We start from the raw sequence: 144,179 nt of genomic DNA on the forward strand, positions 1-144,179 counted from the left end.
ACACTCAGTCCTCCAGGAACACCCGACCAAATTTAAGCTTGGTGCACAAGTACAAGTACAGAAGCGATATCAGACAAAATTAACTTAAGTATTAAGTATTTTATATTATAGTTGAGTTCAATCTACAGTGACACATTATATTCTAATAGCTCATTTTATGTATTATATGAAATAAAATCATGTAAGAAATCATAATCGGCAAAGTAACCTATAACTACATTTGCCAAATAAATGTAGAGAATTAAAAAGTAAGATATTTCCCCAAAAAGTATAGAGGAGTGGAAAGATAAAGTAGCAATAAATGGAAATATTCAAGTACAAGTACTGCAAAGTTGCACTTGTAAATGTAATTAATTATTTTTAACAATTTGAGAATCGACCTTAAAAGAGGTCAGCAAACCATTACAAGGACTTTCAAACTCACAGCTACAGTTTAGAGGCTTTGGTTAAAATGAGGGGAAAAAATCCACACATATGAGAAAACTGTGCGAGGCTGTGATTTAAATCCACTGACCCACAATGCTTCAGTGAACCTGTGAATCCTTGCCAATGCACATTGACATTGTAGGTACATTTAAACATTGTGAGTCAAGCCTAGATATGGGTCTACAGGTGGGCTTTTAGCTGACACACACAGATGCACAGACAAAACTTGCAATTACAGCCAGTCATCACATCACTGTGAACTGAAGGTGAGTAAAGCTGTTTGTCTGTGTAGCTGCACTTATCTGGGGTAGTCACACAGGGTAGTGAACACAGAAGAGCCAGTTCATGATGACACCTGTTTCTCAGCACAGAAAGTAAACTCATCTGGAAGGCAGACAGCCAGTCCTTATATGGATGTTAAACAGACACTGCAAAACCAAAATATAGGCTTGTGACTCTCTTTTATGCCTCTTAAACAACCGTGTACACACTGAAATTGAACAGTAAACAGTAAATAAAAGTTTTCAATAGTAAATGCTAAAATTACTTATGACCTGTTTAACTAAAGAGGGGTTATTTCTTCTCAGATTGTGTTATGAAGCCTTTTTTAAAGGCCTAAACAGGTGAAAGTATCCACTTTTATACAAGAAAAAAGCAAAACATATCAATTTTTTTCATACAAGAAAGAAATTTTGTGCTATTTTTTTTTATAGGGGCATTTCCGTTAACCTCCTTAATGCACAATTTGAAATTGCAAACTAAAACATGAGTAATGGAAACATGTGAGTTTATAAAACTCTCAAATGTTGAAAAAAAAAAGAAAAAGGTATGCGTTGCATTTTTCAGACTATTCGACAAAGCAATATTTCGCAAAACTGAAATGGAAACCATTCCATTCACATTCAAGTTGTGGCGCCTGCTGCAATGGAAACCTGGCTAATAATGTGTGACTGACCAAATTTCCCCTTGGAGACACTAAAGATAAAAAATTAATTATTATTTCCCTTCTCCTTCTATTCATTAGCTTGTGATCCCTTAGATTTATCTTCAGACCCCTTGAGGGATCCACTGTTTTACACAATGACATCAGACACATTACCAGCTGTATAACATCAGCAATGCCATCGGCATGTTGCGGGACTTAAATATATTTTTTAGTTTGTCAGCACATTTAATAAATGCCTTCTGTGTTGTTGCTTTGGCTTTCCTTCCACTTGTCGCACAGGCTGTGTTGAACTTTTGTAGCTTTGTGGATTTGTAGGGCTGCTTATTAGCTTTCCTTATCTACCTTCTAACCCTTGTAATATTACACTTATTATCCCTATTATTACACCAGGGCTCTTCTAGAGATAGTTGTCCACATCCCCCTTCTACTTCCGCCCCTAAATGCATCCAGCTTATTGTTCCCATCTCATCCGCCAGGCCAAACAGAGGATATCCAGTAGGATGTGTTCCTGTTCATTTCCCTTGAGAGGAATACAAACAGTGACAACAGCTATTGTCCTGCCGCATGGTTAACAGTAAAAGGCATGACAGTTTGTCAACAGCTATTGTGTCACATTCGGCTAGTTGAAGGTTTATTCATAAATGCATGTACCTCAGTGGCTGTAACTGTCCATCAGTTCTGCGTCAGTCATTCTCAATCATTCATGAGAGTGATGGCAGCACTCTGTTGCCCCTTATTTCATAACAACCAGTAGAACTGTGCTTTTGTAATATAATCCTTACACCTCTTAAAAAGCTAATTTGTAACTAAAAAATGATCAAACTGAACTCTAATATCTGTTTATAAGATTTATCATTAACCACTGAGTAGTTTAAATTTCTATTTTAACCTCTATTCACAGTTTCTATTTGCACAGCTATATCATTAGATTGTTACTCATGTAAAATGTTTTGCTTATTTTTCATTGCATAGGCTGATATCAAATGGTCAAAATAAAAAGGACATGGATGAGATAATAATGTTTGTACAGCAAAATGTTTTTGCAAAGGGTTTATCTGGGTGGACACTTCCTGTGGGTATCAGGAGAATAACAAGAAAGAGAGAGAGAGATAATTCTGGTGCAACAAAATGAAAATATAGTAAAATAGAATGGCACATACCTAAGCCAAAGCCAGGGTCAAACATACACCAGACTTAAGAGGACTTAAGATTCAAATTCATAGTAAATGATCCAGATCCAGATCCTCCACCAAGTTCAGTGTAAGTTAGTTCAATACTTTTTGCATAATCCTGTTGACAAACAAACAAACAAACTATTAACCATTATAACTATTGTAAATTAAAGACAAAGCAAGCCTGAAAACCCTGTTCTGTACTATGGAAAAATTTATAACAGCTAAGAGCATCAACTGAAAGTGGAAAATAAGACCTAACATTTCAAAATTATCAAAAAACAACTAGAAATTTAAAGAAGAGCAGCAACTTTATGATCGGCACTAAGTTTCTAATATACAGATGTCACCATCCTCTAAAATTAAGCTACTGTGTGGACATATGGTTTTTAGGCTGCCATTAACTTCGTAACTAAATACAGCAGTGAATGATTTAAATGGACTGAAATGGTGTAGTAGGAGGACCATGCAATTCTGAATAAAATAACAAATGTACACTGTTAGACCTGTTCACTAATTTTATGTAATAATAATATGATCACAATGCTTAACCATACAGAATACAGAATGACTAACAGGGAGCAGCCTAATGAATTGCAGCTGGATGTTTACATGCGGGTGAGGATGAGAATACCAGTTGCCATGGAAACAGTAGTGTGTCTCCCACTCAGCTCAATGGCAGAGCAAGTGGAGACTGCCGATCTATTATCAGAGATGATGCATTGATTGGCTCATTGATGGGGCTGTCAGACGTTCGTCGCAAACGCCGCCCTTGACCACATTAACCTCATACCAGACACTGCCATTTCCTCTTTGTCCTGGCCTTATATTTATTTATTTTCACACTGAAGCAGGCAGAGATTTTTCATGAATGAGAGCACCTAGAGGCACAGAGGGAAGGAATATATTGTTGATTGCAGTGAAACTGATGTCTGCATTAACTTGAAAAGACTTTTCTGTCATTATGTCATTCTTAAAGCAGATTCAGTCGCATAATGAGAAGGAGTTCTTTTTTCTTGCTTTGGTGAATACATTCAGCTGTTACCCAGCATGTAACGATATGTGAATAAATAGTATTTCATGGTTCCTCTGTATGGCGGATGTATGTGTTTGTTAGCCATACAACACATTCAGCTGAACATAAATTGTTCTTCAAAGAAAGAAAAAAAAATCACAGTGCAATGTCCTTTCTTTTCCTCTTCATCATTAGCTGTTTTGAAAATGCTTTTGTGCATGTGTCCTGAAATGCCAGTGCTCTGAAGGGTTGTCAAAGTTTGGCCCTGTGGAGATTCATCTTCCTCCTGCCGACATCATGAAGCCATTCCTCCTCCATCTAGCGCCACAGTCCATTTGTCCAGTGCATGCTGGGAGATCGGCAATTGGTATAACATTACCTTTGGCATTTACCGGGCACGGGCTTGCTACTGTGGGCTCGGAGAAATGCCAAAGGTGCATGTGTTGTGTCACAGACCTTTCAGTCACAATCTTTAAACAAACTTTGTTACTGAGTCAGAAGTCCAAACTTTTAGATAAGTGATTTGTTGTAAAACAATTGGCATTCCTACACAAATCCACCAATAGCAAAGAACAAGAGCTTCTGTATAGCTTAAAATTACATAGATTTAGGGGTTGATAATATGTAGTTAGCAGTTTTATTGGCACTAAACTGTTTGGGCAAGTTATGACATAGTGGAAGCTGTAGCACTGAATCTAAGCAATAACCTTTTATCAACAATATGCACGTTCTAGCAGGTTTGACACAGATTTATATGAAAACACAAAACGTATATAATGTATTGTCATTACATTTGAACATATATCTATATCTACCAGTGACAATAGTTTGTAAAGCTCCAGCATTAAGCCAGAGAAGAACATTCAACTCTCAACTTATTGAGCAACACAGCCCCACCTAAATCCAAAGGGAGATGATGTGTGTGTGTGTGTGTGTGTGTGTGTGTGTGTGTGTGTGTGTGTGTGTGTGTGTGTGTGTGTGTGTGTAGGATTTGCTTTGTCCTTCTATCTCCACTCTGAGTCACAGGATTGAAACGCTGCCTTGAAGCCTCTGGAGTTTCCTCCCTCCACAAGGCAGGGCTGTATTTAAGCACTTGCCACACTTCACAGATCTTTGCTAAATGCCTTGCTTTCCACATTTAGAGACACCAACACTACTGAGCTTAAACAAGCCTTGAATCACGTGCCTATAATGGTTAGTGTGATGGAATGATGGGAGAACACCACATTTTTCTTTGCTGATGCCTCAAACGTTAAACTTAAACTTAAATATCAAGTTTATTTTTTATTTGATATAATCAGTATTTATTCCATTCAATGCACCAATGGTAAAGTAAGATACAACTATTATCTAGCAGGTCTGCAATATAAAAAAAAATATTGGAGAGATCATTTTAGTGCAGGTTTGAAAGAAAATCAACACTAAAGTTAATCTGTACAATTACAGCTTTAAGTGACTTAGAACAAATAAAATGTGAATAACTCTGTTTTCAATAAGCAGCTAACTCTCAGACAAGTTGAAACTTTGCAAAGGGGAATTCGAGTATGAACAAGGGAACTTCAGAAAGTCACCCTCTCATTTGCTGGTATGGATGGAATGCAGTTTCTGCTTCACTGCAGCTATTCCAAAGAGGAGCTTAAATAGTAATTATCTCCCAACCCAGTTCATTTCAATGATCATCTGTAAAACTACTGCACTGTAATGACAGGATGAAGAGGTTGATGCTGCAGGACTTTTAGACAAGCTTTAGTTCCTACAGGAACAGGCGACTTAAAACTAAAATGCCGGAAGCAAAGAAAGGTTTTGCTGTTGTTAATGTCTTGAAATATGGATTTATGAAGTAAACTATGAATTTTATTGAGCTTAGTGCTATTATATAGCTGAGAAGCAGATATGGCCTAATTACTGGAGTGACAGAACACTATCAACAAAGGGCAAGGGTTTTCACACTGAATAAGGAGGAACCGCAGGAGGTCTGTGAATTTGGTAAACAATCACTAAATTTGGAACAGTATGCATAGTATTCATTAATGCTGGAATTTTACATTCCAGTTGTATGTGCATGTGCATTTTCTACTCAAGAGTAATGGCTAAAAAAGAGCTCAATGTGTTAGACTTTCCATTCTAGCAGAAGCTCTTGCAGAGTTTTTCTCATTTTATTCTCCTCATTTTTATCTTTGCCCCTTGTCAGAAGGCTGCCCACACACAGCCATGTGATGCTTTTATTAAAGAAGTCAGGAGGTCGTTAGCCCATTTCGAGGAAGTCACATTCTCTATTGACATCATGGATTGAGGCTGCTGGTGAAGTCAGAAGAGACGTAGCACAATGTGTTATTATAGAAACTGAACAAAAAAAATATCAGTCACTCAAATGTGACGATTGGCCTGTGATGCACATCCACTGCTTGTGACAGCTTTTGCAAAATCCAAAGGCAACGTGGCATAGGCTCTTTGCAAAGGTTCATCTCAGTTCACTCCAGCTGAGTTAGTCTGTCACATGTGCTTAATGTCTTAATAAAGAAACCCTCCATGCAATTATGTGATAATTACATTCAATAAAACATGAAGTCCACACATTAAAGTAATGATTGGAGCTACAAGAGTCCACTGCATATGCGCATTTTATATGTTGATTGCATCTGGGTATTTTGACGCTCATATTGAGGTTCTAACCATTAGTGTGATACTATAAAACAAATCTGAGCAAGCTTGACACAGACTGTCCGTGAGCTCACAACCCACCTGACAGAGCCTGACACACACCTGTCAAGGTTTTGTAAGTGATCGTCATTGCCACTGGACGTCGCGCTAGCCCACCAGCATCTCTGACTAAAACAAATACTAAGTTGGCTACACTTCCGGCCTCCCTCCAGCCTCCACACCCCTACCCCTCTGTTGTCAGTCAGCAAGGTGTTACAAAGCACAGTGAAAGCGGGCACGAAACACACAACAAGAAGCACAACTGAATAAAGTTACCGCGTGTGCACTAGAGCCAACACAGACAGTCACAACCGTTAGCCCACGCTAGCATTGCCATGATATGCTCCGCAGCCATGCTAGCAGCAAGCCAGCTAGCAATAGCAACATTTGCCAAACAAATTCATGGTATGGGTAACAGCAAGTTAGCTAACTTATCGTGTCTACTTTCGCCAGTCACTTGAAAACAGACATGTGACATTATAGCCATCGAGATACTTACACAGAGGAGACGAAAAGCCAGCTGAATCAAGCTGGAGGTCTTTAGCCGCTTGTAGGGTTCATCATCTTGGTAGATCCGGACCAGTATTGACTCCATTGTCAGACAGGGAAAGAGTTCAGCCGTGGATTTATCGCTGGGAGCATCCACATGAATGACAGACACACAGAGAGGGTTGGTAAAGCCATTGACCAAGCCGGTAAAAATTAAAAAAAACTTTAAGCATGTTTCTACTGTTCAAAGCCCGACCGGGATTTGAACCGGTAGCCCCCATGGCCACATATGTGTCTTATCTTGTTCTTTGGTGGAGGACTTTTTAGATAGAATAAGTAATTTCTTCAGTGCAGGTAATTCTTGAAGGTCATTTACACCTGAACTCTGCCTACAGCACTATGCCATCTCATGTGGGCTGTCCCTGCATGTTTAAAAATGTAGCAGGACCAATGGTTTAGCAGGGAGTGCCTCACATGCACTAACATGCACATGCACACACAATAACATGCATACCATGCCACAGCAGCTACCAAAACAAAGCAAAGAATGTACATATAAAATAATTGTTTGCTGCTATATTATTGTTGAAATCTCGTTTACAGAACTCTTTAAAGAGCATGAGCACATATTAAAAGAAATGCTCATTCAACAAATATGCAGATATCTAAACGCATATACAGACAGAATATGAACCCCTTGTGTTGGTCATAAGTTGTGGATATACAGTATATTACTGAGTGATATATGCAACATGTAACTTCACTGCCTGTTTGAACTACAGCGAGGTTCCAAATGCTACAAGTCAATATCTTAAAAGGTAGAATTTAAAAAGAAAAAAGGAATTGAAGAGTACAAGTAGTAATTAGCCAGTGTTGCAAGATTTCCTTTCATGAAAGGCTTTGGTTCGGATTTGAGGCCCCTCGCTGTCTTTATTCCTCCTTTAATTTTTTCTGAGTCGGACACAGACCTGTACACTTTGAACCATGAATAAACCTACAGCTATTGTAGCAAACTGAAAGGGTCTATTTTCAGCCAGGAAAAAGATATTTTCAGAGAATTGATTGTAGAAAATTACAGGACTCAGATGAGGGAGCATGAGCGTCACACAACTGAGCCAGTTGAGTGGCCTATGCATCTTACGCAGTGACTCATTCTCAACATTATACGTATTTGGATACCTGCAAGGAAACCAGACACGCTGAGAAGCAAACACACCTTTTGCCATGCTTACCCACACTCAGGAGATACTTTGTCTTAGTAAGACTACAGTATTTGACTAAGTTTGAACAGGCAACTTTGCAAGCATTGCTCATCTCTAACATGGTCGATACTGTAGGCTACAGCAGAGAATGGGCAAAGCTACAGTCATCCCAACTCCCTTTACAGTACATCTGTTTTTGTCCACATAGTAGGAGGAGGAGCGTTGACATTTGATATGCAAAGGTCTTTTAAATCCTCCAAGTGCATCCCAGTGTGTGCACATATCAAAGCATGCTTTTTCTTTTTTGGCAGAATATGCCTACTATCACTTTTAATGCCAAACTGACTCACTCTTCTGCTTGCAGAGAACTTTATGATAGAAGCTGAGGTATAAAGATCCCCTTTGTCACTCCAGCTTAGACTCATTCCAGAACTAAGTCTGCCTGCACGCACAAGACTTTCCCCACTGTCAATGTGACACAACAGAGGAGCAGCTTTGTTTGGGCGATCCTGAAAACCATCGGTGTTATAAGCATATTTTTTTCCCCACATGACATTGACACTAAGAAGATCAAGTGAACACGCACCCTGAGCTTTTTGAACTCCACAGGGATTTTTAATGAGTTTATCTTCATATTATGCTCAGAGACATGTAGAAACTTCCCATGAGGCCAATAAAGCTGATCAGCTAACATTTGCTGACTCACAGAAGAGATCCTGACCTGACCTGAATTTTCGCTTACTGTCATCATTATAGGAGCTGAACCTACATTAGACTAGGCTAGGCTAGACTAAATTTTTTCACTCTTATAACCTCAGAGAAATTGCCATTTTTACTCTTGCTTGCTTGGAAAGAGCCAGCTGTCTGTTATTATGGGTTCAACCCATTGCATCCATCAAATGAAGATGCTGCACTCTGGTTCAGATGTTAGGAACAGGGGTAATATGCCCTCAAAAGGCAAAAAAAACTTCACATCAACAACAGAATCTATTTCTGTCTCAGTGAAGCATCCATTCCAGGGGCCATTACTGTCAAAACACGCGCACTCAGACCTGGAGGTGTCGTCATGAATAATTCCCGCTCCTTCCTCTTGTAGGCTACTTCCTGTTCTGCTTCTGTCTGTGTGGGTATGTTTATGCATGAGGCATTCATTATTGAACTCTGAAGAGCACAGATATTCTGAGTGTACATCTAAAGGGGATGACTCAAACATCCACGTTCAACTTCCATCATTACATAAGCTGGCAAGGTGAAGAGGTGTTCAATAGACCAGAGCCAGATCAAATACTCATGACGGGAACAGAGAGAGTGACATTACAATTTTAGCACAAGTGCTGTATGTCAGGACATGTGTTCTGACTTTCTGCGAGGAGAAGACATGCCAGATGTTTCTTACGCAGCCAACATTGATTTCCGACTCACCAAATTGGTCAGTGGTTGCTTGTTTCCATGGTTACAATCAGTGAATGGGAAAAGATTTCCAAGAATGATTGTAGTCACTTTGCCTCAAAAGCTCTGACGCAATCTGTGATATAGTGTGACCAAGACAGTCATTTTATTAATCTGTGTCTCCTTGCTGCATCTGACTGTTGGGCTGTCTTTCCTTCCGTATTTCTGAATCACCCAGCTGGCCTATCTGTTGATCAGTGCCCTTGTTGGTATGCGAACTAATGTGTGTCTGTGTGTGTATTGGTGTGAGACAAGGTCAGCCACATTTACACAGTCAGTCTTCTTTGCCAGCCTCCATTTTTCACTGCGGAAGAAAAATCAGCAAAGGCAAGGCCTTGAACCAGAATATAAACAAACAGTAAACACGGCCTCTATCGAGCATCCATCTCACTCTATGTGCCCATTTCCTGTTGCAAAGAAAGTTTAAAGATAAAATACTTGCTTTGACTCAGGCAAGTGCGATATGAGTGTAATTAAGTTTAATTTAATTCTCATCACACTGTACAGTACATTAACTCTGGAGCTGCTTAAGATGCAACATATGAAACAAGGACACAGCTCATTTTCAGTTTGGTTTAGGCATCTATTCAGAGGGCAGTCAGAAAATGTAACACCAAGTACTCAGGAGTAGATTTTTTTAGAAAATGCTCTTTATTATTAAATAAATAAATACTGCACTTTTTAAACACAATAATTTAGGACATTTTCTACCAAGGTGATAATGGCTCTCAAAGGATCCTTAAGAGAATCTCTGATACAGTTTTTTTTTTAATGTCATTCTCTCCTTCTGCTCCCCTCTCTCCCCCCTCCCTCACATCTCCCCTCTGATTCCCAGCTCAATGTGCTGAGTCCATCTGTCAGTAAGGAGAACAAATCACAGTTTTAAAAGTTAGTGTGATATTACATCCCTCCCCCTCACACATACACACTCACACATAGAAATAGCCGAACTCTGGAGCACCCATACACATGAGCACTGCTGAGATGGCTGTGACATACACTGTACATCATTTACAATATTCCACAGTCTAGCTCTGGTTACATTCAGAGCATCAGTTTAATTTGATTGCCTTTATAAACAGCTTCAACTATACTATACACAATTAAGCTGGTGCCAGCCCAGCGTTTGTCTTTACTTCCTAAACATCCCTCTTTTTTCCCCCCAAACATCTGGGGTTCACATTCGTACCAACATACTCAACCCTTCCTCTCCTACAACAATCGACATACAAATCAGCCCTTTTCCATCCACAGTCATTGTGCTACATTTAATTTTTGCAATCTCTTTCAGTCTCTCTAATATTTTTTCACCTGCAGCTCTGCTGAGTCACAAAGGTGCTATGGTGTAGGAATGTTAATTTACTTTGCACTAGTCCATCCTTGGTCCACCAGTCTTGAGCAGATCCCGTCTGAATCATTGTCCCACTGCAGCACTGCAGCAGCACAGTGCATTGGTTTGACTGTTCAACACTGTCCAAAACATATTATTGTAAGTTTAGCTGCATCTCTGCAAGAGCATGTTGAGGGAGTACACCATTCGTTCACGCAGGTCAGTGGGGCAGCCGGAGGTCAGCAGGGAGCTGAGTTTGAAGGTTTTGGAGACACGTTCCTCATTGATGTATGTCAGCATGTACTCATCCCTCTGGCAACACAGGATGATCTTGGTGTGGTCATGGTAAAAGTTGACCTGTGGAGATAAAAAAAGTTTGTTAGTTTGCCCTCTATCAATTTTTGACACAAGACAATTGCAAGTTGTCTTTTTCTCATTTAATTTGTGGTCTAATCCTTCTCCTCTGTTGACCTCAACACCGTGTTGTGCATTGCACCATAACAGTGTTGCTCTGAGCATGCCCAGCAACGGCCATGTTTCCTGCAATTGTGTTTACCTGGAAAGTGCCGTCATTAAAGAGCATCATAAGGGCGCGGTCGGACTTGAGCCACTGCAGCAGGTAGAGTCTGGGCATGTGTGCATCTGTCATACTACCAAGGTCCCCACCCTGAGAAAGCAAAAGAGGTAACACATCAGAATTAGACAGGCTGCAACATGAAAGATACCACTTCTAATGCTTCAGGGGGTGGAAAGACAAAAAGAAACATAACTGCAAGGGAGGGTGGGGGGGTGTAGATTACAGGAATGAAAAGAGGAGTGGGGGAATAGAGATATTTGCTTACATCCATGAGGTTCTCCTCCATGTAGTGGGAAAAGTACTTGAGCACAGTCACTTGGCCCACAAAGTGTTCAGGAACCTCGCAGGTCGGGAAAACAGAACACTGGCCCAACTCTGCATAGTAATGGATGGTCCTTAAAAAATAGAGAGAAGGAGATAAAGAGTTATGCAACCACTCAACCATGCAACCATGAAACAAAAAATACAGTACACTGATTTCTTTACATTTCTGTGGCATTACTAGCTGAAAATAATGTTAATTACAAAGTTTTCCTAACTTTCTGGCCAACACATGAAAATCTACTCAAATGTAAAAGATAAACACTACGCCTTGAATTTGGCAGTAATTAATTTAATTGAAAAAACATGAGCAATTCTATATACCACAGCAAGTTCAAACAAGCCATCTCCATTACATGTGTTGACTAATAACTTTCAAAGGGAGGGTGGAGTGTTGTAAAAGCATAGAATGGTGCATACTTTCGGTCTGGTAGGAGGCTCATGTGAGTGCCGTTGTTGAAGAGAACTCCCACGGTATGATCAGACAACTGGTAGCCAAAGCCGTACTTGTTGGAGTAGTCCACCCATTTAGTCACCCATTGAAGACTACAGCTGGTTGAGCCCTGAGGAATGTCATCTGCTGCAGGGTGAATAAGAACACAAAGAAAGAGGATTAGAATACAATTACTTGAAAGATTTAAATAAATGACAACCTTAACTGTGCAACCATGCTCTATCCCAGACTTTTGTTGAAGCACCCAAGAGCTAAAGAGCTCCTCCAGATTCACTGAAACCTAACTCTAAACTGTACTGTGGTTTTAAACATCAGTAATGAGCTGGGAGGAAATGTGGGTGTGTTATTGTCTAATCATTAACATGCATAGTTCATTACTTTTCAACAAGTGGACTCACCTTTAGGCATATTCTCCAGACATCCCCTCAACACACTTGCAACAGTCTCAGCCACACTCCCTGTTGTGTTGTCTTCCAGACCTTTGGGAGCAACAACAGAGGGTGATTTAGCTTGGTGTGACATACAAGAAATGACTTTGCACTCCAGCTGTCACATCAAATCTCTCTATCATTCATGCACTTATTCAGTTTTCTTGTGTTTAATTTCACAGCTACATGTTAAAAGAGAGTAATATATATATGTTCAATTAATGCCAAATTAATGTTCAATGATTGTGCGTGTGTGAATCCAGGCTGGCGAACTTACATTCACTGCTGCTGCTGCAGCTCCCCAGACTCCCCCTGACGATCAGACGGATGGTATCTCGCGTCGTCGGGGACTGGCTCTCTGTTGCCAGGGCAACCGGGCTCTCGGCAGATGGTGGAAGTAGACTTCCATTCTGAGGTGGGAATCAGTGACGACAGGGCTTAGAATCTGCGAGTTTAGATCATCTCTTCCTACTATGACTCAGCGGTCACCCACAGATGCAAAGTGGCTGGCTTAAAGGTTAAAAATAAGTGCTTTTAGTTTGTTCTGAAACTGTGCTTGTTATAAAGTTTTGTACAGCATCAGAAAGACTCACTGGATTCTGAATATCTATATGGCTGTATGAAGTAAACAACTGCATCATTATGACCTACACTCTTGTAAATATACTTTTTTGTGCTAAATAATTGATCTCTTACCTCAGAAATCTTTTTGCTCTGTTGCTGGCTGATGACAGTTCTCTCCAGGTCGTGCTGCAGTTTGTAGATCTCCTCTTCCTCTTTGGTTAACTTATCTATCAAAGACAATAACAGCACACAAAAATCAGAACAATGCCTTTTTAACCAGCAGCTACATAAACTGACATCAGAACAGCTTGGTGTAAAATGTGACACATGCTTGCAATGATCTGAAAGAACTAGATTTAATGATGCTTCTAGTAGCAGCAGTAATTTGACAAAGTGGAAGATAACTGACTGGTGTGACAAGCGGCATAAGCGCCCAGTGGTAGAGCTAATACTCACTTAAAGTCTCGTAGTATTTGACCTTGTCTCTCTTCCCACCAAAGAGCGCAGCTGCAGCTTTCTTAAAGAAGCTCTTAGCGGGACTGGAGATGTGGAAATCTGGGGCCGAATGGCAACAGCTAGCCGGCAGACGCTCTGGACTGAAGCCCTGTAGAGAACGAAAGTGGGTCAGTGTGCGGCCGGTGGGAAGGGGGTCACTGTTATACTCCTACACTGTGACATTTTGAGAGAGACTGATAGAGAGTGGAACAGATATATCGAGAGGTGAAAATGGCGTCTAACCTGTGTGAAGAAATCATGCCTCAGAATGTGTTCCAGGTTGGGTCTGTCCTCTGGGATCTTGGCCAGCAGGCTGGCGATTAACTGCTTAGCCTGTGGTGACAGGGACGAGGGCAAGGAGTACCGCGCCTCTCTAATACACCTGTATGTCTCCTTCAGGTTGGTGGTTTCAAATGGTGGTCTGCCCAACAGCATGGTGTACCTGGAACAGGGCAGAGGTCAAACGTGAGTGAATTTCCATCACTAAAAATGTACTGATACACAAGTTTCCAAATGATTGGCAGCAAGACAAGTCCAAATTTCATGCCAATGTGCATTTTTAAATTTATGATATATGATTATATGATATTAGACTGTAATCAGTTAATAATTAATAATAACTATTAATATTACTAAACCTTATGAAGTTCCCTAATGATGAATTTACAGTTAGCTACTCACATTACACAGCCCAGGGCCCAGATGTCTGATTCGCAGCCGTGGCCCTGCTTGTTGAGCACCTCAGGGGACAGGTAGTTGGGAGTCCCACAGATCGTCTTCCTCCTGTTTCCCGCTGGCTCCAACTTGGCAGCAAGACCAAAGTCCCCGACCTTCAGCTCCATCGACTCGCTCACAAAGAAGTTACCTGTTGGGGAAGAAAGGGAATGAGATGATGATATTCAACCTAGGATCAAAGGCTGAATAGAGCATGGATCCTCTGATGAACTGATTAAAGAAAAACTAGAGGAGTAAGTGGGCTAGTATCAAAAAAATTATATCCTAGCTGCACAGAATGCATCTTTACGGTTGTGCACAAAGTGTCTCTGCAGTGTAATGTGTCACTGCTGCAAAGAGATTCCTTACCAAGTTTCAGGTCTCTGTGAAGGATTTCTTGTTCATGCAGGTACTTGAGTCCAGAGACAATCTGCCTTAGATAATAACGCACCTCTGGCTCAGTGAGCACCTTGCGAGCCTTAAGGATGTGGGCTAACGACTGTAAAAAGACAAAACATAGAGAGGAGAATGATTATCAAAGCTGCTTCCTGTAGCATAACATAAAAACACATTTTACTTCTTGAAAAAAAACTAACAATTGATATGATGGGTTTTATCACATAAAACTGTTATATGGGTCTGCAGTATCATAAAATGAATTAACAGGTTAGAGTTCTTTTATAGTGGGGGCAGGCTGAGTACTGCCTATGTGCTGCCTCATTGACTTTGGGTGCAATGCAGGTGTTCCAAATCCAAAATCCAAATTTGAAAGACAGCAGTGGCAAAGATGAAGTACAGTGGTTAAAAACTTGAGAATGTGACAAATAGCACTTACTTTTCTACTACAGTATTCCAACAGGATGTAGATGTTCTCCTTGTCCTCAAAATGGTGATAAAAGTGCACTATATGTTTATGGTGCAGTAATCTGTGCAGCTCAATCTCTCTGTCAATCTAGCGGGAGGGAAAAACAAAATGTTCACGATTGTAATTTAACCCAATTTTGTGACATTATGATGTTCAGTCGCACCAGTGCGCACAGGCACCGGAGCCGCAGGCTTACCTTCTCCCGTTGGTGAGGTTTGGAGACGCGCGCATGTGGGATGATTTTGGCTGCGTAAACTTTGCTGGTGGAGAGGTCGGTCATCTCATAGCATTTAGCGAATCCTCCCTGGAAAGAGGAAAAACACCGTTAACATGCTTTGCCTTCAGGTTATGAGGTAAATCCAAAAAGTCGACATCAGATTATTATGCTTGCGCTACCTTTCCCAAAACTTTTCCACGGCAGTAGCACTTCCCCGTGACAGGATCGGTGATTATCCTGGCCATCTCTGAGGGCGCACTACGCTCATCCACTCGTTTTCGGCGAGGTTCGCAGGACCTCTGCGTCGATTCACACATACTGCTGCTGTTTGTCTGTTGGGACCCGATACTTCTCTGTACTTCCATTAGACGTGCTCGCTCGTCCTGTACTCAGAATGTAGCCCGGAGAGTCCGTCTGTGAGCCTTTATACTCTGGCACCCACCCCACCCCGCTGTCTGCCGCCCTCTCTCTGACGTCACGGTGTGAAATGAGAGCATGAGGTCTGCCTGATATCGATTACCTTGCATGTACATAGGTGTTGATGATGGCACAGAGACATGAAATCAAAGGGGATAAAGCAGCGTGAGGATTGTGTTATCAAATATAATTCCAAGCATATTTGAGTATTAGCATCACCAGCCATAGACATAGATGTTCTGTAGTTTACATGTTTTACTCATTGAATCCAGGCAGGTGAATGGACCCTTTACATGTTTGGGCAAAATATAATTCAAGGTGATGAAACTCTGGTGCATCTGGCTGATAAAATATACACTATGCAGAGGGTACATGTTGTTTGTATTCTACTCAGGTTCATCTCATCCTGTGTTTTTGCACCAAACAGTTTGGAGCACTAGCACCCTCAGGTGGAGATTTTGGATATCATTTAGACTACAGTGACGGATGCAAATCTGTTCTCCATTTTAAACTATGTTTACCAAAGACTACGTGTATATTGTATTGCAATTGGACACTGACATGTGTGACTGTTTAGTGTGAATGGAAAAGAGTGGAACGGTTGGAGAGATGGCACATTTGTGTTCTAGTTAGCAGATGCAGGTATGAACTATGAACTACTGGAAAGATGACAGTGTCACCCTCCTGTTTACTGCAGATGCCACAGTAAGACAGTTTTAGTGATATGCACTAGAAAGCGCTCAGAGAGCACATTTCTCCACCATGGCACCACAATCCCTCTAAATATTTTATTCTAAGCAAATGTTTAGAAAATTGCAATCTGTATCTTTACCAAAATAACAATGCAGCTATACACTGTTCACAAGAAAGACAAGAAATAAATGTTAATAAAACCCTAATTCTTAACAAATGATTTTCAAAAGATCCTGATAAGAAAATCAAAAAAAAACAAATCACTTGTTCATTGGAAAATGGCCAAACATTCCAACAAATTTTATTAAAATCTCTTAAGTGCTAACAAACAAGTGGGTTGCACCTGTAAACATGGTTTTCAGACTAAAGTGCTTATCGCTCTATCGAGTTACATATTCCATATGAGCCACAAGGATCAGGTGATGCAGATAATTACAGTATTTTAAATCACCCCTGAGGTGGCCAAGTGGAACACAAAAGCATCCGTGTGCCCAAAAGCTCACTGGCTGGCCCAGAGACGCCACTGAGCTGCAGACATAGGAATTTTTTATGTTTATTTAAAAAACATAAAAAATGCCTAAGTATAACACAAGTTGGACAAAACTATTGAATAACAAACAAAAACAATGAACTTGTAGCAAGCTACTGAGGAGAGTTATTTGTCTTAATGTGGAAACACAATTATTTGTAGTGGAAGAGCCCTTAGAAAGAGAGCTAAAGCCATTGCCATATCTTAGACACTGGTGCATGATGCTATGGCGATGATAAGAATGAGAGAACAAAAAGTAACCCAGAGACTGTGATGTTTACACCACAGTGTTGGGTGCACATTTCAGGTGTGAGCGCACAGTGCTGATGTCATAAGCAAAACTCTCCTCAAGACCGGAGCCGACAGACGACTGGTGTGGCCAGTTGGGAAAAGGAAAACGACAAGCAATGACACGTGCATCATCAGGAAGCTCTTTCAGCAGCTTCTCACCCAGGACCCCCATCTGTAAACCAGTGCAAAATGGCTGAATCAGTCACTTAGCAATTAAATGTTATGTATGGCATAGGACTTATATATATTCTACGGGGGGTATAATTCTTCATAGAAGGAAAACTCACCACTCCTGGAGCAAGGAAAGCTGTCACATTGTTGTACAAAGATAAATCAGTCTATGAAAGAAGAGAGACATAAACATGGTCATACAACAACTTTGATCCGATTTAAGGACAGCAATACTTTTTGTTAAGGTCTTACCTTCCAGAAGTCTTTTTTAACAAAGGTGGCCTGGTTGGAGGGCACTCCTGTCCAGAGCGCCTTGCTCCTGGCATAGGCCACTAAAATGAAGTTAATCTCATACCCTGTGCACTGGAAACCAGCAGAAGAGGCCGCAAACACCTGGGAATCAAATGGAAGTGTGTAAAAATACAACAATGTGTAGCCTAAGAGTAGCAATAGAACACACAAGCATATACAACACAATCACATTTAACCTCCAGCATTGATACAAATCACAACACACCCAGTTTTTCAATCAGATTTCCAATCCTGTTTACAATTGAATATATAATTATAAAAAGACAGGTGCGGCTCACTAACCAGTCTTCCATCTCCTGATCCCAGATCTGCTAAGCGACCTGTTCGTCCCTCAAGCAGCTTCATAATGTTCAGTGTCTGATCTTTACTGGAGGGCAAATAAGGAACCTAGACCACAGTGCAAACACACATTATGTCAATACAAGTGACAGGTTGTACAGTAATTATTGTTAATATTATAAGTCTCTTTAATCTGTCTTTCCACTGAATGAGACTGAGAATCCTAGCTTGAAACACTACAGCAACATGAATCTCCTCTTTTCCACATAAACAAATCTTGATATGCTTCATATTAAATTTTCCTCTGCTTGTAATAGTCTCCTGAGTGCTGTGACTATAACCTTGAATCTAATCTCTCTTCAGAGGAATAGCTTCACAATGTCTGTTTGAATGACAAATATACCAAAGCTCACTCTTGTCTCTAGCTGTGGTAAACTGGGTATTAATCTTTGATAATGTACAGTTCCACTCTTCTCCTAGCATGACAAGTTTTATGAGAAACACAGATGGCATGATGAGTAAAGCAATGTATCATTATTCCAAGGAACACACAAGTCAGTGACATCATAAGTGCAAAGGCAATTACATTTTGATCAAATTCTTTAAGCAGTGATATTAACTTTTGCTTTAAAATTTCCGATTCTCAATGCAATAACAAATTTCTTCGTCATTACCTAACATCTGATAATCTGCTCCTGATCATCATGTTTTCTTGTTCATCTTGTACTGACAGTGAAGAAAAATAGTGCACAAGCCATTATTTTGCAAAAACCGATCTCTGCATGAAATCACTTCAGATTAATGCGCCATAGACGATGGTGCAGCTCTCCATAAAACATAATCAGTTATAGACTTACCATTTTTCTTCTTTTCCCACATTTGTTGCTAGCACAGAGCACTAAGCTCCAAAATAAGCAAATTATCGTTAATGTGCAAGTTAGGCTCTGTCTTCTTGGATTTCACACAAACATGCAGCACTTGACATTTGAAAGAGTGGAAAGAGGGAGGAGCAAAGCAGAAGGGTAAAAACAAAAAAAAAAAAAGGAAATCTCAAGCACCTTGAGCTTCCACGGGACTTTACGAAAGCCAGGTATTGCAAAGAGACTCCATACTCCATACAGGCCTGTGAGAAGAGCACCTGTGCAGGCTGTCAGTACAGGATGGGGTCTGTTGGTGGGAAGGACCTTGCCATGTTCCTGCAGAATCATCTCAATGGAGTCCTCCATCGCAAACTGTCACCAATATGGTTAAAAATACAGCGAATGAGGGGAGATATTACTGCAGCCTCTAGAAAAATCTATTCTGTATGGATATATCTCAAAAAAACAAACAAAAAACGTCTAATATCTATATCCAACAAAAAAAATGCTGGATTATTGAGCTCATGAAGAAAACCAATGACTGAGTTGTGCTCATTGATGGCTGTTTCTCACTGTTTCACTGTTTGGAGAAACAGTAGACCACGCCAGCATCCTACATGTCAGCCAAAACCAGTATTGGCCATTATGTTGGCCCGAGTCCTAAAATGTTCCCTGGATACACAAGACAGACTGTAGTGTTTTTGGTCAGATGGTTTTGTAAAGAAATCAGCTACCAGTTAAGAATAACTTTCCTAATGTCTGTGCTTTTAGGGAAAATAAATTTTTCATAGGTCTTCAAAGAATCCAGTCTATAAAAGTAATTCACTAAAAGTTTGAAGGTAGCCTATATTATTTTAAACGCCATAATCTGCATTAACTGTTGAATTTCATTTAGAAAACAGTGACATTAAAACAGGGTAAAATTGCTCAGGATAAAAATAACTTTGTCACTCATTACCACGAGGCAACAAGAGTTAGCGGCCAAGAGCAAAAGATCACCAGAGAACCCCTTCCAACAGCAGATGGTGCTACGGTGGTTTCCTCATGCATAAACCTTCTAGAAAAGTTTTGTTTTGCACGCTGGGGTCATGCACATGTATTTGAAACAACAGCTCGGTCTATTAATCAGACCAAGAAATTTTGCTGGACAAGAGGAGCTCTATCAGATAAAACCGAACTGAAGTAGCGTCAGACACGCTAACAAACATTTCGCTAGGATGTTTGGCTCTGGATGAAGTCGGTGCAAAACATTCAAAATTGAACGAACGAGTGAATAAATAACATTATTGAGAGCGAGATACATATATATATATATATCGAACATTTTTGGTACATTTGTGAAGTTATAACACAAAATCTTGACGTCTGTAGAGACAGACACGTTTGTGCAGCCTACCTTACCCGCCCCCTCGTCTACTGCGCACTCAGCAGCCTGCACACACATATATACACACACACACACACACACACACACACAGGTCCTCCTGTCAAAGGGCAGTCAGTCAGTCCGCTCCAAATCCCGCCCAGTAACTGCATACACGCCCTATCAGGTGTCTGCTAACTGGCTGACACAACGCCTGACAGCCACAGTCAGGATTTCTATCTACCTTGTACCACGGTTATGTAATATCTGTTGTGTCTGGTGCTGTGGTGGTTCTTAACGCATGCTGGACTATTATAAGCAATGTTGGCTTCAGGCGTAAAATGAGTAATAGGAGCTAGTTAGCCTATTTGAGGGCTACAGATACAGGAAAATGCATAACAGTTGCTGATATGAGCCTCACTCACTACAGTTGCACCTCTCAAAATAATTATGGAGGTTTTATAATCCGCCTAAAAGAGGGACCGATGAGATTACAATTGGAAAGATGTCAATGTCTTTCACTTCCGCTGCGGCCTCATGCTGCTCTTGCTCCCATTGAAAGGCCCGTAATAATAATATTCATCAGCACTCAGGCCGCTCTTGTTTGCTCAGCCGCTTGTTCTCTGAAGCGAAGAGCAGGCTGCATGGGCGGGTGGGTCGGCAGCAAGACCGACCGAGAGTGACGCAAAAGGAGAGGCTATTATATTTGCTTCCTGAAAAAAGATAATAATTCATGCTGCCCAGCTGGGAGTTTGTTTGCTACTGGAGTGAATTTTAAAACAAACAGGTGAAATTTTGCTGTGGATAAAATGGATTTATATGGGAAGGTAAGATGTTTGATTTTACTATAAGGCTATGGAGAGAGGGAGATATATGTATAGGCTATACATGGGCTAAATTATACAGCCATAACATGACCATACCATGGTTTTTATTAAAGAGACTGAACACTGAGAGGCTGAACAAAGGTTTACAGCTTTGCTACATGTAGTGTGTCTCTTGCTTGATAGGGAGCGCGTCTACGGTTTGATGCTTGTTAAAAAAACTACAAAGGGTTTTTTTCCTGCGCTTCCACAGTAAATCATACAGCTGTTGACAGCTGGGACGCGTTGCATGCTGAGTAATGTAGTCCAATCTGTACTTTTGACATCGTCCTCTGCCCTGCACTGATACCCTGCAAAAACTACATCCCCCATATTCTTGACCCCCCTACCCCCACCTCACACTGTGACGTCAAGGACACTCACGAAACGCACTTTCCTTTGCTCGTGCTCATCTCACGCGAGCCAGGCTCGTCAACTCAGGGGCGCGTGCCAGATCCGAAGCGGAGGGGACAGCTCCCAGGTGCTGAAATTGGTCGGCGCTCCAAAGAGAGACAGAGAGACAGAGGGGGGAAGAAGATCAACGCCTGCATTTGACACAAACATAAAAACCGTATTCTGCAGAACAGGGGCAGATACAGGTAGAACCGAGGCCTTCAAAACAGGTTTGTTAAAACAACGTCCTCAACGCGTTTATGTGGTTTTGTGTTGTAGTTACGTGGAAGAATTTCATCAATAGATAAAATGACCTCCTGCCCAGATTCTCTTGTCGAACATTATCCGGCTGCAGCTCCCTGCTCATCGTGTGATTTTAGATCAGGTTGACTGTTTTTTTTATTGTGGTGTGAGAATATCAGCATTGCACTGATATTTCAAAAGCGGTGTCCTTGCAAATTCTGCCTCAGTGGTGTATTTTTTTGACACACGGAAGCGAACAGTAACCCAATGCAGGATGTGCAGGATGGAGGTCCGGCATCTTTTCTAACTGCATAGGCTGCAGGGAGAGCTTGGCTGCACATGTATGGCATATAAGCGCAGTGGCTTTGTCAAAACATTCACCTTGGAGCAAAGATGACTGTGCTCTTGTCATCCTGCGCGTAGTACTCTTGTCCTCTTAGGTCGGTGTCTGCTGACAGCCTGCACAGAAATGTTCAGTGTAGATGCGCTGTAAAGGTGAAAGAATCATTACCATTACATTACCATGTCCTTTGTATAACTGAGCTTTAGCAGTTCTAATATGGACGCAGATTCCATGTCTGGTGAAATTTTAATGTTTTTCTAGTGGTTAATGTCAAATCAAAACACCACAGTCTCTGGACTATTAATAGTCAAGTATGAATTGGAACAAAAGAGTGTTTGACATGTTTTTGTCCAATACAATATAGGAAAATAAAAAGCAATATTTGCCCAGCACATGAAAATACTGATGAGTTAAATGTTGCTTTTTAAGTTATAACAGTGAAAGCATAAATAATCATAATCCTCTAATTTCCTTATAGGAATCATTTTGAAAAAAAAATGACTGAAGAGAAGACAAACTCAGCTTTTTAAAATCCTGCTTCTCTAATACTCATCAATACAACAGCTTGCTGTGTTGGTCATGCTGGTTTGCCTGACACAGCCTTCTGTCACCTCTGATCTGTGACCTATACAACAAGCTTGTACCTCTGTGTGCAACATTTGTAGTGCTTTATCTCTCTCTTTTTTTTATAATGTGTTTAACATTTGGGTGCATATGTTTTGTGTGTTGCAGCTCTGAAAAAGCTTCACATTAGCTCAAGGTGAAGCTCTTTATGCATTCATTTCTTTTTGTTTCTGCAGATGGCTGCTACTCAGGATGTGAAAGGGAAGGGAGAGGGAGGGGACCAAAACTTTGACTACATGTTCAAGTTGCTGATCATTGGCAACAGCAGCGTGGGCAAAACGTCTTTCCTGTTCCGCTATGCCGATGACGCCTTCACCTCGGCCTTCGTCAGCACAGTAGGCATCGACTTCAAAGTGAAGACTGTGTACAAGAATGACAAGAGGATCAAACTGCAGATCTGGGTATGAAATATTAACATCCAAGCATTAGACATTTAGATGTGTGCCACAAAATGTTTGATCCCTGAACAAACCAGATAAAAGTGGAAGTGGAATATAGCTATCAAAGGTGTGTTATTTCTGCTCATCCTGCACCCCTTGGCTGGAGAACATGATAACAACTTGCCTACTGTTAAACTTGAAAAGCCTGTTTTAGCCACATAAACACATACATTTAGAAAGCTAAACCCTTCATAGGATTTGCATATGATCTAATGATGGTAAAGGAAGAAAACATGTTTCTACAAAGCAGCAACGCACAGAAAGCCACAGTTTCTCCTTTACATTTACATTTACTCATTTGGCAGACACTTTTATCCAAAGCAATTTCCAAGTGAGGGACATGTCATCCCAATCATGCACACATTTCTGCTCAATTCAGTCAAATCCAGAACATTTGCACGTTGAAAGATGGCTCATGTCTGGAGGAAATCTGTTTTCTGTAGTCCTCCAAGGTCTCCTGGAGGACTACCTAAGCTCTAAGGGGGAAGGGACTCTTCAGAAATGCCCTGCCCCCTTGTTTCTCTTGTTTTCTCCATCTTTGTGTTCCTGCAGAGTGACTGCTGTCTATAAAAGCCTGTCAATCTATGCCCAGAGCCCACTTTCCCCTGACCTCTGCCCATATCTTTCTCTGTTGATCAATACGTTTCAAGGACTGTGACAGGTTGCGACTTAATTGCTGTGCGCTTGGCCATACAAAAAAAGTCCTGCGCACATGGGATCACCTATGCATTAATCCAATTTTGTTTTGGCTCTCAGGATGGATCATGCTCGCTTGGTATGCATGGACAAACCTCCCTTTTCATCTCTTGTTACAGAAAAGCTTTGCATCATGTTATATATACTTAAATCAAAGTGAAGCTAATCCAACTTCTTTTACCATGTGAGCTTCGTAGGTATAGATAGAGTTGATGATTTCACTTATAAAGGATTTTTTTCACTATCCTAATCAGGCAATTTTATAATATTAGTGTTTTAATCTCAACACTCAATCTGAAACAAGAATATGTTTAGTGTATTTTTCCTTTAGCCTTATGTGTGGCACATCAGCTGCATGCTTAATTAATTGAAGAAAGCTTCAGGAAAGGCTCTATTGTGTTTTCTCGGTTTAAAAGTCAGCGATGTAAGGACGGAGACAGATGGAAGTCTCAACATTGCTGACAGGAGACTAGTAAGTGTTAGTTTGGCACATAGTGGGGAAGATCACAGAAGCAACACCTTCCTCAGAATGTGTGGGAAACTGAAGAATGTCTGAGGCTTTTTAATTAGGAGTTCATCTGAGCTGTTGAGGCAGTTTGTCTTGTAATACCTCTGAGATATTGGGGGTGGGGGGTTATTTTAGATAGATAGATCTTTCTCTCTATTCCTTTCTATTTTTTCCTGTCAGTCTTTCTCTCTTTCTTTCCCTTAGAGGGTTTCCTCTCTGTTGTTATAATAGTTGTCTTTTGCCACAATTAGCCATCCCCAGACATTTGATGTTTGCTAATCACATAAAGATGTGATGAGTGAGTTTGAACAGTCAAATGACTAGGCTAATCAGGATAATGTGTTTTGATCATTAGCAAAGACAAGCATATTCAGAGAGAAAAGGGAATGCCCTTGCATCCAGTTAATTGGCCTGTCTTTTTTAATTGGGCTCAGAGAGAGCTGAGACTTACAGTAAGTGGCCATTTAAGGTGATGGCTATTGGCTAATGTCACTGTGCTAGTCACACCATTAATCTGCTGAGAGATAAAAGCGTCATAATGCATCATAGTGCTGTCCCTGTTGTCATATTAGACTGAAGTGAATGAAACACAGTGAAGCGTGTTGCCTAGATGAACCTTATGAAAAACTGAAGAGTCCTGGCAATTGTCAGCCTTCGCTCACTACCGCTCCACTTGAGCTAGTCAGCTTCCTGGATTGATTTCTGGTGAGCTGTGGACTACAAGAAAAGCGTTTCAAGGAGCTCCAATTTTCAGGACTCAGCTGTTTTTTTTCCCCCATCCTGCTTTGTCTTTTTAGCTGAGAACTGGCAAAGCAACTCACAAGAATAGCCTGAATATGCAAAGGTCATTGTCAAGCACTCCGTCAAGAATCAATAGGTGACTAAAATGTCCATAAGTTACAGTTCAGACGGATATGAAGCTGTCATTCAGATGACCGGAACATATTATCATCATGACTTGGCACAGCCACAGTATCAGGTAAAAACATTACATGAAGCGTATTCATCATCCGCTTTTATGCTATTCAGAATATCTCTCCACAAAAGATACTATTTATACAACACTCTCTAGCTGCTGACATTAAAGATGCACACATTCACATGCATTTTTGTGTTATTATAAAATGACAAAAGGTCCTCGCAGTGGTGTGTGTGGAAGCTTGGCAGGCTATGAGCTCTGCCTCTGTGGAGTGAAGGTCAGAGCTGTCCTCTGGCTATAACAGGCACACTGTTGCAGCCATGTGCAGACTGACAGAAAGCAAAACCACTGTGGCAAATACAATCCAGTGCTGCCTGTCGGGCCTCTGTTTAACAAGAGCCAAGTAGAGCTGCCAGAAGTCCTCCATCATGATTCACAGAAGCCTGCAAACACACTTGTTGTGGGAGGAGCGACAGCAGAGTAAACATGCAGCATAAACAGGAGGGACATCATTGGGATTTATTATTATTATATAACTTATCTGAAAACAGTAAATGGACACATCTATAGACAATCACAGGAAAGTGTATAGATAACCAGGTTAAGATCAAACGAACAAAAATATGCCCAAACTCATAGCCTTTCCTTCCTTATGACCTCTCTCACTATAGAAAAGCTTCATCTGTCTGTACTGGGGTCCATTAGCATTTTCATTGACATCTCATAGCAATGCAGTGGGCGCTTGTTTCCAGGGTAATCTGTGTACAATGTACTACTCCTCGAATGCTGTGTAATCGCTCGCTCGCTTTGCCTTTGAGCAATTTGTTCAGCCTTATCATGAACAGCAAGCAGATTCTCAGTGTTTAAATCATTTTACTTCTATTTTTAGCCCATTTTCCCTAAGAAATGGGTGACATAAAGCTGAGCTCTGAATACTGCACCACCAAGTGTTTAGCACAGCTGACTGATTATTTTATTGAGGAGAGGAAAGAATCTATCACATCAGCCAAAACTGAATCGCTGTTTTTGGCACTTCATCAATGCAAAGCCAGTGAGGCAATTAGCATAATGATTATTTCCACATCGTGAGCACAATAAATGAAGCCATGAGTAAATGTGGAAATAAAATCCCAAATGTTGCCCTGATTTAAACCAGAAGAATCTCTCTGTGTATAAATAGCTGTATATTAATAATGTAGACATCTCTGCTCATTTACCATTATGGATTTGCATGTTTTGTGATGGGTCACGTCGATGTTGTTGAGCCTGACAGTGTACATGTCAGTCAGCCGGCTAACAGCAATGCTAAATCATGTTGTCTGTGTGTAGGACACAGCAGGCCAGGAGCGATACAGGACCATCACCACTGCCTACTACCGTGGGGCTATGGGCTTCATTCTCATGTATGACATCACCAACGAGGAGTCCTTTGGCGCTGTGCAGGACTGGTGAGTCATCTTGGTATGTTTTTTGACAGTTTTGTATGAAGTTATCCTCTCTAGGGCCTTTGCACTGTGTATCAACAAAAGAAAAAGAACTTCCTGTTTGTCTCCATAATGTACATGTCTAAGCGGTTTGCCTATATCCTCCTTACAGCAACAGCACATCTCTCTCTCTCTCTCTCTCTCTCTCTCTCTCTCTCTCTCTCTCTCTTTCTCTCTCTCTCTTCCTCCAATATTTGACAGGCTTGTTATGTAGTGAGTGTGTGCATCTTTGTCAGGCTTGGGAATCAAAAGGAGACCTGTCAAGGTCATGGCTCTGGTCCATTTGTGAGTCACACAAGCGTCTGCAGGCTGAACAGTAAATCTGAGCCAAGCCCAAATGTTGGTGACTTATGATGATGCATTCACGTCTAAACAGGTGGCGCTCAATCAGCTACAGAATCAAGGTTTCTGGGTTAGAATTGCTTGCTCTAGAAACAAGCACAGTCTCATCAGAACAGCTTTGCTGAAGCACAGAGAAATTTCAGCTCTGCTGTTAGAGATAAACGTGTGTTTTGGTTTAGATTTTGCTGATCTTTCTCCTCTTTTCAACCTGACTCTCTCCACAGGTGTTGTGTTGAGAAACTGTCATTCCCCACTTTATTTACACCCTGGCGTCATGCATATATCTTCCTCTGCCAGCCCAAAGAGATTATGTGAGAACAGAATGAACACTTTTGAGAGGAAAGATTTCTGAATCACCATGGTAATATACTCTCGGCAAGCTGCAAGGAAATGATGACATGACTCACACAGACATGATAGAGGTGCTGGTATTTTTGCAGTTTACACTTCACCTGCATGCCACGTGGCGTGCGCCCATTGTAGGACTATGACAATTGCTATTAAGGCCAGTGTCTGCTTAGCCATTGTCACTTAACTAGCAGCACTTGACAGCTGCTGTAGGAAGCACCTGTCATGGCTAAAGCTGCAGCATTTAACCTAACTGAACACACATTTAAAGCTTGGTGTTCTTGATGAAATATTTAACACAACACACAGCTGGGATGTTGCAATCTATTATTGGCATGAATTGTATTAAAATGAATTTCCCGTCTTTGTGAGCGGAAAAAACAAGGCTTTCTTGTAAAGAGAGGTCGCAGCCAGACACAGCTATTATTCTTTCAAGGCTTGTCTGACACTTTGATGGAATACACCAGTCTGAGCACTGTCTGTGATGGGTATCTTAATTAATGGAGCCAAGTGTGTCACTGGCAGAGACAAGCCTGGAGAGTTACCTGTGAGCTTACTTAGCAGACAGTGCACAAATCCATCAACTATGTAGAATGGAAGAGGCTGGTTTTATATAACCAGAATCCTTCATTTTTTGCCTTTGCCACAGGCTTTAATTCCACTTTCTCTCTCCCTTGTTCCTTGTGACAAGGTTGGAGAAAAAAAAGAGGTTTCCATGGCAACGGCTCCTTCCCCGACTGTGGCTGAATTAAGCTTGTGACGTGCTCATTTCCTGTCTGTGACAGAGACAAAACAGAGAAATATTGTAATGCTGACATCAAATGTGGCACTTGGATAAAAAAAAAAAATTGATCAAATTAATCATGTTATTCACAAACAATTAATTTCATTTACAACAATAATATTAAAGAATTTATATCTTTTAATTTACCATTTTTCACCTGTCCTCTGATCGCTGGTAAATACAGATCCTTAATATCCTGCATATGTAGCTTTGTAAGATGTGATACAAACACAAGTGATTTTCTGTCAGTTGAATTCAAAATGACTCCACATTTGAACTGCTATAAAAAGTCAGGACTAGACAGAGAGAGGAGGAGTGCCCACATCATGCTACTCTCTCTCTCTGTCTGTCTCTCTCTCTCTCTCCTTTCTTCCTGTCTTTCTTGCTGGGCTCTTTTTCTTCTGTGTTCAGCCCCTTGTATGTTCACTGCCCTACTTTCAGTCAAACTGCAACACCACAGGAGAAAATTTGTTCCTTAAATTCCTTCCCATATTGTGTGCAGATTGCAGAGGTTAGAACTGTGCAAGTACATCACTGACTCACAGTAAAGCTCCTGTAATGCCCTGCTATCGTGCAGAAACATTTGACATGGCTCACAATGCAAATTATTTCTTTACGTACAGTATATGTGCTGCAGGCAGTGACTGATGTAACACATAGTATCTGATAGTCATTATACTCACCTTTTGAAGTACCAATTAAGTGTAACGGTGATAAATGTAATACTGTTTGTAAGATAGGAGGCTGTCAATTTATTGAAGTTAAATTTTTCAATAAACATCCTCCTCCTACGTTTCAGGCAAGGGTGTAGGTTTAGACACAACGGCCCTTCCACCACTCCAAAACAAAGAGGACTTTTTAATGCTGTCAACCGAATGGTTTAGTAACATGAACATAAAAACTATACACAGTGACAGATGAAAGTCTAAAAGAAAGTTTCTAGGAAATTACCTGTTTACGGAAAATACTTTCTTATATTCAGTATAGGCCTACTAGTGTTTCAGTTCCTCTTTTCTCCCATATTTCACATTTAAAACTGGTTCCACCTTGACCAGCTACAACAGTAAAATGCTGCTAATCCAGTGATACATCAGTATTAACAATCTAATAATGTAAGGCTGGTGACGTGAGGTAGCTAGTAGGTTTCAGTATGGCTGCTGGCTGGTTAGCTTAATACCTATTACATATGCTTTCGGCTGTGAAAAAGCTCCTCCTGTCTTTTGGTGGCATGATATCTACAAAGTACAAAAAGTGTTGGCATGGACAAAATTTAATTTATGCGTGCTGTGCAGTTCAGGCAATAGAGGAAAGGGAGTCATTTGAAATACTACATTTTCACCCATGCTTGAGGTCTGGACTGACGGCACTGACAACTTACTGCTGTTAGCACACTGATACGCCCTCAACTCTTCCATGTCTGGCAGTAAGTGCGAAATTTGCATATGACGTGAGCCTCCAGATAGTCTCTGCCCTTTCAACCAATCAAACGCTAGCATACCTAAATTGGTTGTCTTGGAGACGTAGCCTCTGGGAGCACACATCGGAATGATCTAATATGACTTCACTCCAAACATAGTACGGACGAGTTCACTTAAATATCGGTAGGGACAATACAATAGTCTACTTTGGATGATAGAACCACAATGACCCAACCCAAGCTAGCTTAAGTAATGGCTTAAAAACTAAAGACACAGAGCTCAAATAATGAACCGCTTGTGATGTTTTTGCCTCTTATGTATCATGGCTGTTTTGCCCATGTCTGCTGGATGAAACCCATAAACTGTGTGGCTGCAGAATGTCTCAGGCTGTTGGTTTGCTGTCATACATTTAGCAGCTAACCAATCCGAAGTTAGCAGGAGCCAAAGAACCGATCCAAAGCCCTTATATTTCTAGGACAGAGTCCTGGTGTGTACGACAGACATCAATAGCTACAAAATAGCAAATAATAACCTACTTCAGAGCAATAGCAAATGCATATTTCCAGTACAGAGCGGCAGTTGACCCACTTTTCCACTGCTGCCATCAGTGACTCAAATATTACATGATGCCAAACGAAAGGTGATGAAATCACTGTCCATGACCAGTCCAAATGGCGAACAAACTTTACATCATGTCCGTCCCTCTGCCATCTTTCATGTCGGTTTCTAAAGGACGCCGTCCAATAAAAAGTAGCACAAGAACAATTCTGGACACTTTCTTGTAAAACAGAGCAAAAGTGTTTAATTTGACTGTGATGTATTGTTTTGTGTTTGTTACTGATAACGTGCAGGTCGACCCAGATAAAAACCTACTCATGGGATAATGCACAGGTGGTGCTGGCAGGGAATAAATGTGATATGGAGGAAGAGAGAGTGGTCTCAGTGGATAGTGGCAGACTGCTGGCAGAACAGTTGGGTAAGTCTCAGAGCAACATTCACCCCTCTGTGTATTTCACACAGGGTGACACCAGCATTATGTTGTTGTCATTACATAAAATCATGACTTTTTAACTTGTCACTTGCTGGTACTTATGTTGCCTTTGGGGATTTTAATAGAAATATTGCCATGCTGTATAGAATTTGAAAAACTGAAATTGTCGCCTTCAGTAGCAACAATAACTGTCAACGTTTTTTTCTCAAAAAATGACAGAAAATCATATTTATCTTATCATCATTATTTGGCCTTTTCCTGTCTCTTCATGCTCTCATGTTACTCACTCTTCCTCTTCCCAAGGTTTTGAGTTCTTTGAGACAAGCGCCAAGGACAACATCAACGTGAAGCAGACCTTCGAACGTCTCGTCGACCTAATTTGCGACAAGATGTCCGAGAGCTTGGACACTGATCCGGCCGTCACCACGGGAGCCCCCACTGCCAAACTCACAGACAGCGCTCCGCCCCTCCAGCAGCCCGGATGCAACTGTTAGTAACCGATGTCAGGAAGCAAAGGGAGGGCAGCACAGGTCCTGTAAGGTGGTAGAGTGTGCAGAGTTTTGTTCTCCCTCAGCGTTATCACTCCTGCTAGTGCTGCTTTCTCTGGACTACAGTTCAAACCCTGGTTAGTAGTAGAATTACAAAATGCTGTCGTATTATCTCTCAACTTTATCACCTTATTATCAAGAGCAAATAACCAGACAAACAGACATGGCTATTGTAAAATGTGTAACATTACAGGATATCTAGAATATAGAGACACCATATTGTCATTCCTTGGCTAGTTAGTATGGTTAGAAACCAAGTATGTTTGATAAGGCTGGAAATAGTTCATAGTCATGCTGTACAGTTACTCCTGAAAACCTTTAAACTCTTTAAGACCTAGAATAATTATAAAATGAGGGATGGAGTTAATGAGTGCTTTGATAATTTTTTTATTTTTATTTTTTGGTACTGTATATTTTTTTTTTCCTTTTATAGGTCTATTTTGTTTCCTAAAGCTGCCAAATCTATGATTTAGTGCACTATAGGATGTAGCGGTTTTCTTTTGTGTAATGAATGTGTGGTGCTGTAAGTGAGTGTGGGTTGCATGAGTGTGAGTATTGTGTCTGAGTCACAAATGAGTGCAACTTTGTCATCTAAAAATCATCTACCTTGGATAAAAAAAAGTGGCCTTTTAGCATCTCCAACACGGCCTCTGTACGTCCCTCTGTTAGTCCCTTACTTTTGGAATGAATCCAGTGTGTATAACGTTGATGTGAGTACTATTCCACGTTTTGCTGTCTGTAGATGTGTGATTTCACTGATAAGTAAAGCAACTCTTTCTATGTGCTTAGCCTCTAAGATGACCCTTTATAGTTTGATGCGATGAGCATGCTGCCAAAAAGTCATATGTGCTGTTTAAAGATCGTAAGATAGGCCTTACCGAACCTTACCATCCTCAACTCCATACGATAGCAGTGATACAGCATTCATCAAAAAAAAATCTCACACTGACTGACAGTACAGTGTATGACATACAAATCAGCTCTGGCATTGGAATAAACAGCCATATATAAAACGTACTATTTCATTTTTGAGTCAGCATGCTAAAATTTCATGTTTGTACTATAAAATTAAGTCCCTCCTGAAAGAAGAATCTCAGTAAGCTGTTTAGAAAACATCATAGACATGCAGTAGTTTAAAATGGGAAGCTCCCCATAGCAAACATATACAGTACTGTAGTGGTCTTAATAACAATAAGTCCATATAGTATAAAACTTGTAGCTTATTACAAAATCCAGAAAGCCTTTCAGTTCTGCAATTCATAGAAGAAGAAAAAAAACATTTGTGCCAAAACATTACAGTTCCTTTCGAGTCGTCAGTTGTTGCATAGTTGAGTAAAAGCTCCAAAAAAATGCATGAAGTCTGTCCTGACTTATCTATGTAGATTTATATAATAAGATAGTGTATATATCACTCTATGTTACAGATTTAGGAGCATTGTCATAGCACTTGCTGTGAGATGCAATGGGCCAATAAGTGCAATATTTTATGAATTAAACCCTGTACATAGTTTCTCCTGTCCTCGAGTACAATGACTCTGTCTGCAGTATGTGAGTGACAGTTTGGTCAGAATGGCTCTGAAACTGATGTACAATGTGTGCTTCACTCAGTAACTGCAGCCACTGAATGTGTGACTTGGTGTGTGCGTGTGTGTGTCTGTGTGTGTGTGTGTGTGTGTGTGTGTGTGTGTGTGTGTGTGTGTGTGTATGTGTGTGTGTGTGTGTGTGTATGTACCTGCCATATTGAAGAGACAAATTACGTAATATATTGTATTGTTTGTGTATACCTTTTGTACAAATGTATTCACGTACTAAATGCTGTTCCTGCTAACTGTTGGGTGTTGATTGAACTTGTATTATCATGTCAAAATGCAGTGTTGTTGTGAAAGATAGTCAGGGAGATAACTTAGTCCATGCCATATGCCATACTGATGTAATTCCAGAAAAAAGGGATACACATAAACTAGTTCAGAGATCCTGCGCATATGTGTGTACACGTGCTCTGTGCGTGTGCATTTGTGTATGTGTGTGATATTATAATTTTATGCTAATAGCCATTAAAATAAATTATTGTAATGATCTAAAGTCAAGATTCATTTCACAAAGGAATAGTGAATGTGGCTGTTCAGATGCCAAAACAGTCACTCTGGTCAAATCTCATTTTAAAACACTACGACTTTACATATAACTGAATATATTTGTTTCTTGGAGTGCAAGCAAAGTAAGAGGTATGTTTTTGAGATTATAGGAAATAAATCAAATTCTATCAGTGGGTCTGTGTGTTCTCTGCCGCTCTCTGCTGACTATATGGAAGCACAGAGGAGGAATTCAGTGGCTGCTGCCCCGCCTGCTGTTTCAGTAACCTCCCTCTGTTCTGTTGATGCAGCACAGAAGCCTTGCTCCGTTTCTAGGCACTGTGCGCCACCTACTGTCTCAGCGCTGTGTCTGCCCCATGATATGAGATGCTCTGGTTGGTAATGACTGAACATTACAGTATGTTTACTTACATTTTTGTTGAGTCAAATCAAGTACTGTACTAAACTTACTGTACTAAAAATCTGGAGGTACAGTAGTACTGTGAGATCACTTACTTGATTACTTCAATTTTCTGCTACTTTTACTTTTTTTCTTCTGCACTCAGTTTCAGTGGACAATGTTTTACTTTCTACTCCCCTACAATTATGTTACAACTATACCTTCTAGTTACTTTGCATATCTAGATTTTAAATACAGGACTTTTGATGAGTTTATAAACTATGATGCATTGATTTAAATTACAGCAAATTACTCAGTTGTGACAATTCCTCAACAGCTAGTAATGCTATGATGATGTAGTTCATGGCATCTTTGCCTCCAGCAGCTACAATATGAAGATGCTGCTTACACAGTAATAATGATCCAATACATATTATAAAATCACAGAGAGGTCACTCTGCTGCAGTATTTCAGCTTTTTTATTACTTTTAAGTACAAATATTAAATGCAAAACTTTGTTTTTTTTTATAACTGAGTATTTTCTTTTTGTGGTGTTACTGCTTTTACTACTTAAAAAGGACTAGAATACCTATTATAATATTAGTTAAATGTGCCAGACGTGTGTGTATTAACCGGAACAGATAGTTTACTACTGTGGAATTAACAAAACAAACAAATAAACACGATTTAAATGATTAAATAATTAAATGATGAGATGATCACTATAATGCACTTTGTAGCTGATATTGACACTGGTGAATTTACTGCTCATGTCATTCAGCTGTTGTAGCTGATAGAAAGTATCACACAGAGATAGGTAGTATACAAAGGATGTCATTGTTCATAAATTTTTTACAAAAGTTGGAAATAAAGTATGAAAAATTAGGCATATCATTTAAGAAGTGTGCAACAGCCTTCATTTGTATCGGTTATTTCTCTTGATTCTTTCAAAGTGATTTATACATTAATATCAATTGCTGGAAAGCACTGTATGACAGACATAGTACATTAATATGACTTTGTTAAAGGAACAACATTTAGTGCAGAAAAACTACAAACCAAACCCACTGACATGTCACTGAGACATGTCTCACATCTAAACAGTCTGTGGAAAAAACTAAAATGCCAAATATAGAAACTGGATTCAGGATTTTTAATCAGTCATTTCTTTTACTAATAAAGCAATAACAAGGTGCTACTATTCCACACTCGACTATAGATTAGCCTCTGTAGCAATGACAAGAAACAAGAAACCAGTGAGTAGGCAGAATCAACCCATGCTTTTATTTAATCCATTGCATATAAAAACTTTTTTTTTCATTCTTTTTTATTCGTTTTTTACATAAAGTTGTATGATCTACAGTGCTATCCAATAGACTGCAATTAACAAGGAATCCATTAAAATAACATCTTAATTGTCCTGTGAAACTTCCAGACAAGTTGGCATTCTAAAGACATAACCCAAAAAATAATTGTCCTGAAGACCTTTTTTTAAGTTACAGTTTGTTTTCCTTTCATACCATAAAAAAATAGAACACATAATGAGAAAAGAACCCACTGTTTCCATTGGTCCAGGGCTGTTTAGAATCTACAGTATGTGTGTCAAAATAAGAGTCCCTGTGTCAGGACAATGATGTCACTCACTCCAAACCCTAATCCCACCCTCCCAACCCCTGTTCACTACAGAAATATACTAAACCCTTCTCCTGTCCAGGCAGAAAGATGTCAGTGGTTTTGGATATTGCAAGTAATGTGAGTGGAAGTGTGGGCCGAGCATAGATCATCAACACACTGTCAGTGTTTCAGCCATAATTAATGCAGCAGTGGCTGAACATGCAGGTGTGTCTCAAAGCCTCTGTGCTTCATAGGCCTTGGCCAAGCACCAACTACACACTCCTGTTGCGCCCCATTCAGTGTTTGTAGCTGTGATACAACCAGACAGATGTAGACAACACGGCAGCAACTCCACGCAGACACAGAGGCAAAGTTACTCCCATATTGTTTACATCCAACAGGTTGAGTCGCACCTTTGAGTGTAGTGGCAGGGTGTAAAGGAAGTGTGAGTTGTTCAGACCAGGTCTACAGCAAATGTGACTCTTGGACATCCAGCTATAGGCCACACATCACTCAAGTAGTAAATCTATGACTTGCAGTTGACCTGAGCCTCTACAAACCTCTGCACTGACAACATATTTTCTACCCAGTGCCACATTTTTGATGCAAATTGTGTTTGGCTGATAGTAAAAAGGCAACTTTTTCACAACAGGAGATCAGGCCAACACAAGTCAAGAGATTCACTAATGCAGCAAAAGAGAACTAGGAAATAAAAAAAATAAAAGGCTAAAGTAAATGACATGCGTTGAATTTAAGGCACAGCCCATGGGCCAAGGAACAGCTTCTTTTTAAAAAACAATTTGGCTTTCCCCCTCTCTTCACTGAGCTAGTTCTCAGATAAGCAACATGTCGATGGATCATTTTTACACTGAAGCTCTTGTGTAATAAACATTCTCTCAACAAGAGGTACGTAATACAGCCACACCATCACCAAAAGGGATGATAAGAATCAACCATTTACAACAAACGGCATTATGATAGTAATAACATTAATAATTATATATTATATACAGCACAATAAATATATGTCTGTAAACAGCGATAAAACCAGAAATTTTTTTTATTACAGGTAAGGGCATTGGGTGAGGATGAAAAAAAGAGAAAAAAAAATCTTGGCACAAAATGAAAGATTAAATAAAACGTTTAGAAATGACACATAATTAAAGCAAACACTCTTTAAAAAAAGCAGTGTGCAGTATTTCAAGTGTTTTTTTTTTCCTTTTGTTTTTTTTTCCTTTTGTTGATTTTCTATATTTTATGTACACAGAGAAAAAAAAAAGTATATTTGGGTATTGTAACTGGCAAGCCTGTACTGTGGTCTATGCTACAGTTAAATATTTACTGTACCACCTTTATATTGCAAAAACAACTCAACAAATAGAAAAATATACCAATAAATAATAGCATTAGGTGTAAAGTGAAAAATGATAGAAACATGGAAAAAGGAAGAGACTCTTGGCCGAGGTGTAAGACAGCATTGTTCAAGCCTAAGTATGCATGAGTGAGTGTTTTGGCGAGTTTCAACATATTAAAAACATTAAAGTGGTGATATATGAATATATCAGTGCATTAGAGTATCTACGTAAAGGATAGTCTTATCTGATGACTACGCAACGGTGCTGATTGTCTTGTCCAAAACAAAGACAGCAACTGGGTTTAATGTTGTGATGGCAAAATTAAAAAAAAAAAAAAATTCATAGAGATTAACAGAAAATGAAGTGGCTGTAGACAAGCAGGTATGCAGCTGTTGGTGATGTGTACATCAAACAAAATGTGCAAGGAAATAAAAGAAGGCTTTCATAAGATTGGTATAAAATCATCCAGTAATTTTTTAACACCATTACTATTTCTGTATACTCGGATCACTAATCAAGCGTCTAAAAAAAAGGTGCTTTTTGTATCAACTACAAAGCATTGCATTGTCTCAGAATGTGTTCAAAAGAACTGCAGGCAACAATAATAAAAATGTAAAGGCGTCATCCACATCACAAACAGTTTCAATGAGAGTAAAGCATAAGTCTTCAGGTTTCTGCTCCCTTCTCAGTGAAAACTCTCACCGGAAATAATAGTTATGAATTAATTCCAAATTTCTACTCACAGGAATAACCAAATATGAGTATAGTGGCATGGGAATAGAAGTATAAATGCTATTGGAGCAAGTGCAAACACCTCAGAACACTCCTAATGTTACCCAGCTTTGAAACACTGAAAACCTGTCAATCATTTCTCCCCATTGGTTTGCAAAAAATCTCTCATCTTCTTTGCTAACAAAAGAAATCCTAGGATTGCAAAAGTAAATTCTAGAAAATATTTCAATCTTACATACAGTACAATAAAAACAAATTTCTAGGACAGCAACATGGCTGTTTAGATTTGAGCTTCGTGTCAGTCAGGTTTTCAAGGAAGACTTCCACATCAGAAATGTGTTTGGAAAGCTCCCCAGTGTGCTGCGGCGTCCCATCAGGTTTTCAGCAGAACGGCAGAATAACATGCCTTGCAATTGGTAGCGGGGAGGATATGACCTAACCGAGAGGGAAATTCTCCTTGAACACACCAATAACCGTCTCTGTAGAGTATGGGCACTTGATAAAACACAGAAACACTGTTAAACTTTCAGGCTGGGACGAAGCAGAGGGAAGGAAAAGGTGATATTGTGTATCATGTGAACAGAACTGAGCAGACTGTGAACTGTTCATCCATGTCCTAAACTTAAGCTTATAAAGGGGGAGGTGTAGAAGTGAAATAAAGACACACCACTTCAGCACAAATGGGAATGGAAAGGAGTTTTCCTGAGTGCAAAAAAATTTGAAGAAGTACCGGTGGGCGTGTCTGAACAAAGCTGACAGGAGGAGTGGCCAAGGTGGGGAGCAGCGCACGCTTTGGAACCATAAACATAGATGTATAAAAAACACAGACAGACTCCACAAAACCCAAAAAATATTCTATAAATAATCATCTGTCATTACTAAGAAGAACAGTTAATCAGGTGCTGTCTATAAACTGCTATGTGTCAGGGGATTTCTCTTTCTCCTCATCGTCCTCCTCCTCCTCTGCTACCTCTTCCTCCACTACACATGGTTGTGAGCAGGGCGTCTCCCCCTCCTCTGCTACCTCCTCCTCTTCGTCCTCCCCCACCTGTTCGTCCAAAGGAATCTCTGTTGATTCAGAGTCCTGCGTACAGAGTGTTTTAGAGTCAGTACAGCTGTTGTCCTCCTCTTCCTCCTCCTCTTCTTCCTCCTCCGGCTGGCTGCCGCTGTCTTTCTCAGTGTCTGACTCCCCGTCCTCCTCCAGGGTGAGCTCAAATTGGAACTTGTCCCCTCCTGGGGGTCGAGTGCCGTCCTCAGCCTCGTCCAGCGCAGGAGAGGGACTTTGGGGGATGGTGCTTTGGTACCACTCCCTGTTGTCTTCCAACGTGTCAAGGATGTCCTGGGCATCCGGATGAACCAGGTCAGCCCACGTCTCCCATAAAGGGTGAACGATATAGTCTATGAAACCAACCTACAGGATGCAAGTGGGGGAAAAACAGGTCATCCAGTGTGTGTCTAAGCACAGTATGCATGTGTATGTACAGTACATTTGAGCACCTGTGCTCATTACCTGGCTCTTTTCTACTGAGGCATTGTGTTTGTCACACATGGGGCTGATCTCCATGCCCCTCTCCCTCTCTCTGTCACCCTGGCTGAAGAACTCCTCCATGATGCGGTCCGTCCACTGCCGGTACAGCTGGAGAGGCTTAGTGGGGTTGCTCAGGTCTGCACAGTGCACCATATTCTGGAGAACCTGAGTATAAAAAAACAACAAAGGTCAAAAATACAGTGACATATGTTCCATGATAGAGGGTAGGCTGAAGCGTAAGGGTTTGGTCACAGCATCATTTACAACAGCAAAATATCAGGATGAACTTTGATGCAACAAATTTGTTCCTTAGACCAATTGAAACCAGAACTTTGAAAGTATTGAGGGGGTCCAAAATGGAGGAAGCTCTCATATTACTGTGTCACATGACCTGGTGAAAACCACTCAGAAGCACAAGTGTTGCAGAATCTTCAAGAGGAGCAAACAATTATTTTTGATGTACATAAAAGTCAAAAACATAATGATATGAATCTTGTTGTTATTCTGACCTGTATCCTGTCAGAGTAGTTATCCAGCAACAGGACACCAGAGCTGGTCACCTTCTTGGTTTCCACCATAGTTTTCAGATCAGCCAGTAGATTCATGTGCTTCGACATGTCTGTTGCTAGCACCTTAGGACACCCAGAAACAAGCCATTAGTATTCAGTCTAAAACACACAGGGAGTATTTCTTATCAAATGAAATGTAATATTTAAAAAAAAAAGTGTTTAATGTAGGCTATATAATGACCTGTATAATATATCTGTTAGTATAAACTTAATAAAAGAGATGTAAATCTTTTCACTTACGATGTCAATGACCATCTTTCGCAGTGATTGTCTTTGTTTTTTGGTCAAGTTTTGGAAGATGTCACAGTTCTCCTCTTGTAGGAGCTTGAAACCAACTGCTAGATGATGGTTCTCCAACACAGACGAGTCATTGTACATCAGTGCTAGCTCTGAATCTGCAAGAAAGACACAAGGTATTTAAAAATCAAATGGGGTCAAAATTCGAAATGGATAAAAAGATATGAACAGAATTTATGCATCAAGATATTTGGAATTATTTTGCCCTGGTTATTTTGTATGGCAATACATATGCAACAAGGTACATATTTTCAACATTAGGTGCTAGTTAGAGGTACATGTCTCTCTGCTAATAGTCTGCAGTTAACACATGCAGCATCCATCCCTTGCAGGAGAAAGCACCAGCATGTTTTCCGCTGGGAGGTTTCCCCACTCCGGGTCATTTGAAGGTCTTCTAGCTGTATTTAGATTTTCCATTAAGATGCATTAGTCTTGGCCACTGTGGATCAGAGCAGCAGAGAGGAGAAAGGGGATCCTGCTCTGTTGCTCTGCGGCTGACAGAAGATCAGTCTGGTTGCTCCTAACTAGGATGACTCACACTGCCCGTACTGCAGGGATTCCCCATTTGGGCTTATGGGAAGCACAACACATTTTGTGTGTTAAGTGTGTCAGACTGTGGAGTGTCTTTTCTGTTCTGATAAGGTATTACTAATACTCTTATGCAACACTCACATTTGTAATGGTCTACAGAATGGCTGTTTAAGGAGATACCCAGTGGATATAAACTCTATTTGTTTGGATTTTCCTCTAAATTGCCAAATTAAGGCGATATTTGTAGCACTTCCAGCCATGAATGAGTGACTCAGTTAAAGCAGATGTAGCAGGGATTCACTCTCTTGCTTGAGGACACTTCAGTTACCAACACAACACCGTAAATCCTGTTAGTCTAGTTAAAGGCTCAGTTCAACCACTTCCACCACTATGATTGGTTTGTGAGGTCTGGGGCTAATCTAGAGTAACATGGCCACTGATTCTAGAAAGAGATGCTTCTGCTGATTTTTTTTTTTAAATAAAGTGAAAACCATGGATGAAATTCACCTCCACTCCTGACTGTAGACCTTTGAAGTGCCACCCACTATTTTACTGTTTCCGCAATTCACATAGGTCTGGTGATGTGCTCAGTCTTTGCCGATTCACAGTTGGAAAAGCAACTGAGCCAGACTGATTTGTGGGTGAGACTAAAAAATGGTAATGTCATCTTCTTGAGCCGAAGCAAGACAGATGACATCACAAAGCACACATCTGTGCTGTTTTTCCTGCCACAAAAATGTCATGGATGTGATCAATAGCCATGGATGAGATATGATGACATATTTTTTTTTGATCAACAAACTAACTGTGCTATCACTGTTGATTGGTCAGGGCAAAATAACACCCACTCCCAAACAGTAAATGGTTAAAAGTGAAAAAATTTCAGTGAGGTCAGCAAGCTAACTGTAAAAGGGTGGAGACAGAAATTGCAGCAATGGTCACCTCACAACCAAAACTATCTGCAGCTGTCTGCATGGTTAAATACCTTTACAGGAAAATGGGAAATCATGATTCATTTACTCGTAAATTTTGTATTTTTTGTGGCTCAACTACTATCCCACTGTATTACCCCAACAACAGCATTTATACCACACAAGATGTCAAATAAAAGTTTCCCTATGTTTCCCCGATGTAGCCCACTACATTTATGTCTTTGGGAGGATGTTTTTCTCTTTCTGTCTGACAACAAGTTGGCCTGAATGATGTTGTGTTACAGGGAAAGGGCACTATTAAGAACAATATTGATCTCCTCTTTGAACTCGTCTGTCTTGGAATCACATGTCAAAGCCGTCACATGTGACTAAAAAAATACACATGCCAGTGAAGATGTGCCTGTGTGCTGTTTTGAACATGTTAGCCATCCATGCAAATACGCTTCAGAGTTTGGTTTATATATGAAATCTCATTTATGTGAGAAAGGCTCATTGTCTGCTGAATGCTACTGAGTGTATGTGTGTGTGCTAGTGAAGCAGAGGATACAGCGTGCATGTTCCCACCTGCTTATCAGACTGCGAGTGTGTGTTCGTGTTTGTGAATATGCACTAATAACACTGCTGAGCCACTGACGTAGCTGCCAAAACGGCACCATATTTAGACTCACTGGTGTTGATGAGGAACTGGTTCGAGACTCCAGGATGGTCGACGTCGTGAATTGCACTGGCGAAGATGGCAGCTAAGATCTCAAGGTCTGTGAACACAGCCTAGAAGAAAAGAGCCAAATGCAGAGGGGAGGAGGGAGGGCATTGATGAGAGAATCAAATCGTTGGACAAAAATATCCTTGGCAGTAAGAGCCATTGATTGGACTTTGAGCAAGCGTTTGATTGAAGCTGATTGTGGAGGCATGGGCTGTGTGTTTGTGTGCATGTGTATATGTCAGTGTGCACATGCGACTCACCTCGAGGGCGGGGGTGGATAGCAGCACGTGAGTTGACTGGGTGACGTCAGCAGCATGAATGTTGTTATGGTAGGCCACGTCGCCATGATAATGGTCTTCTAAGGTCATCAGGTATGTTATAAAGGTGTCAAGTGGAATTTTAAAAGTTTTTAACAAGTCCCTCTCCTACAAACCAGAACATAGAAAAGGGAGTTTATGGTCAACAATGTAATGTTTGGAGTTAAAGATCAATACACACAGAAGATGTGATGATCATTACCTGGAATATTGTGTACATCATGACTGTCAGCGGCCGATTCCCAGAGAACTCTGAGATTTTAAAAACGTTAAGGCCCCATTTATTCACATGCTCCAGCTCCTGAAAAAGGAATTAGAGATACAATTAGAAACAAAACATCCTTTTTCATTAAATTCCCTCTTTTTCCTCTTCCCTAAAGAACATTTCAGATTGTATTTGTGTGAATGTATAATTTTTCTGTTTGCTGCATAGTCTGTGTATACACCGTTTGTCATGGCAGACAAACACACCTTAGCGAGTTCATCCTCGGTCTCCGTCTTGACTCCAAAGCGAGGGATATTGGAGTTTGTGAGGCTGGAGGAGTGTTGCAGCTTTTTCACCCCGCTGATCTGAGACATGGGCTTGTTCTTCTTCTCCTTCTCTTTCTGTGTCTGAGGGGATGGCATCTCCACTTCATGTTGCTTGTCTGGAGTGAAACATAAGTGGAAATTAAATATGAGGATGATGAAGTCTTTTGTTGGAGTGGTTCAATCAGACAGACACCTGGTTTTCTTTATGTAAATCGTGTTTGATTTGATATCATGGTACAACCATATCCTGATTTTAGAAATAGAAAACTTTTACTGTGTTTATGAGATTCATAGTTCTGGCACTTTTAACAGGATCTTAGAAAAGTGATGTATACTGCATGTGTTTGGCCATATACAGAACAGACACTCTCTGAAGGCTGTCATCATGTTAATTCTCACTGCTCCAACAGGATGGGTATTTTTCATTGATTTATTCCAAAGCAGTGAGTCTATCTTCCTGTGTCATCACTCACCCAGGAAGGTGCTGGAGATGAACTCAGACACCTGGTTCCCAGAGCGGCTCATCTCTGATAGGTGAGTCAGCTCCCTGTTCAACATCCTCTTGAACTGGAAAAGGGACACACACACACAGATGCTGGGTTTAACGGTGTGCAATGCAGGGCAGAAAAATCAAAATGACTTGTTTTTACAGCTGGTACTCAGAGGCACAATGTATGTATATGGATGTATGAATAAATCATTAAATAAATCATATTCAAATAAAGACAAAGTGCAAACTCAATTCAAGAGCTAAAACGCTCATTTGACTATAAATGTTCACTAAGAATGTTTGAGGCAAAAAACAAACACTGTGAGGCAGTTAATATTGAAGCTTCAATTTTATCAAAAATAAATTTCATGCCATCAGTGAAGACATCAAATGATTTTATCAGCACAGACTGTCCTGCTGGCTGGGGCCTATTACTAAGAGATTCTTGAAATTTCCAGTCACATCACAGAAGCTGTACCCAGGAAAGTCACCGTTTCTGGTGCAACACACATACACACAGCAGGTCAGAGGGCCACTGCCAGAAATGTGGTAATCAGTGACCCATTTTCCCAGTTTCTCTCTTTCAATTTCAGTTTTTCTCTGACACACCGCCTGCCTCCCTCTGCCTCTCCCTCTCTCCCTCACCTCATTCTCTCTTCCCTCTCTCCTGTGCCTAATTGGAGTGGCAGACCCAAATTTAGCTCTGGCTTTTGATTTGAAGACCCAGCTGATTGATGTGGAGGAGAACGCTTCAAATCAGGGATTTTCCAAAGTGGTTGCAAAACAACAGAGTTACAAAACAGATTGCAAAACAAAAACCTCTTGAACAAAGCCTCTGCATTGTCTGAATCATTCTGGCTTCGGTCCAAATGAATAATGTATGTCTATTGATTAATTATATAAATCAATACTGATCACTTAAAATAGACCATTACAACACTGCAGAGTGCTTACTGCGCAATTGTGTATTGACATCCCATTGAATAACACCCACGGGTGTTCACTGGGTGGCTGTTTAAAATGGAGACACAAGAGGCAAAGAGCCTTCTGTAGTGTGCTTTTGTCAGGTAATAAGAGCCAGTACAGTAGACAAGTGACAAACACATGTCAGGTAGAGCTGTACTTTCATGAAACATATTCATTAAAACAAATGAGAGACAGTGAAATAAGCTTTTTTAAATTTAGATTTGTGGCCAACCTGAAAAAATCCCTTTACATAAAAAATATAGAGCAACCCAACTACTCAGAGGATTGTTGATCTGATAAAGTCAGAGCTATAAGAGTTTCTGTTTTATTCCATCTAAGAGACCCTTTGAGGAATTAAAAAAACCTTAAATGACCGACAAGTATAACGATTTACAGGAGTAGTGAAAATGTCTGTGATTTTAAATCTAAACCCACTTAAAAATGTAACTACGTATGTTTTTCTGTGCAGCACAACCAGCCATGTCTACATCATTCTAAGTACAGTGCAGGCACCATCAGCTCTCCCCCATCATAGATTCATCAAAATGAATAATGGAGCCAGGAATGTCACACCTACGAAGCACTGTTCCATGGGCGACATGCTGGCGAGAATCTATATACAGTATGTACTTTCTATTTGTGGTCATCCAAATCTGTGTCAATTATACACCTCAGTTACAAAAAACACTTCCACTCTCTGGAAATGAATTTCAACAGCCACATTCAAACAGTTGAAGAAGAAATCACCTGGATAATGAATTAAAAATCAAAAATCACAAATGTGAAACCATATCTTACCTTTATATATCCCCACGACACAGAAAGCAGATAATTTGCTTCAGGCATTTTGACAAATCAACAAATAAAATCCAAGAACAGAAGTACAGGTTTATGGCCCAAAATATAGTTTAGATGATGAAAGCGTGAGACAACTAGGAAAATAAAAACAGTCCGCAGCTCTGGCCAGTGAAAAACCTCAACCTGACGAGCCTTCCGAGCTCACTTCAAGGTATATCAGCTGTAAAGTCGCTGTGGAGTCCATGAATGAAGCATCATGTTCCTGCCCTGCGAGTATCCACAGAAACGAGCCCATGTCCCAGGAAGCTGAGAGGAGAAGCAGATTCTGAGAGGAGTCGTGGGAAAGTGGCTCCCCAAAGATCCGATGAGAGCATATCGTGACCACACACACTGTGTACACACTGACATATGCACACACACTCACACACACACATACACTTGGATACAGGGACACACTGCTGAGGTTGTGAATAATTGATGATGGTGCGGATACTTGGTAGATGCCAAAGCACCAGGACAGCAAAAATTTTTCTATCAACAGCTCCCAAACAGGGCTGGCTGCCTGACTGCCTGCCTGCTTCTGTGTATGACACAAGCTCCCATGTGAAGAGCACAGGCTGCTTCTATCGCAGTGTCACACAACAGCAGCAAATCAGGGCCCAGATATGGAAGAAGTGTGAGCTCATCATCACCTCTGATTGGCTTGGATTGGATCAGACTTGAGGTCACCTGCTGTGTGATTGGCTGGGTCTGAAGTCAGTGGAAAATCTCCCCCTTCCCTTTCCGTCAATTCCTGCAGTGCAGCGGGATGTGATTTTTGTGTGTGCATGTGTGAGTGCATAAAGTGCACGCTTGTTTGTGTGAATGCAGGATATATTACATGTGACAGTAGGTGTGTATGTGTTTACGTGATGACTGACCTAATCCTTTGTATTAGGAGGATGATGGTGAGGCACAGGTTACCTCATCCAACATGGATCAGCGTTTACCCCAGTATTCATGGGGGGTGAGTCACAGTAACATCACTGTTGAGATCATGTAAGCACATGAAAAACCCATTAATCTTGCAAAAAGAATGAGCGACACAGTCATGTTAAGTGGGCTCAGTTGGAAAGAAACTAACAGCATTGTGTCCACACAGGTTGCTGTGTGTGTCACTGAGCTCAGGGGGTTGTCGCTTTAGTTGAAAACAAGGATCAAACCTTATTGAATGAGCAGTTCTAATTTTGCCATCAGTAACAGCACAGATGGTCCTCTTAAAATAATTTCATGACAGTGAAAGCAGCCGCATCTATCACTACAAATTCAAGATTTAACTAGATTTAACTATCTGATATTTAAATTTAATTTAATTTATTTTGATTAGGTATTGCCAGAGATATCGCTTTTTTCAAGAGGATAAAAATTTATTAAAGTCAGAACTTACATATAACCACCTTAACAGCAAATAGTAAACAAAACCCATCAAATCAGACGACTGACAATAAAAATAAATTCATACAAATCATTATAAGGGTCATAAAAACGTCAGATTATAAAACGTAAAAATATCTGAGACTGAGAATGTGACTTGAGAACCATCACACACACACACACACGCACGCACGCACGCACACACACACATACACACACACACACACAAACCACAGATATCCACACATAATTATTAGACTTAGTATGAGACTGAGAAATCAGAAAAGTTTACAAATGCAACATAGTAGCTGAAAGCACTTCATAGGTCGTCAAAGTCCATAATCTTGTTTATTTATTCTTTGATCAAATAGTTCCTGATTTAAATCAAAGGTTTGGCAGTTGAAGACAATTTCATTACTTATTTTAGACAGTGTTTTAGACAACATTTAACCTGAGAACTTCTTTTTTGAAATGAAAAAAAGGTTTTAGTAGAGACACCAGCTCATATTTTAAAAAAAATGTATCATTTTGGAATTGGTACCAAAATCTGGTGTCACTTATTTTGGAAATTGGAGGTCGTCTGGAAGCTTTGACAGTGCAACTTCACAGATGAATAAGGAAGTCAATCTAAAAGAAATTCAGAAAGCAACGGAATAAAATAAAGCATAAAACATTTTTGATACACTGGGTTTAACTGCTTAATGATGGGGCAACATAAGGTATAAATGTTAACCTGTTTTTAGACAACATTTGTGAGAAGCTAACATCCGTGATTGACAGCTTTCAATTCTATACAGAAAACATTGTTTAATTTTGATATGTGAATCTTGTTGATCATGGGTGGCTTCTTCAGTCTATGAACTCTGTCTCTTTCGTCTTTGTCCCGATGCATGTGTGAGTGTGTATGTGATGGTCCAGTGGCTTCACAGATTGAAAAGGGACCAAATGTGTCTCTGCTTACTTTACACCCCACCTCTACAGCCAGCCTGGCACTGTGAGTAATTTACAGCTACGCTGGAGCAGATGAGGCCAGTAGCTAACTGAGATCCAGCGGCTTTGATTCACTCAGAGCCAAGCAGGCCAACACAGGCCCACCACACACACACTCACATACTCACACACATGCGGTTTACTCCCTGCGGGAGCATATACACAAATATAACGCCTACAGACACCCCTCCTGTCCACACAAACTCCCTCTCTCGGTCACACAAATACACACACATATTGATAGCTTAGCCAAGAGGTGTGAACACAAACTATTGGGTAAAAATTGGAAAGTGTCACACCAAGCTTAGCTGTGTAATTTCTTCTTTGGCGGAGTGACCAAAAATATCTGTTCCCTGTTGTATATAGCCCATGACACCTCCAGATCTCTGTTGCATTTGTTTCTTTTCTCACATTGCACATCTATTCTGGTGGCAGACGCCCCCTCTCTACAGAACACAGAGAGCAGGAACACTAATTGCTGCCGACTGTTTTCAATGAATGTACTGCTGTCCATTCATGATCTAAACAAAATGTGAATAAGGAAACCTATATGTAGGAAGGTAACATCATAAACAGCTCAACAGTAATGATAAGGGGTAAGACACCAGTGTGATATATAAACAAAAAACTAATAATAACAAAAAGACACAGAGATGCAAAGATGAATTGATAAAGCTGACAAGTGCCATTCTGATTAGTATAGTAGGGGAACTGACATACAGCCTATTGAGAAAGTTTTTCAGTTCGGAAAATCCAAATGATAAAACCGTCCTGCGACTTGCTCAGTTACTGAATAATGACTTCGACCTGCATGTGTAAGACTAACAAGTTCGTAACTGAATGATGGCTGTCTCCTGGCTGGAGTGAATCTAACTTGTGAGGATGTAGCTGTAAACCGAAAAGCATTATCAAAACCTGAGCACAAAAAACACCTACAAAACTAGAGAGCCACTACAAAGTGTCTTGCTTTTTGGAGTGCTGGTATTCACAACTACTTCACTTTAGTACCCTTTGATCTGCATGAAAAATAATAACAAAATAAAGTGCAACTTCATTCAGGATGAAGTAAAATATTTGGGTTATGGATTAGATGCCAAGATGCCACACCTCATTCATAAAAAGTGAACGCCTTCATGGAAGCCCCTTCCACCAACAGATGTAAATCAGATCATACAGTTTTTGGGGATGCTAAACTACTACAACAAAGTTTTATTAATCTATTGCCCCCTTGCAATGAGCTACTACCCTTTTGCAAGAAAACATTACAAACAGGCATTTCAGAAATCAAAAGCACTGTTACAACCAGCTGAGGTGCTAGTGCATTACTCTTCTGTTAAAGAGCCTGTGATGTATGGCATTGCGTGGCATCAGAATAGTGCTGTTGCATTTAATGAAAAATGGTTTGCTTTCCATATCATGTCACCTGCTAAAAAACAGCAGATTAAAAATGTCTGCTCATGTCTTGCATTAAGAAATTCCACAAGCTTTTCTATGGGTGTCAAATTTCATCATTTGTACTGATCATGAGCTGATCAGTAGATGCATTGAACAGGCTTGTGTACCTGAAAAAAGTCAAAGAAAACAAAGAGAACAAGTATTGATGATGGATGTCCTGGGTGACTCACTAGTGGATATAGCACACATCACACACTGGACTGCAAAATATATGGTGTGGTCTCAAGTTCAGGAGTATGTCCTTAAGGACTGGCAAGAATAAACTGAGTCATCAAATCGATCTGCATCATCAGCGAATGATGTAAATTGTTGTGAGAGAGACGGATCTGTGTGGTGGGGAACCATAGCATTTGTGCCAAAAAGTGGGATAATCGAAACATCTAAAATGTTGCAGCAGACACACACAGACACTCATCTCTAGCATTAAAGTTTTAGCCAGGTTGCACAGTATGTGGTGAGTGTAAAACAACACTGCGTACGAACTACTTCAAGCCTGGAGCTGGCCTGAGGTAAAAAAAAAAAAAAAAAACCACATAGTGCCAATGATCTCAAATCCTTTGTCCTCCAATGTCACCCCAGAAAATGGTCATACCACAAAGAGGCATGAAGCTCAAACTTGACTGGCATACACTGTTCCTAAAGCTGAACCAGAAGAAGACCAGCTGCTGATTCCAAGAACACCTACATCCACACAAAGGGTGGAAATGTAACCACAGGAGCATCCTAAACTAGATAAACCACCAAGTGCTCAGTTCAAGAGAGGTGCGTTCATCTCAAAGAATCTGTCAAAATTACATTTATTAGTTTTGGAGCATCAATACTATCTGAACAAAATGTTTAACTTAGTGAAATGTAGCATAGTGAATTGAAAATAATTATTTGCTTGTACAGTGTGTATTTCAGTTGCATTGCTGCTGCGACAACAATAATCACAGTGACCATGTTATCTCCTTGGTGTGAGATTCTTTAGGGCAAACAGGTATGTCACCTTGCTTAACCTACTGTCGCAGCAGCCCCTGGAGTGAGAGTGAGTCTGAGAATGCTGATATTCAGTGGTGAGATACGTTAAGGTTACATGCAAATCTGATTGGGGTCACTGCTAAAGGACATTACTAAAGCACTAGTATAGATGGTTGTTTTCACATGTCTGGAAATTGCCAGAATTTTATTCAATTTACTTCAAGGGAATTCCATTTTATTGTTTCTTTTTAATCTCAGACTTTCCTTCATTGATGAATTGAGGCTTATGCTGAGTGCTGATAAATGAAAGTCTGCAGGATACAGACACAAAGTAATGGCTATGTGTGGGAGATGTAGTGACTGTATTACTTGATGTGTGTGAGTGTGTGTGTATGTTGCTGGAGTGAGATAGCAGGTTGGTTGGGCCTGTGGCTGTTGCCATGACAACCAGAGATAGCTGTGCTGGTGAGCAATGGTGAGGCAGGGCATGATACAGGTTTCCTTTTTTAAAAAAAAAATCTTTTCACTTTTAAACGGAGGTAGACGTCCCGGTCATGCATGAGATTGTGGAAACATCAGCGGTGAGTGGGTGCATTTGTGTAATTCCTTTGTCTGTCTGTCCTCCCTGTCTCTCCTCTTCTTGGTCCATCCCCTCTCTTGTGACATCACAGTGTGTGACATCACCAGAGCTGATCAGCATTCAGAGCGGCACAGCAGCTTCCCTCCACACACACACACACACACACACACACACACACACTCACTCACTCACTCTCTCACACACACACACACACACACACACACACACACACACACACACACACGCACGCACTGGAGGCGACTGAGCATGCTCACAGCACATCTCCCTGCCTGCATGACGATGCTATCACTAACACACACAGACAATACAACACAAACAGTCCAATGTGCGCTTTGATGGCTGAGTGCTGGAAAGGTGTCAAAGCACATTATATACACAGCTCATCCAAATTCTTGCTCCTCGGGCTCAAATAGCAACTACTATGGGTTGATAAACACTTGGCAAATGAACAAGAAGAGAGGTTTGATTGCAAAGGGGCAGGCCACACACAGATTATACTGTACACATTAAAATCAATCAAATCAATAATGTATAATGTGTTTGATCTAGCTGTTCCTAGTAGTTTTTGCAGGATAGTGCTGCACATCAGCTTGAGCAATAAACAGAAATTCTCTGCCACTGAGTGACCATATAGTATATAGTATAAAGGAGAATTGTAGAATTTAAAAAGAATACTTAGCATTTTTATGTTACTTCATTCATAGGGATGTATGGAAATGCAGTTGGAGGTGTGGATTGATTTAAAAAGTCTGCTAAAATGCTGCATTCATGAACAATTTATTAGAAAAATAACCTCCTTTATCTGAAGTTATCCACCAGAAATAAAGATCAGTATTAACACTGTGCATCATATGCATCTCTTGCATGGCACTTAATATATACTATATGTGTCACAAAATCGAAACTCGATAGCATGTCCTGGGTAGCAGCTTCCGCATGTTTCATGAAATAACACATGTAGTGTATTCCTACAACTGTGCATTTTAAGTCTAAAAAAAAAAACAAAACTCAACAATGAAACTTTGTCTAAACAAGTTGGTGTAAACTTTTCTTACCTTGTTGGAGGCCATCTCGCTGACTGAGTGTCTTGTCTGCAGCGTCTCCAACTGGTCCAGGCACCAGTCCAGCTCCTCCAGGGTCTCAGTGGCCAGTTTCTGGTAGGCCTCCTCTGCAGGGGCAAGACAGGAGGGCAAGGGGTCAGTTAGGGCCCGCTTCAGAGGGCTAGTGGACGGTCCAGGCCCGGGGTCTCCCACCCCACAAACAGCTAAGCTGGGATACCCCGAGTAGACACATGGGTGACTCTTCATACTGGACAGGTGGGCCAGCTGTGCGGGCCTGGGAGTAGGGCCTTGTTGTCCTGTAGCCTAACCCAAAGATGAGCAGTCACAGGTCAGGTGTAGAAAATCTCACTGATTCCCTTGGAGAAAAGAAACCTCCAGTGCAGTGCTAAAGTTCAAATCCTGGATTCCTCCTTTCAAGAGTAAGTCTCACACCATCCCAGGGAGTACAGTTGCAGGTGATAGATGTCAAAAACAGCCACCCCAAGTTAGTTCTGTGAGTCCAAACGAATGTTAACAGTAAGAGAACCACAGCAGAGAATACAGAGGTATCCCACAGAGCAAAAAACTGAAATCTCCCACAGACAGACTCACACAGACAGACTCGCACATTATCACCCATACATAGCACACATATCACACTCAGTGATCTTGGTGTATGAGGTTTACTCTATCATTCATAAGAGAGGTGTAATTCCAGTCATGTAGCAGGATGAACAGCAGTCTGCTTAGCAGGCCCATGTCTGCCATAGGAGGGATGGAGGGAAGACAGGGACGGTGGAAAAGAGGATCCAGTGAGAGGTTCAGAAACAGTCAAGATCCATGTCAATACTGTCCAGTACGGAACACACACGAGATTGTTCACAGCATCCTCACATGGTTAACAGATACAAAGACATCCCTCTCTCTCTCTCACACACACACACACACACACACACACACACACACACAAACGCAAACAAGACACACACATGCATACACACTCACACCAGAGGAAATGCTAACCATAACACATCATGATTTTGTCTCCTTAGCCTTTCTGCTAATAAAAACATCCATGGTATCCGGGAAGCAAATGGTATAATCCGGTGCTGTGTGTGTGCTGGGTAGTGTTTCCTATAGATGCTGTGTGTATAGGGGGTGGGCTGCTGTTGCTTCGGCGTCCCTGGTAGCCAAACGTGCTGCTCTCCCCAAGCTGTACCTAAAGCCTGAGAGGACTGCACTGTGGATGGGGAAGGGAGAGTGACAAGATATGGAATGGAGTGATACAGGAGGGGAGCCAGAGCTGCGAGCTCCCTATACTGTGTGTGTATGCATGCTAATATGTGTTCAGCATACAAATACACCAAAACAGACAGGTAAACAAATAGATGGCCGGCGATACGGTAAAGATGGCAGAGCTTGAGCATCACAAGCCCCACCTCGGAGTATCCTTCACTTTCTTTTAATTTGAAATTGAAGACATGCCTCTCTCAAAGTCAGCCTATGTTAACAGAAAATGTCACCTTGTCAGAAGCCAATTAATATTGATGCCTTGACTAATTTGGGAAAGCACAGGCTTTTAATGCTATGTGATCGGGGAGGGGAGAGGGGAGAAAGGGCGGGGGGGGGGCTCACTTTAGCTGTAATTAAATCACACAGAGAGAAAACAGTAGTAGCAGATTAAAATAAAACCAAACCAAATTTATTTGCATGATGCCTTATCATATCAGCATTTAGATTGTCTTAAAGCCCCTTTGGAAAAATGCTGTGCTGTCTACATTTAAGTTTAAATGAGAAAATTTTTTTCACTTATCTTTCATTCTGGGACATTTTACTGATGGATAGTTTACAGCTCTGGGTTGTATGAGTCGTTCTTTAGCTCCTGAATATTTCAAAGGGTTATCACAATTCGGAAGGATCAATTATAATATGTTGTATACTAGGTTTGGAAACATGCATAACATTTTTGTTTCCATGCAGGTCAACCTACTGTAGAGACTTGACAGCTAACCATCTCTAAACCACTTTTGTCACCTCTTATTTTCAACAATACCCCCCCCCCTCCTCTCTTGCTTCATTGTCTTTGACAAATCTCTCCCTCCCTCCTTCCATTAGTTCCCTTCCTCTCCCACACTCTTCGTTTCCTCCACTGATCTCTGAACATCCTTCCTCCTCCCTCTTTTGTCTCCTTTCTGTCTCTCCCCTCTTTCTTTCTCTCAGTCTCCCTTTCTCCCTCTGTCTCTCTCCCTGGTGTGGTGTCAGTGGCTGGGGTGCTACTCTTTCTGACAGCAACTGCACTGACGTCAATGACATTCTTCTCATGCTTAGTGCGACATCAGACACCGGCGCTCGGAGAGGCCACTCTGCTGCACAGACGCAGGGCTGCAGCCAAACTATGTACCGGAACAGCTCGACAGTGAAGTCGGACTGTGAGCGGGAGAAGATGCGAGAGGAGGAGGAAGAGGAGGAGGACGGAGAGCCTAGAATAATCAAATAGCAACTAGTTATACTTTTATAAAACAAAGCTGTAAAATATCTATAAATTGTAACAGAATTGAACAATTATTTTCATTATAATTTACTTAATAATGATGGGTAATGGGTAATTACTTGGTAAATAAAATATTGGAAAATAGTGACAAATGCCGATCACAAGTTCCCAGAGCTCAAGGTGATGATATTCAACCCACAAAAGGTAAAAAAAAAACTTAAATTTGAGATGTTGGAATCAATTAATAACTATTTTTTTGTAATGCTTTTCTTTGTTTATATTTCCTCAGATTACTTCCATTCTGGTCTTGTGTTCACGGACACTATGGCTTTTTGTTCCTCAGTATTCCTCTAAAAAGGGAAAAGGACGATATTGGCAAATATTCATCTTTAGCATGTCCTGTCTGCCCCATATGGAAAGAAAAATAATTATCCATCATGTTAAATCCTACTTAAGATGTCCATTTAAATAAAATGTCATATTCATTTGAGACCTGATATGAGTAAGTACCTCAAACCCTCTTTTTTCCATGCACGGGACCAAGGAGAGAGGAAAAGAAAGCGTGATTTAGAGTTGTGGCCTCACTCACATTATAATTAACTTTATATCCAGATTACAAACCAAAGGTATGAAAAACTGTAACAACATTTTGGACTGAGTATATGGGATGTTAAATGTTACAAAAGAATATTGTCTGTATATGTAACGTGAAAGTCTAGAGCATAGTTTGCTATGAATCAAAGTCTCCCTCTCTATCTATTTTCATCCACGGTAGGTGAAGGGTCACACAGAATTACTGGTAATTTTTTTTTTTTACATCTGAGAAGAGTCTAAAATAATTTTCTTTATCTCAACAGTAAGTTAGAGACAGATCACAGAAAAATGCTTTGAAAAGCAGAGAAAGAGCCAGGAAGCCTAAATATAATCCCACTTTTGACTGAGTTACTATTAATTATACTTCCTTTATTGTCTTTCTCTGCATGGTGACTTATTCGCTGCCTCAGTAACTCTTTGCATTTCAAGTAGTCAATATTCTCAAACAATCATGTTTCATGACTCACAGCTGTCACCAGTTTATGGCAGGGCTCATAATGGCTGTGCACCAGTGTGATTATGTTCTAAATTTAGCTAAATGTCACCAGTCCCTCATATATAAGCAGGTTATGCATCAGGAATGTGATTCCTGGGGATGACTGGCTGGAAAGATCTCCCTTAAACATGGAAAAAAGCAAATTTTGCTCTGTTAATATTTGAGTATTTTCATTTTTGTGCACTTAATAATAATAAAAAAAACGTTTTTACCCTCATTTACAATGTGCATGAATGTGTGTGTTGTATGTGACTCTATGTGTATCTGAGCAAGTGTCATAGGGATCAATTTACTAAACAAAACAGTGAAATTATTTATCAATGGTGAAGGTTATATGGTCTCTCCTGCAAACACCAGCTAGGTTACAGCCATTGATACTGCTAAAGAGCAAAGTGACTGTCAAGGACAAGTCTATTATTGCCATCTAAGACTGTCTGTGCCATGTCCTCCTATGAACAAAAACTCACCTTAAAGTAGGCCAGACAGGCTGTGCGGTAGACGGTGTCTGTCTCGTGCTTTACAGCACATCAGACTATCAAAGTCAGGTATGACTGTATACTGAAGTATTGATAAATCTATGGTTATGGATAAACTGGTAAAACATAGCAGCCTCATGGCACTCCATTGGCGGCTGTATTGTGTAAACCAAAACTTAACACTTGAGCATCTTTTCAAAGATTCTTTGGCTTGTCTCCATCACCACACCCTTACAGATCTAATATAAAGTACAGGAACTGGTTTCTGAAAATTTTATATGAATAAAATTGGAATAATAATTCAAGAAAAAAACTGATTAAGAACATAAAGATCTGGTGGTCGACAAACTGTCTGTAATGATCAATATACAACGGGTGGATATGACTGTTAGCTTGCAACGGACTAGATAAGAGCAGACAGTATGTGAGTATATGTTCACCTGTCTTGTCAAACTGTAACTGTTGCTTTTCAGGAACCGACTGAAGACAGCACCCTGGCTGTACAACAGAAGCCACAAAGAGCCGAACTTATCCAAACTTTACAGAAAATGCTAAAACAACAGCGAACAACAGGAAAATATTGGGTCTTCGTTTACTAGTTCTACTGTCCTTTTTATCTCTTGTCCATTAATTTGCTCAAATGAACTCATCCTCTGCAAAATATGTCATCCATATTTTTATTCTGACCATGTTGGATATTATGATCATGTTCTTTGGCTCCCTGCACAGTATGCCTGTGTTTGCCAGCACCATGATAATATCTTACAATAGACAAAAACATCACAGTTACAACACTGTTATATCAGTTTTTATCTATTTAGCTTCCAGTTGTAAGTTGGTAAGTGCATACTACTACTACCACTACCAATTCTGCTCATGCAATAACACCTTAAGTCTTCCTATTTAGCATTTATGAGCAATATATAAACATTTAATGAACGTTTTGTAACACTATAATGCAACTGTAAGCAGATATAAGAACATTTTTAAGTGTTTATTGACAAACAGTATTTTTCAACAGTTATAACTTCTCCTGTGGAGACATATTTGACATTATTACAACTTTGTTTTATACTCCAGTCTCCATTTATTGGTGCCCAAAGAAGGAGTTATAGTTGTTGAAAAATATTTCAATAATCGCTTACTGTAAATCTGCTTACAACCCCATCGTAGTGTGTAATGAACCCTTTATTAAATGTTTGGATGCTACTTATAAATGATAAACATCAGTAACAGTGTTACCTCTACTGATAATATTTACATTTTGTATGGCAAAAACTGTTCCTGATTATCAGACCACACATCAAATCTCACACACACACACACACACACACACACACACACACACACACACACACACACACACACACAAACACACACACAGGAGACACAAGTTATCATCCCCCCTCACTGTCCACATACCTGTGAAGGTGGTCTTGGTGATAGGTGGTGGGTTACACATGGGTGATCTCCTGTCAAGGGTGAAACAAACACACACACACTGAGACGTTTCCTTTCCCAAAACAATACAATCAGTAGTTTACTAAACATATTCATTAAAACTCTCCAAATGACTCTAAGCAGTTAGGAAGCACCATTTCTTTTTGCTCATTTCTACAAATATTAAGGAGCACCATACCTTTACACATATATACATATATATATACTACTGTTGTTGTAGTACTCAATAAGAACAGCAGAGGGCGAGCCAAGCCAAACTGTAAGCGAGCACTGGACACAGTTCCATCAGGTGGAATGACTCCAAATCACTGGCACTTATTTAGTAAAACATCTTAGTCAAGTGTCTGTGGTCAGATATTGCTAGCATCATCGTTGCCTGTAACAAACTCTCTCCTCCAACTAAGAAAGTTTTTTTATTTCTATTTGAAACAAACTTACTTATTGGACGCTCTGTCTTGCTGTAGATTAGTTAATGCACCAAAGTTGTTTCGTACAGTTCTCAAGCTGGCAAGAACCTGAAGGGCACATGACAGATTAAGAATCATACAGCATCATGAATTTATGGCAATATAAAACATGAGGATAAGACGACAAAACTGGCACAAGCGCTCACCTGTGCAAATGGTGTTACAATCATATCGTCACCATGACTGGAAGAAACAAACAGAGTGGCTTTAATGTTAGATGCAGGTCTATAGTACAATGACATTCAACAACAGTGTGCTCATGCTCTGCAAAGGTCAAAGGGGCGGAGGGGGTGGGAGGAGCAGGGTGTGTGTGTGTGTGTGTGTGTGTGTGTGTGTGTGTGTGTGTGTGTGTGTGTGGGTGGGGTGGTGGGGTGGGGTGGGTTGGGTTGGGGTGGGGGGTCATCACATTAGATTAGTTTCAGCGCCTCTGATGCACTCAGTCACAGTGACATGTTTACTCAACACATCAGCTAACAGCTGAGGCCCTACTTCACAATGTGTAGTAGTTTCAAAACAGTTTCTGGTTTCACTAACAGGATTGAGGGGGTTTATTGTTGGACATGTCTCTATACACATAAAGTAGTTACGTTCTAGCTAAAGGAATTATAACTGTAAACTTTGAGTCAGATTCCTGCTGACATCCGAGCTACATTATGACTGCCAAGACTGTCAACAGTTGCTCAGGTGACAGGAGTGTGTTAGCGTCATCAAGCTTCTCCCCTACTGCTACATTGTACTAGACCACAGCCACGTCACTCACACACCCACTGGCACGTGAGCCGACATGCCTGGCATGAAAGTCAAAAGAGACACAGACTTGCCAGGTCTCCTATTGCAAGACAAACAGAAGGTATTGAGAGTAAAGATGACTGTATAGATAGATGTTCACCTTTTACTTAACTTTTAAACCTTTTAGGACACAAAGACGCTGCTCTAACTCTGTTTTCTTGTACTGAATTTCCTCTTAGAAATTTCTGGACTATCTTCCTCTTTGTTAAGTACTTTACGAAAAATGCTATTTAATCTTTCACAAGTTTAACTTGATTGTTAAGATGCATTATTAAGAATTTCATAAGGAGAGCTGTCAAGACAAGTTGCCTCCCACTAGCTATATCTTGTATATGTAATTCAGCAGAAAAAAAAGATATGAATAAGAATGAGACATAAAGGATTAACTGTAACAATGGTTAACATGGTAACCAGATAGTGGGTGTAGGTCGATGGAGGTTGGGGTAATACTACAGAGCAAAAAGCAGTAGCAGTAAGGAGGAAGTCTAAGGTTACTGTAGGACATATTTTTCATTTGTCTTGTCTTTTCCTGTCGACTGGATCGAAATGCCAGGTTTTAGTCAATATTTTTATTTCCTCCAGCACTAAGTGTACAGTAACTGTAACTGGATAGCCACCATAGTGTGGGAAATGGCTATCAACATATACACTGATCCAGAGGATGCTGGCTGATTTGAGTGTTCCTTTCTACAGCTGTAAGGTGATGGGGAGTTGGTATTGTAAAATACAAATGACCAAGTGAACTCAGAACTTAAACAGATTAAATGCAGTGCACAAATCCATTCCATTGACCTTATGAGTGATACAGGCATAATCAACAATTTGGAAAAATGTCAGAGACACATGAACTGTGCTTGTGGATACTTTGTCACTGACCATCGCATTTGTGCTACTGGATGTGGCTAAGAATAGATGTGACACTACACAGTCAGCTGTTGGTCATGCACACTTCCAACCAGGGCCAAAGTGATCAGCATGGCAGCTTTAAGACCTGGTCTGATAAACATCCAGCCATGACACAGATTCAGAGAGGCAGAAAAAAGTAGAACTAACAGCATTCAGCACAATAGGGAGCACTTGGGTTCATTTACGAAGGTCATAATGAACATAATGCACTCACATGTCACTGGCAATGGAGGAGTTTCGAGACATAGACTTGGGCGAGAGGTCGTAGTCACTGTCGGAGCGGTAGAGGAACGACTCTCTCCGTTGGCTGTGGACAAAATTGGCCTGCAGGATGAGGCCTGAGCCCGGGCTGGCCATTGGGTCCAGGGGGCTGCGACCTGATGACGTGCCATTGTCCACGTCGAAACTGCACATGAAGAGAAAGAGAAAGAGACAAAAGTTAGAATATGACAATGCACAGTTGACACTATTTTATTCAGTATTATAAACAGAGAAAATGTCTGAGTGCAGAATTTAAAGTTTAAATTCTGATGATATTTGACTGGTCAAGCAACATTGGTGATCATTCTGAACAGTGACACTTATGCTAAAGAGTCAAAATGTACGATGCAGCATGTCTGATTTTCTCTTAACAGACAAAAGATGAGAGGAAGGATACAGTGCCAATCTGACTGCCGCCTAAAACGATGCAAACCTCCCCAGAATTTTTACATACCACTTCTCATAAAAGTACAAACTAAGCATGCATTAATAAATTAACCTCATTTACTAAGTGTGGTCTATAACAGATTGTACTGTGCTGACATAACTCATCTATTCACGCCTAAATAAATCAGATTTTGTGCAAACCTTAATTACATGACTTTAGAACCTACTCACATATTGACTAAACCAACATCAATGTCTTTTTCAAATACAGCAGCAGCCTCTGCCATATATTTCCATATGTTGGTGTAGACTGGCTAAATGGTCATGAGCTGTGAAATTCAAAGCAACACATGACATGCCCTATACTAGGCTCCACACTACTCATGCACTGCTGCCAGGCATAAATTTGCTCATATCCGTGATTTATTAAAATTATAATCAGCCAGTCACTCATTATCTGGCTGATTATTGGATGATTATGACTGGTGGCAGACTAATTGGCACATCCCCAACAGTTAGAACTAATGCAGCAATATTCAAAGCCATCTACATAAAACCACAAGCGATATACTTTGTTTAAACTGTGCACAGGGCCACAGGGAATACCTCTGCTCTAACAATGCCACTGACTCACAGCTGAAAGGCGTTTCTAAACCACTGACACCATTTCCCACTGCAATGTCACGATGAGCTCCTTAGTCTCCTAGGTGATTGTTTGCCCAGGTGATGACTAATGCCTGTCTCCAGGGATATCTGCCTCATTGCTAGGGCTACCAAGCAATCCCATAATCCCCTCTGGTGTGGATGCTGAGGTCAGGGGAGGATTCCCCTCAGCGCGATGCGTAATACACATTTGTTATCATCATCCTTTCTATGGAAATAGCCACACATTTAATCTAATGTTATCCATCCACCCATCCATCCTTAACCAGTACAGGACACCCTGCCAATGTTAGCATTTTCATGGCTGTTGCCAGTATGTTTATACATGTGGAAGAGCAGAAGATGTCCTAAGAACAGAAAGAAGAGTGCAAGTGTACATATACTTGCGTTTGTATGGTGTAGAAAGTACGTTCCAATGCAGAACTTAAAACATCCAACTAAAATATTCATTGTCATTACACAATGAGAAATGACTAATGCTGCTATCAGTCCCCTTCCTGTTTTTCATCCTGAGGTTGTACGTGTTCTTCAGGATATTTCAAATTTTCAGTAACAGATGACTCACTGACCTCTGATAGGTACAGGATATTATCACTTTAAATTGTGTTTATCAAGTTTGGTTTGTAGATCTGGAAAATCGGAGATTGCGCTCGTGAGTGTTTTGTGAGAGATTATTTTAATAGGAGGAAGTCGGTCTTCCTGCCCAAAGGCCATGTCGTGGACAGAGTCCAAGACTCAGCCTCGCACGCCCCGAACTACAAGCATTTCATGTTCCGTCTATCTGTTGAGAGTCAGTGTGTCAATAATATCCATTCAATGCACAGTCTATGAATTACATTCATGATATAGCAGGCATTCTTTAAGTTAGGAGCCAGAATGCTACATTTTAACATAGCAAACCTAATATATCCTGGTTAACTGTAGCATAAACCATCCAAAACAAGAATAAGCAATGACTTCTAAGTGCAAAGGGCCTGAAAGAAAAAGTAAAATAAATAAGAAAATAAATAAAATATTATTTACATATATATTTCTAGAACACTTTCTACATTTTCTAGTGCAGTTACTTCTAACATCAGAAACAATAGCTATTCGCTGTGCATCTGAACACACTTGACACAGCCACAGGAAAATGCAGGACATGCCAAGCATATTTTCTTCAACAAATAATTGGCTAAAATGCAGTGCTATCTCTCTGTGATCTCTCTGAGTGGCAGGAGCTGAGTCTGAGCTTTAGTTTTGGAATGAGATATTTTGGCCGTCTGCCTGATGACTGAGTGAAGGGCAATCGTATTGTCCTCGTCCCCATCTCTAACCAGGTCTTAGGAAAACACACAGACACAATATGTGAGTTACAATGACTCCAGCAAGTTTTCTCCCCAGTTGTGTTTGTCTTATCTTACACACATCACCCCGATCTCTGTCCCTCTGTCTTTCTATATTTAGTACTAGATCAAAACCATGTCACTCTAAACCAGTTTTACCTTCACACATACAGACACATACTCATACACAACCCCCAATCTACACCTTCTTTTCACATCGAGCGATCCATCTGTTATATTCACCCCAGGTGAGAAAGCCCAGACTCACACAGGTGACTTATACGTTGTCATTCCTGGGAACAGGTCAGTCTGTTTTCCTGGGGTTTTTGTGCGCGAAGTTTGTGCATCATGTTTGCGAACAAGAAAGAGACAAAGATGACATATAGAGAGATAGTGAAAGTGCCGAAACGTGAAAACAAGCATATGTTTAACAGCTGATTCATTATCACTTACTCTGACGTCACGGCCTACACTGACTCTCAGCCAAACCTCTGACACATAACATATCTCCCGTCACAGCGTGTGCAATGTGACTCCACAGACACGGCCTTTTAGGTGAATGACATGAATAATCTTTGCAACCAGCTCCCGAAGGTATTGCACCAGCACTGACATCGTAGTGCGAGGAAAAGAAAAATGTCAACACCCCTATGACTATGTTGTGAGAATCAACAGAAAGCATGATTAGAACTCACAAGAGGATTATTGTTGAGATGGGAGGCCGAGATAATGGAAAACCACAGTTTACCCAAAAAGGGAGTGATACTGAACCGAGACATAATCGGCAAGGAAGGAAATATTTGATGCACAAACACTGGACGGATGACAGAGAGCTCTTTCAGGCTGCTCCAGATATCCCATCTGCAGAATATCACTGCTTACAGTTGCCCTCAACTCCCGTTCACCATCCACCTATCCCTACCATCTTTTTTTGTTTTTGTGCTAGAAAAATTCTACAAATTTTACATTTGGAAATAGATTCTACAGTTATAATTCCATTTGCCAAAGTGGTTTTCTTTAGAGAAGTCAAGTTATTTACTGCATCAATTTTGACATGATTATTTCAAAACAAAACAAATACAGGTAACATCTTATTTCAGTAACATCCATAAACTGCAATGCAAGAGACAGTGTGAGCTATGAAATTATTCTTGTAATAATGAGATATAATTTTTCACATGTAACCACATCTAATTGAATGCAACTATAGAACCTGATGTAACTCCTGCTGTTAACTTGATGGTATTAGCCATCGCAGTTCATTTCCATCTGCCGGAGGTGTGTTTTTCTTTCTTTCAAAGTCTGTAAAAACTCTCTGGAACAAACTTGTGACTTTAGGGCTATAAACTTCAATAAATTGTCTCGACTATTTAATTCCTGTCAGAAATGCATATGTGTAACCCATATATTTCACTTGACTAATTCCTGCAGCAAGCATATTTTCCTTTTAGACACTGAAGACTTAGAAACTTTGCTGTAATCAAAGCTCAATATTTACCTGATGTCTAAAGACGGTTCATTGGAAAATGAAAAAAAGACAAATAAACTATGATAAAAGTAACACAATGCTGTGAAAGGCACACAGAGGTAAGTTTATTTAGCTACAATAGCCCGCAGATACACGAGTAGACAAGAGGATGACCTGCAGGGACATGGTTTCCCACAGGAGTAGAGTTTCATGCTTCAGCTGGAGGAAAAAAAAAGGGCTTGTTTGTTGGCAGAAAACTTTTCAAATCCACTGTGAAAGGGCAATGCTACGTTTAAACACAGAAAACTTAGTTGTAATGGTACTGAGACTGATGAGCTGTGGCTCTTGTGACTTTATATTGTAGGACACTGCTGGGTCACATACAGTACATGCCTAAGGACACTGCAACACTCTTTTATCCTCTCTCTCTCTTTGGCTTTCTATCAGTTCTATCTCCATCTACTTTCTCCTTCTCCATCTGTCTGTCTCTCTCTCTCTCAGACGCACGCACGCACACACACACACACAAAAATTGCATAGATCAATGACTCATTCATTTTCAGCCCTGGGTCATTTGAGCAATTATAAACACTGCAGGAGTTGACGTGACAGAGCTGTGAGGAGACGTACTGGAGAAAGAGGTCAGGGCATAAGCGTCTTTGATAAATAATCAGCTGAGGGATGCATAGTGCAGCTCTGTTTTACAACAATCATTCAGAGTTGGTGTACCAGAAAATGTCCAACATTACCAGACACAATATGTAATGCAAACATGATGTTTTGGTCTGTTTCTAAAGTGCAAGTTGTGCTGGGTTTATACAGAACATCTAAAAAAACGTTCACCTTAACTAAAATTGGGATAAAACTGAAGATAAATTGACCAAAAACTATGAAAAACACTTTCCAAACACCATCTTGTAGAGTAGTGTGGATCAGAGCAGAGCTGTGTGTTGAAGCAGACAGAGGGAAGACGACACTTGATTTATTTTAGAAGGCTGTGAGGATACAGAGGGGAGCAGGCAGTGGAGGAAGGACAAGGAGAGGCATGTCAGACCTGTGTGTGTGTGTGTGTGTGTGTGTGTGTGTGTGTGTGTGTGTGTGTGTGTGTGTGTGTGTGTGTGTGTGAGAGAGAGAGCATTCAAGTGTCTCTTTTTTATGAGGATTGTGAAGAGTGTGTTCCCCCTGCATGCATGTGGTATCCTTGACAGTGTTCTAAATGCAAAACAGCAACCCATGACTTGATAAAAGAAGAACGAGACCAAAGGTGAAACACACAGATGGCAGAGTGGGCACAGTGACACATTCAATACGTATGTCATCTAATGGAAAAGCTAGCTTGGCTTGGTGATGCTACAGAGCCAACATCTCTGCTTTACATGCTTATATGACTGATAACTTTAAAAGTATATTGTAGCGGCGCCATGCAGTTAGAAAAGTTGGTGTCCCAGAAAATCAGAGAAAGGTAGAGTATTAGTTAGTATTTAGAAAATGTTAACTACTCTAACTGTCATTGTGTTTTCAAAAGACAATGATGAATCCCACCAGAGATAACAGAGGAAAATAGATCGTCTTGTCATGTTAATTTACTAAACTAAATGTGTTGTCAGGTAAAAGGTATTTAAACCACCAAATATGTCATGGCTTTATCACCACCACCTAATGTTTTTACTTGATTATCTAAAGTTGTTAATATTTGTATTTACATCAATAAACTAACTCACCAAATGGTAGTGAGATATTACAATATTTTTAACTCCACGTCGATAATGGGACAATATTTTTAGGATGTTGAGGATCAATACCTAGCTTGACTTATCTGACTGGTTTGGCATTGTGTCAGTGTGAGTCTTAGCCTTAACTTGTATTAGTTTCTATTATGGAAAAGTTCTTGCAGCTACTTGTGTTAGTACAACATTAAATACTGATGCATTGAGACATTTGTTGTATTTTGCTAAATGAAAAACAGGTTTGGTACAATAATTACATTAAATTCCTTGTACTAAGGCACAGAAAAAAAATATTATTTTGGTATTGATACTAAAACTCAGGTACCATCTTGACAGAACTATCAAAAAATTTCAAACAATACCCAGCTCTAGATACGTTCACAAAATTGTATCTCTTTCCTGTAATGCAGCATTTAAGATCAGAAAACAGTTAAGCTGTAACAATATCACAGAAACAAAAGTTTGATATCAGGATGACATTATACTGTATAGCTCAGGTGTAGGTGTAATTAAGTTATACTGTAATATCAATACACTGTATGTCGTGACATAGTACAGTTTCTGGAAATTCAACTGAGAAACTTTTCATGAATAAATATAGGAATGTCTGTTTCTGACTAAGGCAGCAAATCAAAAAATTTTTTTAAATCCAATATGTACATAAAGCAGTCCTGCTCCTTGATTTAAAACATTGCCCACAATGCCAACTCACTCAGAGATATTAAAGGGGTATTTCATGGTATATGATGAAACAATACATAATGTATTGTCATATCTCCCAGATTAAGGTGTAATGTGTGAGCTCATTCAGTTCCACTGTACTTCTAATTGTTCCAACTTCTAATTCTCAACACTGCCCTCTCAACACCAGGGCAAAACATGAGACATGTGACAGAGGATACAGAAAAACAATTTGTGAAGAGGCCTGCACCCACAGGGCAGTCAGGCCAAATAGATAAGTGGCTGACCGCTCGCTGATAACTAAAACACGTTCTCTATCTGGCTCATACTCACACACACTCCTTCTTAGTCACACGTTCACTCATGAACGGAAGCACCCAAATACACACATACTGTACACTAAGTGAAATCAACACCCACCAGGCAGCAAATGCTACAAAATGGTCTTTGGCAGATAAATGAAAAAGGATCTAACGCCACATTGGCTAGAACATTAAAAAGCGCAGCTTCTAATTAACATACAGGACACCACTTCACAGAAAGCTGCACTGGAAAAAGGTAGGGGCACTTATTTAGAAGAAAGTTATACTATACTACATTCTTTTGTCTGTCTAAAATGATCCTGAGGGGTTTGCACTCTCTTGCTGTCTCGCTCTTTCTTCTAGTCTTTCTTGCCCTGCCAGGTATAAGCAAAGTGAATCCTTCACTTTAGTCGTGACACTGCTTTAGTGCTCGCTGTCACTGTGCCATTCAGAAAACTCAGTCAATCATGCGACACATACAAAGAGATCACCATGGCAATGCAGTGTCATATGACCTCACACAGCAAAGCAAACCAGTTCTGCCTCCGTATACATAGAGGTCCACTTAAGTATGAACCTATTTTCGGTCCTATTTGTCATCTCAGGTCTGGCTTACTAAAGGTCAAATGTGGAAAAATATGTTAGATAACTTGCACTATGTCGGGCCCTATGAGAGGCCAGACAACACGTAACCTTCAACATTTACTGCCTGTCTGAGATGCCCAACTGGGGGCTGACAAAGGCCAGATGCAAACACTTGAGTTCAAAGTCACACATGCCCCACTTCTCCACGCTTTATCTCAGCACACTATAACATCACTTCTGGTTTTGAAGTGAGTAAGAGGCGCTTCAATAGGTGTTGAGCTAATAGGATTTCACAAACATCCGATCCTCCCTATTCCTCATCCTTCACCTTTCCAAAAGTCAAGCCATATTTACTGAGCTAACATGCTGATGGATAATCAAAAGTCTCTGTACACAAACCTACATTTACACGGATGGGTGGAGTGGGGTCTGTTTGAGTTTGGTCAGGCTAGGGGGCATGTCACACACCCGGACTACAACACTGTCTTAAATATACACCCAGAGACACACACAGGGAATTGTCTGCTCAAATACACACACACACACACACACACACACACACACACACACACACACACACACACACACACACACACACAAAAACATTCACAACATTAACAGCTGAATTATCACCTACAATTCAGGTTTTTTAAGTGACTAAGTAACTAAGAGTCACAAATCTACTTTAAATATCAAGTACAGAGATAATAATTATGAAAGACAAAGCAATGATGAGAATTAGTGAAAGAAGCCTAGATAAAACAGTAAATAACAGAAGAGAGGAGGGCAGGACAGATGGAGCAGGCGGTATGCTTTGTCCAGCTGATTACTGCTTTTGGTAGCCATTCAAAAAGATGGCTCATACGAACCTAACATTGCCAGATCCTCAGCTTTCCACATGAGAAAAAGCTACATTCTGCACTCCGTTTTCTAACACTAATATCCGGTTTATGTATAACCACACTATGCTTTTACACCCTCTCTGCATCAAACCACATCACATACTGTCTATCATCAGCACTGCTCAGAGAAACTATGACCCTCAAGACCTAATTAATATGTCTTCATTTCACACAAGCGTCATTTCCTGCTGGGGACGTTGTAGAGCAGATTAATAAACTGACAATGTGAGAACACTGTGAACCCTGCAGGGAGGTCCGACAGGGTTCAAAAACATGTTGTGGAGTAAGCTCCCCACTGCCACAACCACCACAACCATCACACGGACACAGTGTATTTATCCAGGGTTGTTCTGATCCTTTTTACAGTTATGCCTAAGAAAACCACAATGGAACAACTGTGAACATCAACTTCCAGGGAAGTTTCTTACCAAGCAATGAGTGCTGACAGGGAAGGACAAGTTGAGACAGGAGGGGGGAGGAGACATGAGGGGAGGCCAGGGCGAGCTGTGCCCCGGGCACTGCACCCTGCACCCTGCACCCTGTATTAATCTGGAGCCATGTGCAGACAGGAGAATGTACGGAGCGACTCAACACATTCCTCAATGGATGATGCCTTTGCTGTTTTACAAGCTTGTGTTTTAAACAATTTTACAAGCTGATTAGACAGCGAGTTCTTATAAAACCACACTGAGGGTAAGACATCAGGGTCATTACAATAACACCAAGTGTCATGTCATTATTGAGTTAGGCTGATGAAGTGTAATATACACTGAAGTTAAGGACAGAGTTAATCTAATCTTCTGACTTCACAACAGGAATTGCACAGAAGAACTGACACAAAAACCACACACTGACATATATACAGGGTACAGAGAGTTTTGCAATGAACCAGGGGAGTTTTGATCGTAGAGAATGAAGCAAAGAAAACAGTTAAAAGATCAACAAATACACAGCACATCGAACCAACAGGGACAAAAAACGGAAAGGAACAATTTGGGACAAAGCTAGTGTGGCAGAGGTAAAGTATTTCACAGAGCAACGAGCAGGCAGATGGAGAACAATAGAGCAACACACACAACAGGATTGACATTGAAATGTTGCCAGCAGAACAAAGTTCCCCAACTATTTACCATATTCCCTCCGTGTTCTTCAATGAGCTGGTAGAGCGTGACCGGGGTTTGAGAATGATACTCATGGTCTGGCTTTTCCTTCCACATCCACACACACTACATGTGTACACGGCACACACACACACACATGTAAAGCCACACACACACACACACACACACACACACACACACACACACACACACACACACACACACACACACACAGACACCCCCTCTAGGCCACCTGGAGTCCACTGGCCACAGTCCTCACTGGTTTGAAGTGATCCAGTGGAAGCTTCAGTCCGGTGGAGCGGTCAGGTCTGCCGAGCTGCTTGAGAGTAAACCTGAGTTTAGTCAGATCAAACCCTCCGTCCAAAAGTGTGTCACACTGCTGCTCCCCCTCGAGCTCTGAACGTTTGACAGTAGGTGGTTCTTTACCCTGCTCTCACTCTATCTCTCACTCACTTGCACTTATCTTTCTTGCCAGATCAGTATGTGATCTTCCTCTTTCCTAATCCAGCACAGAGTATTTTTTCCTGACTGGTGGAAATAAGATCTCCTCCCACGTTCCTTTCCTCCCTCCTTACCTCTGTCTGTTTTTCTCTCTTTTTACAATTGTGTCCCTCTCTCTGACTTACACGACTCTCCTCTTCTCTCTCTGTCTCGCTGTTTGCCCAAGCTGCAGCTTGGGTATGTCTAGAGTGGGAGGGGTTGTTTTGGTAGTAGTAATTCCTGAAGGGTGGGACTTGTATCCCTCAGCAATCCTAACAATCGTCTAAAGTGTCAATCACTCGGCTGCTGCAGTAACCTAAAACCAACAGCTAAAACATGCCAATGATCTGGAGAGAGTGTGCAAAGAGTGTTGGATGAGTTTCATCGTGTGATTCAGCTATAAACTGAGAAAACCACAAATTAACTGAAAAGCTTGGGCTTTTTTTGGCAAGAGTCAGAAGTACAATAAAGGGTTAAGAATGTATTGGTGCTTAGTAACATTATTAAAATTGAGAATATAATGTGTAGGAGTGAACTCAGAAGATATCTGAAGGGAAAGGATGACAAAATTAATTTTACTATTAATTGTAACAAGTTATTTAAAAAATGACTATGAACGAATATTTATCCACTGAGTCTGGTTTATTTATCCACAGGCTAACGCTAATAAACTAACTTGTCAGCTTAGTGAACTGTACAGATAAAGTATGTTTTTGATTGCCTACACTGTTTTAACATTTCATTTTGTCAGGGCTACATATGTGGTTTGTATCATTTTCATTTCTAATTTGTTTATGGCGTATATACAGCAACAGAAGCATTTGCGAGCGCACAACTTTTCTATAATGTTAAATGTCTGATGAAAGCCACTGTGGCTAAAATGTGTTACAAAGTCTGACAACGTTTTTAAGGCCACTTTGCGCCAGCCCTACATTTTTTATGCCCTGCACAGAGGCTTAAAAACAGAAAAGACAGTATTAAACTACAATGTGTATCTTTCCCCATGGTCTCAAATTTTATTTACTACAGTCATGAATTGCGTGAACCAACTAAACTCATTTCAGCATCCTCTTCAGAGACTTATTATTACTGTACATCCACCTCAACAGAATGGTTTTGTTTGTCTTATTATCCCAGGACACAATAGGTTATTTGGTTTTTATGTGCTCTCACATAAAAAAAAAAAAAAAACTAAAAACATCAGCACTGCCTTGCTGGCTATGAAATGGAATCACCAGTGTGTTACTATCTGTAAAAAAGGTGTGGAGAGAGTGGAGCCCAGACAGCATCGTAGCACTCCACCAGGCAGATAGGTGCATCAGTTGTCTGGCATGCCCATCACGCATGAACGAGTCAAGCAAGCTACTCCACCTTTGAATGCGCTGTATGTGGATTAGTTATGTTTGTATCTTATAGGTTGGAGGATCACAATAGGCCACCAATCAATCAAGTTTAAAACACAAAAAACTAAAAATGAAGAACAATGCAAAGAAACATGTTTGGTGAGATGTGAAAGTCAAGATGTAGTATGGATGTACCATTTTAGCCTGGTTATAAATATTTACATGCATGCATGAGCAAATGTAACGACACAGTAACATTATTGCAGAAGCTTGCTTTCTACCATCATCTTGCATCGGAATATTTCTAAATTTTATGTACTTGTCTCTGCTGCAGTCATCTATTGGGGATCAGGTGAAAACAGCATTAGACAATAAAAAGTAGAGACACAACAGTAGCTTGGTCCCTAGTTGTTGCTCCAAGAAGTAAAAATCAAATCAAGAGCATTAAATACAGAAAAAAACACATCACATGTAAACAGAAACACAGATACATCAGCATACACACATTACTGCAGCCCCGTCATCTTGAAAGCAGGGAGAATATTTACAGGTCATCAATAATGCAACTGGCCATAGACGTACGTACCAAGAGGATGACATCAGTCAGAGGACACTAGTCTTTTGTTCAGGAAAGGTGTGGGTCCAAGATTTAGAAAGCAGTAGGATAAAATGCATCCACCTCTAGTTATCATGAGGAAGAATAAATTGCTCAATACACCAATAGACATAACACTATTGTCATCCATGCCACGGCTACTGATGCTTCATTGTCAATAATATATCTGTGCTTTTATGTCATGGAAGAAAGGAGTAAAAACCTACAGGAAAAGACAGTAATATGACAATTTCTTGTGTACACATATGCAGATGGAGAGGCAGACAGAAACATGCACACCAATGAGCAAAAAAAAAAGTACTTTAATGTGCACATTAACCAGGCCCTGCACTACTAATCTGAAGGTGCAATTGTGAAGGTGAGAAATTACATTGTGTGAATTGATTTAAAGGTCGACTTCCTTCCATATCACCATGTGTCCATCAGTTTCAAATTTCATGCCAGACCAAGAATGGACACTAATGAAAGACACTTGTGAAGCCTTTCACTCCTAACTGACATCTCCTGGACAGTGAAGCTGATTTCACGCTGGCAGGTTTGATGGTTTGTATGTTTTATCTTTTATTCTGCTTTATGTAAAACAGCTAAAAATGTGACTGTGTGTGGAGCGCTCAAAGTGAGTTACGGCAAGTTGAATAGGCACATCTAATGCTTTCAATGCAAGAGCTTGGTCAAAGTGGTGAAACTAATCCTATTACCACGGTCTGCATATTACATGCGGTCAAAGAAAGAACAACAAAAGAGAACAGTTTCCTTAAGAAAACTGGGGAAACCAACCGCTTTTCCTCTACCTTGAAACCAAATAAATCTCATGATGAAAAACACAACAGACAACATGAAAGAACACACACAAGAAGTATGCAAACATTCTCAACCCCATGTCACCCTGCTAAGTTCAGTATTTAAGAAACTGAACACATTTATACCAAATGATTTTAGTTTAAAGACAGAAACAATCAGCACCGAGTTCAGAACATGGAAACCAATATTTAACTTATAGCATGACAGTCACACAACCGGTTCTTGTTTTCATCTCTTGAGAAAAAGAATGCAGCCCACAAGTGCATGCATCCATTCACATAAACACATACTGACACATAATGACCATTTCATTTTGGGCTACACTACTGCCATCCACAGGAAACAGAGGTGTAAGACAGTCCTAGTCAACAGGGGTTAAATTTGCAGGGGAGCAAGAATGTTAGTTTGCCCCCATGTCAGAAACAGACTATTCATATATATTTATATTCAGCATAAAATCAAGGAGCTCAACAATATGTATGCTATAAAAAAAATCAACAGCTTATATGAAAATTTACATTTTCTTATCAAGACAGATCATTTTTCTCTTAAAGGTGATAAAAAAATCAACCAATTACAACCTAATACCAAAGTTGCAATGACTTTGCTTATTGATTTCTCACTATTATACAGTAGGGAAATGTGTCCCATTAATGATTGATTTTTTTCTACATCCAAATTTAAATCTGAATTGATTAGACAAAAACTGATTCATTAGAAAACAGTGAAGATGCTAATGTGCTATGGATTTACAGCTTACACTGCCATTCAAATCTTAGTGTAATACCTGCACTATAAGAAAATTTAAATACTGAAAAAATGACTGTGAGCAAATAAAACCAAATAAATAACGGAATGACTGAAAGAATGAACTGAATAAGTATTATTATGTTAATGGTGACTTACTAAAACACTTCTTGCACACATCTAATGACCATCACTTTAAGAGTGAATAACAAATTAGAAAACAGTTTGATGCAATTTATGCAACTCAGAGAGACACCACTGCCGCCTAGTGGTAGAAATAAATATTATTCTTGTCATAAAAATGAACTGCATAGATTAAGTGACCACAGTAATTGACAAAATTATTGATTTTGTTAAAAAAAAAAAGGCCTCTTCCATGAACCAGGCTCAGTATATGGTGCAGATAAACATACTCAGTAAATGCTGATATAAATAGCACTTAACTAAGGAGCAGGCAATGAGCACAGATGGCTGGGCCACAGTATTGACAAGGCTCTCTCTATATCTATATGTCTACACACGCCACCAGCCATTACCGCTGCTTCATATTCAAATACTATAGAGGCACAAACACACATTGACACGCAGTTGAACTCCGTGTTTATCCACACACACATACTACCAGACACACAGAAAAAACAGGCAAGCGGGCACAGATGTACATCAGATGATAGCACATCTTAGTTTAGTCTGGGGTCGCTGAGTACATGTTAGTCAGAGAAATGTAGTATGAAAATGGGTCTAACAAGGTTTTAACATTTTCTGTGTGAGCTTTAATGGACAGAGAGTGCTCTGATGATTAGTTTACGCTCCGCTCTGGTAAGTGAACGGACCTGTCCTCCTGAACACCTTGATGTTTTAGATGATGAGTGGATGGAACCTGTTTATTTATCATTTACCTTGCTCTTAACCATGTTTTGTAAAAGCAGAATATATGCTGCTCTTGGAACACACAGAGAAACACAAACATGCACATACACACAATTACACACACGTCAGGCAGAATAAACAGCAGAACTACAGTTTCGGCAGAGCTCTAACGACACAACCAAGCCGCCAAGCAACGGCCATTTACACAACGCTCAGTTATGAACACAGCTCCAGTTCTGTGTTGTCCAGGTGGAACGATTCATCAACTAATGTTCTGATAAGAGAGAACACACACACACACACACACACACACACACACACACACACACTTTGTTCACAAGTCATACAAACACATACAGCCACACATATGCACATTACACAGTCACAGTTTCCACACATAGAGCAATAAGAAAGACACTTTTTAAGCTCCACTGATGTTCAGTTTCATCAAATGTTCCTCCTGCCTTGTCCTACCACATCTAAACTCATTTACTCCATCTCAACTTCTCACATGCAACATGTTAACTATAAAGACAGAGCAACCCAAGCAGAAGCTGACATTAAGTAACAACACTGAATACCTAACTATCTAAAGAATGCAGATAATAGAAAATGGTTCCATATGAAAATAAATCCTACAAATTCATAGTACAAGAAAGAAAATTAAGGTGAAGGTCCATTCCCTGACATGCCCTCCCACAAACTGTTTCAGTTCCAGTTCCAGAGATCAGTCATACCCTCTCTTGCCACGAGGTTTGATGTCGATGGGCTTGTTCGTGGCATAGGGCGAGCCGTTGGAGCAGGCGTGGCGGTAGCGGGCTATCCTCTCCAGAGATAGATAATCTGAGTTCACTGGCAAACTCATTTCGGTCAAGCTCTTAAACACTACCACACATACACTTGTGTCAAATCAGATGAAGAAATAGAAAAGAGAGGATAGATAGAGTGACAAGCCTGACAAAGCTATCTAAGTGGGAAGGAGGGAGGTGTGTGAGGAGAGGGCTCAGCATGGGTGTGACTTGAATGGGGGAAAAGATGGAGAGAGATGGAGCATGAGAGAGAGATGCAGGAGAGGGAGGAGCAAAGTGCAGAGGTAGAGCAAACTAATTTATCTTTTCTCTCAGATAACATGAGTCAGTATTGACAGCCACAAGAGCTGTGATACTGTAGACTTGCTGCAAAGTTACATAATCATGTTACATGTATTGTACAAATCTATTTCAGTTAAAGCTTTATGATGAATTTGAGTAGTATGATGATTAGGGCAAAGTAACACATCACAACAATAAAGTTGGTCCCACTGCAATTAATGTTAAAGTTTTTAATCTTCTGTACACGGCTAGTGGGTAAAGTTGTGCTAGAACCCCAACTCAATTATATTGGCCAGCATAATTTATTTTGTACTGAATTTATCTGGGAAGGCCTATTCTTTACCTTACCAGAGTGAGAGATGTGTAGTGGGGAAGAGCAATTTCAACTCAGGTAAAAGCGAATGTTCAAATTTTATCAGCGGTCTTAGGCGAGATGTGTATGTGGCATTTATTTCATTTATAAAACACAAAATACTGGTTTTAAAACAGGCTAACAAACATCCCATGTAATATACCTTTGAAAATGTTTTTATCTTTATTCTATATCCATTTTTCAAAATTTTACTGAGGCTCTTTGAATCAGCTGAGCTGTCATCCAAATGTAACACAAGTACATGTAAGTACAAGTTCTAACTCTGATCTAAAATTAGTTCAAAACTTACTGATTTCCCAAATATATTCAAGGATTCGGGCAACAGGGAATAGTATTATCAGTAAAGACATAAAGCCTTGAAGAATGACTTCATTTTCTTCATGTAGCTAAAATACAATATCATATAATTTGCAAGTCAAACAAGCTGTTGATAAACACTACAGGGAAACAGAAAATCAAGCATGACTATTACATAAACTACACATTTACATAACTATTTTAAGTTAAGAAAATTTGAAACTGAAACCACAACCAAGAAGACAAAGTCATCTAATGTCATGGTATTATTATTATTGCAAATAAAATGGTCTAATTTTATTTAAGAAATTTTAGTTCACTTGCTATAAAGCCCCCATTACATCTCACCGTTCAACCTTGGTAATAGCTTTCCTCCACTAGGGGGAGCAGAGCACCACATTAAAGAATCTAGACACAACAGTGCAACGTGTAATATAAGAAATACATGTCAGATTAACATTAGTAACTGCAGCTTGAGCCAACGCATTTCCAAGAGTTAGCGGCGCAGATATGTGTATTACATTAATTTTTTGAAAATGAAGCATACAGCCGTGTGGGTAAAGGATGCCACAATATTAGGAGCTGCAAGTGCAACAGGACCAACTGAGCATGAAGATGTATGGACTTAAATAGTGAAATGAGATTAATGTCATTTGTTATCATGTTGTATGGTTTTCACTTTCAAGATAAAATGTAAATCACTCCAACTGATAATTTTCCTAACTGTTCTTAGCTGCCAGCAGGGGGCAGTGTCCTCTACAGGGAAACTGCTGGTTCCTCAGCTCAACCACCAGCAGCACAAACACGCAGAGTGGTGAATCTCTGCGGAGTTACGGCTTCTGCTCAGCTCTGACAGATGCAGCCAGCATGTGACAACAGCTCCTGGGTGGACAGGGGGGCTGTCAAAGTCACAGACACAACGACAGACACAACAGGCTTCTGCACTCGCACTGAACATCACCACATCAGCACACCCACACACAGATGCACACATACACACAGACGTGCTGATTATAGGCACAAATACCACAACATGTACAGGCAGATGAAATGCACGAAGATCAATACAACAAAGCAACACAGACCTGTACAGAACCTTACAACCTGTAACACAGGCATATGTTTGCCTGGCTGCCGAGTCGGCCACACACTGTCAGTGCCGGCAACGAGCTGTGACAGAGCGCATCAGTCAGTGTCCCTGAGGCACAAAGCCATAAAACAGGAACCACTGTATCTGAATACTGAGACCTCGACATACAAGTTACATCATCCCTTCAAATATACGTGGGTAATACAGTTCAAGTATATGTTCTTTATTCCAGTGATATATTGTAAATCATATTTTAAAGGGAATTAATTTAATTATGATTCAAGCTGGGAAAGAAAAAAGGCATAAAATGAAAAAAAATCCACATTTAAGTTATCAACAAAGTTATAAAACAGTCTATTTTATTGTTGCAAAAATAAACTATGCATGAAAAGTAACACACCTTAAATGTATTTTACCTGACACCAATATAGAAAGGCAGGCAGGGAAAAGAAGGCAGGGGTGCAGACTCCATAGCTTAAGTACAAAAGTGCATAAATAGCTAATTGACTGGCAGAGAGCCAGAAAGACGGGGCGGGCTTTGTGAAGTGCTCTGCTCTTATGACTGGCAGGGTCAGCAACCTCGTTAGGTGCTTAGGGACAAAGTGGCCTGACAGACTGGGACTGGGACAGAGGCAGAGAGAGGATGAGAAATGAGGACATTGGGTAATTTGGAGTAAAGACAAATGAGAGACAAGATGAACAGCAAGTTGAATCAGTAAAAGTTACTTGTGAAAGACAAAAACATTTTTTCCAATCAGTTTCATTTTTATCTTTATAAAAAAACAAAAAACAGAGCACTGGTGTGGAGTCGATACTGGGAGAGAAAAATCTGGATCGGTGCATCTTTTTTGCAAGAACTGGCAAAAAGAAGTTTACAATTGGACAAAATTTTGATTTAAATCAGAAATGATTTGATCAAATAATAAGTAAATCAAAAGCATAAATCTGACCAGGAATTTGATGCCAGCTTTGAATCCTTGACAGTTTTCAATACTTTCAATACACATTTTTGTCAGTACCAACAAGTATTGAGATTTATTACCTAGCCTTATTGGTCAGTAGCTCCAGTATTGTCATTTGAGTTTTGCCTCCACAGCATATTAGAGACTGGCCTTTGCCTCACTGGTACTTTGGTTCACAGCAGAAGTACTGTTCTCTGCTGCACTCGTTGATGGAAACACTGATAAACTGATTAAGATAATCTTACTAAAGCAGATGATGTGCATGCAACAACAGCTTTGAGTGTTTTTATATTTTCCGTACGAAGATAAACATTAAGACGGACTGTGAGGAATTAAAAGATGCAGGAGAGACAATGGCAGCTAATTCAGTTGGGCCTCTGTTGCCAAGCTTTGTCCAGAGACAAACATAGAAAGTGACAGGGAGGGGAGAGATTTGCTTTCTAGCTATCTGTCAGGTTCAACAACTGATTTGTCCATCAAGAAGGCCACTCCATGTGAGCTAATTGAATTTTATAAGAACACAACAGGCAGCAGTTGGATACCGCATAATAAAAATAAAGTGTAGAATAGAGTATAACTGTGGCTTAAAGCTGTTGTTGCAGCTTAGTGCCATGGCAACTGCACCTCCACTGCTGCTGCAAGAGAACTGAATACAATTACAATGATTGGCTATTTGTTTTCAAGTATGTAAATCAGCAAAGGTACTCTGATTACGAGACAACAATAGACTGGTAATTAAGATTTATGTATTGGTGGAAATCTCTCAGCCAGTCATGCTGCTTGAAAACAGCTGTTGTTATGTGTGTCAAGGAGCAATTCCTTTGCCTCACTCCCTGCCTGCCTTTACAGTCCCCTGCTGGATTCATGTTTATAATGTGGTTGCCATGGTGATCTGGCAGAATTCAAGAAGGACAGGTAGGTCCTGACAACCAATCAGCCTTCAGTTGCTGAGGACACGACGGCAGATTGTGTAATGAGAAAATGAAAATGACAGCGGGCTTCTAAGAGGGTCAAAGCTGGAGGGATGGAGTGAGGTGACGCAGTCTACACGAATATGCGACCGTGGCTCATGCCAAGAAATTAGCTATTCATAGCAGCCACTTCATATTTCACAGCAGCCATGCATGACTTACCTGTGCTCTATTTATACATCAAGCTGACTCACAGACAGGAAAGTAGATTTAAGCTGGCTGAACTATTGTTTGCCTCAGAGGCTCGCCAGAGCACAAAGGAGAACAGAAAGATCACCAAGCACAAAAAAAAACAAAAACAAAACAAAAAAAAAATTATTAGAAGTGTAAATGTAGAAGATGAGACCAACAACTGTACTACTTGTGCAGTGCATGTGTGTACTGTAAGTGTGTGTGCATCATCTTGCTGCTGACAACATGAGCGTGTCGTGATGTGTTAAGGCTGAAGTGATGCTGGACAGTATGAATGTGAGAACCATGTATTTAGCCCAGCATGAATAAATCTGTGTCAGAGGCAAAGAAAATCTCATGTCAGGACAGCTCTCACAGTCACATCCACACCAGGAGCCTGGCAAAACAGCCGACCAGTATTATAGAGGACTGTGAATTATTTTGCCATTTAGCAGACCTCATAAGGAAATTTAAAAAACCTATCACTCTAAAAATTGAAAAATTCCATTTAGTCAAAATAGTTGATTAATATTAAATTGATTGATTAATCAATTAATTTACTAATCATTATTAGTGTTTCCAATGTCATTTAACAAAGACTACACAAGCAAATGTAAAAAGGATAAAAATACTTCTGTTGATTCTCAACAGGTCTGAGTATATGCAAAAGTATATAAGTATTAACAATCTAATAGTTCTTAAACCAGTTTAAACATAATACACTAAAAATGAAAAGCGATACTGTTTAAGTGCGGCCACCAGGCATGAAGCCCTTGATATCCCACATATTGTCACAAACAGTTAACCACTGTACACATACAAAGTCATCAGACCAGTGGCTCAAACTCCAACAAACGCGACTGTTTACAATCCAGGCTGATGCTATTTGGTGGGTTTATAATCTGAAAAAAACAAAAACAAAAAAAACAGTTAAGTAGCCTGTTCTTGTCCGAGCCAAATGTGATCACAGTGTTAGTCATTAATCTCAAAAGGGATTTTGTAAATAAAATTTGTTGTGCCAAGTCAGGCACAGATCAGCACAACAAAACTCTCACATTTAACGTATTGTTGGTATCTCTTTGGACAAGTATGCAAGTGTGTAGTCTTTAGCTGCTTCTCATTATTAGTCCTGCTAAGATCTTTGAGGACCTGCTGTTAACTCAACACCACACAGTACACTCTCAGTGGTGGAAGTCATAGATGTTGTCTTGGCCGGCAAATTCAGATAGTTTTTTGATGGAGAAATGAAAGGATGGATGATAACTGGATAAAGACGCTCATGGACTGCACAACTAGGCTCTTATATTTCACACATGAACACACGCATTTCTAGCTGTAGTGCACCCCAAGCACATGGTGAAGCTAATAGGTTTAACTTGGCAGCAGTCCCAGTGATGTCAGAGTAATCCCTCATTAAAACTCTGATGACATCACTACACTTGTGAGAGTGTATGAGAGCTGAGGAGGAGTGTGTGAGAGTGAGTGTGTGTGTGTGTGTGTGTGCGTGTGTGTGTGTGCGTGGGATACCCTGCCAGTGAGCACCAAAGGTACCCTCGCCGCAGTCCAGGTAATCCAGGTGAAGATGCTCCTCAAAACACACACAGGGAACACTAGCGCTATCTTAATTATACCATGTCCTCATATGCAGTTTATTAAGTACATCTCCCCATTTGCACAAACAACTTCACCTCCAGACAGGAGTAAGAAGATTGCAGAAAGGGTTGATGGGAACCTGTTAACCCTACGTGTCAACGTTGGCAGGCTGAAACCATCTACAGACTACACTTCAAGTGTCAACTATTTTTGACCGTCAAATATAAAAATAACACACTTTGATCTCAGCATTGTTTTTAAAGCTTTGCTGCTTTGAGTGGCGTTACTGCTTCAAATCATGAAATATAGGCATGTCTTACCTTTTTTTCTTCTGTGCAGTCTTGCTGCACTTTTGACTAACCAATCACAGTCCTAAAACCTGAAACTAACCAGTGTGTTTTCAAAATGTATGTGAAATTCAAAGACAACAACTGAACAGCAAAAATAAAGTCGCAAGATTTTTTCATCCCCAAAATATTTACTCTGCTGGGATTTTGCTGTACTACAGTGTCTAGATATTGCCACAAACATCATATATCCACAAAAGACCAGTAGATAAGACACAAATATCCAAGATTTTGCAGGTAAATTAGCTTCACTTTAGCTTACTATGGTGACCCGCAGATAAATCCACCAAGTCCCCTAATCTCAACACTTAAGCACATTTGGGAGGAGATGAAACAAGAATTGCCACGTGCTGCTAAAGAGAGCAAAAGGGGGGGTGAGTACTGGCTAAACGTACCAAATTAAAGTGGGTATTAAGTGTAGATTCTGTCACAAATACACCGTCATTGTGTTAATTCATGTCTTGCAGAGAGAATGTTTTTCTACCGTATATCCTGCAATGTGAGAGAGTGTCTTACCGGATGGATGAGAAGCATAACAATTCAGGTTGTGCAAGTGGGAGTGTATTTCCTCTAAGGAAGCGCTGCACTGTCGCATTCATAATATGCCAGTGCACACAAAAAATATGTAGACTAAACACAGGTCATGAAAGGAGCTTGGATATGTCGAGTTTGAAAAGCAAGTTTTGACAGAATGCAGCAGTAAAACTAAACAAAAGAGACAAGCAGAACCAAACAATCAAAGAAAACTCATCTTTTCACATTATACTAGAAAGATTTTGTCTGAACATGAACTCTACAACTCAACTCTATAATTCAGCATTGACATTACCAAAATATAATTATTTAAATAAACAACCTGGCAAGTCATTGACCTTCTTTTATCTTCAGAGATTTCCTGGCAGGCATTAGCTGGAATTATAATACTGTATAAGTCTGTAATATTTTTAAATCCAGCCAGGTATGCAAGCATGTATGTGTGCTTTTGTGTGTGTGTGTGTGTGTCTCTCAGAGAGAGAGAGAGAGAGAGAGAGAGACAGAGAGAGGGGACTCCCTTTCCCAACCTAAGCCGTTCTAATCTGTTTGTATGCCTCCTCATAAATACTGTCGTCATCACGGCAATCCTAATCACCATCATCGTCACGAGCAATTCCCTCCTGAGATGAACGTCATCATCATTATGCTTTCCTGCTAATAAGAGGTAATTCCCATGCCATCTGTGATGTTGTGTGTCTTATGTTTGTAACTCAGACCACAAGGGAAGTGGTTGAACAGCTGATTAAGTCAGAGATCTAATGAGAATGAATGTCATTTTCTCAGAGAAGTCAACATGTATTTGGAAATCAAAACCTAAAAAGGGTTATCCGTTAAGTTGCGCCCTCTCACCAAAGCAGCAGCCAAAAAACATCAAAGCCAGATGACCCCCCTCTGCCAAACACACACACCCCCAGATGGAGCAGTGACGCATAAACCCTTCAGTCTTAGTGTATCTTAAAGAAAACCCCAAGACTAGGCCTCCACACTGTTTTCCTTGAAACACCATTCTCCACATCTTTTTATTTCATTACAACTGTTTGTTTTTTAGCTGTGGTGGGAGTATATAACAAGCTGCTCTCAGAGAGCTGCTTTGTTCCTGCAGGAAAGGGCCTGGGCATGATAACATCTGTTGGCTAACCGCAGGTTTTGTTTGGGTCAAATAGTGACGTACACGGCTGCATAACGGCACTCCGTCTCACCAAAGACTGAGTAATGATATTTCCTAATGTCTTTGTATTTGCCACTGATTCAGCAGTGACATTTGAATGCCAGGAAAATTAGAGACAAAATGTGATCCCAGTTTGTATCAACAATTGTTTAAACTATATAGTTCAAAGGACCTTGACAGAGTATTGTGGTGGTCATTAGGGATGTAAACATCGGTTATATTTATTATGGATTCACCTGTCAATTATTTTTCAATTAATTGGATATAAAATGCTATAACATAGTTAAAAATGTCCGTCATACTTTCCATGAGCCCAAAGAAACATCTTCAGATTGCATGTTCTGTCCAGCCAGCAGGCCAAAACCAAAAATAGTGGATTAGTAGAAAAACAGAGAAAATTAAGCAAATATTAACATTTAATAGACTGGAACCTATTTGGCTCAATTAGTCCTCTAATCCATTAGTAGTACTGGTCATAAGATTTATAATTAATAAAATTACTACAGTTTCACCTACGACAGTCATTCAGAACAGAACAGAACAGCCAGACAAGCTGACAACACAAACTCAAGAAAAAAATTAAGTTAAGATTTCCCTCTTTTCATTTCACGTGTAACTAGCACAAAAATGGGCATACCGTCTGCCATGCACAGGCAGTCCCACCTCCCATAGCCCCAGCTTTGGCTTGTAACATTTCTATTTTTGATTTATGCTGAGCTCACAAAAGCACCTGCAGCTATCCCCCGCCTTCAATATGTCTGGCTGCCTCGCTGTATTCTTATTGATCTGTCCATCTTCTTGCCTCTGTCCCAGAGATGAACACAAGATTGAATGTCCCTATCTAGCAGCTGCTGTGTGGACAGCGGCAAGAGACAGCACAGGCTGAAATGAATAAAATTGAAATGAAATGGATATTCAAAATGAATGTGATGTCAAAGCTGCCTCAAGGCTTTTGTGAGGAACTGTGGCCTGTGTATGCATTTTGTATGTACTCCAGTGAGCAAATTATGCAACTATGGTGATATATAGCCACACCTGTTGAAGGCATTACGGTGACGAGTGCATTGCTTCTCTCTGCCCCTTTGCTCTGTATTTATTAATCCTTACCATTGATAAAGGCTAAAGGGGGAAAAAAACAGTCAATGTATCCGGTCCGGAGCCGTTGTTAAAATTGCTCCTGTTATGACACCCCTGACTAAAGTCAAAAAGATTTTTGGTCATACCTCATTGCGAAGGTACAATTCAAATATATTATATTTATTACGTTAGTTATTATATCAATTTTCAAATAGTGAAAGCACTCTATCATCAACTATACATAAACAGACAAATACACACCAAGGTTGACTCATTTATTTGTCTGGGTGGGAAAACCAAACTGATATGGTAAATGATTTTAATGATGTTAATAGATCTAAACTGTGTTGGCCTATTGTTGTCTGCCAAAGTCTGAAAGTGTCTTTTTGGCTTTGAGATGCTGTAATGAGTAATGACAACTCTCTCACTCGATATTGCTCATTCTGCACTACATCTCATCTGTTCAAAAACACACGAGGTGTTCCTGTGTAACACATTGGAGAAAGTAAGAGGGAAAAACATGATCAAGTGTAAATAAGTGGCAGAATAACACAATAAGAAAACCAAAGGCAGCAATGTGTGAAAGAGAGATTGGATGATGAAGCAAGTGGAAGGCTGGGAAACAGAACAGCCCAGCTTGGATACCAAGAGCCTGAAGACTGCCAGTACTGACTGACTCAGTGTGCGAGCTCACTCAGACAAACACACACTAACAGCAAGATGTCCTGCGATATAGGTGTGAAATAATGAACTGATCATTTAGCAATTCAAAAGAGGGGCTAATTGAAATTCCTCTAACAGAGAGAAGGTGAAACAGTGGAGTCTTTGTGAACAACAGCACTCCCTCTATGCAGATTAAGACTGAGAAAGTCTCAAACATAACAGTAAGAACATGTCTGTCATGCTTCATGAAACTTCATAATCAATTTAACACTGCGCTGCCTCGTGGGAAAGCTGGAGTGACAACAGATTCCAGTTAATGCTCCCACATCACAGCACCACTCACAAACTGCTGACCAGCCTTTAATAATAATGGAAACTGAAACTAGTAAGGACACACTACACAGTTATAAGACGTTCCTTTCTGAGAAGGTGTGTGTCACAGGATCTGCTTCTCTACTGGACAAAGTTGCTTCATTAGTCACAGATCTTGTTAGACTGGGTTGTCACAACACACTCAGCTGTTTGACTGATTGTATGACTGAAAGCAGCAAGTTGGAACAGAATTCTCTAAGGATACAACTAACAGCCATTTGGCAAGATTAATAAGTCAAAATTTTAATTATTCTGTTTTTCTTTTAAGCTGCAGTAATCAAGATTTTTATATTAACACGGGGTAGAATAAGTATGTGTAATGTCTTTGAAATGACGTGACTCCACAGTTCCTCTCAACTCCATAGAAAGTTTTTGTATTTTAGTTTTAGTTTAAAGAGCAAGCTATTTCCATGTGGAGCTGGTGGAGACCAAAATAAAGTCAAAAAGAGAGTGAACGTCGGACTTCCTGTTAAGTTGACAGGTGGCCAGAAACACTACTCCAAATGAATGCTAATGTTGCTCTGTAGCTGCTGGATGTGTAAGTAGTTAACTGTTGGCTTGCACGCGTGCCATAAAAAGTCGATAATATCCCAATGTTGTGTTCACAGCCCTATGTCCTCATGTCTTAAATGAATTAATCATTTGCTCCAAAACATTTTTTTTTAAATATTTGTCTGAGGAGAAGCCAAAAATAAAAGTAATAATGCCAATACAACCCTGTAATCAACTAAAAAAGCCAATCGCAACAAGTGGATTTTGTCGCAACACAATTTCAGGAGGACCCTATCCAAGAATGTTGAAACCTACACAACTAGTTGAGTTTTAGACAAAAATGTACTGTATTGGTTAGCTCAGTGAATACATGTTAGTTGCTATATTATTGCTTTTATGAGCTCAGTATAATGCAAGAATAGAAATGCTACAGGTCATTGTCTTTTTAGGAGGCTGCAGTTTGCACTGTGGCATTTGAAAAGTGTAAAGTATTCTGTTTACCAGCACAGAGTGGTTATCAAAAGTGTGTATAAAATTACACTGAAATTGAATGAGGTGATGGCGTCTCTGGAGAAGGTGAAACGGAGCATGCTGTGAGCTCAAAATGCCTTTTCTCCTTACTCACATGTCCCCTGTCATTTACTGCACACACCCACAAAGCTGCCAGGTTTCTGAGTGGAACGTGTTAAGAAGAATGGAGTGTTAGACTGTGTGGCCATTTCAGGGCGAGTGAGTGGGGAGCACCCTTAATAAGGGTGAGTACATCAGCATCACGCTGCACAGTAGGCTGGCAAAGATTGATGCTGTAGGTGAGCAGTTGCCCTGTATCACTCACACACACACACACACACACACAAGCACACGCTGAGCGGTGGTGGTCCTGTGGGACAACATTGAGTGATGACTTTGTCTTCTCAAAACTGACAGCAGGTCTCTGCTGTCTCCAAAAAGCCCATTTTAAAATCTCTGTCTCAGTCCCAACAAAGTAATAGAAAGTAATCTAAAGTTTGGCTGAGATTGACCCAGTACAGCTAGAATCAATGACAATGTGCAATGGGAGAAAGCCTCAAAGAAATGAGATAACAATGCCTTGTGTCTTGTTATCTTACTGACAAAATGTGGTATGTCTGAGGAAGCCACCCTTGGGGCCACTGAGCGAGAGAGAGAGGAAGAGAAGGGGGGAGGGGCTGAAAGAATGAAACTTGATGTCCTTTATACCTTACCTAAAAAAAGCTGAGAAAAACACACTAAAATTACATATTTAAACCATATAGTATCCAATGACTCTACACAGCATCCAACATTTAGGAAAGAGAGGGAGAGAGAAGCGATGCAGCAATGCATTACCAGTCCTTGTTTTCTAAATATAGCCCCATCTATTCTCTCCCCCTGGTCTCTGGTGCGCTGGATTCACTTAATTGGATTACTACACACACTTTTCATTTCCTTTCTGGTTAGTGTTTAATGAAGTTTAGACAATCATACATCTCGGTTTATCCATTGTGGTGCTGAAAGCAACACCCTGCATGTTTAAAAATGTGGGATGAAAACAGTGCATCAGTTATTACTTCGCTCTGGAGAATCTCTATACATTAATGGTTATGTATGCAGAGTAGATCGATAAACATGCTGACCCTACACTAAAGCAGTGTGGCCTGCTGAGAGACAGAGCAATTGCCAATAATGTTCCTCCATGGCCTCAATACACTCTGGAGAGAGAGGCATGTGGAATTTGCTAACTCACGTGTGTTATTCTAGCACTCAAAGCTTCAACAGATACATCTGTTTGCTCATGTCTGGGTGAGCGCACATGTTAATGAATATGTTCTGTGATTTGTCTTATTTGTTTTTGTGGTCTGTATTGCTTTGTTTTGTGTGTCTGTTTTTGTGTGTTGTCATGGATAGCTGCTGCTCTTGTGATGTTACTATATGCAATAATTTTACATGCACCGATATATGCAATGGTTTTAAACTACATCATATAAATTTTAACGATTGCTTGACCCATCAATGCACATCGAGGGACTGGTGTTGGAAATTAGCTTCGACTATATACACATGTACAGTATATCGGACACTGATTCTGCAACTATCAATGTTTTAATGTTTTTCCGTACTTACAAATAAAGAAAATGAAAAAATATTCTAGAAATATATTTATTATTATTATTATTATTATTTTTTTATTATTATTTATTTATTTTGACTCAATACACATTCATATCTTTGTGTAATCTTTCTAAGCCCTACTCTCTCAGTGCTACTTGGCTTGAACACCACAGGCCTGACACAGAAAGAAGGGGACTGGTCCATTATCAAGATACAATGAATAATACAGATCCTCCTGAAAGCTCATCTGGACTCGTATACACTCACACTCGCATACACTGAGGTGGTGCATAGCTTTACTGTGTAGAGAAAGAGGGGGAAAAAAATCCTGCCTGAGGTTTAAATGGAGTCTAACAGGCTCATCTCCCATTTTCAGAGACTAATGCTCAACTCTGACAACCATGACAGCTCTGAATTGTTGTTCCTACACTGTCAGTAGATTTGCAACATCCATCCAATTCAGCAACACAATACATTCCAGCAGACTGTGAATATCATCTTAGTCAGATTTCTCTCAAATTAATAAAGGAATTACAGCAACAAGGGAAGACTGTATCAAAGCCAGTGCCTGTTAAAACTAACATGATTTCTCTGTCTTTCTGTTCACTGCTCTTAGGACATCTATGATAGCATTTACCTTTTATTATTCAGGGTTTATGAATTTCAATTATAACAACATGAGAGTACATTGAGTGTGGGCTGTATACAGATATTTCACTACCAAAAACTAAAAAAAGATATTTTGTGTGGGTCTGAGGTGTTGAAGATGATGTCTATTAATTAAAACAGTGACAAGTGCACTAATCTAAACTTTCCACTGTGGTTACCCACTCCTAATTGTGTACGTGCGCATAGATGAGTAACTCTGAATATAGCTGGGTGGATACGCTGATGTGTGTTTGCATGTGTGCCTTGACATCTGCATAGAGTTTCTCCACATTTTTCTCCTCTATTCTTCTATTTACTTCTCCACAGCTCTCGCTCATTGTCCCTGCTGACAAGGTCAGAAAATGGTCCTCTATTTATTCAAGTCAACAATCTACTGAATTTAGTACATGGTGTTGAATTCAACACTAAAACCTCATCTCATCCTCTGAGCAGACGTATCAGTTGAATCAATGGCTGCTATTGATGAGTACAATTTGTGCCACATCCTGGAGATTGCATTGACATCCGATCTTTCTGCATCCCCCTGCCTTTACATGCACCAAACACCAGAGAAAAGAGTGAGAGAGAACACAGAAAAGGATGAAATCTGGTGCGCATGCCCGCGCTCAGCTTTGAATTTAATTAATACAAAGCACACAGAACACACAGAGGCCCAGGGCTGTTTGTGATTGAAAAGGACAAAAACATAAAATTAAAGTGTTGTTAATGCTGTGGTGAGGTGTAGCAAGTGAAGCATGTGTGTGCCTGTGCACTGTCACACCACAGAGCAAAAAGTTGAGAGACAGGTCTGCTAAATAGCAACAAGGCTATGACTTTTTGAGTGAGGTTAACATCTTTTGCCTGATAAGCATGAAAAATTCAAACAACTGGAAAAACTTTGTTGGAAATATGAGCATTGTTCATATCCCCACAGCCCACTCTGATGACATCACTGACTCCGCTGTGTCCCTCCCAGTTTATAACATAGCTGGGAGACAACTATTCCCCTAAGGTACCCAGCCTAAGTATGACTAATCAAAACAAGACAGCAGAGAAACCCAACAACACAGCACTTTTATCAAGTTATTTTTCCAGCTAGCTTTGCTCTTGAAAAGCAGTTTAAGTGTTAAAATACCTCTGTGCGCTTGCCATTTCTGACTAGCCTTCCCGTTTATGGATCAACTCAAGCATTTAGTGAGGGAGAAAATGACAGGAAATGTCTGGCCCATTTAACAATAAATTTCCCTGAATACATCTGAGCTGAGCTGGGAAAAAACGACACTGGGCTTGGCTGGGCTAACCTTAAGGGAGCTCTAACCATACCACAAAAACAACACACACGCCCACAAATGAATCTGCACACCAATTCACACTTAATGTATTTTGAATTGACTCTTACAACTCATACTCCTTTACGAACACAGTAAGGCAACAGCAATAAACACATGGAAAGACAAAAAAAGTTAACAAATTCACAGATATCTTTAATCCATCAGCACTACCAATACTCACCATATCCAGGAGTGCCTTCTGAAAGGAAAATGGCTGAGGTGCATCATGGACCTATCACTGGGAACACCTGGACACTGTCCAGGCTTCATGCCGAAGCTTTGTCAGGACTGATCCCCCTACCTGTTAACCTTTCACCCTTTGAGCCCCTCTATCTATCTGGCTATCTATCTACAGACACTGACCCACAGTATCCGCTGGCCCCAGTACAACATGAAGTGTCCCATACTGCAGTCCACTGCTGTGATGCACCCATTCAGATCAGTCTTCCAATAAAGAGCCCCTTCTGAACTTCCAACCTCACTGGTTTCTTCCTAGGGCATCACTGCAAAAAGCGACATCTTACATCCAACAAGGAAATCTTAAAAATCAAGCTATATAGCACCATAAAATCCATTGAGTTCCAGAAGAGAAATAAAAATCCCAATAAATGTGATGATAAAAAAAAATGAACTAAAAGAAACTGGATGCAATGTGAACTCTTGTCTTTAAGTGAGTGAGTCTCAGCAGTGCGAGCTCACAGGCGGCCACCCAGCAGGACCAGCTAAGCTCCCCGGCCACTGCTCTTTTTTCCGTGGGATTCTTCCGGCAAAGGTTTGGAAATTACTGTCCCACATCCACATGGTGAACCGGTTCAGGGACTCATTCCTCCGGAAAACATTCCTCTTCCTGACAGCCAACGACGCCGGTTGGAGAGGCAGCAGTAGTCAAACCAGCATGACAGAGCATGTTACACACAGACACTCACATTTGCTTTTCCCTCTTTGTCTCTCTTTCTTTGCGTCTCCCTCTCTGTTCTGCCCTTTCACAACCTCCAAGGGAGGGAAATGAGGAAATGGGGAGAGAAAAAAGAAAAACAGCAAAGCGTCTCTTCAGTATCTCCCCTTCTCTCTGTTTCGCTCTCGCTCGTCTCTCTCCCCTGTCCTCCCTCCTCCCCCCTCCTTGCTGCAGTCAGTGGGATGTCCTGACCCTGTGCAAGAGGTGTGCCTGCTCCTTCAGTATCTAGTCAGCTAAACCTATTGATCCTCTTACCACATGCTGCTCCACTTCATTCAGAGAGGAACATGTCTGCACATGTACAATTAGCATACACACAGGAATGCACATATCCACACAGAAAGCCTCTTTAACATAATATGGGCAAAGTGTTGACAGAAGTAATTCCTCTCATTTCCTCTCCTTAAATCCTTCTTCCGCTCTACTTTTCTTTTCTTTTGAGTAATGTCTCTCGTCTCTATTATAGCCCTCCTTCGTCATAACGCAAGCGCTGCTGCTGCCTTGTCAGTTTGTTTTTTGTTTTTGCTACTCTAAGCACACCCTCTGTCTGTCTCTAGAGTCTGCGTGCATGTCAGTGAACCATGAAATTTTCAAACTGCACAACAAATGCCATCTTATTTTTCTCTGAGCGTGTGTGCGTGTGTGTATATGTGACATATAGTTTGTGCATGTGCCACTGTGAAAGCATGCAGGGGGCCTCTCAAGGCATGTTTGTGTCAAGAACCTTGTTACACAGGATGTCATTGGCTTTACTGCTGTATAATGTATTCCTCTGCTCTTAGTCCAGCAGCTTTAGCCTCCAGATTGAGTCTGTAATGCCACCTATAAGCCAAGCAGCAATCAAAAAGAGTAAGTGTTAGTGTCTTTTATATCCACTCGATTATGGAGGTAAGAAGGAAAATATCAGCAAAACTACAATTCATCAAATTCACTGCTATTCAGAGTGCATGTCTATGTCTATGTAACAGTCTTAAATGCATCTGTATGAGTGACTGTGTGCGCATTTGTGTGCAAGTGGTGTTGGCAAGGAAGTTATGAGTCGAGGTTGGGGTTAGCACACTAAGGTTGTGTGTGTGTGTGTGTGTGTGTGTGTGTGTGTGTGTGTGTGTGTGTGTGTGTGTGTGTGTGTGTGTGTGTGTGTGTTTTGCATTAAAAGCCATAGCTGTGGCTAAGCTCCAGTTGCTGCGGCCTGAAAAACAGGATCCAGCACTGCTTCTTACACACATCCTGCCCAACACACACGTCAGCAGCCTCTCAACCCCTGCCAAAAGTCAAACCACCTCACAGCCTCTGTAAGCCTGCACCTTCAGCCACAACAGCCGCTCTTGAAAAGGGTGGAGGAGCGCTGAATGTTGAGGAATCTGCTTGCAGGAAAATGAAGACAGAAATGCAGATCTCTGTGGGGCTGTGGATTGTTTGTGTGTGTAGAGGGGCAGGACTGACAGTTTAGGCAGCAAGAGGGAGAAAAAAAAAAGATTTAAAGGGCTTTAAAGGTTAAATAAGAAAGCAGCTAGAAGCACCTGTTATTCATAAAGAGAAATATCAACTCTCCATCTGTCTCTCATATTTATTCTTGAAACAATCATAGGTTCAGACATCTTGCATACAAATGAAACTGGAGCCAGCACTCTAATAATAGAATATACACTGTATGCCCATGTGTGTATGTGTGTGCATGTGTGTGGTATTGCATAATCTTTGTCCCTGCTTTGGGGGCTGTTGGCCCCGGCTCTACTCAACACTGGTGAGCTGTCACGACTCATCCTGCAACCTTAGAGAGAGAGACTGGAGGAGAGGGAAAAAAATAAAGAGAGTGTAAAGGCAGAAACAAGTAGAGAAAGCAAGAGAGGGGATGACAGCGAAAGAGAGTAATAAAGATGGAGAGAGAAGGGAGGGTAGAGGGTTTAAATGGATGTACATGCCAGCATTTTTAGAGCAACCACTGCGATCATTAGGCTTTTCTCATCCTTTTTCCCACCACGGGACCAGGACAAGAAGAGGATGAAGATTAACTAAAGAAGAAGTGCAGTCATGCTGTAGGGACACAGAAACCTCGAGAGAACGATATGTGCCTGACAGAAAGCTAATACAATAACATATTACAGCCACAAAGTACTGGCACAGTATTAACCCATCATTTTCTGTGACCCCTGCTTGTAAGCAAAACAATGTATTTTCCATCTACAAAATATCACATCATATTTGAATCAGCAGGCCTTTTTCATTACATTAGTGGTCTGACATGACTCTCTGTAACTGGGCATCAGGGGGAAAGGGCCGGATTACACAACGGAAGAAGTGCGTATCGATTTCACGTGTACTGACATTTAGCAAAGTACTTTTTTGCATTTATCTGCAGATAGATTGTTGAGAGAATTCAGGCTGAACAACCTCTACAGTCATATCATAGAGCTGGTCCAGCCAGTGGCTGCTTTAGCCTGTTGACATTGATTCTAACCATGCTGGGTCAATCCCTATTTACATTCAGATAGCAAGGCAAATCTCTCCAGAGATTGAAAGAAAACTGGGCCCTCGTGCATGTTTTGTTCCTTTGAGATAGGCCAGCTGTCCATCATTCTGTGAGTTGCTGTGGAAATGCCTTGGACCTGGTCCTCCTCTTTGCCATTCACAGATGGTTATGCAGTGGCATTTCAGCAAAGGTTAACTCATTCCCCCTTCAAATCAGATATTTGTAATTAGATTCCCACATCTAATGGGGATATGGAAGCTTCAAGGGCTTTTGGTAGAATGTGAAGAATGTCTAAGTGGCCAAAAAATTGCTCACTTGTGGAGTGGAGAGCTTTTTATTCGTCTCTTTGATTTTGAGGCAGACCAAAAGAGAGAAAGGAGGGACTTAATTTATTAGAAAAAACATCCCGGATTACAACAAAGCAGCAGTTGTAGCCAGTGGTGAACGATACATGTACAGTACAGAACATACAGTATACTGAGTCTCACATCTCACTAATCAGTTACTTTAATTCACTTGCAATAATTAACACACACCAACTGTGCAATATCTCTTATCTGCTGTTATATTTAAGTATCTGATTTGTACATACTATATTATTATTGTCTATTATTCTTGTTTATATCTTTTAAAATTATCTGCACTGTTATTCACACTTTGCAGTTCTTTTTGCACTGTCCACTTTGCTGCTGTTACACTGCAAAATTCCCCACCCTGGGAATAATAAAGGACTATCTTATCTTATCTTTCACATTTAAGATGATCAAAATTTGGCTACATATCTTGCATTCAGTTAGCCAAAAGTGGAAGTACTCTCTGAAAATGCATTTTACAAGACTATGAAATTCGGCATACCATTTAGTGTGATAATACAAATAAGAAAAACAATTTTAGTATGGTAGCATCAACCTGTCATCACAGTAAAAATGTGTTTGTTTTCAGCTCTATAATCCGTTGTCTGAGCCCTAAAAATAGCTAGCTTTACTTACTGTTGCTCACTATTTACTATAGCAGTGCCTATTATTTACAGTATTATGACTTACTTGCCTGAATTTACCTGCAGTTTAAGTACAATGTGTACAATACTTAATATGCAGCGGTGTCAAAACAAAAGTGTGTTCAAAATGAAATGTTCCTAAAACACTATGGATTAAGCATCATTAGGCATATTGTGCTTAATTACACAATGAAATGCCACAAAATATTTCTGTGTATGTTTTCCTCACTTAACCCCTTAAAAACATGCATTCCTTAAACAACATATGAAGAGATTCACACTAAAGTAAAACACGAAACATAGCAACTAAAAGGAATTTGCAGTGTTTCCTGTTCACTGAGTTCAACAGAAAAGAGACTAAATCTGCCCTCATTTATAAATCACTTCAACAAGATAGTGAGCCAGACTCTGTGGTTAAAACTGTCGTGAATATCCAGTTAAAACCCACCATTATGAACAGTGATATCTATTTTGACTACTTTATGAGGCTGTTTTCCAAGACCAGGTACAGATGGGAGCGTATTGAAATATCAATGGCCCATAACCCGAGGCAATCTCCACTAAAACACCATCTGGTGAGGACGGGTCTCGCAAACAGTTGGCACAATCGACTCTGCTCTTCCCTTTGATACCTTCATATCCCATTACACTGACAGTGAAAACTTCACTTTTACTATTTAAAAGTGCCAATAATGAAATAAACAGTAACATTCTGCAAATTCCACAACACATACTGGAATGTCTTACTGGAAACCTGCCAAAATGCAATGTATTGTACTAATCACTCAAACACTGCATTAGATAACCCTAGATAACTCAGGTGGTTCATATGGGAGATTTATATTATATTTCAGAATAGTCACCAAATCATAAAATCTTTTTTTTTTTCTTTTCAAAATTTTCCTTATTAGATATCACAATTTTAAAGGAGCATAAGTTCAGTGTAAAAGGTACAAGGTAAAACTACTGACCAGGAAAAACGTCAAGGTGTAAACATGAGGAGGATATGTAGGAATTTATTGGTGCCTTTGGTATTTCCCCTTTGACGTCACAAATTTAAGAGGTGTGTCTGCACAAGTGATAAACAGAGTGTAGAGACGCCACAGATACTGGCAGTCAAAAGGGAAAAAGAAAAGCAGTCTCAATTATTAGCAATGTATTACTAACAATTATTAGTGTTTATCATTCTAATTAGGTACCTGCAGTAGACAACATGCTGTAAGTTTGTCTTACAATAAATGCAATTTTCCATGTGTTTCTTTTATATATGTAGCTGGTTTCCAACGCACCTGCTTTCAATAAAGCACTAATTTAGAGCTGCAGAGCCGCAAGATTTATTGCAGGCTTTGGTATTTCCCACTTGACGTCACAAATTGCATAGGCGTGTCTGCAAAAACATGTAGAAGCAACATATTACAGATTTTTGTTTTGGATTTTGAATGTCAATGATCTGATTAAGTAACTCACGTATGAGATTCGCAGCTGTAGCTACAGTGCTATCTTTTTTTTTCACTTTTCTGAGGAGATGAGCAGTCAGTTGGCTGAATGAGGAAGTGTGCAATCTTTTCCAAATGATATCAAGTTGTTATAAATGAAATGCTATGTGATTGTTCAGCCACAGCTATCTGAACAAGTATAACTGCACTGCAGGTGTTATTTTACATACATATATTTTAACAATAATAATCCTTTTAGGTAAAGAATTTTTCAATTTCTCACAGTTTGTGAAGTTTTGGAGAAAAGTGCTCTCTGAAAACACAGAGGCACATGTACATTCAGTTCTTGCAGTCAAGCAGTTGAAATTCTTTTTAGCATCAAAGGGCTTGATGGTAACAAATGTGTTATAGAAACAAATGCACTGGTTGGGGTCACACACTGCGCTCAAACTGACCTGCATCCTCATCCCGAACCTGTCACTGTCAAACTGTCAGCTAGATGAATGCACATGTGCAGGCTAAAGCTTGCAATAATTACCAAGTGTTCTATCAGTTGCCAGCATTGTGCTTTTGATCTGCTGCCATCACAGCGTAAATAGGATCAATTAGATGCTGCATTGCACATTTCAGTAAGAGCTTTGTATCCGGGCCATGAAATTACACTCATCCGCTCACACTGCAGGGGTGAAAACATTTTGGAAGCGGGTGACTCTGGGAGCATGATATTTGGGGTGTCATAAAATTTCAGTGCTCACCAGTCAGTCAGTTGGCTGTATTGTGTCAACTTCCAATCCAGGGGGTCATTAATGTTTCCACCGATCACCATTCCGCACTGTTGCTATAGTGACAATGCTCAGCAACGCTGGCAGCCCTTTAGCTCTTTAGCTCAGCTAACAGTGAATACAAGCTAAGTGAAGTTCCTCAATTTCTAAAATTATTAAAGCTTTACCTGTTCCAGGGCAACACCATTTTCCAGACTGGTGCACTGGCATGGCCAACTGATACAAATAAATGGAACACAGCCATCATTAATAATATCAATTAACATAGTACTTTTCCTGCTTTGACAAGTCAAAATATCTTCTGCGAAAAGGCCAATAAAAGGTCCTTAGACACAGGATTTTAGTCTTTGTTGAACTATTAATAGTCAAAATTTGAGAATATATTCTCACTCTGGGAAATGAAAAGATGTCTTAGACAGATGGAAAGAAATCTCTGAACAGTGAGGCTTAAATCAACATAAAGCAACTAAAAATGGGAAACTAGAATTAAAATAAGTCTAATTGTCATAGTGGGCAATAGCATCCCCAAAGCCAAAAATGTCATCCTAATTGGATCACTTTCATCACTGGGCTATTAATTGCCCTGATTTGTACCAAGCCACTGCTTGTTTCTATCAGAGAACACCAGTGTAATTACTTTCACGTCAAAAATTGTTTGTCTCTAATTTGCCTGTTGTTGTATCTGTTGTGGTTTTCACTTGTTAGGTTGTTAAAAAAGTGACAAGGTACATATTGTTCACAGATGTCTTTTTTAAAAAACAAAAAACAAAACATGCTTACTAATAGTGTATACTCCTGTCCTGCACAATCTCACTAACGCAGCTACCTGTTTCTCAATCTCTGTAACCCTGTTGTGTAGACCTTCAGTTTGCTCCCACTCTTACTCCCTAAATATCTATATCCATCCCACCCAATACTACCTCCATTCCCAGCCATGGTGTCAGCTCTGTGCTCAACCCCTCCAAAAATAGACTTTTCCTGCATTGCACCAACGTTGTGTCACTGTTGCAGCTCGACTGGCTCCCCCTGCACTGGCTGACTAGTCTGAGCCTTAATCACAGCACTGGATGGACTGAGTGTCTATCTGGGTGTGATTAGTAATTCCTCTGAGGGATGATATGACCCAATGATGACCTCCAGTGATACGCTAATTACCGTAGGCTCAGGGGAAAAATGCATGTCTGTGGCAGACTGAATGAATGAAGAAGAATTTAACTTAGATCCTGTTCGGTGTACTTTGTTTTCAGGCAATTATGGAGAAAAATCCACAAATGGATCTTGTCATTGAAAATCTAATTGCTATTTCAGGTTTTGTGAGGCTTTTTATTGTGGGTTTTATAATTTCATATGAAACTGAGATAGTATACAATTAAAACCTATATATTATCTGGTGGATACAAAATGTCTTTAACTGATAAGATAATGTTCTCCCCCCTGTTGTGCTATGTGGGTGTTTGCTGCAGTTGAATTTTTTTAAATGCTTCTGAAAGAAAAGGAAAATGCAGTCAGCATGCTTCAGAAAGAACACAAATCTATGTAATTGATCTGCATGATATCTGCATGAGGCTCCTGAACCTCCACACTCAAATTCATTAAGGAATAACAAATACAAAGCAGATGTCTACTGTACATCACTCCATGTGATCAAGGATAACTTAACAAGACTAACAGTCTACAGTAACATGAGCAGTTCAAAGAGGCTGTGCTTTGAGCTAAAGCATTACTGACTTACATTACTTGCATACTATGTTCACCATCTTAGTTTAGCATGTTAACATGCCAACATTTACTAATGAACAAAACACAAGAGTGCAGCTGAGGCTGATGGGAATGTCATTTGCAGGTATTTTGTCATAAACCAAAGTATTGAAGAAAAAAAAAAAATTGAAAATTCGACTTCTAGGTAAAAGTCATTAGGATTCATCATCTGGGAACCAAAAGTTTTTTCAATTCCTCAAGTAGTTACTGAGATATTTCAGTCTCGACCAAAGCGGTGGACCAACAGACCAACACTGGCATCTCTAGAGTCATACCACGAGCATGGCTAAAAACAGTCGCAAAGAGAAGAAGGATGAGAACAAGACAAAAAAAAATCATTCAAGCTACTGAGACGAACCTGAAAACACATTACACATTGACTGAACAAAGGCTGTAAATGACTTAGACATGTGAATAACTATATGTAGAAAGAAATGTGTAATTGAAATTCATTGCATGGCTTTTCTCTCTCATGTTTTTCCTCTAACTGCTCTAAATTGCATTAAAAGGGCATGAATTATGAGGAAGAAGAAGCATGTAGCAAAGAGCATTGTGGGGGACCTGTGTGACATTAAACTGTTAAAGTAATTACATGTTAGGAGGAGGCTTGCAGGCTGTAAAATTATCTTACTCTGAAAATGGCTCTGTCTGTGACATTCTGTCTGCAAACTGTGGAGGAAACCACCAAACTCTGTCACACAGAACAGCACACGCCCTTCCAAATACTTATATAATTGGCTCATGTTTACATGCACTGCAATGAAACACAAGTCAAGGCGGGGTGAATACAAAAGTTACAAACCTAAAAAACACAAAATTAAATTTAAAAAAAAATCTTGCTTATTGGGTGTCATCTGTTGCATTACGAGAACTCAGAGTATTAAAGGAGTGAAGTGAAATACAACATGACTATTGTGAGGACGGACGCATCAAAAATGTGCAACAAAACCACTAGGGTGCACTGTCATAAATTATAAAGTAAAACATGTTTGAACTGGAGAATAAGCGGAGGGTAAAATATGTGATGTGTTTTAATTGCACGCTCTTAAAACACAAAACAATGGCTTATATTAAGTTATTTTCTTTCTCAGTGTTCATATATTGACAGTATTAACAAAAAGAATGATAAATTACATATTTCTCAACAAGACTAAAGTTGTTAAAATGTTTCCAGTTTCCCTCAAACATACTCAACAATTTTTTGTTTGTCCTTTAACTATTCATTTTCAAGAGTATCTTAACATCAAATCTAAAAACCTACTTTTTTAAGTTAGCAAATTACACATCCAGTAACTTCACTGACTGCACTGAAGAAAATGCTGAATATGTCGAATAACTTATTGAAAATAAGCACTTGTGAATATTACTTATAAATTACTTGTATTACCTTTTGTTGTTTGTGTTCACCAGTAATATGTTAGTATTACAACAGTAATATGTTACTCCTATCATGGCAAAGATTGCATTGTGTGTTTGCCTCTTGACTGGATGTGACAGGAAAGGCTGAGGAGCAGACAGACATGGCCTTGACACCCTTGTCTGCTGTCATGGCTCCCATGACATTTAAAAGTCAAATTTTCACTCCCTATTCATCCACCACCTCACCATCACCAAATGAATTCCGTCGGCCCACTACAGACCCCGGCAGGAGGGCGGTGGCTTCAAGTTAGACAGCTGAGGAGACAAATGGACGAAAACACTGAATATTTTACCGTTCAATAGGTCATCATCATTCTGAGAGAGAGACGGCTAATGTAAGTGACTGAAGAGAAGAGAAGAGAAGAGAAGAGAAGAGAAGAGAAGAGAAGAGAAGAGAAGAGAAGAGAATGGAGGAACATAAAGTGGAGACAGTTCCAGTAAATGTTTTATAAGATGCAGTGTTGTACAACTGCAGATGGGATGGGAGGAAATGGAGTTTTAAGATGTGTGAAGATTCTGTGAATGTCAGCGTGGGGGTTGATGTGAGAAGCGATCTGTGTGAAGCTTGTTACATTTGTGAGAAATCTGTGTGAGGCTGGTGCAGGTTAAGGTTAGTAGGATGAACAATAACGAGATCCTCTGCTGAGCTGAAAGCAAGTCATTCAGTCTCACACACTCTCTGCTCTCTGCCTAAGATGTGAAGACAGTTTTTTGATTGTTGTCACAGGAGACTGCTGATGAAATGTAGAACGGGTAACAAAGTAAACTCTGCTGCTCAATGGCTCGCATTTAAATGCAAACAGATGTTAAGTCCAGAAGAGATAGCAGTCATTAGAGCTGACTTGCCTATGTGCCTTTCAGTTCTGCATATGTGAACTCGTGGTTGAAAACATGCAAATATGAATGACTCTGTGTGTGTACTGCATATGGACATGCCTTTGTGTACATCAGTGTGTGCTAACAGGCTCCAACAGGCAGGCGAGGAAAGAAACGTTTAACCACAACTGAATTTTTATAACATGAGCTCAAAGGAAGAACCTACCACTTTACTGGAAACTATAAACCATCTGGTGGATCATATTTGTTGAAAACAGTCACAGAAATTTGACTTCTAGGGAAACTGATACAGCAGGGAGGAGCACTACGCAAAAAGATCTCCTGCAAAACTGGGGAACCCCCCCTTCCCCCAACCCACCCCCCACTGACAGGTATTCAACCCACTGAAGAGACTGTCAAAGAAAATTCCAACCTGGGATAGATTATATAAGCCTCTGATGTTCAGTACCTTCTAGGAATTAGTTTTATAATGATGTGGTATCACCACTCTCTCACGAACCCACATAATCGGCTGTAGTTATTGGTTTCAAGATAGAATTTTCAACGACCTCCAGAGAACATTTCTGAACTCTCCGAATTTTAGTTGTGTTACACAGCATGTGTGGGTAAGGGGCCAATGTGACAATGACAGCATAATGACTTTTCCCAGTCAAAAGTGTGAAGTTCATTCACTTCCTCAAAATGCAGGTTAAAGCAGGACAACTGAGGCCAATGTAAGTAGGATATGTATGCGAGTAGTGGGGAACAAAAATGATTAAATGTTGCGTTTTGAAGTTTAGATTTCATACAATCAAAAAACTTGATTGCAGGTGCATGGATTGCCATCTCTGCTCCAACATTTCGTTTAATGAGCTCATTGTTAAATTCAATACAGGAAGAATATTAAAAATACAAACTCATGGATAGTAGGCACAGCTTTTAGGGATTTATGGAGTGGAAAAAACATCAGGTGGGCATAAAGTAACCAAAAAAAAAACATGATTTAATCTGACCATGTTTACTTATGTTGAACTTGCAATGTTTTGTCTAGTCTTGTAATTAAACAAATGTCATGTTCACATTCAGCGCTCCTCACCAAAACACACTGTGTGCACCTTTGAAGTGTCACAAACATGTTGAACACCTTTCCTTCCCCATAAAACATTTGTAAAATGTATTTTTTAAGTATTTAAAATCCCGCAAGTTCACATCTTCTTCCTCGTCTTTGCTGGCGTATTGCTACATTTCTGACTGTACTGCTGCCACCCAAGGATCATTGTGATAGTGTGAAACCATTGGCAGGACAATGTACCGTTGCCAGGCCACTGTCAATCAAATCACACTCACACAGTACTGATTAAGCAGATGGGAGTTTTTAAATGTTCCTCTTAATAAATAAGAAGGCAGGCTGTTTCCTTCCAGACTTTATGTTTGAGTGTTGCTTGTTTGGTTAAAAGTTTCTCAGTGACTGAAATGTCTGAATTAACGGTGACCCATGAAATGTAGTACATAAGTCCTGGATCTGGAAAAGGAAATACATCTATTGGGATATAACTTCATACCATCAACAATTTGGGAGGTATTGTCATGAGATAACTAATTCGCAAAATAATCAAATTTACCCAGAAATTCACGGGACGTGTACATCTCCTTTTTTTCTTCACACGCAACACATTGTCAGCTCCAGGTGTGCTGTTCTATATGTGACCCTACACAGTGACTTCTACTGTGAGAGGAGCAAACTGATAGTGAGCATCCCCACAGAGATCCACAAAGTATCATGTTACTGGCATCATTAAAATTGTCCACAAAGGTAATGGGTATGCCATGCTGGCAAACACCTGCTCCCATGGACCGTAAAACAGCTGCTTCTCATCACAGAGTTATGTGCAGGGGGGCCATCTATTGTCCAAGCCTGGCCTGGTGCACACATCATCCAGTCAGGTATTGGCAAAATAATTACGTTTAAAGTAGATTTGTAGTGTTTGTAAATTAATCTATAAAGATAATTGAAAGGATATTTTTTACACTCCTTTTTTTACACATTACAGATTCAAATTCACTCTCTCGTACCTTCACTCCAAAACACTGTCTATTTTTCTTTTTTAAAAGATGTAATAACTCCCTGGTGTATAAGACAGTCCTCTTATAAGTGACTGGCTATAAAGGAAGTACTCATAAAAAAAATCTTGTTGTCTCCAACTGTGACTCCAGCTGTATCACAGGAAGATATGCTGCAGAGCATGAGTGGGTGGGGATGAATGCATGAATACACAGACAGGGAGAATACAGTTAAACTACAAGGAAGGCACAGACATAAAGAGATGGAGAGAGCAAAGCAGTGACAAAAGAGAAAATGAAAGACCAAACAGAATACTGATTGGACACCTCTACCAGTTGCTGTCTGCTGCATTGTGGCAAAAACTTTCAAACCCCACATCAGCACAAAAGATCCCCAAAATCCCCCCAAACACAACTCCACAGCTCCAAAAATTGATACACTCTGCACACACAGAAAACAAAAAAAGGAGAGAGGGATGAGGAGAGAAAGAGAGAGTGAGAGACAGAGCGATAGTGTGAGAACAGCATAGTTACATAATGGATAGAATCAGCATGGGAGCTACCAAAAGGGAGCTCCTGGGTTTCTGCGAGTCGCAGAATGACGCATTGCCCTCACACACACACGCACGCATGCACACACATGCGCGTGCGCGCGCACACACACACACACACACACACACACACACACACACACACACACTGCAGCAAATGGCACACACCGATGTGCTCCATGCAAGAGAAGCCACTCCCACACATTTATCATAATCTACCTCAGGGCAGGAGGAGTGACATACATTCGTCACAGCACTGCCTGACAGCTTAAGAACAAAAATGCAACACGTACAATCATGAGCCACAGACCTTGAGAACCGCTGTCATAAGTTAAAAAAACATATAAGAGTCTGGGGAAATGATAAGATGCCTTAGATCTGCTTTCTATTTCAGCATAGAGCCCTAAATCAATATTTTGGCTTCCCCCTACCCTAACCAGAAATATTCATGAAAGCTTTTTTACGCCTCTGCATGCAGTTTGAGTGATGCTGAATGATGAGATTGGACAAGTTTAGCTAAAGCACCAGATATCTAGTGCTTCATTTTGTACTTCTGCAATCATGGATGGCTGGTTGAACTAACCTACACCTTTTTTTAACATTTATAGAGTTGGACACTTAAATATCAACACACGTGAACACACAAGTAATACTAATGCATCAGTGTGTGAAGCTCCTTCTTACTACAACATATTGAAGGCTATTCGATTATAAGGGTATCAAGGTTTCAGAGCCTCAGCATTGCAAGGTTTATTAGACTATTTTTCATCGATCAGAAATGCATCAGAGCAATGATACTGTTGCGTTTTTATAGCCTATCTAGAGGAAGTGAGCTAAAATGATGGTAATAGCTGAACTGTTTACAACACCACCATCTATCTCTCTGTCTTACTCTTTAGGTGTCTCTACACATAAAACAATCCTCTCTAGCAATCAATCTGCTTTGGTAGCTATTTTTACACCAAGGCATAACTGCGGGCACACAAACTCACACACAACACACACACACGGCAGCACAACAACCCTGAGCTGAGGCAGGATCGATTGATGAGCTACAAGGAAAGCAACCTGCATTCCTCCCATCTGGGAATGTATAAGCAGGCTGCTGCAAACCGCTTTGCTCTAAACACAGGAAATCAATATCCTGCAAGCTAATGAGATAGACCCTCTAACCTCAGCAACTGATTAGATAAACAGATTAGCAGCAAAACACAACACCTCCATTAGGTGAAAGCAGTGCACAGACATACTACGCATGCCAGTCCAATCATACTGAGTGGCAACCTTACAGTTAGTAATAAACGTAAGTGAGGTCTTACTATGTGTCTGATGGTACTTTCTGAAAGATAATTCACTAGGTGTTTTATTATTATCACTATCATTTCTACAGGATCATTCATGATAGATGAGAAATTGTCAAGTGATGCTGAAGATGGTTTAATAATATAACTGGGGTTAAGTTTTCAAGTTTACAAACATGAATATACTAAAGAGTCTCAAAACAGAAACCAACAACGATTACGTTACCTTTTGACTTTTGAGGCATCTCATGTTCAGATAAAATCTTTGCTGTTTTGTTACTTACCTAGAAAGAGAAAACAGAGGGAAGGCGATAGATGGGGGAGGGAGAGAAGAAGGGGGGAGACAGAGAGAGACAAGTTATCAGGACAATCTATTGACTGCAGTGAGATGTAATTTACGCTTAAACGAGCATCAGGGCACATTGTGTATGACTCCCAAAACCCCTTCTCCTGCACGCACGCTCACTCACTCACTCGCTCGCACGCACACACGCACGCAGGCACGCACACAAAGGAGAAAGGCTGGGAGTGTACATCATTATACTGCAGTGGTGAGAAAACTGCTCTCTCTTTTGCTCTCTCTCTCCATCCCAATGCAAGCCTATTGATCGGAGTCAAGCCTCCCATATTGAGCTCCCCTCTCCTCTCTCCACATCCTCCACCCTTTGTTATCTAAGTACAGAGCTCAGTCCTATCCCTTGATAAAAAAAAAAAAATGCCTGCAAAATGATCTCAAATTATTTCAAAATATGCTGATTGAGATATAGCTTGCTAACAGAGAACAATATGACAAAAATGTCCACTGTGACATAGCAAAAAGCACATTTCACTTGTGACCTGAAGTGGCTAAGGCACCTGGCCCAGAACACCTCACTATGGAGCACACCCAGGACGTGCTGGTGAGACTACAGCTCCAAACTGGCCTTGAATGTCTCTAATGATGCCAAGGATTCAGGATATATGGGCTGTCCCACTCCACCCATTTCCCTCACCACCCTGTCCAGGACAAGCTGCTAAAAGATGAATGGTTTAATAGTTGGACAAACAAAATATCTCTTTAATTTATGTTCTATCATGAAAACGCAAAATTCTGACAATCTTTTAATATAATTACAAGTCAATACTGAATTGTATAAAAATGCTGATGAAACATGCCCACAAAGTTTGCTCATAGCTGTTCCAATAAAGTTTGGCAACACAACGCCCACGTCACAAAGCAGTGCATGCTTTGACGTGCATCAACTGACACCAAACCACACCCCAGATGTGTCACATAGATGTGTGTGTGGTGATAGTACTCAAGGTAAAGCAGCTGCAATGTGCTGATCCGGGGGCAAATATGATGAAATAACTGATTTTCTAGAGTCCTAGGGAACATCGAAACTGGCAAATACCCACAATGATGCCCATCAAGATGATGTCATTGGTGTGAGCTTGCATGGGAAATGATGGGCATTTCTATGCGTACATGTGGTGTATCATATAGTGTGTGTATGTATGTGTGTGTGTGTGTGTGTGTGTGTGTGTGTGTGTGTGTGTGTGTGCCCTTCACTTAGCAATACATTTCATTGAACACTGCGGAGTGACAGTTTGTGACAAGTAAGAATGGGCGATCTGACGATCTTTCGTCATGGAGGCTCTTTCTTTGGCATATGATCTACTTTTCACATGAATCATAAAGTTTCTGATCACCAGCACATTGTTAAACAGCTAGCCCACTAACTGCAGCTGGTGACGGCAGCTGTGGTCTGCAGCATCGGCATCATTCAGCTAAATCTGTGGCTCATGGACTCATGAATCAGATCGTGGATCGTGATTCTACCTAAAATGATTGTCATATGATTTTTGGCCAGATCTAAGGTATCATAGCACGACAGTCAAATAGAGATGAACAATATGACATTATATACCCTGAAATGATATAAAGTTGTCTACACTTGGAGATTTTGCTATACCATAGCCATCATGATGTTACAAATCAATAAACAGGATTACTTTATGTTTATGTAGGATTTTCTATATGATTTTTGCATCAATGTGACAAGGTACTTTGATTTGTCAAGTATTTAATTTGCTGAATTAGACAAAAACAAACATTCCTGCCTCGTTATTTTAGACACAAGCAAATTCTCAATTGAATTTCCAGAAAATGTATTATATCATCAATATACTCTATATACAATTACAAATATCCAGATTAGTATTTTAGCTGTACTGCCAACCTCTATAACATAATATAAAAATCAATATTGGTACAAAGTCTACATTTTGTTACTGTAACAGCATTTTACTTCACTTCACGTTCACTTTTCATCTCCATTCATCACCTTTCTGTTCATGCCCATCCCCAACTAGTCTGCATCTTTTCCCCCTCTCTTCACTCTTGGTCTGACGGCTTGACAACACATTCAGAATCAAATGTCAAGCAGCCAGACAAATCAAGGGGGTTGGCCAACTCAAAGAAGATGCAGCAGAAATGTTTCTTGCACAGTTGCTTTTATGAACCCAAACAGTGAGAGAGAGACAGTCAGCGATACAGACAGAGAAGGGAATCCAGATGCACAGATATGACGATAAGCAGCACCTTAATAAAAAGGACAGACATGCAGGTAGACAGGCATATGGAAAACGACTCCCTTGAACAATTGGCTCATAGCCAGAAGAAGCACATTTGGCCATCAAATTTATAATCCATACTACGCTTAAAAAGCTACCATGTCACTATGCCTCATCCAAACAAGTAAAGGGGGGTCTCAAATGACTCAAAGAAATAAGATAAGACATAAATAAGACATAAATGGAACAGCAGCAATTCTTTCCTAACTATCTCAGTCCAATATGTCAGTTATTATTCAGGAATGTCTTTGAGTTGTCTTGTTTGAGGGGCAAAAAGCCTTTCATGGAAGAAGCTGGTGGAGATGTCACATCATCCATCCGTGAATTGTCAGTGGTGACATTTAGAGAGAGGTAGCAGGTTTACAAGCAGCAAAGATACAAACTCTAAAGACATTAAGGATACACAGCTTCTCAGGCCCATTTCTTAATGTGGCAAGACGGGCCTGTATATTACTTAAATTGCAAAATAAAATGGAAAATAGAGCTTACATAGAGCCAATCCAAAACCTTTTATTGCAAACTGAGCTGTGTGAATGCGTTATGAATTCACATGCACACTTGACTGCATTGAGAAAATAGGGAGAATGTTATGAATGTTATGTTCTCTCATGTCAGCCATGCTTTGGCCCATATGTGACCTATGCTAAAGCTCCACGACTCATGAAGCCGGGCATTACTGGGGCCTTTGATTGCACACATGATGAGCTCATGCTATACTTCTCCTGCAGGCGTTTGATGTCAATGGCTAGGCTGAAGGCTATAGTGACTAAAGCCCATTCTGCTGCGGGACTTTTGAGTGCAGGGGTAAAGGACAACTCTCTTCGGTTAGCTGATTGCAATAAGGCCTGTTTCCATGGTGATTCTCAGCTGGTGATTTATGGCATCACATACTCATCACCTCCAAAGCGTCTGTTCCTAGAGTGAAGGGCGACAGCTTGTGATAGGGAACAGCTGTGGAAAACAGGTGTGTGCTTCTCATTATGGCCATAGCAAGATAATGATGGCTTTTAATCACTAGCCCTTGATAAGAAAGGGTGCACAAGCGTGTGTGAATGTGAAGATTCTTTGCAGATCACACATTCTGTGTGTATTTTACATGTGCCTGGAAATGTGCATGGTGCTACATCTGCATGTTTGCACTTTTCATGATGGATTTGTGCAAGTGATTTGCATGTTTGCATGTCCTTGTGGGTGTTTTTCTGCATATGTGTGTATGTGTGCTTGTGTGAGAGTTGATGCATAATGAGAGAGTGAAATCAACTGGGAAATAGGGTGTGTGCACAAGTGCCATTTCCCCAGTAAACACACTTTGTGTTTTATGGGCAACTCAACAATGAATCCACCACACAAAAAAGCAGTGACACAAACAGTTCTAGTGCCAAATCCCGCTTTACCCCACACTAAAAAAAACACTGCCTTACTTTTCTGGTATGGATCTTATGTCTTTCCACACCTTTTTATGAGGAATATGAAGAAGAAAAATGGAAAACACAATGGAGGGGTAGGATAGTCTAAAGAAAAAAAAAAAGACAGGAAAAGGAAGGACTACAAGTCTGAGGCCTCACCTCTAAGCAGTACTCGCTTAAGAACTTAAGCTTCACAACAAACAAAGATACCAGACCGGAGCTCTACCTAATCATAGCAGCTTATTCCCCATGACTCTGTCTACAATTGAGAACCCACCAATAACTGCTTTCCCACGTTGGCAGTCGTTGCGGATGCCTCCACCCTCTTCTAACATACTGCAGGCTTTTACATACGCAAGCAAATGAAACCATACAGACACATGCACACAGACAGGAAAAAAAACTGCATGCTTGCAAACAAATGCAGTTACTGTCTGCCATACGTGTGCACTCATGATTGCACAGAAAAACTTGTGTGCACATGTTCACATACAGGCACACGACTATGTTTTTGTCTGCCTACGTCCACAACAGCCTGCCACCCCATATGACCACATACTTTCTATGTGTAAGCACTGCATGTAACACCAACAAACACACATTCGACTTAATTCAGGTAGGAGCTGCTAAATATTGAGATAGATTTGTATGATTTAATGATCAACACACAGGCTTGCAGCTGAAGTGGAGCTCATAACTAAGAATAATGACAACTACCTTCAATTAACTGCAAATCACTGCTCTTTCTCTGCAAATGTATTCACCAAGCTCTCATTCTTTCTCATGTGCAATTATAAAGAGTAAAGGGCAAAGGTGGGGAAAGGGAACGTACAGGAAGTATGCATTGATGTCACGCTTTCACATGATACTATCCCCACTTCACCATCACAACTGAGTGGCCCAGCAAGCCTGCAGGTGTCTGATAGAATGGTAAGAACTGTGATACAGAGAGGAAAACAAATAAATACAGTATCTTGAAAAAGTAAAAGGACAACTGAAATGATGATGATCTGAGTAATGGACCAGGCATACCATCTGTGGAAACTGAAATGTCAAATGTTTCCTGCTGTATTTAGTCCGATATCAAAACCTGAAGGCATACACCTATCAAGTCCAGTTTTAAAACAGTAAAACAGCCTAATCAAAATCATGAGGACTTCAAAGAGTAGTCTGGTTTAGATTTTATTATGATTAATTCTAAAATTCAGCATGTTTGGTCAGTGTTATACAGCCACTTGACATCATGTGCATGTGTGATCTGTTTCCTGTAATATTGATTCAAATCAAATTAAGGTCTGCCATGTGCTACTGATCTGCAACTGACCCAAGTTTTTAGGGAAATGAAAAGCAGCCGGTCTTGGTGTTGTTAAAGGGACTGTCCTGACCCAGTGTTGGAATTAATTGAATCATACTGACCAAGAGAAACAACAGACAGTTATTTGCATTATCAATTAATCTGTCAATTTCGATGTATGGTTTTGTTAATAAAATGTCAGAAAATATTGAAAATATACCATTATAATTTTCCAGAACACAAGGTGACATCTTGAAATAGCTTGAAATACAAATTATTCAGTTAACTATCATAAATTACAAATAACGAATAAATAATAGTAGCTGGAAGCATAGAATATTTGGCATTTTTTCTTGAAAAATAATCAGTTATCAAAATACGTCTACCATTTAGGCTCAGTCCTTGCCACAGTAGCCTGAGTTCGAATCTGACTCGGGCCCTTTGCTGCATGTTCTTGTCTCTCTCTCACTGTCCCTATCATGATAAAGCCAAAAATGAGAAAAATTGTTGCCTGCTAATTAGCTTTCTGTCAATCAGATAATTTATTAATGGACTAATCATTTCAGCTATATGAGAAATATATACTCACTGGCTCGGTAATCATCTAATATTACATCCATATCATATACAAATAAACACTCACCGAGCACTTCATTGGGAACACCATACTAATACTGAGTAGGGCCTCCCTCAAACAGCCTCAGTTCTTCCACAAGATGCTGGAAACATTCCTTTGAGATTCTGCTCCATATTTTCATGATTGCATCACATCATTTCAGCAGATTTGTCAGCCGCACATTCATTCTGCCAATCTCCTGTTCCAACACATCCCAAAGGTGTCCTACTGGATTCAGATCTGGTGACTGGGGAGGCCACTGAAGTACACTGAGCTCACTTTCGTGTTTATGAACTTTCCAACTTTGGTGCCTGTGCCCACTGTATGTTTTTTTTGTTTTACACACCATTCAGAATAAATGCTAGATATGATTGCATGAATAAGCAGCTGTACAGGTGTTCCGAATAAAATGCTTGGTAAGTGTGGGCCTATATATTAAACCTAATTTTGTTACTGGAGGCAGTTATATTTAATCAAATAAAATTATTTTTACACCATGGTTGCTTCGTTTCCCTGATGGTTTTTTTTGTCTTTCAGTGAAGGAAGAAGAAAATATTTAGCTGTGTTTTATTCACCCATTACACAGGCTGAGAGAGAAACTCTGTAGGAGTAAACTCACCCCACAGATCACATTCCAGTTAAATATTCTGATGACATAAATCGTGAGCTTAATTAGATGGACAGAAATAAACATCAAGGGAGGGTTACAATTTAAAGTTGAGGGAGATGTAGGGGTGCTGTTTTATTGCTTGCTTGTATATCTGAGACTTGTGCAATTAGGAGGGGATTCATTACTGTGATGACCCAGCCCATTCTATAAACAGAAAATATGAGCTGCTGCACTGTGCAGGATCCCTCAGCCTCATAGAAATCATTCTGGGAATATTCTGTGCCTTTCCATATACAGTAGCAGCACTCAGTTATATTACAGTATCTTTATGAATCACTTGTATGCCTGTGTTATTATAACGTTGTTTGTTTTTTAATGTAATGTGTCTACTGACAACCTGTCACATGCAATTCATTTCTCCTAGAGGACAATAAATGTATCATCATAATCATAATCATCATTAGATTACTCTCACAGCCTTTTCACAGCTTCTTCCACCTCATTGAATAATGTAGGCCTCCTCTCCTCATGTGGTGTCAGTCTGTGAATGCTAACATTATAAATTAGGCCCCAAGAAAATGCTAATCTAAGTAATCTCTCATGAAATCAAACATGAAATATTAAAATGAAATATTAAATTTTAACTAAACTCTGTTTCACTTTCAGATTTCATTCATCACATTCTGTGGTCTGTAGTTACAGTTCACTGAGTTGGACAGATTTTTGTTTTGAAGTTTATAACAGAATATTTTTACTAACCGCTGAATATTTTTCAGACGGGGGGGGATCAGGGATATGACAAAACTTCTGCACCTCTAACATCACATTACATGGCTCGAGGTAAAACCTTTTTTGCTGCATCAAAACACAACACACTGGTCAGCAACTTAAGAAAACGGTCTATCCAGTGCAACTTGCTGATATGTGCTAAAATCAACCATCTGATTTATGGCAAATCTTCCATCACTTGCTGCCTCAGCCCTTATAAGAGATAAATGGGCATGGTTATCTTGTTTATGTCTTTGCATATGATAGAGTAGTTTATGTCTCTTTGCATAATATCAGTATTGCTGAAATTATATCTCCATTGAGACTCCAAAAAAGGACAAATTATTGCACTATTCAGCTCTAACAGCCCTCTAATAGATCTTATATCACCATTTGCACAGCAGATTAGAAAGGCCTTCAAATAAAGATCGAACATACTGTGCATAAACTGCCTGGTCTCTCCTATTCATAGTGATGTGAGGGATACAGTGATGTGAAGGAAAATTAAATGCTGCTGTGCTCTATGATAGAAAGAGAAAGAAGACACAGACGGAGACAGACATTTGCAATTGTTTAAGGAACAAGAGTCAAGCATAAGCCTTTTTACAGGGGAAATGACACTCACTCAGATTTTATCAGTAATTTGTTTGCTGTTTGAGTGTTTTGTTCAGTTAATCATATCATGGTCAGTTATCCAGGTTGCAGTGGTAGCAAATTAGCCCAGACCGCCTTCTCCCTAGCAACTTCCACCAGCTTTTTTATGTGGAATCCTATGACACTGGGGTATGTAATCCCTCCAGAGTGTTCTGGGTCTGCCCCACTGTCTCCTCTCAATTGGACATACCTGAAAACCTCTATAAGCAACCAAGAGTCATCCTTAAGATGCCAAAAATGACCTCAACTGGCTTCTTGCAATCCGCAAGAAGGCCCAGTTTCTGAAGGTGACCCCAACCACCATGCTAGGCATACACATGTCAGCTGTCTTTAACTTTGATATCCTTGTTTTGATCTCTCTATCAAAATCCTCAGGACCATGACCATAAATGAAGTTGGAGCTTCGATCGACCGGTAAATTGAAAGTTTTGCCTTCAGGCTCAGCTCCCTGTTCACCATGACAGCCCAGCCCAGCCCTGTGTCACTGCTGATGCTGCAACAATCCTCCAACAACCCTGTGCTCCACCTTACCCTCAGTTGTGAAGAACTCAAGACACAGTCTTTTACTTGGACCAGCAACTCACTCCCAACCCAAAGTCAGCAATCCACCATTTTCCAGAGCACCAATGCCTCAGACTTGGAGGTCCTGTCTCTCATCCTAATGGTTGTGTATGGCATCACTTGTGTGCTATATTGACTTAAAGCCATATTTGAATGATGTTTGATTACTGCCGAGTGTCAAAGATAAGACTAATCTACAACTTGAAGACCAAGATCAAACAAAGATATTTCTGCAGCTGTGAAGTTTGATTTTGCTGAACCACAGTCAAATCATTTATGGGTAGTTTCATATCACAAGCGTTAGTCAGCACAGATTTGTTTTACACTCAACAGCAGCAATATACCTCTTTTACTGCGCTGGAGAAAAACTATGTCTACTTCTTAGGCAGATGTGTTTTCTTACTGCAGATCATTTCTGTTTAAAAGATCTTGCCTCAGTACACAGTACATCCCTCTGTGAACAGTGGAAGGAAAAAACCATAGGCTTTCTTTCAGTGAGTACGCTGTGGAGAAGTCTACTTGGTTTGCTCTTCTCCACTAACAGACTGCCATTCCCTGAATGCGAGTCCCATGCTTCATTCAGTGGAAACAAGTTAAGTCTAAACAAAGAAGTCAATGCAGAATCAGGCCAATGACGCACAAGACACCGATCCCACTTTCATTCCTTTCTTCCTCTCCTTTTTTCTCCCTCCTCCACCTCCTCCTCTCTGGCTTTTGAGATAAGCTTTCTGTCGAATACCAATTTTAAAAGAAGATTAAGCAGTTCTGGCTCTCAAATCAATTTTACCCCCCACTGCAACATGAAGACGAGTGCGTACACATACACACCATCATGCAAGTGCCCGCAACCACAGACATCAACACACATCTCATACCACAGAGAAGTCAAGCTATTGCAGTGCCTTAATCAAACACACACTAGAAGTAATGAAGTAATAAGCTGTGGCATGATGGCCATTATTTCCTTAGTCAAATAGAAAGGTACATTAGAGTCTAAAATTAGCTTCTTATTTCCAGCTTGTTATCAATATTACAACACAGGAAGGCTGTAGTGTAGCACGGTAGCTGTCTGGTGCTCTGTGCCAACCTACACTGGTATTACAGGCTGTGCAATAACGGAAATATGAGCACAGGTGAACCCAGTTATTGGGAAATCCTACCAAAAGCCAGAAAACAAAGAAAGCAATACCTAAACTAACTAACACCTTTAGAACACAGATGCACTCAAGGTCCATACAGAGCCTGAGTGAAAGTGAGATGTAAGCACCCTGGATTAAATACAAGACACGCAATCAAACCTCATGCCAAGAAGAGTGAAGGCGCACAGTGATACAGAAAGGTCATCTCTCCACAAGTGATAAGAAAGCAGAGGGGGTCTGAACACAAAGCCTTCCAACATGCCTGGAGACACAGCACTCCCATTAATGCTGTTGGCACAAAGAGTTCATATCTAGGTTAGCTGCCTGTTGTCACGGAAACCAATGAGTATGTTTTTAAGAGGCCAGTGGATGGAAGCACCTTTTCTTGGAAATCAATGAGCAATCCAGATGTGACAAGATCCTCTGACAGCCACCTAGAATTAACAGGTCTGATCACTGAGAGGCTTGCTGCATCTGTACGTGTGTGTGTGTGTGTGTGTGTGTGTGTGTCTAATACCATGAACCCCACTGGAAAGCATTCAACCAGAACCATACAAATCTACCTATAGTTGATATGAAATGTCATAAACACTGTAAAAGTAGGCTGCTAGAATTGCAGGAGATCTTCTGCCAGACTAGGTCATTCAGAGTTCATGATGTGTAAATTCCTCATGTTTTTCTCTCTCTCTCTCCTCTCTCTCTTTCTCTCTCTCTCTCAACCTGTGGAAATATTAACATAGTGGACAGTCCACATTCAGGGTTGAAAAGATGTGCAACCTTTTCTTTACGAAGCAGTATGTCACATTAATCAACTGTGATAGCACTGACATGACGATGTCACTGGAAAGACTAGTCAAATTATAAGAACATTATCCTTTTGACAGGTTTTAACTATTAATGTGAATTAATTTTACAGGTCTACACACAGAATTATGACGCTGAAAACTATAGAGCTTCATCAGTAACCATCAGCGACTTGTATGAACAATGACCTAACTGTATTGTGACAGCTGTCATCTTTAATACATTTTTTTCTTGGTGGCAGTGGTCAGAGGGCGAGAAAATTGCCTGGCAAAGTATTTAAGAGAAAATAAAACAAAAAAAAAAAGTGGGAGATGTCTGTACGATAAATATGAAGATACAGCCGGTAGTCCGTCAGCTTAGCTAGCTGTCTCCCCAATAGCTTGGCTCTGTCTGAAGGTAACAAAATCAACCTAATTTGACTGACAATTTGCACAGGAACTCGTCATCATTCACTGTTTGTTAGCTGAGGTTAGTTCCCTCTCAGATGGGGAAGACAGCTGGATTAATCATTGTGAACAAAGTGGATTATTTTATAGAGAACTCATTTGAAAGGTTACCTTTAAAAGACAGACTTAAGGTTAAATTCTTTGGTGCCCACCTGCTGCAGGATGTTATTTAAAATCTTCAATTGCAAGGTGAGCAACTGGACATCTGGAGGTTTTTTTGTTTTTGTTTTTCTTTATCGACATATAGCTGCCTCTGTCACCTTCTTCTTAAGGGTCTACAAAATGAGCTGCAGGGCTCCCAGAGGCAACATAAAGGTGATGGAAGTTAAAAACAAAACTGCAATATCTGCAGCAAAAGGTGGGTGATACCATTATAAATGAATATGAGCGTTACAAAAAAAAATTAAGGACCACACCATCCTATGCTCATGCCAGATGTGGATGTTTTGAGCAGTTTCCTGTTCCAAGTGCAGCTTGCACTACTGAATCCAACTAAACTACAAATTTAGCTGACAGCCCCTTTTGTTCAGGATTTGTTTTATTCTGGCACAGACCAATATTTAAAGCTTCAGAGTCAGAGAAAAACTACATTATAGAATAGCAACAACACTGGCCATTGTTATTACACTGGCCATTTCAACAACTATAATCTATAATTCTCTTGTCATTCATCTATCAAAAGTGGTTGTTGCCCCCACCATTTTCCACATTAAAACACTACTGCAATAATGAAATCCTTTCAAAATCCCACTGGACAGACTGAGACCAAGCTAAAAGCAAGATTATTTTTCTTAATTTTTGCCAGCAACAACAGTGAGACAATTTACATATACTACATTACAAGAACCTGTAAATATGTTATGAGGGAGGAGAACCAGGTGTGTGACACTTGTAAAGCAAAAAGTATAGTTGGCTATATATCTGCAATGTGCATGTATGTGTGTGACTGTGTGCTTGTACTGTGTGTTGTGGGGGAAGTGTGATGTAACCGATTTCCTGTGTGTTTCCTGTTTCCTTGTTTACTCTATGTGTAGGCACTACTGCAGTGCATGTTGCCAAGCTACTGAGCCTTTGGGATTGAAGAGCAGACAGTGTTCAGTTTGTTCCAAAAGCTCACTGTGTAATAAGAAATGTCAAAATGCAACAATTCAAGCCAAGTTTATTAAGCAATGAAGGATAACACTATGTGAACCTTCTCATTATGTCAAAAATAATACACCGCTGAGACAATACTGCATTATGTGAGTGAACTGAAATGGAACTGATTTTGATGGGAGCTTTTAATTGGTTGGCCTTACAGAAGACACATATTTTGGAAAACAGGGAGGGGAAATGTCCATACAACTTGTGTAGTCAGAACTGCCAGGCGGAGCATGGCTTACACATCCTCATCTCCTGAAACCATACCCTATCCTTTCACTCTTCTGTGGTTTGACTGTTGCTCTGGGCAAGAGGATCCATTTAAAGCCATGAGAGGTGGTCTGAAGCCGTGATCTGTTTTAAGTACCTGCACTAATCCTTCCACTCCAGGTCAATATCCAGACACTCCCTGAAAGCTGGCAAAGACTCTGTTAATGCAGCCAGACACAGCACACATAGCTCATACCGCAACACAACCACAAATCCATAAGTAGATATTTTCAAAAGGTGCTGACAGAGCCATTGAAAAAAATATCAATACAGAATACAAAAGAAAATGTATTATGTAGAGCACCTCAGTTCATTAAGACAAATGTTTCTCTGCTGAGCACTTAGGATTTTACAGAGACAATTACAACATTATTAGTCCACATAACACAATAGAATCAATGCTATATTAATAATTTTAAGTGTGTTTTTATTGCTTGTGCGAATGAACACATTTATCCTTTCCTCTGGGGCATGATGTAGGAGGAAAACAGTCTCTTCTAGTGTTTCATAAATTGAGGACAGATGCTAGGACCACAATGTTGACCAATGTTGAGTGCATACAGTAAAACATGTGACAGCCCGAATCAACAGCAGTGTTACATATGCAGAATATATGCTATTACAGCTTCTAGAGTGTTAGGATTTTCTGCTTTTCTCTGTTTTATATAATTGTAAATGGAATCATTCGGGGGTTTGGATTGTTTACCATTGTTGTAAATTTTATAGATTTAATTATGAATCAATTGATCAAATAAATAACTGACATATTAACTAATACTGGAAATAAGGTAAGGAATTGGGATAGAACTAAGGTGTGAATGCTACAGAGTGCTCTCCAGAGCTGGTACAGTTGTTAAGGATTCCTCCGACAACAAATGCACTCTGCCACACCTAATTTTCTTGGTAATGGGCAAGGTAACCTTGCTAAACAGCAAGGTAGCGCTGTAAAGCTAAGCATTAGCTTCTTTCTGATACAAACTGTATGTGGTGACATGGAGGCTCAAAAAGTCACAATTTGGTTTACACATTTGATTTATCCCAACAGTTATGTATACGACTTCAATTTCATGTAGACATAATATTAAAAAGCAATTCATATTAAGCAAGATATGCAGCCTACAGTCTGTTTCAGTTTGCCTGCTTGCACCAAATTTTGTGATGTGGAACATTAGTTTATCTCACGGTGCTGCAGTACACTGTGTCATATACACTCAGTAACCAGTTCATTAGGTGCACTGAGCTAAAACTAATGCAGTCTAATACAATGGTCCTGTAATAAATCCTACCTTCATGAAGGTTATAATTTTAATGAGAGGTGTTTCTGTTATTTTGCCTACAAGCACTGATTGAAATTTGATGGAAAAAATAAGAGGAAGACCTCTGTATAATGTGATACTGTTGAACAGCAATTCACAACTAACTAGATCCACCACAATGATCATACAGTAGAATCAACAAAAATTGATCATAATAACCTTCATGAAAGCAGGAGTTATTGTAGGACTGATGTACCAGATTGCATTAGTTTTAGCTAAGTGGATCTAACATACTGGCAAATGAGTGTACATAGCCTGGACATATGGCTGTAGATGGGAAATGCAGTTGGAGCATTGCACAAGCAACATTATGACACAAAACAAGAACATGAGCAATCAGAACAGACTTCTAGGTTTAATTGGCTGAGAATATTTTGCCACTAACATCACACTGAAGCTTTGAATGCTGAGAAGTCCATCATCCACAAAACACAAGACACAGATTCTAACATATGCATGTTCGTGCACTTACACACACATAAATTTGTGCACATCTGAAGTTTCACCCCCCACCTCCTGCCTCCGTCTACCTCAGCCTCTGCCTCCTGAGAACCATGAGAAACTAGGTGCAGACCAATTACCTCATACTCAGAGCACGCTGTTCATTTTTCGTGTTTCATTACTGCATGCAGTGGCACTGAATCAATGCAATCAAAGGAGACAGCCCCAGTGGTCAGACAGACAGAAGAAGACTGGTAATCAGGATAGGTACTGACACAAACAAGAAAACACACACTTGTGAAGAATCACCCACGGACATACACACGCACGTGAATGTGCATACAGATTTGTGTGTGTGTGTGTACATATATATATATATATAAAATCCACACACACAAAGGCACGAATGAATCCGCCAGATGTATTTGCACTGTCTATATTTGCAAACACATGCGCACACAAATGCGAGCACACAAAAGATGAAAACACACCCTCATAAAGAGCAGGATATTGGAAGCAGCTGTGAAAAATGATCAAGGGATGACATCAATAACAGGATGGCTCTCACAACACAGGATGCAGCTGCATCTTAATTGGACATGCAACCCATTAGAACTGCTAGTGGTGGACACTGTCTCTCTGTACAGAGAGACCATTCAGACAGACAACACAAGGTGGATTGAAGAAGCTGGGCGGGTCACTAAAGCGGATGAGATGAACTGCTACCTACCACCCTAAAAAAGTAGGTGGAAGTGCACCTTAGTTGTCCCGTCACCCACTGGTTGCCTGTTGCAGTTTGACAGGTGATCGATGCTGCATCTCTTCAAAAGTTGAAATATAATTCAACATTTCTTAAACAATAAAAAGCTGCCAGGTCACCAGGCTACCAACCCCATCTGACCGCTAGGAGTCACAGCAATCTACAATTCATTAGTCCTTCTTCTCCCTCTTCCTGTCCCACGCCATCTTTTCAATTGCTGCATGGATGACAAGATGCAGCTTGCTATGTCATTACATATCTAGCTTGAGACAAGAACAGTGACGTGAACTGGACTAAATTCAAAGGGATAAAAGGGGGCATTTTAGATGATGGAAGATGACCTGACCTCAGAGGGGCCACACAATGTACAATGCTATTGTATACTACTCTTCAATATCAGACCACGCATGGAGAACCTGAGATAAGATGCAGAATGAATAGCTATTGTGTGAGTATTAGCCAGAGGAAAACAAAAGATGAAAGAGCAGAGCAGAGAAGGATGTATAGAAAAGGTAAAAGGCTTTCTTGGCAAGGACAGAGTTTTTTTTTTTTTTTTTTTTTAAATCAAAGAAAGAGAAGTTTCTTCCGGGCATCGTTTCTTATCCAGAAATCTACTGTACATACCTTAACATATCTCTCAAACACATTTCTCATCTTTGTGATACAGACAAGTCTGTCTCCTCTGTGGTCCTGTAGCCATCTTTAAAAAATAAGATGAAACCTAAAAATCTAATTCTCATTCTCAATCTAATTCTTTTGTTTTTTTATTTTTAATTTGGAGATGTTGAGTAGAATTTCAAAATAAGAGCATTTCATTGTGTACAGCTTACTTGTGCATTAATCTTACAAAGTTTGTCATTGAAACCACTGTGTAAATGTTTTATGGAAATAATACAAACTTAAGGATCTTCAACTTAAGTCTACAAGAAGGGAGGGTCCCGGTCCTGTGGAAAACATCATGTCTTGTTCCGGTACCTAAAGTAGGGCGACCGGCTGAGATAAATGACTACAGACCGATGGCCCTCACACCATGAAGACCCTGGAGCGGCTGCTTCTTCGCCTTCTGAGGCCACAGGTTGAACTTGCACTAGACCCCATACAGTTCGCCTACAAAGAACATATTGGAGTGGATGATGCCGTCCTTGACATGCTCCACCGGGCCCATTCTTACTTGAATGAGCCAGGTAGTTACATGAGGATTATGTTCTTTGTTTTCTCAAGTACATTTAACACCATCCAATCCCCCATCCTTAAAGACAAGCTGGAAGGAATGGGGGTGGATCCCTGCTTCACGTCCTGGATTGTTGATTACCTGGCAAGACGACCACAGTACGTCAGGCTGGGTAACTGTGTCTCAGGGACAGTGATGAGCAGCACTGGGGCTCCACAGGGGACTGTTCTGGCTCTGTTCCTGTTCAGCCTGTATACGGCGGACTTTAAATACAACTCTGTGTTATTCCACATCCAGAAATCCTCGGATGACGCAGCTATTGTGGCGTGTATCAGGAATGGGCAGAAGAGGAGTACAGAGATATGACAGTGGCCTTCAGTGAATGGAGCGACAAGAACTACCTCCTTCTGAACACCTCCAAGACCAAGGAGATGGTCATGGACTTTCGGAGGTCTAGGCCCACCCTTCAGCCAGTCAACATTCGAGGGAAGGGCATTGAGGTGGTGCACACTTATAAAGACCTAGGTGTGCACCTGGACAGTAAACTGGACTGGTCCCTGAACACGAATGCCATCTACCGGAAGGGGAAGAGCCGGCTCTTTTTCCTCAGGAGGCTCAGGTCCTTTGACATCTGCAGTGAAATGCTGCACACGTTTTATCAGTCAGTGGTGGACAGTGTACTTTTTCATGCTGCAGTCTGCTGGGGCAGCAGCATGTTTGACATGAACATAAAAAGACTGGACAAGCTGGTAAAAAAGGCTGGGTCTGTGCTTGGCAGGAGTTTGGAGTTACTCAGGACTGTTGTAGAGAGACGCATTCAGTGTAAGATGGAGGCCATCTTGGACAATACCAACCATCCTCTCCACAACATTCTGGCAGGACAGAGAAGCAGCTACAGCTGCAGCAAACGTCTCATCTCACTGCACTGCAGGACAGAGAGGTTCAGAAGATCCTTTGTTCCCACTGCCATGAGGCTATACAACACCTCAGCCAAAGGATGTGCACTAATCTAATTATCATTGTTTATCTATTATTAATTGTTTTTATTACCAACAATGAGCTAATGGACACATGAATTTCCTCTAGGGGATAAATAAAGTATCAATCTATCTATCTATCTATCTAATAACAGCTGATAATAAACCAAATATAATAGACTTAAATGCAACAGCTGTACAAATACTCTATCTCTGTACACCATACTGTATATAAGGTTCTCTCAGAGAAGATGAAAATGAAAGCTTTAGGCCATATCCAACTATCATTTAAGGTAGTGTGAGTTTTTTTTTTTTTAATCTCAGACTGGGAGAACCATCTTCACCAATGCATAGAATGGAGCTTTGAAAAGATGGAAAATAGTACCTCTTAACCTCCACAGTGGCCGTGTCAGATATGCACAAAAGAGTACACGGCCATCTGCAGTCCATTACAAAGACACTCAGAGCTATCAAAAAATGTCTCACATTGGCACTCGTCATCTCAACTCTCACCATCCCCAGGTTATTTTGCTGAAGCTCTGGTGCATTTTTTTGGACAGCCCCCTAATCAGTAACTGAATTGCCCCTTAGCAATCAAGTTAAAGTTCTGGTGGTGAAATCAGCAGAAACACAACACAGCTAAAGATAATGAAGGTGTGAGCAAGAGAATTAAAGATGGGAGTGTGAAAGTGGGGAAAAAAGAAGGATGGAGGCAGAAAAGGAGCAGTCCACCAATTAGATAGATCTCTGAAATCTTGTGTACACAGTGAAATGACTTACTTCTGGTGACATCACACCGCCTTTTTTCTCACTGAATAAAAAAAAAATATGCTAAAAAAATCAAATACAGCTGCAAGTGGCAATTTGAGGATTTAAGCCTTTTTGGGCTAAACAGAAGGTAACAGCTCAATCGCCCAAAATTAGAGCTGTGAGCAGCAGCGAGCAGGTTTCAGGCTCGACAAAGCTGAGGCAAAGTAATTGCAGATAGTTAAATTCTGTTTAAACTAGTGTGTGAGACCAGTTAAACACTTGTTTCATCATTATGTATTCAGAAAAAAATGTTTGAAAAAATTGCATTTTTGGGCTTTAATTACAGCGCCACCATCTGGCCAATTGGTCTCATGCTTCCTCGAAAGAACTTGCACATCATTTCCAGTTATTGGGCCAAGTTTTATGTTTTTAGCTCATTCAAGCTCACTGCAAATTCAGCTGCAACAGAGGACAAATAATAATGAACGGATACAAAAACAATGGTATTAAAGATAAATAAATAAATATAAATAATAATAATTATATACATAGAATATATATAAAATGAGAATTAAACAAGCAAAGTGAAAACAAAAGTACATGAATGGCTGACATGTTGAAGCAAGCACTGGCAGAATCTTTCACTCATTTTGTTGAATCAAAAAGATATCACCATATCAAAAGGCTTTTGATGAAGCCCTGCAGCTGTGGCCTCTTCAACTCTGGTTCATTCTGGTCATCATTTAATTAAATCTGGTAGCGCAATAACCACTGCTAACACACCTCAATGTGTCTGGACCTGCAAATGATCATCAATATGCACCTAATCCTCTATTTTAGTTCACTGAAGACCTGTTGAACCAAACTGAGCTGAGCTGAATGTCACAAGAATCAACAAATAACAACCCTATTTAGTGGTACCATAACTTTTAACAGGTAAAGGAAAATCTCAGGAAGCAGAACTGGAGGCGGTGTTAAGTGTCCCCATTTTTCAAAAAGCATATAAAAGTTGACATGTAATGGATGTGAGGCTGACTCCTTCTGGCATTGCACTGGGTTTGATGATCACGATGTGAAGAAAATGAAGAGCGGAGGAAGGAGAGTGAGTTTAAAGGCCATAGAGATTCACAGGAGCTTGGACAGACTATGATGCACAAATTTGGAACCATCCACTTACAACACTTTTCCAAATTATAGAGTGCAAGTGGTGGGTTTGTGACTATTTCTCCTTCTGTCTGACAGCACATTCAGCATTCACAGTGAAAATATTATATGTCCGTATATGAAGTAAAATCAGGTCATTTAGGTAGCTCAACTTGTTCCTTGAGTCAGAGAATACAGTTACCAGCACAAACACAGATTCAACATACATGTAGCCCCTTACTTTAGATTACGATTGCCATTGCCACTTTAATATACATCAGATTTATACCAGATTTCAATCTGTAACCTACTGCTCTATCACAGCCTCTCAGTCATGCACATTTAATGATGATAAAACAAAATTGTGTTGCTTATAAGAGTCCCCAGAGTCTACCAAAATGTATCTTCAGTTTAACCTGTATCATATCCTGACCCGAAATCAGATAGCTCAACATGTCTGACTTGTGACACTGAGTAGTGTTACAGTATTGTGAAGACTGTTTAATTGGCCTAAGCCGTCAGACTCAAACATTTAAGATCAGGGTTTGAATTTGTCTGAACACATTATCTAATAGAGTTAAGTAACAGTGTGACTTAAACACTTGTTACTGAATGTGAATTGATGTACTGTAAAAAACGGAGTTAGCAAATTAAAGCTAAAACATTACACAAATGCATTTGCTTCTTTTTAAACTTCCAAAATATGTACTTTTATTTTGGTTTCATCACTCTATATTTCAGTCATTTCAGGAATAAATCTACAGAATATACTTTTACATTCATACATGTACAGATGCTAGCAAATTCTGACCGTTCAAAATTTCAAAAAAGAGACCCTCTTCCCAAATCTAGTGAATTATTACTAGTGTATTATTAGTGAATAATTACAATGAAAGGGTTCTTGATACAACTGAGTTTTGAAGAACCTTTGTTGGTTTGCAGCAGTAAAAGGTTTCTTTGAGGTAAGAGGTTTTTCCTGACAATGTATAACTATTCTGCAGTCATTTGAGGTCATTCAGTGGCCACTGCACTTAAATACAACATACAACACAGTGTGGAGCATCAGGAGTTCTATTTATAATAGTTGGCAGTAAAGCAGAAAGTCCAGGGGGGTCTTCTCTTTTATAAGTGAAATATTATAGTTGGTTGGATATGAAATACACTTCCAGCCTATAAAACATTTAAACATAACATAAGATATAAAACTGTCTTCATCTCTCTCTACCACACTCATCCTTCTCTCTTTCGCAGTCTCTCTCAGTCACACAGTTATATAATCTTAGTTTTCTTATTCATCTCAGCCAACACTGACTCGGCCACTAGCTCCGAATACAAAGTCAAAGCTGAGTCATATGACCAGGGTCCTGTCTTATCTCTTATAGTGAGAGAATCACACAGAATGAGTGTATATTCATCTGTTAGAGTACAATTGCGTGCATGAATGCAAAATCATGTGCACGTGATTGATTAGTCTAAATCTGTCTGTCTTTGCAAATGAAAAGCCTTTACTGTGCTGATGTGTCATGCAGCCAGCCCTATTAGCACAGTGGCAGCAGCAGCACTGCTCAAATGCTCATATGTATGCAAATCACAGGCACTCCATTCTCCCGGGTGGAGAGCAATGTTTGGGCTGATAAAACCTGGAGAATACTCTTTGCTGCACAGCGGGATGACAGCTGCAATCCAAAGCTGCCTCAAAGGAATGGAGGGTAATTACTAAAACAAAAGTCCACCCTGAAAACAAAAAAATCTTAGGTAGGTATGGACCATGGACTGAGAGGCTGGATATACAAAAGAACAACAGGCAAAATGGCGCTGACTATTAATGGAAATGTAATCGAGAGCCACAACCAGAGGAAGCTTTAGAGCTATTTCACTTAGAATAATCACTTAGCAATGGCTGAAAACTCACTGTTGACTCTCTCACAGCTCAACTGTAAGGGGTAAACACATTGATGGACAAATCACCTCATGTTTAATTTTTATCAACAGAAAAGCTCCAAGGAAAGAACATCTTATATTTGAGCCACTGGGGCAGCTGGGATTATCAGGGCATTGCTGATTGGGCATTTTGTTACAGAACTGTGTTGCTTATTAATTTATCCTCAACACATTTACACTTCTCTTGTATGCCAAATGTTCTGGAACTAATGTAAGAGAAATCAGCAGTTTTCACCTTCACACTCAAACATATAATTGTCTGAAATTGCATCTAACAATTTCTTTCATTATCGACCAAACCATAGTTTATTCACTCAATTAATTGCTAATTTATTTGTTCCAAATTAATTTGTTTAAAAATGCTCCTGACTAATACATTATACAGTATCTTGTTTATTTAATCCATACAAGCAAACAAAATTAAAAATGAGAAGTTGTGGTTTCATGCCTTGCCGGCCCTAACCAATTTGGTGCCCTGGGCAAGATTTTAGCTGGCGCCCCCCTTGCATTGCAGTCAATTTCACTACCAATGTTCATACACTTACACAGAAACTGCATAGCTTTGTCTTCGAGATTTTGTTTTCTTTTAAATAGAAAATAACCCACAAAATAAAAACGTAAAAAATAAAAAAATGTTAGAAACAAGTGACATAATTTAAATTATAAATACAATATAAATAAGGCTTTGCACAAAATAAGATATTAAAGAAACCAATGAAGACATTAAAAATTATTGCACAATCCAAAAATGTGAACTGCAAGTGCAATATGCATAATGTGCTGCATAATGTGTTCTACAGCACACATGGGCAGGTTTTGTCTGGTGCTGGCAATCCGCTAGTGTCTTGCTTTCACATTGAGTCGATCCAGCTGTCTGTGTTCATGTCTGCATAGTGTCCCTAACCAAGTTATTAGGTGATTACATGGTTTTTGACTCCATTTGGTAGGTGAATCTAGTACTGACACAGATTTAGCAAACTCAGTGAAACAGCTGTATTCACAGCATGTCTATATGTATTTTATATATCAGATATGTTTGAATTTTATTATAATGCGTTTTTTTAGAACTTTTTAGTTAGGGTTGGGGTGGAAAATCTGGAGATTTCACCTAGAAATGCTTTTCCTAAAACATCTTCCTGAATTTTCCTGATGAATTTAAGGTGGAAGTAACGTTAACTGACGTTAACTCTATTTATTGATTAGCAAACCACATTACTATCGTCCAACAACAGTAACTACCAATGCCACAGACTATTAATTTCATCACGTTACTGTACCTCTGTCTTTTTCCCGTTTTTCCTCCTCTACCTTTCTTCTTTTTCTACCCTGGGCGCCAGAGAGCTTTGGTCGTTTCCACATGATGAAAGATACAGCATCTTTTTTGGGGTCACGTCAGAAAACTTGCCCATCGTCCCCAGAGAGCAGGTAAAGTGTAACAAGCCAGGGAGGGGGGCCGGGGGGCGGCAGGAACCCAGAAAAAAAGGCCTCTCCATTATTTCATAGGCTTTGGTATGTATTTATGTTGTTGTGTGGGCTTATGTAATATTTCAAAATAATAGTTGTAATAGTATAAGTAAATAGTAAAAGTTAAACATTTTGATTTTATTTCTTCCCCCATTTGCGGCGCCCCCTATGTAGGACAGCGCCCCTAATATTCGCCTATACTGCCTATGCCACGGTCCGTCACTGGTTTTATGAGTGGTTTTGTGCAGGGCTATTTCTTGGCCAGAAACAGTGATGTCCTGGGGTCAATGTCAAACTAATTCTTTAAAAAAAAATGTATGTTTTTTCAGAGACTCCAACCATGTCCAAACATGAGTTTGAGAAAAAATAAATGGCAAAGAAAAATGAGAAAGCGGGAAAGACATACGGAGAGAGATGATATAACCAAGTGAGAAGAAGAGAGAGTCATGCTCTGCCCAGATTAGCACCACTGCGTTTATCTGGAGGTTCTCTACTCCCACACTCTCCCTCTCTTCTGCCCTGCCTCCTTCCCTCCATCACACCCTTCCTGCATTCATCCACCCATCAATCATCAATCATTCATCCTGTTATCCAATCAATCAATCAATCACTCACTCATCTGTCCATAACCCTCCAGCCATCCCCACTCAACTCCCCAGTCGGACCACTCAGCCTGAGGAGAAGCACTGACATCAGCATCACCAGTTGGAGCCACCTGTTCTCCCCTTGCTCAAATCCCCCTCTCCTGTTACATAAATAGACACTTGCACTGTTGCAATGCAGCATCAGGCGCTGTTGTGCAACAGCATTAAAAATACCTCAGGGTCAGCGAGGAGGAAAGTTGAAAACAGGATATTCTCGTGGAGAGACTACAAAAAAAACGAGTCGTGAGTGTTGGTCTGTCTGTCACTTGAAGGTGAGAGTGCACCATCCAGCCCTACTTTATATGTACTGTGCCTTTGAAGAGCTGAGAGCAATCAATTAGCACTTTTCTACCGCATGGTACCAACTCAACTCCACTCCACTCTACTCGACTCTACTCGCTTTTGATACCAGGTACTTCTTTTTTCCACTGCATATAGTACCCCCTCAATGCGGGATGAAGCTATTGTGATGTCTGCCTCAACACGACACACACAACAATGGAGGAATTCGAAGGGACACCAAACAGAGAAACATCTGCGCCTCCTCAATTGAAGGAATGGTACAATAACTAACAGAAATGTAGCAGGATATAGCGAGAGGTATATAGTTGCTTGGCTGTTTAAAAATGGCAGGTTTGTTCAGAACGTCCCGTCTCACACAACGATGAAGCAGTAGTGACGATTCTCTCTGTATCACTGAAAGATGGCTGCCAATACTGTACATACAAATAAAAAGCTTGATTTGTAAATATCACTCCCAACCACTCTGCATCTTTCCAACTATGCCAGAATGTGCCTCAGCTATTGTTAAAAACACATCCAATCCTAAATACATCCCTTCATGGCAAGGCACAATGTAATGCTGAGTCTTACGCCTGTTGTCAAAACACCCAGTTTTGCAGATACCCCCTTTAATTCCATAAAGAAAGTCACACTAATACTTTTGCTGCTGTTGGAGGTAGTGCTGGAGCTTATGTTGTAATAATACTGGCAACAATTGAATAAAACCTTCCACACTCTCCTTAAAAACCTCTCACCCAAATAAAGTCCTGCTCAAATATTTATAGTTTTCAAAATTCCATTATACCATCATCACATTTTGTCAACAATGGGGACTGTTTAGGGACAAAATTCTGCCATATAATAAGACCAAATCCTTTTGCACTGAATCAACTCATTACTTTTCATTAAATCCACAAAAATACCTTCTTTATGTCTTTGCAAACAATTACAGCCAATCAAATTCATTCAGAGCAGAGAAGCCAATCAGCATTTGGGATGCATTCTCCAAAGTATTCTCAAAGTGATTGTAAAACAATTTGCCTATGGTTTTCTCGGTGTTGTGCCCATAAGAACAGCAAAGCAGTAGATCAGGCCAATCGGTCCATGGAGAAGGATTGTCTCGTTAATGAAGTGTGGAGTGGAGCCACTGAGGGCTGCGTATGTCACCAGATTTACAGCGCGGAGGCCCTGTGATTCCCTGCAGCTGTAAAACAATGAGGAGGTGATTGGAGTAAATTACACTGCAGTTGTCAACCTCCCGACTGCTTACAGCCATTTGATGGTGTCTCTCTCTTACAAAATAATTGTCTCTCTCTCCATTCTCTTGCTCACACATGTGCACACAAATGCAGCTATTTTTCTCCTAACCTCCCACACTCCCTTTATCTCTGTCTGATAATCTGTCTGCCAGTTGTTTTTTTCAAATGTCAAGACACAATGCAGGTACAGGACCAACAAGTTACACAGTGATTAAGTGGTCATTGTTCTTTCTTATCACTGTCTTTTCCCACACTTGCTCTCCTGTCACCCCGACAGTTGTGATGTAAAGATCAGTGTCTTAGAAAATACAGTTTACATCCATCTTCACATAGACGCGTGGAAGCAAGCACATTTCTTCTATCTCATGTACAGATGTGTTTTAAGTGTGATGGTGGCTCTCTTTTATCTTACTGTTTGTACCAAGAAATCCCTTGACAAGACCAAAACCAACAATGAAATGCTCCTACTAACCAAGTACCAAGTATGGTCTATGAAGCTGCAACCTGATAGTCTATAGCTCTGTGCCACAAACTCCATTTTTGCCACAAAACTAACAAAAAACATTTTAAGAACTCAGCTGTTGCAGATTATTCTGAAAGGATTTTGAGACTGCTTTTTAATCTCTGAAGTGTGGTTCTGCATCACTGAACATGCTTCAGGATGCAATTTCAGTATGGCTATTTTTATGTGTTTTTAATATTTATTGAATGGGAGCAGTATTCTATGGCCCAGGGACAAAACGCTCTATCAGAGTTTGGCTGCACAGACAATACTCATTAGCAGAATAAATTCACTGTTGGTTTGGTCTTTTTTTTTTAATGGGATTTTTCAATCACAACAACAAAAACACTGAATATTCCTCAAAATTCTTCACAGAGAGTATTTTATTAGATGTATACTATATGAAGCAATGGTGTGCAGGAAGCTTTTAAAGGATAGAGAAAGCAATTCATACATACTTGTATGATGTGCTCAGAATTTATTGAGACATTATTGATATTACATCATGCTAAAAAAGCACATTGACAGAAGACACTTTGATTTAACAGTAATCTAAATCAGCGGTTGGAGACAATTCAAAATTAATTCCCACCCATAATAAGAGTGGCCAGAAAGCCCTCTCCATGCACATATTGACATAATGCTACACCGTGGCTCTTCTCTTATTCATCTATAATGAATGCATTGTTATGCCACCCGTGCCACTTGAAGTTTTCATCACTTGCAGATATTTAACAAAGGTGACTTTCGTGGAAATCAGGCTCACTAGCCCTACTGTCATGCTGATGACAAAGCTGGGCATCAGAAGAGAAGAACGAGAGTGTTACTGCTTCTTAATATGGAACAGCGAGGAATAGCTTTCTGCTTACAGCAGCACATGGGAGAATGATGGTGGGGATGTGTTAAATTCCATAATCTGAATTAACAGCCATGTACAAACCATCACATTTGCACATACACACAGACACACTATAATTTGGCACACATAATTAATTCATAATATTTAAATTATACAGACACATGGAAAGCAGTGTGCCTTTAAAATAGCAAAAAGCTATAGGGGCCATGCGACACTATATCCCCCTGTGCTATTAGTGCCATCAGTTATAAGAAGCTAAGGGAAAGAAGAGAGTGGAGGAATGATGGATGAAAGAAAAAAGGAAAATGGAGGCATTAAACGTGGAGAAAGCAAGACAGTAGAGAAGAATATGAAACGAAGCTGGAAGTAACTGCAATCAAAAAATGATACACAACCTCAAGGTAGAAGCAAAAAGTGAAATGAATGGGACCTGGGAAGTAGCAGAGTAAAGAATCTATAATATGTGAATTTATATGTGAGAATATGTGAATAGTATATGAAGTATATCATGATGGGTGTGTAATCAGAAACATTGAAAGTAGAGTAGGTGGAACACAAAACATACAGAGAAAGAGAGAGAGAGAGAGAGAGAGAGAGAGAGAGGCAGGGTTAAAAATGGAGGGGGAAGAGAAAGGGAGATGAGTCGTAAAAAATGGAGAAGGAGATGAGAACACTGGGCGATGAGGGAGGAGGGAAGGGGGGAAACTAAATTGGTTAAAGTGGAGAAAAAAATCAGAGTGGGTAGGAGGGTGAGAGAGAGAAGGGAATAGATATGAGAAGAAGGGAGGGGATGAGGCGTGGGCGAGTGCAACTGAGGCTGATAGACAGCCAGGAATAGAAGACTAATTAATAGTCAAAAACTGCAGGCAGGCAGGTGTGGAGAGAAAACCACAGCAAGAGGGAAGACATGTAGTGATGGATGGCTCCCTACTCTAGCTACCTAACAAGACAGGCAGATTTGGGGTATATCCCTTCAGATGCTGCACTACCTCTTGTGTATCACACAGAGGTAAAAGCAGAGGCAGCACAGGAAGGGGGGGCACGGAGAAAAATAGGGGGATAAAATGAGTAAGAATGGGTAAATGACACACACAGGGGGGAGACGGGGAGAGAGATAGAATCAGAGATTAAGCCGGACAGAGAGGAAGAGCAAGAGAGAAACTCATTATTTAAGGTGAGAAGAGGGTTTCCTAGGAGATTTGACATGACTAAGATTTGCTCATGCACACTCCTGCCGTTTCTCCGTGAGGGGAAAGCGTTCAAGTTAAACCGCAAACAAAGTTTAATTACTCAAATGGCTTATCACACTGCCACCTCTCTCGCACACAGCTTTCAACAAACACAGCCCCGACCTTGAAAGTTTGCCATGGGTGCGGTTTACACCACATGTTGTCTGACAAAAGACAAACACACATACGCATTTTATGAGCCTATGCAGCGCCCCATGCACCAACACAAAGCAGTGACAATAGCTACCAATCTTGTAGTCACTATGTGCCCATCTAAGTCTCACCATGTGTGTGCGACAGTGAAGCGCCTCTGTTTGTGGATGTTGTTGTTGAGCAGCATGCGGCGAAGCAGACGTGGTGAGTTGCGGGGAGAAAGGCGGGGGGAGATGGAGGAGGGTGACCGCCGGTGTCCTCGTGGCCTCTCCGGCTGCAGCAGGTTCTCCCGCAGGATCTTCACCAGGTCTTCATTAAGGCCGGAGTGTTTGGGCATGGGGGGCACTGCCAGGGTGTCCTGGTGGGTCACCCCCATGCCTGCCTGCTGGGCCATGCCTGCCCCGGCTTCACCACCACCAGCACCACCAGCAGCACGAGCACCAGCCAAATGATTGAACGGTAAAGGTAGCCAAGATATATCAGAGATAAAGCAATACACACACTAAATGAACGCTTCTTCTCTGTAAGAGTCCAAGGATTTCCTCAAAATTTTGTAATCGGTAAAAAAAGAAAAAAAAAGACATCCAAAAATCCTCTGGAAGAACTGAAAAAAAGCTCTGCTGGTAATTCCTCACACCAGCAGCTGCCTCTGTGCAAAAGCAGAGGATATAAAAGAGAAGAAAAATCCCTGCTCTCTTTCTTCCTTACCGTCTTTCAAGGAGCCAGCAGATGAACAGAAGCACTGAGGGCTGCTGCCTTTGTCTGCTCTGCAACACTGGATGTCTGCTGTGAAAGTGCAAGAGAGAAGATGAGGGGAGGATGGAGGAAGGATAGAGGGAGGGCGGGATGCAAGTGCAAAAAAAAGAAAAGAAAAAAAAAAAAAACAGGGAATTCCGTCTCTTCCAGCCCTTTCTCCACGAGGCCTGCAGGCGAACTCAACACAGCCCAGTGAAATCAAGCCTAACACCAGTTTAGCTGAACTAATTCAGTCTATTTGAGCCCTGAACAACCCAGTTCTGTCAGGTAAAAACCAACAGGGAACCCGTGGTGGTTCACCAGTAAAAAGCCCCAGCCCAGTATGACTCAATCCAGTTAGCCTTGGCTGAGGTCTGTTCCATCCAGCCGAAGCAATTTATCCTGCCTTCCTCTCCCTACACAGAGAGACTGACTGCTGACTGCAGCCAGTTTATAAGCTACTGATCCTTTGGAGCTGAGCAGAGCGTGAAGATGTGTGAGAGAGAGAGAGAGTGTGTGTGTGTGCGTGTGTGTGTGTGTGTGTGTGTACACACAACAGAGAAGTGAAAAACAGGGAGCTATAAAGACAGAGATATGGTAAGCGTGAGTAACACTGCAAAAATGTTGCATGCATGCATGCGCTTGAGAGTCGATCACATGCATCTGTGAGTGCATTTGTCAATGCAGCAGACCGCACTAAAAGCACCCATTAGTTATTGAGTAACCCTCAATCTAGACTCAGAGAGGACATCCCTAGAAACAGCAAATTATGCCATGTATTTACCAATAGTGTGGATGTGTACAAATTTGCATTTGTATTTTACTAACAGTTCCATGCAAGCAATGCCTTCTTGCCTCCAGCTTCTGCCACTCTCTTCCACTGTATTAGTTTTCCAAATGAGGGTAGACATGCTGGTAAATATGTAAACATTGTCTGCTGAATCTAATATACTACCCCCTAGCCTTTTTCATCCTCAGCCTAGCAACCAGCAGCTTATCTTGAATGTGGAGCATACCTCCCTCTAACCAGCTTTTAGTCATTCTACTATCAACCACAAGACACCCTTAAAAACTTACCTCTAGGTGTCAACTGTACTATTCCTATATCGAGCTTCTACAAGCGCCCTACGGCATACACACATCACCTAATTCTTCAACAATCAACAGCTGCAGCTTTAACCCAGCAGCAACCTAAAGCAACACATGCTTCAATTATCATAATACAAATGCAAAATATACAATAAAACAAATTATTAGCTTGGCATTGGCTGTTCTCAAGCATACTCAAACTAGTATGTGGCACTTATTAATTACTAGTTTTACATACAGTGTTTCCCATTAAAGCATTCCAGATATACACCAACAAAATAGTGAAAATACAGGTCAAAGGCTCTGGCTCCAGTTCACATTACTGAAATTTAGAGAAAACCATAACAGTACTTAGTAATTTTGTTACCTTAACCCAAAGACAAATGGGACTGTGGATGCAAACCTCAGTCTATGATGTGACTGGCATGTTTCTTTGTCCACCCACCATAACCACCTCATGGTGACTCTGCTGCTGTCAGGGCTCCATTCATTAATTCATTCAAAAAGAGGAGTTAGGGTTGCCTCACAACATTGCAACACCTAAACAACCACAAACAACACACTACCAAACACCCATAATGCCAATGCAGCCACCTGGCAGCACTTTGACAATAGTCAACACCCAAGCGACCAACCAGCAGCACCCCAACAAACCACACTAGTAAAAACCCTGGCAACCACTTTGCAACAAGCAAGCAACACCTTGGACCCATCCTGTGTAACCAAGCAACCACTTTGGCTATCTAGCAGCAACCACTTAGCATGTCACTCAAATCACCAAAAAACATCTTTTAAAATAATGATAACAGGCATCAATTACAATGATAAGTGGCAGCTCTCCTTACATCTCAGAAAAATGTTCTGTTGCACAAAGGATCTGATATTGGATGTTTGCATTAATTTTGTAATTTACTGCTCTCTTGTGGTAGTGGTAGCCTATTGTCTCTGGAAGCTTGGTTGAATACCAGCTGTTGCATCTATAATTTACGTCATTTTTGTGGGTGTGGCTGTGTCCCCGTTGACAAAGGCTGGGGCTTGTTAGGCAGAGTGGGGAGCAGCATATTTTGGACGTGCGCATGATCAATGTGGATAATCCTGGGATCTTTGACAGACAACTAGTAGGAATGTGCATTATTAGTTGACTAAACAATTTAACATTGCTACCCTCGATAGCCAGCACCAGACGTACTGGTTGTTTAAACTAATTATTAATATTACTGTATAACGCTTAACTGTTGTGTCTAAATGTTACACAGCCACCCACTGCAGTTCCGCTAGTCAACAACCCCTACTATCAATAGCCACACTCAGCAAACCAATATGACATTGTTTACCCACGGATGCTGTGATCCCGACTCTGATTAAATTGTGCTCAATTTTGATTTGGTCTCTTACTTTTAGGCTAGTTGAGAAACTTCAATTGAATTTAAATTCATTTAATAAATATAATTTACAGGGAAATTAGTCATTAGGAAATCCCTAGAGACTAGCTATAGCTAGCTACAGACATGCTACAACACACTTGCTAAAAGTGTGCTTGTCAAGCTGCCCTTAACTCAGCTTTCACCATTCCAAGATCAGTTAATAAACTCTATTTGAACTTTAGAAAATTACTTCAACAGTCTTTTCTTCTTAAGTGTTAAGAAGTAGCAGTAGCAAGTAAATGGGGAAATTAGACTGTGATTTATCATCTCAAATTGGTGTAAGTTGTCTTACACCGGGTCAACATGTGTGATGACGAAGAGTTAAGGTGTATTGTGGAGCAGCTGCTGGAATCCACCTCACAATTATAAGATAACCTGCTATTATACAAGTGGCGTGGCTCCTTTAAGAATTTCTCTTTGTGTAGGGTGTGAGTGGTGGAGCAGGAGAGAGAGTCAGAAAATAAATGCTGCAATCTTGCTTGTCATCTGCAGTGAAGGGGGTTAGCCCCAAAGTTACGGACAACTTTGGCCCTGGGGCAGCATATAAGTGTCCCCCTGTGCTTTTCCACAACAGTCTGGAAACTGAAGCAGGAAAGATGAACACTGGCAACAACAAAGTGACGTTCAAGATAACAGAAGCGGACAGCAGCCACAGCATACAGTGAAAATAATCAGAAAGATATACTGGAAAAAATAGCAAAATAACGCCTGTTTTCCACATCTGGCTAGGAAGCTAAGCTAATATGGTGCCTGCTAGCCAGCACTCTGTGGCCGAAAGTAATGGCTGTCCAGTCCAGGTTCTGCCTGATGGGTGCAGAAGGGGCAATCATCGGACAGCCATCTGGTGGAAGAAAGTGAGACTGCTTTTCAGTTCTATTGAACTGAGACAGTGGGTCTCAAACCAGGTAAGGCTCTTTGTGTGTTGAGAGATGACATATGGGAGAGTGCCTGTAGCTTACAGTAACACGACTGATAGTGAGCAGGACACCATACGCGTTGAAGTTTTCCCTCATGTTGCAGGGGATGCAGAGATTGTACAGACATTGTTAGAGCTGTGACCCAACACGCTAGCCCAAGCTTATGACATTGCCCGCTGCCACAAGACCACCAAGCGATCAGCGTCACATGTCACCAGCCTCATGCACTCAGGGGCATGCCTGCCAGAGCAGAGGACCCATGCTGCTGTGGCCAGGGAAGAAGCTGAAAGAGGGCAAGCAAGGGCTGTTGCTGCCACCCCAGCTGTCCCAAACCAAAACCCCCTGGCTTCCCCAGCATATCACGGAAAAGCCATAAGGACATTAAGCAGGAGTATATTCGCTGTCACAACTGCTCTGGCATCAGTCACATGAACAGAAGTTGCCCTTAACCTAGAAAACCAGCAATCAGCTGTAAAGACTCTGGGCTTCGCCTATTGTGATGTTATGTAAAAAGGACGGAACATATCGCCTCTGCATAGAGTACCGGGTCCTAAACGACTGCATCATGAAAAGACACTTACCACCTGCCCCGCATCCAAGACACACTTGACACCCTCTCCACTGCCAAATGGTGCAGCGCATTGGATCTTAGGCAGGTTAAACTGACCCCAAGAGCCTAGCAGCATTTTGCACCAGAAATGGACTGTTTGAATGGAACCTCATGTTAACATCAACAACAACAGTTAACCATGTAATATAATACCAAAGCCTTGAATTCTGTTCCGCTTTATATTATCATATTCACATCTTTTCAAATGTAGGGTTCTCTGTGCAAGATCTGCAATTATTGTGAGAAGTTTGAGACAGCATATTGAGGCAGGAAAATACAGGATTCTGCATTGTCATTGGAGTGTGTCATAGTCACAAGTGATTTTTAGTTATGCTGCACATTTGATATATTTACTGTCAGTTCAAAGGAATAATTCTAATATCGTTCAGCCAGGAAGGAGTGCAGAAAGGTGAAGATGTCGAGGCAGATTGCAGCAAGATACAGGAGAGAGACCTTCAGCACAGGAAAGACAAGTAGCACAAAACCATGAGACAGGACAGGCAATAATTTAAGATAGATTTGCTGCTACTACTGTCATGAAAAGGTAGGTTTTAGCCTAGTCCATTTTTCTAGTTAGCACACATTGAGCAGGTAGAGAACTGCTCAAGTTAGAGTTCAACAATGACCTGACATTAAAATTCTGCAGTTCCACAGGAATATACCAACAAAGGGCAGAGGAATCATGTCTCCAAAACCTACAAGACACTTCACAAAAGGAATGCGTTATGTTACATTCATAATTAGTGTTGATTGTAATAGCAAAACCTTTGGCCCAATAAAAAACTGAACTGTAGGTTGTACCAGTGACATATATGCAAGATGAAAAAGAGCTTGAAGGCACATTAGCCCCTCACAGTGAAGCTCCAGGCTGAATGAATAAGAAAAACTTTCAGAAAACTCTCAGGTGCTGAAGATGTGACATTTTTGAAGCTGTAAGATTGGTGCATTTGGCCTGTCACCACCCAAATGCAAACCTCATTCAAAGGCAAGCTGTGGCAGTAAGTCAAACACTTTCAGCCATGACAGACGTGCAGGGGTGTTGGCCTTCATTTGACTGCTTGCAATTTATCATCACCTTACAATAGTTAGAGGAGATGAATGGCATTCTTTGTGAGAAATTGTTTTACACATGATGAAAACACATCATTACTGTCATTCTTTCCACTCCTTGTCCTCTCATATACATCTGTCTTTCCTTTCCTTTGTACTGCTACCTGTGTTACTTCCTGTCTCTGTCGCCTTTTCTTTACAAAACATTTTTTCTTGAGCCTCCCTATTGCTGTGCATGACGTCTAAATTCCCCCTGGTTACCAGGGGAACATGGATGGAGAGGGACATGTGGATTTGTCAAAAACTAAAGGCTGGAGGAACAAAAACGAGAAAAGGGAAACCGATCTGCAGGGCAAGACTGTAGTATATGCAGACATTCAAAGAGATATATTCCACACAAACACTACAACACATATAGAAACACTGGCACATAACACTGGAATGTACTGAGATCACAAATGAAAGCAACAAGTGAACCTTGCTCACACCTAACCACTTTCTTTTTTCTTTTTTTTTTTTTTTTTTTTTTTACAATGTTTTTAAGAGAGAAAAACCTGTATGATTATTGCCAACAGTGTGACTTTCAGTGAAGTCTCCAAAATATGAAGTTAAAAATCGATACTACTTTATACTTTATCACCGTAATCAAAAACTGTATGTATGAGCCACAGAGTTTCCCCTTTTTCTTTCATACAGGGATTGGAGACAAAAGCGTGAACACCTAGCCCTTCAATATTTCAATACTTCGCCCAATGAAATGCAGTCCAAACTGACAAAAACACACGCCGAGGCCTCAGAAATGAACATTTCTCTGTGAAGTGCTGCAATCTTCAGTTTTTGTTGAGACACTCAAATGTAGCATTTTGAGTAGGTGTTGATGATATAGTCTCCAGCCTTGTACATTATGTACTAGCCTACAGGATAACAGATGTATGATTCATACTTGAGCAGCAGACAATAAAATAATGGAGCAGTCAGATATTCAATCTTCTACCTTTACCATTCACTGAAGGAAAGTGAATATCAGAGTATTTAGTTTTGTTTGTAATCATCTTCATACATAATTCAGCTCTGGTTTTGACAAATGTTTTGTCGAACTTTCTTCAGTTCCCACTTAACTTCTTTGTAAAACAAAACCCTTGGTGATAAATGAGAGGGGCACACTGTCTGCTTAAATAATACATCAAACCTGTATGTAAATCTGAGCTCATTGCCCACAAGCTCCCTGCAAAATTTAATCTTGACAGATTGGATGCCTTTCTTTTGGCAGCACACAGCTTGCCGTCACCTCTAAGGGCACAGTCTGGAGTCTGGACTGTTATTGGCAAAAGGTTTCTCACACTTGATTATCAAATTAGTATACACAATTTCATATGATGTTCATGTATGTTCAAGATGAGGTTTTATTACATGTACTTGTTGCTATAGGTACCATTTACATAAATGTAATGCCTATAGCAGATGTATGGATGGTGAGGGGACAGTGCTGAAATCCTATGGAAATAGTATTTAGTGTGAGGAGGGGCAGGGATAGAATTGCAAGGGTAAACAAGAGGACTTAAATCACCAAAGAGCCAGTGAGAATTCCTCTATAATTCAAAGTGGACCCAAGTCTCTACAAGCTACAATATTACTAACAAACACACAAACCTTAATGCAGCTCTACCTCCCTCAAGTGGAGATTTTCTACCACTGAGATTTAGTGGCTGGTCCAGATTGCCGATTAAAAGTCTCACAAGAGAAAAACATAAAATGCCTCCACAAAAAGTATAACAAAATCCCTGTGTACTTGTAAAATGAATTATGTATCATCTCTACATCATTAGAAATGCATTCATATATTAAATATATATATCAAGTATTAAAGCATATGTAATAGTAAATTTGAAATTACAGGTAAAATGTCTTGTCTTACACACCATTTCCTCTTTTTTTCTCACATATTGCCTGTATATAGTATTTTTCTTCTTCTAACTTTGAGCACAAATACAACTAATTATTTACAGAGACACTGTTTGTATCTTCTAGAACATGGTCCTCTCTTACAATCCTGTCCCTCATAGAAATTTAGAAGTGATGGTAGGTAAGTTTTGTTACCTTTGGACAGAGCTAGGCTAGCTGTTTCCCCGTGGTTGTGGTGTTTATGTTAAACTAAGCTAACCAGCTGCAGGATGCAATGTCTTCATTCTACAACTGCTCAGAATTTACATTTGCAAATATTCTGGTACGTGCCCAGATGTTCTGGTACAGAGTCAAATCCCACTGTACATGTACTCAGGGTTTTACTACAAGACCAACTTCATGTCCCTGAACATAGAAGACACTACGTTTCTGACTGTAAAAAAAAGCTTAAGTGATTTCAGTACCCAGATTGCTACTTTCAGTCTATATAAATTATGGAAAATTATTCTTCAGCAGTACAAAATTGTATCTATTACAAATACATTTAAATATCAATTGTAGCTATAACACACATCATTCACACTGGCATTGTGATTACCAACATTATATCTATATCTTAGTTAAGAAAGACAAGAAAGAAGTAGAAACATGCCTTCAGTAATAATCCCACACAGTTTGGGAAAGGGTCAGATGTGATAGCAATGCACAACATCATGTACTAGAAATTTACTATAATGTAAACTGGTGGAGAATCCAATGTCAAGCATAGAGGTAATTTCATGTATTTGACCAATAGATGGCAGTATTTGTTCAGAAATGTTTTCTAGTAAACAGAATGTTATCAGAAAGATGCAGACCATGACTACATACTGGTTGATATAAACCATGCAGAGGCAAGTTAGTGTGTCACCAACCTGCTAGGACTAACAGGGATGTGATTGTTTATGTTGTTAGTCTTTGATATGAGATTCACTTTGTTCAGAGCTCATCTCCATTTTACACCATGTGGGGTCACTACAGCTATTTCTGAGAATCTCCTTTATACTGTACCAACTGTCATGGTTAATATGGACCATGCAGTGCTCTTAAGAAGAGCTGTGTCTTCCTCCTTTTGACAGTGAAATTTTTCTTTATAGTTTTAACATTTAAGGCGCTCTAGTTTCAGACGACTCACGACTCGTGGTGAAAGCAGTCGGCCTTGTGAATGCACAGATGGAGCCAGTCCAAAAGTTGGAAACTAACAGTGTGAATTATCAGTGCCTCTCAGAGGTTTTATGAAGGCCAGTGGGGTGCAACAAAATGACATAAGATGTGGCAGCAGTCCTCAAGCGAACTGTTGTTCTGCATTATTTCTCAACTCTAGTGTACAACAGACCAGTGCTGCCTCACAAGAGAAAAGCTGAATACTGAAGGGAGCAAAACAAAACCTGCATGTAAGCATATTATCACAACAAAACCGTTTGAAAACACACTCGAACAGTACTGAATTTGGAGATACAGTATGACTTTCTATAATTAACTGTTGTATTTTTGTTTTTAATCATGAACTTGAGGGATCTGGTTTGTTTTCTAAAGTTTAAAACACTGGGCCGCAAGCACATTGTCTCTCCCCATCTCCCTTTTTGATTCTCCCTCTACCTGAGAAAAACACAGATTCTTTAACCTACTTTTCCTTCTTCATATTTCTACCCGTTATGACTCCTCTCCCTATTCAAGTACATCTTCCTGCTGTCCTGTACAGCAGGTCTCTCAGCCACAGTAAGGTTATATCATAGACAGTTAGTTGGCTAACACAGCTGTCAGAGTGACCCTGACAGGGACTGTGGTCTAATTCCCCCCCACTCCTGCCTCCTGGCCTAAAAGCTCACACACACACACACACACACACACACACACACACACACACACACAAAGATGATTTATAACTGACAGGATGGCTGTGGTAGAACTGGGTTATTCTGTAAACACTGGGCAACCATTGTTAAAGTTAGAGACGTGTAGATCTGAACATTAGATCGCTAATTATTTTCCTTCTGCCTACAGGCACCAAATAAGCTATGAGTTGTGTTTTCACATTCATCATTATGAAATCAATAACTTAGATGATTTCTTTCTCCAGCAACAACATTTTAAATATTTCCAATCAAACAGTTACCCCATGGCTTAAATTACTTAGGAGAAAGGGAAAATAATAGATCAAATACAAATATTGAAAGAGCATCTGTTGTTACAATTAATTTATACCGTCCTGATCAGCACTGCAATTCTCAAAGCATTATGAGTCAAAGGCAAAGTGCATCAGGACCTAATAATGAACCTGTAAACTAAAACTTCAAGGAGTCTTCAGTTATTTGACTGTCATGGGAAGAAGTAAAATAGACCTTGGCTAGGATCCATTAGAATACTCTGCTGGAACGTTTGATTAAATGCATGCATGCGAGCGTGCGTGCCATTGATTGGTAGCCTTTATGTGTATGTCTTGTGTTCAGTTGCATTTATTTTGGAGCATGGCAATAGTTGTTAGTTATTGAGCGTCGTTCTGGCATGCACACAGCCTGCCATGATGAGAGGAAATGGGCAGGGGGATGCAGAACAGGGCGATGGAGGAGAGTGAGAGAGGGAGGGGAAACAAGCGGAGCAGCTTGCCAGGCAAGAGAGGAGCTCAGAGCAGCCTGTAACTGACGCAGGGTGACAGTAAATGAAAGTGGATGAATACAAATGACCACAGGGATAAGGAAGAGGGGTTAAGAGGTGGAGAGGTGTGTGCGTGTGTGTGTGTTGTGTGTGTGTGTGTGTGTGGTGTGGGGGGGGGGGGGGGGGGGGGGGGCAGGAAGATCAGGGTAGCACCAGAAATAGCCCATGGTTGTAAATATGGAGGTTCCAGATAGGCTGAACCTGGTCCTGTGAGTGTGTGTATGCCTAAGGAGGCATCTATTTGTATGTGAGATATGGGTGTGTATGATGCATGCTTAACCGTGCAGGTCAGTTTGTGTGTTCAAGTGCTTCTCTGTATTAGAAGAAAATACCATAGCTTTATTTATGTGATGGATGGGAGAATAGAGACTGTGTAACTGTATGTGTTTTTATTTGTGTGTGGGGGACAGATGACAGAAAGATTAAAAAGGGGGGGGGGTCAAGGTACTCCCCAAGGTTATGATTATGTACTATGAATTCACTTCAGTGGTTTTATGATGGTAGAACACACTAATAATGCTGGTGACCTTTTTTTCCCCCCATTCTTATCTAGATCTCCGACAGGGGATTTCAGTAAAGGATAGCAGAGCTTTACACCTCAGTTGTACTTCATAATAGGAGTAAGTACCGCTAATGGTGCATAGGCTGCACTGGACATACACAAACAACATATAAACACACACACACACACACACACACACACACACACACACATACGAGAAAGCATGTCAGGTCAACAACAAAGAAATTATTAAACTTATTACAAATATGTTAAATGAGATAAGAGTGTATGTAATACGGTTCATTCAGGAGAGAAATAATGGGAGGATGATGCTGGAATTTGCAGACATGGGTGTTCAGTGGCCACTTTCATCAAAATTGACAGTGGAAAATTTTTCTAATAACACCTGGGTGAGGCTCAGGAGTTGCTGAAGAATGTTCGACATATATTTTCAGAAGTGGTATTTTTCAAGTGGTATGGGCACAATGATGTCTGGTATTTCTACACAATTGTTTCACTATATAAAACCAGTAGAACTGTAACATGAATATAATGGCAAGCCATGAGTACATAAGCTGAAGCACAGATAGGCAAGACAGACATTAAGATACTCCAGGGATCTCTTGTGGTAAAATCGAGTTAGTGGAACTTATCTCTTTTATTCCATGCATTCTTCTTCCTTGTCAAAACCTTTCCCACACTGTAACTCAACTGCCAACAGTTCGGTCAGAGTTTTAGGTGCGTTATGCCAGAAGTGGCTAATGCAGCTTTGAGTCACTAGCCTTAAGCAGAAATGAAGAGTGGTCTACAGAGGTCCTAACTTCTTTCTAACTCCACACCCACAGGTTTTTCTTTACTATCAAACCACAAGTGACATTACTTGAGGCAGATTATCAGACTTTGCACAACCACAGCTCCCTCTGGACAAAAGGCTGTATACAACATATGCAGTGCTTCCCAAGACCTGTGAACTAATTTTGATGTGTAAAATGGGGACAGGGGCCCTTTAAGAACAGCTTTAGTCGATTCGATTGATATGATCAATTTTTCTATTGAACCATTTTCACAGAAGGCATTCTTGACATGTCACATTAGGAAAAGCACAAGTATAAATAATTAAATAATAAATTCTATTTGGGGGCTTCGGTTTCAGGGTCCTGGTATTGTACATGCTAGCTATCTGTCAGACTGGTATGGCTTACTGGGACACTGTTATAGAATGGGGTCATTGTTATTATTATTTGTAACACTGGTGCTGTTATGAAAAGCCAATTTTTTTGCTGTAAAAAATGTCTTACTATATTTAGAGTTTTAAACATGTGACTAGTGTAAGACAAGGTGGATCACCTTGATGTCTTGATTTAAGCATTTCATTAATTTTTTCTACTCAAGCTAGTAATGGAAACTTGTTCAACAAGGCAGAAAATTGAACCAGAAGTGCTGTTTCCAAACTCAGAGCCAATCAGTGTTGAGTTGGGTCTCGTTATCCCATGAATTAATGTTTGAACTGGTGGACTGAACTTTGAGAGAATAGCACTGATACTCAGCTGACATTTCGCAGAGACACAGTATGATAAGAAGCAGGAAGCTAACATGCAGTATAAAGATGAATCAATATTATTATTATTGTTCTTCTGTGGCACTTTATGGCACATTGCAAAAGACTATTGGGTATTTTAATGAGTAGAAATGCAGGAAGTAATGATAGGAATGGGAATATGGAGGAAGAGATAATTCAAAATGACTATCTCTTCTAAAAAAAAAATGATTAGCTCCAACATGTACAACTGTCCATGACATTTAATGTCACAACAAGAAAAAAATATTTAGCATTACCACCTACAGCAATGTAACAAAGGATAAGTTAAAAGCTCACCAAAATAATGTGTAGTGTCGTACACATTATTTGTCAATCAACCAGTTCAGCATTTTCTCTCCTTTATCTTATTTATACAAATCTGTACTGTGAAGATAACAGACCACCTTATTTTCATATTTCAAACTAGTCAATGTGTTTATTTCAGTATATATAGAAAAGATTATCTTTTGTCTATTTCCCACTGAAGTTTTACATAGACTATCCTAAACTTCTGTAGATAACCTTATCTGATCTTTTTCTTCCATGGACTACGGGTCTGGAAATAAAGTAAACTGACTCTCACCAAGTAGAAGAGAGTACAAAGAGAAAACCTTGAATATCAACCAAACATATTCATCTTTTACACACCCATGTCATGGTGTGGCACGAATTGACACCAGAAAAGACAAAGCACATCCATCAACAGTTTCTAAACCACATTGGCTGTGAGGCAAACAGGAAAATATAAGTTCAAAGTTATTTTATTTCTGCTGATCTCATCAGAGCAAAGAAAATGAGAGCAGTCAAAGAGACTGACACCAATTTAATGTTATTCCACTTTCTTTTCATTCATTTTATTACATAAATTCACTAGTTTATTGCTCAAATTTAATTAAGTTCAGTTTATCTATTTAAAAACACTTTGTTACTTATTGTATTTTTATTGGAAACATAATCATTGAATCATTGAAATTCCAGATAAGATCACATGGAAATTTAATCACTTCCTCCCACTGAGATAAGTACATACTTAGATATCCAACAATATTATGTGGATGAAAAAGTGGTCTTGTTGGCTGAGGTAATTACTGACTCCATATAACACTACTGAAACTCCTTCACAATTCATATTTCTATTTATATTACATATC

The 144,179-nt window shown here is 40.2% G+C and overlaps 4 protein-coding genes across 5 annotated transcripts; 1 reads left to right on the forward strand and 3 right to left on the reverse strand.

The window, feature by feature from the left end:
• Positions 1-10,027: 10,027 nt before the first annotated feature.
• On the reverse strand, positions 10,028-15,767 carry plk2 (polo like kinase 2). The gene is made up of 14 exons (XM_022757678.1): positions 15,544-15,767; positions 15,344-15,451; positions 15,118-15,234; positions 14,652-14,781; positions 14,250-14,433; positions 13,812-14,010; positions 13,530-13,677; positions 13,206-13,300; positions 12,787-12,919; positions 12,480-12,560; positions 12,048-12,207; positions 11,572-11,701; positions 11,286-11,396; positions 10,028-11,086 (listed from the first exon to the last, which is right to left on the reverse strand). The coding sequence occupies exons 1-14, from the start codon at positions 15,727-15,729 to the stop codon at positions 10,895-10,897; spliced, it is 1,974 nt and encodes a 657-aa protein (XP_022613399.1). The 5' UTR covers positions 15,730-15,767; the 3' UTR covers positions 10,028-10,894.
• A 1,455-nt stretch (positions 15,768-17,222) lies between these two features.
• LOC111230937 (protein FAM173B-like) lies at positions 17,223-20,346 on the reverse strand. The gene is made up of 6 exons (XM_022757834.1): positions 20,313-20,346; positions 19,115-19,288; positions 18,060-18,164; positions 17,718-17,858; positions 17,582-17,632; positions 17,223-17,466 (listed from the first exon to the last, which is right to left on the reverse strand). The coding sequence occupies exons 2-6, from the start codon at positions 19,280-19,282 to the stop codon at positions 17,281-17,283; spliced, it is 651 nt and encodes a 216-aa protein (XP_022613555.1). The 5' UTR covers positions 19,283-19,288; positions 20,313-20,346; the 3' UTR covers positions 17,223-17,280.
• Positions 20,347-21,530: 1,184 nt separating this feature from the next.
• rab3c (RAB3C, member RAS oncogene family) lies at positions 21,531-33,299 on the forward strand. The gene is made up of 5 exons (XM_022757766.1): positions 21,531-21,765; positions 22,922-23,146; positions 26,638-26,756; positions 30,536-30,660; positions 30,979-33,299. Exons 2-5 carry the CDS (start codon positions 22,922-22,924, stop codon positions 31,167-31,169), a joined length of 660 nt encoding a protein of 219 aa, XP_022613487.1. The 5' UTR covers positions 21,531-21,765; the 3' UTR covers positions 31,170-33,299.
• Positions 33,300-36,529: 3,230 nt separating this feature from the next.
• On the reverse strand, positions 36,530-68,752 carry pde4d (phosphodiesterase 4D). 2 transcript variants are annotated; one of them, XM_022757840.1, is made up of 15 exons: positions 68,629-68,752; positions 59,412-59,603; positions 57,649-57,685; positions 57,474-57,550; positions 56,997-57,046; positions 51,533-51,645; positions 43,278-43,371; positions 42,745-42,920; positions 42,476-42,574; positions 42,217-42,381; positions 41,922-42,021; positions 39,734-39,888; positions 39,434-39,556; positions 38,907-39,089; positions 36,530-38,807 (listed from the first exon to the last, which is right to left on the reverse strand). In XM_022757840.1, exons 1-15 carry the CDS (start codon positions 68,691-68,693, stop codon positions 38,313-38,315), a joined length of 2,124 nt encoding a protein of 707 aa, XP_022613561.1. In that variant the 5' UTR covers positions 68,694-68,752; the 3' UTR covers positions 36,530-38,312. The 2 variants fall into 2 exon arrangements, with proteins under 2 accessions (XP_022613561.1, XP_022613562.1); XM_022757841.1 differs by lacking the exons at positions 51,533-51,645; positions 56,997-57,046; positions 57,474-57,550; ... (1 more) ...; positions 59,412-59,603; positions 68,629-68,752 and adding an exon at positions 45,059-45,361.
• Between the last annotated feature and the right edge of the window lie 75,427 nt (positions 68,753-144,179).

This window comes from Seriola dumerili, unplaced genomic scaffold (genome assembly GCF_002260705.1).
Source record: "Seriola dumerili isolate Sdu_G_001 unplaced genomic scaffold, Sdu_1.0 BDQW01000290.1, whole genome shotgun sequence".
NCBI lineage: Eukaryota > Metazoa > Chordata > Actinopteri > Carangiformes > Carangidae > Seriola > Seriola dumerili.

What these genes read in the sequence shown, in the direction of transcription:
- plk2 (XM_022757678.1), bottom strand. Translation starts at nt 15,729, where the DNA reads ATGGAAGTACAGAGAAGTATCGGGTCCCAACAGACAAACAGCAGCAGT. An exon ending in AGCCTCCTACCAGACCGAAA is followed by an intron (nt 11,702 to 12,047) that starts GTATGCACCATT and finishes CTATTTTTTAAG; the next exon opens with GACCATCCATTACTATGCAG. An exon ending in TTAATGACGGCACTTTCCAG is followed by an intron (nt 11,087 to 11,285) that starts GTAAACACAATT and finishes TTATCTCCACAG; the next exon opens with GTCAACTTTTACCATGACCA.
- LOC111230937 (XM_022757834.1), bottom strand. Translation starts at nt 19,282, where the DNA reads ATGGAGGACTCCATTGAGATGATTCTGCAGGAACATGGCAAGGTCCTT. An exon ending in GATCAGGAGATGGAAGACTG is followed by an intron (nt 17,859 to 18,059) that starts GTTAGTGAGCCG and finishes TTTGATTCCCAG; the next exon opens with GTGTTTGCGGCCTCTTCTGC. An exon ending in CTTTCCTTGCTCCAGGAGTG is followed by an intron (nt 17,467 to 17,581) that starts GTGAGTTTTCCT and finishes ACTGGTTTACAG; the next exon opens with ATGGGGGTCCTGGGTGAGAA.
- rab3c (XM_022757766.1), top strand. Translation starts at nt 22,922, where the DNA reads ATGGCTGCTACTCAGGATGTGAAAGGGAAGGGAGAGGGAGGGGACCAA. An exon ending in GGATCAAACTGCAGATCTGG is followed by an intron (nt 23,147 to 26,637) that starts GTATGAAATATT and finishes GTCTGTGTGTAG; the next exon opens with GACACAGCAGGCCAGGAGCG. An exon ending in ACTGCTGGCAGAACAGTTGG is followed by an intron (nt 30,661 to 30,978) that starts GTAAGTCTCAGA and finishes CCTCTTCCCAAG; the next exon opens with GTTTTGAGTTCTTTGAGACA.
- pde4d (XM_022757840.1), bottom strand. Translation starts at nt 68,693, where the DNA reads ATGAGTATCATTCTCAAACCCCGGTCACGCTCTACCAGCTCATTGAAG. An exon ending in CACCAAGACCACCTTCACAG is followed by an intron (nt 51,646 to 56,996) that starts GTATGTGGACAG and finishes TTGCCCCTGCAG; the next exon opens with AGGAGGCCTACCAGAAACTG. An exon ending in GAAAGATGGTCATTGACATC is followed by an intron (nt 39,557 to 39,733) that starts GTAAGTGAAAAG and finishes GGGTGTCCTAAG; the next exon opens with GTGCTAGCAACAGACATGTC.